This window comes from Physella acuta, unplaced genomic scaffold (assembly GCF_028476545.2).
Source record: "Physella acuta isolate Inbredline_101_S28 unplaced genomic scaffold, ASM2847654v3 ptg000784l, whole genome shotgun sequence".
NCBI lineage: Eukaryota > Metazoa > Mollusca > Gastropoda > Physidae > Physella > Physella acuta.
Window position 1 is genome coordinate 2,106 of NW_026732302.1, and position 144,179 is coordinate 146,284.

Here is a 144,179-nt window from a genome sequence, read left to right on the forward strand (position 1 = left end):
ACCTGAAGTTTACCTGAAGGTCCCACCAAAAACCTAAACTTTACTTGAAGGTCCCACCAAAGACCTAAAGTTTACCTGAAGGTCCCACCAAAGACCTGAAGTTTACCTGAAGGTCCCACCAAAAACCTAAAGTTTACTTGAAGGTCCCACCAAAGACCTGAAGTTTACCTGAAGGTCCCACCAAAGAGCTAAAGTTTACCTGAAGCTGTTGTGTAGGTGAGCCCCAGCCTTGACGAAAACTCCGTTAGCGTTAGTCAGGTTGACTCGACCGTTGATGTTGGACAGGGAGGTCAGCAAGGTCTTGTAGGCTGCGTGGACCCTGTTCTTGGGTAGGCCGGCCTGGCGTAAACCTGAGCAAGCAGAAACTCAACCGTTTCTTCCAATACAGACAGCAGCATAAATATATTACGTCATTTGTCTATTTTTCTATGCAAAAAGGGGAGGGGCAGTAGCGTACGCAGGGGGGGGAGCAGGGGGAGCGGCCGCTCCCCCTCTGGCCATTTTCAGCAAAGTGGCGCCTTTTTGGAAAATTTTTAAACTCAAAGTTTTAAACAATGATATTTGTTAAAAAAATATTTTTGGTCGGCACATCTATGTAAATCACAAGATTTCTTTTCATGCAGCAATTAAGCATTATTGTACTAGTCTAGTAGTGTCTACGTTTACAACACGTATTAACAGCTGCATCAGTTTGCCATTCTAAAAATAACCATTACGATGCATTGGAATTTTTTAAAATCCTCTACCGGTAGTACCACTTGGCAAGAGGGGTGTTAAGTTTAAGGCAACTATATAATGTATTTGCTTACGAATAATTGCATTAGAAAATGTTATACATAAAACTTTACACATAATTACTTTATCTATACAGTTTGAATCGTGTGATTAATTTTTAAAAAATTACAATACAGAAACAAATACAACTGATGTGGCACCTCTATTTAAATTTACTTATGGGCAAGCTGCGTAGCGGTGGGGAAATTTTTACACGTCAACAACGTCATTGTCATCACGATGAAGTAGTAGTATTCTTACAATTTGGGCGATAGTGATACGATTACAAATTATATGAAACAGTTACAACCCCCCCCCCCCCCCTCCCCCATGGACCCCTCTGTAAAAACAATATTGTCATAATACCACTGCTACTTATTTAAATCTATTTCTGAATCAGTATACATGTGTAATATATATGTATGTTTAGAACAGTCATCTAAAAACTGACGCTATGTTCACTCTGAGTTGGTTATCTCCCCACCCCACACCTCACCACCACAATTGTGTAGAGCGACATTAATGTCACACCTAGGTATACACTGGGTTGGCTAATTGACCTAAAGTGACTGGACAGTAAAAAGGTGTGTGAGCAATATGGTGATCTACCCCATACCTATCACTATGTTAAAAATATATCTTTAAGGAACACAAAGAAGCAGTAGTTAATAAAAAAATATGATCTGAACTAAATGACCGACATTTAGTTAAATGTAGGCTGTTATTTCGAATGTTTTACTATTAAATTGAAAAGCGTAGTTTTATACCAACTCTGATTTCAAAAACTTTCATTATGCTGTAATACTTTAGCATTTATGATGACGATATATTTCATTCTGATTATAGACAAAAACATTTTGTTAAAACGAATAGTTTTAAACAATTTCATTATATTCTAAAGTAATTATTTATTTGTTTTGACATTTATAATTAAATGTGTAGATATATACATATTTATATTAAGAAAGTGATTATTTCCCCTATTTCACTTGTCTTAAAAAATTTCCCAGGAATTATTATGTAAGAATTTTTTTACAAGAATTACAAAACAGATTGTGTTACTTTCATTGTTTTTGGTTGTAGTGTGTGTATATTTTGTTTGTTTTTTGTTTAGATTGATACATTTTTTGTTTTGTCAGCCTACATTGTGTGTTTTTTCTTATTTCTTCAGAGTGCTACTTTCAATTTATTTTACATCATAGCGAAGTAATGACATACAGCTAGTAATTATATATATATATATATATATATATATATATATATATATATATATATATATATATATATATATATATATATATATATATATATATATATATATATATATATATATATATATATATATAATACACGTATATGGAACGTGTTAAAAATTCGGCGCCTTTTTTTGCTCTTTTCGCTCCCCCTACAACGAAAACCTGGATACGCCTCTGGGGAGGGGGGTAATCGTCCATCAATGACGTCACGTTTTTACCCTAAAATCTCCTCCCTATCCTCCCTTACAACTTTTGTAAACAGGTTGAAAAGATGTCAGCTCATAATGCACTAGGCCCCCCCCCCCTCCCCCCACTGCGACTTACCGAAGGCAATCATCTCGTCTTTTTGTATCTAACTTGGCGCCCCGTTTACCCCGATCACCTGACTACGACCCCCCCCCCACCCCCCGCGACTTACCGAGGGCGTTCATCATCTCATTCTCTGTGTCGCGCTTGGCGCCCATCATGGTCATGGCGAGGGCCGTGTGGGCGCTGTGGGGCGACAGCACCGTGTTGGAGGAAAGGTCAGGGTGCAAGGTCATGAACAGGTCCACGGCGAACCTCGAGCTGGCGGTGGCCAGACGGTCTGTGTTGGATAGCCTGGGGGGTCGGGCTGGACGGGCTGTACGGGTTCCTGGTCTTGCGGTCGTCCTTCGTAGTCTGCTAAAATGTTCAGGCGAAATGATGTTTACATGGGATGATGTTGAGGCGAGAAGATGGTGAGACGAAATGATGTTCACATAAGATGGTGTTGAGACGATATGGAGACGAGAGCACGTTGTGACGGAATAATTTTGAGACAAAGAGTCAGATATTAAGATGAAAAAAATATTGAGACGAAATGATGCTAACACAAAACTATTTTGAGACGAGAGGGTTATTAGACGAGAATACTTGGAGACGAAAATTGTTAACGAAAAGATCTAAAGGAACAATAAATATAAATAAAGTTACACATTTTATGACATACATTTATAATTATTTGTTTTTGTTTTGCTAAGCAGCTAAAGCTGCCCTTAGAATTTGTTGTTTGAAAAAGATGCATGCCTGTAGGCACTTACCTTGCGTCGCTCACAACTGATAAAAAGAAAAAGGAATAAAATAATCTTTTTTTTTTGGTATAAATGAGAAAGTAAAATTGTACAACAATATTGCGTTAAAAAATTTGGGTGTAGCGTTTATGTATAATGTTATTTAGAATAGTAATAGACCAAATAGATCTGCATGCTTTTAGACTTACACTGTATCTTAATTCAAGCAAAATATGTTGCATGAAATATAACCAAATAAACAAAATCAAAATAGAATAACATGTTTTATTTTCAAAAGTTTTGCTATATTATAAAAATACGAATATCAACATTTTTCTCCTTAAATACCCAACGAATTTATAAGAAATTCTTAAAACAATTAACTCAACAATATTCAAAAGTTGCCAGTTAAAAATGTTTTAAACTTACCAAAGAACAACAACCCCAGTAAGCACAGGGACGCAACTGTCGTAAACGTCTTCATCTTGTCTGAGGAAAAAAAATTCTTCTAATAACGATTTTCATAAGATATTTCACAGAGGTCAAATTAATATCCGTGCTATCATTTATTCACATTTGAACATAAATAACATATTATAGTTTTAATGAACATATTCTTTATATGTATTTGTATCCGTCGTTTGTAGACCTTTATATACTTTAATACTAATGATGTATAGTTTGTTGACTATAGAATATGTAACCTACCAGATGTTAGAAATGTTGCGACTCGTAGTACCACGGGAATGTTTCTAATTCTTTAACAACAAAATATATTTAACAGGCCACTTGTAAGACTTAACCTAATTTTTTTAAAGGGCCACTTCTAATTAGACAAAAACTAACAAAAACAAGGAAAGGGTTGGAGCGTGAGATTAGGACTGGGGCACTTGTGAGGGATGGTGGATATATGAAGGATGGTGGATATATGAAGGATTGTGGATATATGAAGGATGGTGGATATATGAAGGATGGTGGATATATGAAGGATGGTGGATATATGAAGGATGGTGGATATATGAAGGATGGTGGATATATGAAGGATGGTGGATATACTGTAGGAGGGTGGATATATGAAGGAGGGTGGATATATGAAGGATGGTGGATATACGAAGGATGGTGGATATATGAAGGATAGTGGATTAATGAAGGATGGTGGATATATGAAGGATGGTGGATATACTGTAGGAGGGTGGATATATGAAGGATGGTGGATATATGAGGAATGGTGGATATATGAAGGATGGTGGATATAGTGAAGTCTGGTGGATATATGAAGGATGGTGGATATACTGAAGGATGGTGGATATATGAAGGATGGTGGATATACTAAAAGATGGTGGATATACTGATGTTTGGTGGGTATACCGAAGTTTGGTGGATATTCTGAAAGATGGTGGATATATGAATGATGGTTGATATATATTTGGTGGATATACTGAAGTTGTGGATACATGTGGATAAAAAGGGTTAGATTTGGAAAATTGACAAAAGAAATAGTATCTGTCGTTTAATTGATATGTTGTTGTATGTAAACAGAAAGTTGGTTAAATTAATATGTAAAACAGATTAAAAAATCATCGTGACCTTGTGAAATTTAAAACCTACTTACTCAGCGGAAATAAATGTTTTGAAAGTACACAACAGTTTATAAGTGCACTTGTTTATGTTGAAAACAACAAGTAGGCTTCTTCATCGTGTGAAATAGAAATGTGAGGATACAGCTGCAGATATGTTTTGAGAGTATATATATATATATATATATATATATATATATATATATATATATATATATATATATATATATATATATATATATATAGGCCTACATATAGATATATATACATATATATATATATATATATATATATATACATATATATATATATATATATATATATATATATATATATATATATATATATATATATATATATATATATATATATATATATATATATATATATATATATGTATATATATATATATGTATATATATATATATGTATATATATATGTATATATATATATATATATATATATATATATATATATATATATATATATATATATATAGGCCTATATATATATATATATATATATATATATATATATATATATATATATATATATATATATATATATATATATATATATATATATATATATATATATATATATGTATATAGCTCTTCTTTTTTGTTGTCCATCCGGTTTTATTAAAACCCCTCCTAACGCCCACCTGCATAAGCTACAGAAGTGTGGGTGTGTGTACGGGGGGGTGTCCTTTGATTTTTACAAAACGCATAGGTGCCGCCCCCTCTGTAGTGCTACCTATTTGTGCTGTAAACCTGTGTTCCCCTTCCTTGGCGCCGCGGCAACTTGGACGCTACTTTGTAAAACATGGGGAAAAAATGATATAGTCACACAAGGCTCTACATCAAGGCGGGGAGATAATTGGTTAAAAAATTTTCAGTGAGTTATGTCAACATGAGTCGTTCATAACTCGTCACGATTTTTACTTCCATCATCAGCACACAGCGTCACAAAATGTCAGACCCCCCCCCCCAACAAAAAAAAAAACAGTACAATTTAGTTTTTAAAATTGCTCACATACTTCCGAACCCTCCCCCTCCCTCCCTCAGGATAGGAGTCTGACGTCATTTATGGAAGACCTGATATTCAGAGACCTAGATCTAGGTGATGTTTAACGTTTTACTCCAGATCTGAAAAATTTAAATAGTCTAGATATATTTTAGTAGGTTTTTTAAAATGTATTTTTTAGTTAGCATTGAACGAGCCATGAGATGGAGAAAGTGTTATCTTAGTCGATACAATTTTGTAAAAGTGTTTTTTTTTTATTGTTAATGTAGTTGCAATGATTTTTAAAAAATTTCTTTTTTTTTTAAACGCATCGATTGACAAAAGCTATTTGAATAAAAAATTTGGCAATATTACGAAAATTTTATCTGGCATTAGCTAACCATCTTTGAGAAATTAAAATACAATGGCTGCGCTACAGTTCGCCGGGGCTCCGCGAGAAAAACTAACAGCGCTCGAAAAAATTGAAAAAGATATTGCTACAGCACTACAAACCGCAGGTAATTTAATAATATCTTGTAAAAGCATTCCAGTAACTATTCGCTTCGTAATAAATTATTAAATACATGTCTAGGCCTACTCGGTTCTGATGCGGTATCTCCGGCACACTCTCTGACTCGACCTCAACACTCAACACAAAATGTGTTGGTAAAGTAAAATGATAGTAAAATCAAAATGTGAAATATGAAAATTTAATTGGTAAAGTGGTACTCAAAGAAGAAAAATAAATTGAAGTAACTATCGTAAGATACTTCTGCTGGCCAGTCCATATGCTGGCAGATTAAAATGTGAAATGCAATTGGCCAATGGCCTTAAAAATAAAATAGCTGCGCAAAGGGCTCAAATTGCCCTTAATTAATAATTAATTTTAATAGCTGCTCAATGACTCAATGTAGTTAGTCTCATATAAATTCAATTTTCTTCAAATTATAAAAAGAATAGCATATAATTGTAGAGCTTTAAAAATGCAATCCAACAGTACCAATTTTATTAATTTAGCATAATCGGTTGATTAAATATAATTTTTTTAGTGTCGCAAATAAAATATATAGAAACGCGACCAAAAACGCAGGTAAAAAGTCAAATTCACTTGTTTTAAAGCTAGTAAGCAAGAAAAGACATGATCAGGGATGTGACTCTTCCGAATTTTAGCGGAAATCCGATTTTTCCGTTTCAGTTGCGATTTTCCTCCGCTGATTTAATTTTCGCCGAATTTTTCGCCGATTTTTTACGAAGTTTTAAAAATTAGGAAAAAAAAAAACGGAAATGTCTTCTACGGAAAGGGCCGACATGCTCATTCCACTTATTTGTATTTAAATCGACAACTACTGTACTTTGGTCAAACGGACACGCGAATATGCGCATTTCTTTTCGATTGGTCGATTGCGCTAGGTCTGACGGTGCTAGATCAAGATTAAATGTAGATTAAGATTCGGAATTTCAGCGGACTTTCGAATTTTTCAAAGCACACTTTATTTAGCCCAAATTTTCCGCTGATATTTTCAGTTAACTATTTAACAAAAACACGGAAAAGGTAATCTAAAATAATGCAGTTATTTAATTAAAACTTACATCTCTTAAGCCTGGTAATCTAGCTATCGATATAGCCTAATTTACCTATCGGTATTTTAACCCGCCTAAATCTAGAGTTTCTCTCTGATTCTATTTTATTTCGCAATCTCAAATTCATATTGAAATCCTTGCAAAAGGTGACTATGAGGACTAGACTAACCCGCTCCATCTCGTAGCAACGGTGGCTCTTGTGACCTCACCTTGACCCCAAGTACGTTTTCGGTACTGCTTGTGGAAAAAAAAATGACGTCACAGTCAATTTCTAATAGCTGTTCCTGCAATACGTATGCTTCGTAGGTCTACAGATAAAAAATATACTAAACTCAACGTGGCTACGACCATGTCTTATTTGTGGAAGAAAAAATACGTTCAGACTGTGGGGGGAGTCTGGCTTTTGTAGGAGAGAGGGGAGGTAAATATCGTAAAAAAACACCGTGGATGACCCCTAACAATTTACAGCTATTCCTAAAAAACAAAAAATATCGATGTAGCTTGGTTATCATAATGAAATTGGTTCACACGTCAGACCCTTTCTAATTTTAGCTAACCTGGTCCATTTCATTTTTCCATCACATGAACCTAAAACTTTCAAATTGTAACTAATCTTAATCTAGGGTCTTTACAGTTGAAGACAAATATTTTTACCAATCCAATCTTTAAAAGAATATATATTAGGCTTTTGGCCCCCTATTTAAAACAGGGGTACATCTAGAATCTACACTAGATTAGTACAGATTAAATTAGCTTAATGGTAAAATAAAACTTAATTGCTACTTTTGTTACATTGTAATTTTTAAAAAGTTGTTTATAAGGTAAACATTAAATTGCAATTAGACTAGACTTTCAATGTTATTTTAGAGTAACATAAACTTCTTGTATTTAAAATATTAACTTCATTAAACAATTAATTAGTACAGTAACAGTATGAAGCTGCTTAACTGCGGTATGAAGCTGCTTAACCGCGATAAAAAGTAGATAAAACATATTGAGTTATTATCCGAAAAAAAATTTCCTAATTTTTTTTCCTGGTCTGGTCACATCCCTGCATGATTCTTTCTTACTATTGAAATCAGTTTGCTTATACCTACATTTTTTTACACCAAGGTGAAAGTAAATAGTTTGTATAAATTTATAAAATGCCATTTAAATAATTTATTGTATGTTTTGTGATGAATTTTCAATTGGAAAATACCGCATTTGGAAGCAGAAAGGTAAATTCTACAGAACAGATGTTGTTTGGAATGTTATAGATTATAGATCTAGGCCTATATCAAAATGTTTAATAAAATTCAATTAGAGTCCACCCATTTCTGATGGGTATCTGATATACATTGGGGAAATTAAAGGTAAAAAGTAAAGGCGGCTGTGAATATCGCTGACCACACGGACAATCACTTCATATGCCGAGGTCAAGAAACATTAACTCTACTTCATCTGCCAAATAGATTGCTTTGTCTACAGAGGAATCTTAATTAATGATTACAGGGGCCTAATAAAATTGAGTTATGTTTGTAAAAACAGTAGGCCTAAGCTTTAAAAACTTATTTTGGTCAATATCGGAAAAAATAAAAATCTTTTCGACTAAATGGGTTGAAAAAAGCTTTGAATTTGTTTCATTGTTTGTTATTATATCTTGTAGTATTTAGAATTGAAGCTTTCTTTCTTAATTACAAGTTGTATTAATTTCAAACCTTAATGTAATTTCTTTTTAATTCAGTATTAGCCTAAATGTAAGGTAGGCTACAGAATTCAGATATTACCTATGGTTTTGTGATTTTTATATGTTTATAACATTTGTGTTTATGAAATGAACTAATGAAGTTATCAAGCAAACTGTTTTATTATTATTTTAATAGGCCTGCAAGTTATAATAATAAGTACAAAATATAGATATCTAATCACTAGATCTAGGTCTAAGTTTAAGAAAAAACTGCCAAAAGGGTTTGAAATACTTAAATATAGTACTAAAAGTAGCTATGTTTTGAAAAAAAAAATATCTTAAACTGGAGACATTCAATTTAAAAGTCATTATAAAAACTCCACGATCTAGATTTATTTCTAGATCTCTAGTAAGAATACAGATTTACAGGCTTTCCCATCAGTATCAATGTACTATCTTAGCTATGTGGGAGGTCAGTACGAGTTCACTGGAAAAAAATCGGATCTGCCGTAGGGGGGTGGGTTTAGTGCGCAAATGCTCCTGACCGATTGCCAAAAGGTACAGAAATTCTAAAGATACATTTTAAAAGAAAAATGGACGGCTGAACTGCAGTTATCAAAATATCTGTGTAAGTAGAAGTATAAATAATAATATTTTACACAAATATAGCTGTCTTTTGCTAAATCTAGCTCAATTTCCACGAAAATCGCATCCGGTCGCAATAATTTTTATATCAGCTTGTCGGCCATTCAACGATCTATCACGTGTAGCAGACGCCAAACAGATTTACCCGTATGGTATTGCGCGAATGCTATTTTTAGCAACAGTGCCGAGACGCGGTAGAAAAAAACGAACTAGAAAGTGGCCATAAAAAAGCGGGTCAGGGGAGGTAATTCAACTCGCATTATGAGACTAGCTACTCAATGGTCTCAAATTAACCTTTTATGATAAAACTAACTGTACTTTGTGGTTGAGTGTTTGCTCTTCGGGCAGATCTTCCGAGATTGAGGGTTAAATTCTAACTTTTAGGCCTCTAATACAGTTGACCTGTAGTATAGTAATAGTGATATCAATTATACAGTATATCGAGATCTACTCTGTAAATAAAGTATAAAATGGTTTTTTTAAAAATCTATTTTAATAGCCTATTTTAAAGTTTTTATCGTTTTAATCCCTGTCCGATCAAGATAACACATAGGTCTGGTCAACGAACATTTAGATGACAAGAAAAATCAGGTCACTCTAGCACTGTTTTCTGTAAACATACACATGTGCATCTTCTTCCGACTACAAATCAGCTACAAATAAATCAACAAAATTTAAATTAAGGCTATGTTATACACATAAGCTAATCTACTAATCTTCAATAATCCTACATCTACAAATTAAACATTTAATCTAATCCAAATAGTTATTTTACCATCTTCATATAAATATTTCTTTCACGATTTCTTCCAAAGTCTTTACAGCATCCACTGCACATATTCTTAGCAGTCATCCTATGCACGTCATCCACATTTCTACTTACACTTTTAGTGTCAACATAAAATGGCACTTTTAGTAGGCCTAACAAATGTATTTCCAATTAAATTAATGTGCATGGCATTTGGTAAACTGCAAAAAAAAATAAAGTGATTAATTACATTATGCAATTTTTTTTCCTTTTCAAGTTTAATGTCTTGTGTTATGTTTTATTAACACCCTTTCATGCTTATTTTTACTTCAGGCTTCTCTCTCACTCTCTACTAGTAATTTTTAGCTAGGCATTATTTTTTATGTTAGAGTTTTTCAACATTACTCTCAAAATTCTGTATCTTTTTTTTTTATAAAATTTCTTACTAAACTTTTATATGTTCATGTTTAAAATAATGCACAATTGAAAGCAAAACCCATTTCTTAATCAATTACTGGGCCATATTGTTAGGAGTTTCTTTTCATAGTAATTCAACTCACTTTACATTGAAGTGATATTTTCAAATCACACGTGACTATAAATCATTCAACAATGGTAAAAATCATTTTGAGATACATACTATATAAAAATTAATAAATAACTACAGATACTTTCTGAAAATAATTTTTGGATTCTTTCCCTTTAATACTGTTTCAATTGAAACTTATTGACTGTTCACATTTATTGACTTGGTATTCTGTACCTGCCAACAACACTCAGTAAATTCCAAAATTATTTGAATTCTTCTTCATTGTTATCATTTGACTGAAGAGAAAGCTCTGCCCTTAAGTATTAAAAATTTGGTGTTGTAGGTTCTTTTGAAACTGTAACAAACATCTCCTCTGTATGTTGTAGTGTTTTTTTTTTTGTTTTTTTTTTTATGGCTACCCTGACCCTAACCTTATCACTGACCCTAACACAATCCTAATATAATAACTTGATATTAAACTGTGTTAATTACTGTCTATAAAACATCTAAACGTTGTTTTGTTGTTGTTTTGGTGGTATTTTGAAAATTGTTTATATTTCAGGCCAGGCCCTCCAGGAACTCTCTAAAGACAAACCAGCTCTAAAACATGTCGAGGGGCACACAACAAACTTCCTGAAAACATTGCAAGAAATTGAGAATGGACTGAGCCAGCAAATCAGTTATTTAAGTCAGGTTACAACCAGTGAGTATGATATTACATGTTCTTCTAAATTTGTTAGTGGTACGTTTGTTCTTCGTAAGTGTGATGTGACGACAAGTTTTTTAATTACTTATCGTAGAGAAAATTTTCCTTACAAAAAGTGAAGATTTCCATATTTTTGTCTCATAATTATATTGATTAATTTATACTTGAAAAACAAATGCCCCTAATTTAAAAACCATACTAATGTCCCTTACTTTTGTACTTGGTCATAAAAAGTTTGTAAATGTTATGTAATGATTGCTTACTCCTAAATATGTTAGTAGAATCTAGACCTATGCTTAAGCCATTATTCTACAACCATTTATTTATAAAAATTCATCAAATTTGTATGCAAGTGGTTTTAAAAACAGTCTTGGTGATAGTTTTTAGATCATAAAATGTAATTAATAAATAAGAAAATACTTTCAGGTCAGCCTCATGAGGGCTCCTCCTATGCATCACAGAAGGACCTGCAGATGGCCATGCACAGGTCTGAGCATGTCAAAAGTCGTCTGAGTGAGCTGGAGAAGATTCGCCAAGAACACTTGAGGCAGAAGCATGTCATACGCACATACTCCATGCCAGAGCAGCAGGTCCAGCAGCCCCACACACCCCAGCAGCCACATACGCCTCAGCCCCAACAGCAGCAGAAACAGCGTGATCAGCAAAGAGAACAGCAAGCCCAGTTGTAGTGACCTGCTCTTCCATTCTCTACACTTGCTGTCTGCTAAGACTTATAAGCTATAGGCAGATATAGGGATTAAATTAATATGATGGAGTCAGCAATGCCTACAGCTAGTCACCTAGAAATGGCGTGTCATTATCCATGTGCTATTCAACATAGAATGAACTATGCTTCTAGATGATATCTTACCTAAATATAAAGGGCTGCCGTGGTACTGACTTATCTGGTATGATCATTGAAAAATGTTTGTGGATACTTTAACTGAACTTGAAAAACTTATTTTGTGTTATGGTACTACTTGAAGAAAGTTGAAAACTGATAACACAGTTTTCTTTAAGACAAGCAGAATGTTGTATAATTATACATAGGAAGTCATCTGTCATGTCTTCGTACATAATTTATAGAAGATACACATTTACTGCCTTATTATAGAATGTACTATACCTTTGATAAAATCTGTGTGGTACTAATTCTGGCTCACTTTAGTTGTGTAAAAAGTATTGAATCCCCAGACAGCTTGACTCAGAATTTGTTTGCATGTGAGTTATTTGATTGGAGAATGTTTAACACATTTTACACAATCAATTTTATAACAAACAAAACAAAATTGTTGTAAATAAATGTACAGGGGTAATATTGGTACACTTATGTTATAAATTTGGTCATTGAAAATATCAATGTTGTTTAATATGTTTTAATATTGAAGTTTTTAAAAGAATTAGTGTATGTAAATAAAATATATGAATATATAAGTTTACTCTTCTTTTTTTTGCATGTGATTGTCTTTCTGTATATGTTGTCTTAAAATTTACTTGAGTAATTTAAAGTCTTAATTTTACTACCATAGTTTTGTGAATAGTATTAGTAAGAGTATTATTTTTTAAATCATGTCTCAATGCTCCTCTGCAAACTAAGTTATGTCTTCTGCTAAAAAGGAACTTAAGGACCTCCTGAAAGAATTCTTTTAAGAAGTTGTGTATCATATCTATGGGTGGCAGATATGTGAAAGCAGGAGGGGGGGGGGATAACTCTACCATAGGAACTGGATGTGAACAGAATGTACAGAAAAATGCACAAGCCTGGAGGATTAGTGATATGTTGCTTTGTATTGATCTCTATGGGCAGGTTGGCTGTATGTTGATGATCTATATGGCCAGGTTGGCTGTGTGTTGATGATCTCTATGGGCAGGTTGGCTGTGTGTTGATGATCTCTATGGTCAGGTTGGTTGTGTGTTGATGATCTTTATGGACAGGTTGGCTGTGTGTTGATGATCTCTATGGGCAGGTTGGCTGTGTGTTGATGATCTCTATGGCTAGGTTGGCTGTGTGTTGATCTCTATGGCCAGGTTGGCTGTGTGTTGATGTTCTCTATGGCCAGGTTGGCTGTGTGTTGATTATCTCTATGGGCAGGTTGACTGTATGTTGTTGATCTCTATGGCCAGGTTGGCTGTGTGTTGATGATCTCTATGGCCAGGTTGGCTGTGTGTTGATCTCTATGGGCAGGTTGGCTGTTTGTTGATGATCTCTATGGCCAGGTTGGCTGTGTGTTGATCTCTATGGGCAGGTTGGCTGTGTGTTGATGATCTCTATGGGCAGGTTGGCTGTGTGTTGATGATCTCTATGGCCAGGTTGGCTGTGTGTTGATTATCTCTATGGGCAGGTTGGCTGTGTGTTGATGATCTCTATGGGCAGGTTGGCTGTGTGTTGATGATCTCTATGGCCAGGTTGGCTGTGTGTTGATGATCTCTATGGCCAGGTTGGCTGTGTGTTGATCTCTATGGCCAGGTTGGCTGTGTGTTGATGATCTCTATGGGCAGGTTGGCTGTGTGTTGATGATCTCTATGGCCAGGTTGGCTGTGTGTTGATGATCTCTATGGCCAGGTTGGCTGTGTGTTGATCTCTATGGCCAGGTTGGCTGTGTGTTGATGATCTCTATGGCCAGGTTGGCTGTGTGTTGATGATCTCTATGGTCAGGTTGGCTGTGTATTGATGATCTCTATGGCCAGGTTGGCTGTGTGTTGATGATCTCTATGGCCAGGTTGGCTGTGTGTTGATGATCTCTATGGGCAGGTTGGCTGTGTGTTGATGATCTCTATGGGCAGGTTGGCTGTGTGTTGATGATCTCTATGACCAGGTTGGCTGTGTGTTGATGATCTCTATGGCCAGGTTGGCTGTGTGTTGATGATCTCTATGGCCAGGTTGGCTGTGTGTTGATGATCTCTATGACCAGGTTGGCTGTGTGTTGATGATCTCTATGGGCAGGTTGGCTGTGTGTTGATGATCTCTATGGGCAGGTTGGCTGTGTGTTGATGATCTTTATGGGCAGGTTGGCTGTGTGTTGATGATCTCTATGGCCAGGTTGGCTATATGTTGATGATCTCTATGGGCAGGTTGGCTGTGTGTTGATGATCTCTATGGGCAGGTTGGCTGTGTGTTGATCTCTATGGGCAGGTTGGCTGTGTGTTGTTGATCTCTATAGCCAGGTTGACTATGTGTTGTTGATCTCTATGGCCAGGTTGGCTGTGTGTTGTTGATCCCTATGACCAGGTTGGCTGTGTGTTGTTGATCTCTATAGCCAGGTTGACTATGTGTTGTTGATCTCTATGGCCAGGTTGGCTGTGTGTTGTTGATCTCTATAGCCAGGTTGACTATGTGTTGATGATCTCTATGGGCAGGTTGGCTGTGTGTTGTTGATCCCTATGACCAGGTTGGCTGTGTGTTGTTGATCTCTATGGCCAGGTTGGCTGTGTGTTGTTGATCTCTATAGCCAGGTTGACTATGTGTTGTTGATCTCTATGGCCAGGTTGGCTGTGTGTTGTTGATCTCTATAGCCAGGTTGACTATGTGTTGATGATCTCTATGGGCAGGTTGGCTGTGTGTTGTTGATCTCTATGACCAGGTTGGCTGTGTGTTGTTGATCTCTATGGCCAGGTTGGCTGTGTGTTGATGATCTCTATGGGCAGGTTGGCTGTGTGTTGTTGATCCCTATGACCAGGTTGGCTGTGTGTTGTTGATCTCTATGGCCAGGTTGGCTGTGTGTTGTTGATCTCTATAGCCAGGTTGACTATGTGTTGTTGATCTCTATGGCCAGGTTGGCTGTGTGTTGATCTCTATGGCCAGGTTGGCTGTGTGTTGATGATCTCTATGGCCAGGTTGGCTGTGTGTTGATCTTTATGGGCAGGTTGGCTGTGTGTTGATGATCTCTATGGGCAGGTTGGCTGTGTGTTGATGATCTCTATGGCCAGGTTGGCTGTGTGTTGATATCTATGGCCAGGTTGGCTGTGTGTTGATGATCTCTATAGCCAGGTTGGCTGTATGTTGATGATCTCTATGGGCAGGTTGGCTGTATGTTGATGATCTCTATGGCCAGGTTGGCTGTGTGTTGTTGATCTCTATGGCCAGGTTGGCTGTGTGTTGATGATCTCTATGGGCAGGTTGGCTGTGTGTTGATGATCTCTATGGCCAGGTTGGCTGTGTGTTGATGATCTCTATGGGCAGGTTGGCTGTGTGTTGATGATCTCTATGGGCAGGTTGGCTGTGTGTTGTTGATCTCTATGGCCAGGTTGGCTGTGTGTTGATGATCTCTATGGCTAGGTTGGCTTTATGTTGATGATCTCTATGGGCAGGTTGGCTATATGTTGATGATCTCTATGGCCAGGTTGGCTGTGTGTTGATCTCTATGGCCAGGTTGGCTGTGTGTTGATGATCTCTATGGGCAGGTTGGCTGTGTGTTGATGATCTCTATGGCCAGGTTGGTTGTGTATTGATGATCTCTATGGCCAGGTTGGCTGTGTGTTGATGATCTCTATGGGCAGGTTGGCCCCATGTTGATAATCTCTATGGTCAGGCTTGCTTCAACTTTTACCCTAAAAACTGAATCAGCTCTACAAATTATGTAGCTCATCAACAAATGTATGGTTCATAATAAAACCATGATCTGCATCCAGCTTCTCTCTTAGTTGGAACATGTTACCTAAATTTCAGATAAAATTAAAGGCGGTTTTTAAAAAATGTAGACTTTTGAGCCAGTTCAGTTTCAAATCAACCATCACTTCTTCAATTTCTTCTTATTAGTTGTTACGTTTTGCTGTAACAAAGCTACCCCTGTAAGCAAATAAGGGGAACCTTCACTTTTGGAACTGTATTGTTATTAATTAAGTTTAAAGTTGGTGTATCATTTGTTAAGGTCTGTATATCAATAATGGCCTACAGTAAAAAGAGATGCTACCCCCACCAAAGCTGTGAATTTTAGTTTATGTGGAATCTAAAAGATTTTTTCTTTTTTCTATACTTAGATCTAACTTCTTTCACATTTTCTGAAAATGTTTTTTTTTTTAAATACAATTTATAGATTTCATTTTTAAATTATGTGTTTGATAAGGCCTAATTGTTTTATTTTATTATCATTTTATTCTCTTAACAAAAGTGCGAAATAAACATACTTTGCAGACCACAAGTAAAGAGAGTAGCTTCCCCTTGACATTATTATTATTATTTTCTGTCCGTTCCATTTCCTAGATTCATCTTTGGCATTTCTTTGGATTTCTGGTCTTGTGAACTTAGTCACTGGCTTTGTTGTTACATTGTTATGTTAATTAATGCAGTTTTATTCTAAAGGATTAAACACACCACAGGAAGATTATTATTAGCAAGGTAAGATAATTAATGTTGCAGTATTTTAAATAAATCGTTTAGCTATTAATTTTATTTTCAATATTTTGGATTTGTTGAGAAAATATTAAAAATAAAAATAAGAATTTTTGGCGACTTGATTTTGCGGTTGTCACCACACTGCCGCACCACAAGTGACCCCAGCCATTTGAATTGGAGTCAGCTGACAGTAATGTAAAGAGAAAAAAGTCTCAGAAACACAATAGGCCTATCTTTATCAATTAATTAATTTTACTTAGGCCTAGGCTTTTTACTAAAAGGCTTTTAGTAAGAGCGTGAGAGTGTCCACTTCACTACAAATAGCCATCAGAGGGCTATTCGTACTTCGCTATTTTTAGCCGACCAATCAAATTTATTTTTAAATTCATTGTTCTGCAGTTTATGTATTACTATGTATAAGATTCAAATTTTGTATCTCATCATAACTGTTCCATTGGTCGAAGTGGTTGTGCATTGGCTAGTTTGTTTTTGAGGCGTGAATTCAATTCACGCTGGCTCAGAGTTTTTTTTTTCTATTTTTTTGCTTTTTTTTTTAACTTTTACTTAACAATTAGGGTTAAGCATTAGGGTTAGGGTTAGATTTAGGGTTAGGGTTAGTGACAGTGAGATCTAAAAAATAATTAGTTCTAGATCTATACAGCATGTTAAAGATGAAAAAGGGAATTCAAGAATTAAAAACAATGCCTCACGCTGATTGGTCAGAGTACGAATAGCCTTCATAGGGCTATTTGTAGTTAAGTACGAATAGCCGCAGCCTTTAGTAACTTAGTTGAAGTTGCCTTAGTTTTAGGCTGCCCTCATGACGCTGTTTTTTTTTTGGTTTTTTTTTGTGATTAGAGAGTAGATCTAGATCTAACTATCACTAAATGACACTGAGTAACTTACGATTAATAGTAACTTAACTGTTAGATCTAGATCCACTACTTTTTTTGTATTAGTTAGATATAGATTGCCGTGCCGTAATCGATCATTTAGGACGGTAAAATCTGACATCTAATTACTATATTAATAGAGGCAGGCCAGAAGTTAACAGCCATTTTTGAGACCAAGATTAGGTATATAAACAGCTGCCATCTATAAATTACAGTGGTTTCACCTGAAATTCTAACTATAATTTATTAATTTACCACACACACAAAAACTTCTAGATTCTACTTAGAGTAGAAGGTCAAGACCAAAGTTTAGGACTAGTAAATACATTTAGTTGGGCCTAAATGTAATATAAGATAGGCAACTCTAGGGCACAAATTGTTTGTTTAGTAAAGTTCGTCTCTCTCTAGGGCAGGGGAGTGCTGGACTTTTGTTGACAAAAGTCCATTGATCTGTGTAAAAAAAAAATCTGAATTTCAGCTCCTAGAAAATAAGAGACAGTCACAGAGTGGCTCTCATATCTTGTTGTGTTAAATACTTAAATACAATCTCTCAAACTAATACCTAGATTTAGTCTAACCTAAACGGTTAAAATAATACTGTGTGGGTAAGGCTATGTAATCATTTAATGTCTTGTTAGGATGCAGTGTTGTGCTTTTTAATTTTAACATACATGCACATGTGCACCAGAATAAAGAAACGATTAGTATCTGCTCATTGATATAATAGTTTAGCTTGTAGAGTCACCATTCCCAGACATTTCATCCCCTTTCCACATCATTTTAACTTTTTAAAAAATAAACCCTTTGTTTATATATTGTCTTTCTTTACTCTTTAGGCCTACTAACTGGAATATTTTTTCTTCCATCTTTTTGTAGTATTTGTGATCCCAATAATTATTTTCTTGTAACTGGTCACAGCTGGTCTGAAATAAGAACCTTTTTACTTCTGACACATTGATTTTATTTGACTTGTTTGTGACTGTTTTTATATGGGTTTTTTTTTAAAATATAATTACACTTCTTGAGCTTTATTCAATACAGTTCCACTCATGTAGTTGACTGTTAATACCACTACTGACACAATTCTAAGTTACAAAGTCACAGCCACACCACCACACGAGGTCACAGCCACACCACCACACAAAGTCACAGCCACACCACCACACGAGGTCACAGCCACACCACCACACGAGGTCACAGCCACACCACCACACGAGGTCACAGCCACACCACCACACAAAGTCACAGCCACATCGCATAAGGTCACAGCCACATCCCACAAGGTCACAGCCACACAAGTTCACAGCCACACCACACGAGGTCACAACCACACAAAGTCACAGCCACATCCCACAAGGTCACAGCCACATCCCACAAGGTCACAGCCACATCCCACAAGGTCACAGCCACATCCCATAAGGTCACAGCCACATCCCACAAGGTCACAGCCACACAAGTTCACAGCCACACCACACGAGGTCACAACCACACAAAGTCACAGCCACATCCCACAAGGTCACAGCCACATCCCACAAGGTCACAGCCACATCCCACAAGGTCACAGCCACATCCCATAAGGTCACAGCCACATCCCACAAGGTCACAGCCACACAAGTTCACAGCCACACCACACGAGGTCACAACCACACAAAGTCACAGCCACACCACCACACAAAGTCACAGCCACATCCCACAAGGTCACAGCCACATCCCACAAGGTCACAGCCACACAAGTTCACAGCCACACCACACGAGGTCACAACCACACAAAGTCACAGCCACACCACCACACAAGGTTACAGCCACACCACCACACAGCCACACCACCACACAGTCACAGCCACACCACCACACAAAGTCACAGCCACACCACCACACAAGGTCACATCCACATCCCACAAGGCCACAGCCACACCTCCACACAAGGTTACAGCCACACCACCACACAGCCACACCACCACACAAGGTCACATCCACATCCCACAAGGTCACATCCACATCCCACAAGGCCACAGCCACACCAATCAAGTTCACATCTACAGCCACACCTTGACAATATGTCTAACGCCTGTGTTATTGTGTTACGATTTCCACGAACTTCCACTGTGAACGATGACTATAGGACTGGCTTGCTGGTTGTGTTTTTTTTTTAAATTGATTTTCTATCATGTTACTCCCCAGTTCACAAAATAAATGAGTTTCTTTTTTGTGTCCGTCCGCGGCACTGCGGGCAAATTGCTGTTGTAGTTCTCGGTACGGTTGTAGTGGAACACCACAACGTTCTAGTTATCAGTTTCTTTCTGGCATCTCTTCGCCCCCCCCCCCCCCCCCTCTCCTTCGAAAACGTACGGCCCCGAACGAAATAAAATGTATATAGAAATTATATACCCCCCCTCCAAGTTTCAAGTGCCCTACGCCCGGAGATAAAAATTCTGAATGCAACAATGCTCTGTATAGCCATAAACCTAACGTTAAACCTTCCATTCACGTGCTATTGTTAGGTGACAAGCTATTACGTCACTAGGTGCGGAGTTGTTTTTTTTTTACCTGCTCTGTACGCCACGCCTTCTTTGTTTGCTTTACACAATTGCTATTATTATAAGATTATTAGATGTTTTAATGTCAACAGCTTAATGGTAGTCGTGATTTATATTATCATGATTTTTTAAAGTGTAGGCTATAAATACACGTCATTTTTGGTCCTTTTTCTGGATCAATGAAATGGTATCTGATTTTAAATTAAATCTGCGGGAAAGGGTGTTTCGAAGAACGAACACATCATAGATTAGAATGAATGGGCAGTGTTTCTTTCAGACTTTTTTTTCATCGAGAGGGGGTGGGGTGGACACTGGTAATAGTTTATCTTTTCTATGGGGAGGGGGGTGTCAGTTCACGTGCTTCGGGGAGGAAGGCACCGCCCCCACCCCCTCACCCCGAATAGATGCCTGAAACAAAACACTTGAGTTCTAAGAGGCAACGCTGTGTAGGTTAAATAATACTGTTCAACGTAAACAGACACTTTTTGAAGCCGACTGAGCTACAATGATAGTGTTAGTTTATTTTACTGGATTAGGTAGGTAGCCATTGAGTTCCTGGGACTGAATAAATAACTGCGGCTTCTGTCCCTTGCTGTTAATTAAGGGAGAAAAAAAAAGATCCACAGAGACTTTGGTGAATGTGAGTGACCTACCCTTGATTTGCCGGATCATGACGGAAAAGCACGAACGCATCAACAAGCTCGCCTGCTGGAGTAGGCAGTTTGGAGTTATAGCTCTTCAAACAGCGGGGGTTTGGTATCGCGCCAATTAAAGTGAAACCTTATCTTTTCTCGGCGTCTGGCGCCCGTCAACGGCGATAACCCGATAGGTTAAATCAGCCGTTTGTTTTGACTAATCATGTCAGGGTGTAGACTAATTACCCGTACATAAAGAAAAATTAAGTGAGGACCTTGAAAGAGTAAAAAAAAGTTTCATAATATTGATGACGTTGGGGGGAAGGGTGGGGAGAGTTTAACTGGTGACGTCATAGTTTATGCTGTCGTCATGTGGAAGTCTAAAAGGTGTTGACAGGACATTTTCATTGCGAAGATTTGGTGTGTATGGCTAATGATACTGTATTGAAGACAGAGATGGCCAATGATACTGTATTGAAAACAGTAATGGCCAATGATGCTGTATTAGAGACAATAATGGCCAATGATGTTGTATTGAAGACAGGGATGGCCAATGATGCTGTATTGAAGAGAGTGATGGCCAATGATATTGTATTGAAGACATTGATGGCCAATGATACTGTATTGAAGACAGGGATGGCTAATGCTACTGTTAGACAGGGATGGCCAATGATACTGTATTGAAGACAGGGATGGCCAATGATATTGTATTGAAGGCATTGATGGCCAATGATACTGTATTGAAGACATGGATGGCCAATGATGCTGTATTGAAGACAGGGATGGCCAATGATATTGTATTGAAGGCATTGATGGCCAATGATGCTGTATTGAAGACAGGGATGGTCAATGATACTGTATTGAAGACAGGGATGGCCAATTATCAGTGATATTAGTTGTTTGGTAGACAAACATTATTGTAATGATTTACTGTTCAACTAAGTAGATAAAAGACATGACAATAATAATCGACTTAGGTCATAATTTCAATTGCCGACTAATGTCATGACAACAACGGTTTATTGACATGACATCAACAACTAATGTCATGACATCAAATGACTAATGTCATGGCACAAACTGAATAATGGCATATCATCAACAACGGGCTAATGTTACGAAAGCAACAACTGACAAATGACATGCCACAACCGCACTAACGAACTGACACTGACGTTTGGTGGCAGCTGATCCCAGCACGTGCCCAAGTCTCCATTACAGCCGCCAGTCTTTGTTTCAGCACGTGAAACTACCCCCCCCCCCCACTCACTCACACACACCCCCCTTCCCACCCCTCTCACACACCCCCTCCCCACCCCACACACTCCGGGCATCGTCTGTTTATTTAAACACACGACCCAACATGCCGCTAGTCTTGACCTGGTGGAAACCCTGAGTTGCGGTTCTTGTGGGGGAATTTAGGTGCTCCGACCGTGGATACGGTGGATAACGGTGGCATATTGGTGGATAAATATTGCTGATTTAAAGTGTCGATATGGCTGGATACTTGTGGCATGTTGTTGATTTAAACTGTGGATATGGTTGGATAACGGTGGCATATTGTTGATTAAAACTGTGGATATGGTTGGATAACTGTGGAATATTGTTGGTTAAAACTGTGGCTATTGTTGATTAAAACTGTGGATATGGTTGGATAAAACATATATTTTAACTGGATATTTAATAAAATATTTGTGATTTTGACTGGAAATTCTTTATGTGAATAGTGTGGCATTAAAACTGGATATTTGTGTGTAGTGGACAATTAACGTGTAACTGGATATAGCAAAGTGTGGTTACCCTTGATTTACAGTGGATGATTGAACCGAAACCGTGGATGACACCAGCGGATACCGTGATTGATTTCCTCCATCGATCACCAAAATACAAGTGGTAATCATACAGTTTTTGTGGCTGTGTGTTTAGACTGCATGTATTGGACAGATATTGACTGGGGCGCCAACCACGATCTAATGGGTTTGTTGTTACACTATGGGGATTTCGTGACCTTTCACCCCAACTACCAAACTTTGTTTACACTACTAGCTACTGCTCTTGAGTGACAGTGTTGCTACTACAAGCATGTGATCTGTCTCTTGTTGCTGATCAGTGTAACTCAAACTTGTCATTTTAATTCTAGTTCACCAGTAAACGTGTCACTTTTACTCTAGTTCACCAGTACAAACTTGTCATATTCTAGTTCACCAGTGCAAACTTGTCGTTTTCTAGTTCACCAGTACAAACTTGTCATTTTATACTAGTTCACTATTACAAACTTGTCGTTTTAGTTCTAACTCACCAGTGCAAACTTGTCATTTTAATTCTAGTTCACCAGTACACACTTGTCATTTTAGTTCTAGTTCATCAATACAAACTTGTCATTTTAATTCTATTTCACCGATACAAACTTGTCACTTTAACTATAGTTTACTAGGGTAAACTTTTCACTTTTATTTTATGAACACAAATTAGACACTTTTAAGTCTAGTCCACTATTATAAGCTATTCACTTTTAGTATAGTTTATCGTTGCAAGCCTGTCACTGCACTATCATAACTCAAAGTATTTTTACTACACGGACTTAGATTTTCCAGTCAGTGAAAGGTGTGTTATATAAACAATACGGCAGTGTTTCTTAAATAAACAAAACGGTATTGTTTTGACAAAAAGCACTTGACCTCTGCCTGGCCGAGCATGCGATGGACGGCCTGGCCGAATGTGCGATGGACGGCCAGGCCGAGCATGCGATGGACGGCCTGGCGGAGCATGCGATGGACGGCCAGGCCGAGCATGCGATGGACGGCCTGGCCGAATGTGCGATGGACGGCCAGGCCGAGCATGCGATGGACGGCCAGGCCGAGCATGCGATGGACGGCCTGGCCGAGCAGGCGATGGACGGCCAGGCCGAGCGTGCGATGGACGGCCTGGCGGAGCATGCGATGTACGGCCAGGCCGAGCATGCGATGGACGGCCAGCGAAAGTCGTATTGAGCAGTGAACGCCCCATTGACCGCACGCGCGATCGACTTTAGGGAATAATATCGCAAACGTACTCATACTTTTTGGTCATATTGGTAACAGTCCTGCGCCGAACCACGCCAATAATTACCCAGAATACCCCTCGGGAGCGAATCGTCTGCCAAGCGCCATTTTGTTTTCAGGGTACACATCCACATCGTTTGGGGCGTTGTCATTTTTTCCACCTTATTTGTTTAGATGGGAATCAAAATGGGTTTTTTGTTGCTTGTGGGGATACCCGTTTATCAGTTGTTGGTCGTTTATGGGAATGCCAGTTTACCAGTAGTTGGTCGTTTATGTGAATACCCGTTTTTTGGAATACCCTTGTATCTGCTCGATTCTAAACCTTATAGATATTACAGAGATGGGTAGTATAACAAGGTCAACGTTAAAGAGACGTTAGGATAAGTTGGTCAATATGAGACATGACGCATATATCCTTCATGTAAATTCATCACTTTTCTCCCAATAGGAGACTTGTCGCTAATGTCGGGAATTGACTCCTGACGTCAGCGATCGGGGGGGGGGAAAAATCCCACCCGGGGCGACCGGAATTTATTTTCGTATTGATAAAGGTCAAAGGTAACCGGAAATACTCTCTGAGCATGTTTACATTTTGCTGATTGTCTCAGATGGCTTCATTACGTTTTCACCTTTTCACTGTGTAGACTTGTGTGTGTAAGCCGTCATAGCAGTTTGGGCTTTTTTAAGTATGTAATAGGCTTCTATGTGTGTGTGTCTAGAGGTGTGTAGATGAACGTAGGTCTGTAGGTGTACCGATTTATGATCATCTGTTGGCGGGGGTGTCGCTGAAGCCTGTGACGGATTAGAAAAAAATCGAGAATAAAAAAAAAATCAGTTTGATCTTCGGCATAAACACGGAAGGCCACGGGAGAAATCGATAATCGTCGCGTGTTTTGTAGTTGTGGTGATCATTGTGTTCACGTGTGTTGTGTTCAGTGGTGATGCGTTCAATAGTGATGCGTTCAATTGTCATGTTTTACGGTCAAGTGTTTAAGGGTGTTGTGTTCAATGGTGCTGTGTTCAGTGGTGGTGTGTTCAATGGTGATGCGTTGAAGGATGGTATGTTCAGCTTGCTTGTTGTGGTGGTCTTTGTGTTGCTGTGATGAAATACAAATGACATCGATCGTTACGTTTAATCGTGGTGTGATCGTTTTATAATGTAAAGCTGTCTAGTTAATGGTGGTACTCAATCTTGTGGTCAATGGCGAAACTAGGTGGTGATGGGGTGGGGGAGTAGATCGTGCCCTGAGCGGCGGTTTATTTCCTATTTAGAAATAAGGTAACAGTTCAGCGAAACTGTGTTTAGCCACTGTAATGACGTGTCTATGTTGTATTAATGATGTGCTCATGTTGTTTCCATGCATTGTCTGTGTTAGTGATGTGTCTAATGTTGTGTCTGTATTAGTGTCTGTGCCTGTGATATGTCCATGTTGCGTCGAATCTATGTCTATGATGTTTCCATGTTGTGTGTGTCCATGTTGTGTGTGTCCATGTTGTGTTTGTCCGTGTTGATTAGGATGTCGATGGACGCCAGTGTGTAATAGAAGGGCTTACGTCATAGACAGACTAGGGGTAACGTCGTAGATAGGCTACTCTGCTATCCCACCCTTTATACGCCCCCTGCCCCATATGTGTAGGCTCACGAGGGCATTGGCCGATGAGCACCAGTGACTCGTGTCACGTGACAAACTGTTGCTGTAAAGCAGGACATCTAAACCTACAGATCGATATAAAGCCTTTAAGTTCCAGAACTTTCTCAAATCACTTAAAAAGGTGAATTTGATGATTGGCTATCAACGTTTTCGTCTGAAGTTGCAACTGTCCACTCTAGTTTCTACTATCTCCCCTCACACTTCCTACAATATCCCCCCACACTTCCCCTCCCCTCCCACTTCCCACCACATCCCCTCCCACTTCCCACCAAATCCCCTCACACTTCCCACCACATCCCCTCACACTTCCCACCACATCCCCTCACACTTCCCCTCCCCTCACACTTCCCCTCCCCTCACACTTCCCACCACATCCCCTCACACTTCCCACCACATCCCCTCACACTTCCCCTCCCCTCACACTTCCCCTCCCCTCACACTTCCCACCACATCCCCTCACACTTCCCCTCCCCTCACACTTCCCTTCCCCTCACACTTCCCACCACATCCCCTCACACTTCCCCTCCCCTCACACTTCCCCTCCCCTTACACTTCCCACCACATCCCCTCACACTTCCCACCACATCCCCTCACACTTCCCACCACATCCCCTCACACTTCCCCTCCCCTCACACTTCCCCTCCCCTTACACTTCCCACCACATCCCCTCACACTTCCCACCACATCCCCTCACACTTCCCACCACCTCCCCTCACACTTCCCCTCCCCTCACACTTCCCACCACCTCCACACACACTTCCCTTTACATCTCCTCACACTTCCCACCACATCCCCTCACACTTCCCACCACATCCCCTCACACTTCCCCTCCCCTCACACTTCCCCTCCCCTCACACTTCCCACCACATCCCCTCACACTTCCCACCACATCCCCTCACACTTCCCACCACCTCCCCTCACACTTCCCCTCCCCTCACACTTCCCACCACCTCCACACACACTTCCCTTTACATCTCCTCACACTTCCCACCACATCCCCTCACACTTCCCACCACATCCCCTCACACTTCCCCTCCCCTCACACTTCCCCTCCCCTCACACTTCCCACCACATCCCCTCACACTTCCCACCACATCCCCTCACACTTCCCACCACCTCCCCTCACACTTCCCCACTCCCACTATAACTCCCACCTCCACTTACTCCACCCCCCCCCACTTTAACTTCCACCTCCCCACACAGCTTTCATCACTTCCCCTAATTTCCCCCCCTCCCCCATTTTGCTGCCGGCAATTGGCCTCCAGCCATGAACATAGTCCTGTCCTCTCTATGCTTGTTAACCTCCACATCTCACAGACATTACCCCTCCACCTCTCTATGCTTGTTAACCTCCACATCTCACAGACATTACCCCTCCACCTCTCTATGCTTGTTAACCTCCACATCTCACAGACATTACCCCTCCACCTCTGTATGCTTGTTAACCTCCACATCTCACAGACATTACCCCACCACCTCTCTATGCTTGTTAACCTCCACATCTCACAGACATTACCCCACCACCTCTCTATGCTTGTTAACCTCCACATCTCACAGACATTACCCCTCCACCTCTGTATGCTTGTTAACCTCCACATCTCACAGACATTACCCCTCCCCCTCCACCTCTGTATGCTTGTTAACCTCCACATCTGACAGACATTACCCCTCCCCCTCCACCTCTGTATGCTTGTTAACCTCATCTCACAGACATTACCCCATCCTCCCCCTCCACCTCTGTATGCTTGTTAACCTCCACATCTCACAGACATTACCCCATCCTCCCCCTCCACCTCTGTATGCTTGTTAACCTCATCTCACAGACATTACCCCATCCTCCCCCTCCACGCCCACCACACACAGACACCCCACATCCCCATCTGCCATTCAATATCGCTTGTAAAAAAAACGGGAGCCTTATTAAACAAGGCCTGTTGTCGTGTCCGATCAACCCAAGATCCTTGACCTAGTCCAGATTTAGCCCAACCTCGCCTACATCTGTTCAACAAACACCGTTATGTCTGCTATCCCCCGGATTTTTTTCTCAACACATTTTTTTTCACCCTTCGAACCTTAAACGCAGGGGCTTCACCGTGACAGACAGGGTAATCAGATGAGGTAAGCCGATAGACAGGGTAATCAAATGTCTATGAGGTAACCCGATAAATCACACACACGCATCCAATGGCAGCAGATCAAGGCAGTCTCCGCGCCAGTCACGACATGGATTCTGAATCACTGAATCTTGCGCACCGTCACGGTGCGCATTGTGTTTTCAGCATTGTGTGTGTGTGCGCGCGCACCATGTTTTGGTTGTTTGTTCTTTTAAGTGCCTGTCGGGATCTGAAAGGTCAAAGTTCGCCCGGGCTAAATTATTCATGTCAAGATTTCACGTGCTAGACAGCTGGTGTCAAGGGAACGGTCGGTCTCGTCTGTCGGGGTTCCAGAATGATCTTTTTATGTGCTCCCCTACAACACGGGAGCAAGGGAATCAGACCGTTGCCAAAAGAGTTATTTTAGTTGGTCGACCTGATTCATATTGAGACCAAAAATCTCGTTGTAGTTTGCTGTGTGTTCGTTTTTTTCCTATAGCTAAATGAATTAGGTTCTGCTTTAATAGACCTGATTCATATTGAAACCAAAAATATCGTTGTAGTTTACAATGTGTCCGTTGTTTTTTCCCCTATAGCTAAATGTATTAAGTTCTGCAGTAGTAGACCTGATTCATATTGAAACCAAAACAAAAATCTTGCCAGTTTAGTTTCCATTGCACTGTATTTATTCTGTCTTCAGAGTTATCAATTCTAGTTTTTCTCTAGACTTGATTCTTTGAGACCAAAAATGTCGTTTTAATAAGTCTATTCACTTGATTTATTGAGTATATAAAAAGGGCATTTTTAACAATATCAAAATGACGTTAAGGTACGATTTTTTGTTGTTGATGTTGTTTTCCCGATTAGAAATCCAGGATCAGGTTTTGGCTATGGCTAAGGACTACAGTTGCTGTTACAATATTTACCAAGGTACTAGAATGGTATTGCATGTGCGCAATAACTGCGTTTTATTTCTTCACTCAGTTGTATTTTAAATTAAGATGGAGAAATCACTTTTGTCCGATTGAATAAAGGGTTTCTAACGTAATTTTTAAAAAAATACTTTTTTCATTTTTTTTTTTTAAACTCTAGGCTAGACACCTTTAACACTGTATGATTGTAAAATGGTATTTGTCCAACTCACACACACTGCTCCCCACCCCCCACCCCATATCTCCTCTACCCCTACTCCCCATATCTTCTCCACCCCCTCCCTTTATCTTCTGCAAGCTGTGATACATATAGACACAAGCATGGGTCTGCCTTTGATGCCCCCCACCCCTGTCACAGATTTGCTTATATTTCCTGGCCCGTGGGCGTCCCCTTGGCCGCCAGTTTGATTGGTTCAACATCGGAGCTGACGTGCATGCTATAGATCTCCTCCCCCCCCCCCCCCCCCCAACACACGTGCACGGCCCTCATAAGTCGCTCACATTCACGGGCACGTCCAGCCGGGTTGGATTACACGACAATCCCCCCCCCCCCGACCAGTACGCCCTGCTCTCACCCCACACTCACACCCCCACCCTCACCAGTACGCTTTGCTCACAACCCCCACCCTCACCGGTACGCCCTGCTCTCACCCCACACCCCCACCCTCACCAGTACGCCCTGCTCTCACCCCACACCCCCACCCTCACCACCCACCCTGCTCACACCCCCACCCTCACCAGTCCGCCCTGTTCTCACCCCAACCCCCTTACACCCCCACCCTCACCAGTACGCCCTGTTATCACACCCCCACCTTCACACCCCCACCCTCACCAGTACATCCTGCTCTCATCCCTCCACCCCACATTCATCCCTGCTGCTGCCCCCACCGTCAGAGATCACCACAGACCGCCTCAACAAGATTTACAACATTTCCCCTGTCTTCATCAAGCCCAAAGTAATTAATGGTGACTAATTAACTAATTGCACGCGCCTGATTATTTAAACTTGAGCCGAGAATGTGTATCGTCATTCTGTTCCCCCTACTCTGCTGCATGTGTGAGAAGTGTTCAACACACCTCGAGACTTGCACGTTGTTATTGTCACGACTTGTGTTATTTTAAACTTCTGATTCAGGAGATCCGAGCCTCTCAACTTTCAAGTTTTTGTATATATTTTTTTTTAAACTTTTTAAATTCTGACTTTCTAAACTTCGAACAAACTTGTGAATTTTTTATTTCTGACTTTTCGAACTATTGACTTTCTAATGTTCTGACTTTATAAATGTTAATTTCAAAGGCGGATAAATACAACCGCATGTGATATGTTGAAAAGTTTGATGAACATGTAAGGCAGTGACAACACGCTGGGAATGACGTCACAGTTCGCCTGACCAATCGCCGTACTGCCATCATGTTCTAGTGGGCGTACATTTCTGTTCTCTGTGTCTGTCTTCTAAGTAGAGTTCACTCGGTGCACATAGATTGCATTTGATGCACGTACAGTGCACCTGGTGTACATAATATAGCGCACCTGATGAATAAAGAGAGCAACTAATTCTCATAGAGTGCACGTTATGTTCACAGAGTGCACCTAATGCATACATCGTGCACCTTTCGCATCAAGAGTGCAGCCATTGAAACTGTTGTATGCAGTGTGCAGCTATCATACCAATTGTGCATCTATTTCACCTAGTGTGCACATTTATTATATTTGTTCACAACTTCAGTGCAGTAATTAACAGCATACATGTGTACCGCCTTGTTTCGTTACATCATCATACATTTCTGTCCTTGTCTTGTTGAACTAAAAACTTGTTTTAAGAAACTGGCAAATATCGATTTTTTGATTTGTCATCTGCGCGGAAACCGGAAGAAGGACACAACATATATTTTTGTGTGTCGCAGTGTTTCTAATCACAGACACAACATATATTTTAGTGTGTCGCAGTGTTTCTAATCACAGACACACCATGTATTTTTGTGTTGCAGCGTATCTAGGCACAGACACACTATATATTTTGTTGAGTCATAGCGTTTCTAATCACAGACACAACATATATTTTGTTGAGTCATAGAGTTTCTAATCACAGACACACTATATATTTTGTTGAGTCATATCGTTTCTAATCACAGACACAACATATATTTTGTTGAGTCATAGCGTTTCTAATCACAGACACAACATACATTGTTGAGTCATAACGTTTCTAATCACAGACACACTATATATTGTTGAGTCATAGCGTTTCTAATCACAGACACAACATACAATTTTGTTGATTCATAGCGTTTCTAATCACAGACACAACATATATTTTGTTGAGTCATAGCGTTTCTAATCACAGACACAACATACATTTTTGTGTTGCAGCATACCTTAGCACGACTACAGTATAGTTTCTGTTGTATATCAGCATACCTCAACACGACGTGCTGTGCTAGTCTTTAGGACAACACGACATGCTGCTAGTATGCAGGACAACACGTGTGTGCTAGTCTGTAGGACAACACGTGTGTGCTAGTCTGTAGGACAACACGTGTGTGATAGTCTGTAGGACAACAAGTGTGTGCTAGTCTGTAGGACAACACGTGTGTACTAGTCTGTAGGACAACACGTGTGTGCTAGTCTGCAGGACAACACGTGTGTACTGTGCTAGTCTGTTGGACAACACGTGTGTGCTGTGCTAGTCTGTAGGACAACACGTGTGTACTAGTCTGTAGGACAACACGTGTGTGCTAGTCTGTAGGACAACACGTGTGTACTGTGCTAGTCTGTAGGACAATATGTGTGCTAGTCTGTAGGACAACACGTGTGTGCTAGTCTGTAGGACAACACTTGTGTGCTAGTCTGTAGGACAACACATGTGTACTAGTCTGTAGGACAACACGTGTGTGCTGTGCTAGTCTGAAGGACAACACGTGTGTACTGTGCTAGTCTGTAGGACAACACGTGTGTGCTGTGCTAGTCTCTAGGACAACACGTATGTCCTGTGCTAGTCTGTAGGACAACACGTGTGTGCTGTGCTAGTCTGTAGGACAACACCTGTGTGCTAGTCTGTAGGACAACACGTGTGTGCTAGTCTGTAGGACAACACGTGTGTGCTAGTCTGTAGGACAACACGTGTGTGCTAGTCTGTAGGACAACACGTGTGTGCTAGTCTGTAGGACAACACGTGTGTGCTAGTCTGTAGGACAACACGTGTGTGCTAGTCTGTAGGACAACACGTGTGTGCTGTGCTAGTCTGTAGGACAACACGTGTGTGCTGTGCTTGTCTGAAGGACAACACGTGTGTGCTAGTCTGTAGGACAACACGTGTGTACTGTGCTAGTCTGTAGGACAACACGTGTGTGCTAGTCTGTAGGACAACACGTGTGTGCTGTGCTAGTCTGTAGGACAACACGTGTGTGCTGTGCTAGTCTGAAGGACAACACGTGTGTGCTAGTCTGTAGGACAACACGTGTGTGCTAGTCTGTAGGACAACACGTGTGTGCTAGTCTGTAGGACAACACATGTGTGCTGTGCTTGTCTGTAGGACAACACGTGTGTGCTAGTCTGTAGGACAACACGTGTGTGCTAGTCTGTAGGACAACACGTGTGTGCTGTGCTAGTCTGTAGGACAACACGTGTGTGCTGTGCTAGTCTGTAGGACAACACGTATGTCCTGTGCTAGTCTGTAGGACAACACGTGTGTGCTGTGCTAGTCTGTAGGACAACACGTGTGTGCTAGTCTGTAGGACAACACGTGTGTGCTAGTCTGTAGGACAACACGTGTGTGCTAGTCTGTAGGACAACACTTGTGTGCTAGTCTGTAGGACAACACATGTGTACTAGTCTGTAGGACAACACGTGTGTGCTAGTCTGTAGGACAACACGTGTGTACTGTGCTAGTCTGTAGGACAACACGTGTGTACTGTGCTAGTCTGCAGGACAACGCGTGTGTGCTGTGCTTGTCTGAAGGACAACACGTGTGTGCTGTGCTAGTCTGTAGGGCAACACATGTGTACTAGTCTGTAGGACAACACGTGTGTGCTAGTCTGTAGGACAACACGTGTGTACTGTGCTAGTCTGTAGAACAACACGTGTGTGCTAGTCTGTAGAACAACACGTGTGTGCTACTCTGTAGAACAACACGTGTGTGCTGTTCACCCATAACCTGCTAGTTATCTTTGACAGACAGTATTTTTTATAGTGAAAATCTCAATGGCCCGTGTTATCCATTGCATGTTGGACCATTGGCAGATAAACCACATGAAGATTAAAAAATAACACACGTTCATTCATTGTCTCACCGCCAAAATACAAAAGTGACCCACATTCAACCCCCTCCCCGTAACGTTATCTTCTTCCTCCCTCATCCTTGAATCTCAACCCCTCCTTAGCCATCAGCATCCATTAGAAACAATATCTTCTCCCCTCCCCCTTTCCTCTACAACCCCTAACCAGACGACTTGACACCCCCTCCCTTTCTCATCCAACCATGCTAAGAAACAAACGTCAAAAAAAAAAGATTTCTTAAGGGAGTTAATTATTCTCTCCCATGTCTTCCATCCGTACAAGAATTATAAAATAAGTTTGCGTTGAAGAAATAACATTTATAACAAAAGCTGAGTACTCTAGTTTTGGGAACTGTAAGGTCTAAATGTACTAAAAAAAAGTGTGTTCAATACTTATTTGTTAATATTTTTCAATGCATTTTGTTCTCGTTAATAGGAACCTAAAATTTCTTTAGAGGATGTGTTGGAATTTGGTCAGTGCAGCAACTACACATTTCAAAGTATGTTAGGCTTAGTCAGTGGATGGCATCTGGTTTAAATATATAAAGTATAAAGCTTTTTCCACCTTCCCCCCCCCCCCCCCCCCCCCCACCCCTTCCCCTATGGGTTGCGTCTTATTTAACAAAAAATATTCCCGAAGTGTCCGTGGTACCGACTTCCTTGAGTTGTTGTCAGTATAAGGTGGATTTTAAACCCATTTAAAACTGCAGCACTTGGTTAATATTAACTGTCTTAAAGGTATGGGGGGGGGGGGGGGGGGCGGTACGTGAAGATTGTATCTTATTTTAAAACGATTGCGGAAGTTTAAACAAAGTGTACGTTATAGTTTTTATCCTACTGTTGGCGACCCGGAAGTGAAAAGTGACACCCCTGACGATTGGTTGCGATGTCACGTGGCTGTTACTACAAATAGATTCGTATGAAATTCTTTACTTTGTATGTTGACTGACGTTATGTGCCTGGGATTACACCAACACCTCTAACCATTTTGTGGATTCTGTGTTTTGTGGTGCAACCAGACCAAATAATTGTTACCATTGTGCATTGTTCTGTCATATGTAAGCTATTTTAGTTTTCGATGCAGTAGTTTAACTAGATCTGATTTTATTGATATTTTTTCCCGCTACACTTACAATCATTATTAACTTTCATCAATGTATATATATATATATATATATATATATATATATATATATATATATATATATATATATATATATATATACTGCAGTAGATCTTTGTAAAATACAATACTTGAACAGTGGCGAGACTAAGTCGGGTGTGACCCGGTGCAGACACCCCCCCCCCACCTCCAATAATATATGTTTCCGGTTTGGCATCACTCCTCCCCCTACTATTTTATTATAGATTCTATAAACTGGCTAAAACAGTAAATGTTACGATTTTTTAAATTTGGTGTCACCCCCCAATGGTGTCACTCGGTGCGGATAGCGCCCTTGCGACACTAGTGCATAGACTGACTGATCGTGATATCGCCATTATATCTTTAGATGGTGTGTGTTAGGGTTAGGTTATCTACTCACTTGATGACTACTAACACTGGTGCTGCTTGGCTTCTATTCGCAGGACCTCTATATTTAGGTCTATAGAGAGTACTGCTCTACCTCTGGCTAGACGATACTCCTATTTGCAGGATCTCTTAACCTGTCTGTAGAACCTACTAGCATGTCTCTGGTTAGACAATGCTCCTATTTGCATGATTTCACCTTGTCTCTAAAAACTACTGCTGTGCCTCTGGCTAGACGATACTCCTATTTGCAGGATCTCTTAACCTGTCTGTAGAACCTAATGGCATGCCTCTGGATAGACAATGCTCCTATTTGCAGGAACTCTAAACCTGTCTGTAGAACCTACTGGCATGCCTCTGGCTAGACGATGCTCCTATTTGCAGGATCTCTAAACCTGTCTGTAGAACCTACTGGCATGCCTCTGGCTAGACGATGCTCCTATTTGCAGGATCTCTTAACCTGTCTGTAGAACCTACTGATGTGCCTCTGGATAGACAATGCTCCTATTAGCATGATTTCAACTTTTCTCTAAAAACTACTGCTGTGCCTCTGGCTAGACGATACTCCTATTTGCAGGATCTCTTAACCTGTCTGTAGAACCTACTGGCATGCCTCTGGATAGACAATGCTCCTATTAGCATGATTTCAACTTGTCTCTAAAAACTACTGCTGTGTCTCTGGCTAGACGATACTCCTATTTGCAGGATCTCTTAACCTGTCTGTAGAACCTACTGATGTGGCTCTGGATAGACAATGCTCCTATTTGCATGATCCCAACTTGTCTCTAAAAACTACTGCTGTGCCTCTGGCTAGACGATACTCCTATTTGCAGGATCTCTTAACCTGTCTGTAGAACCTACTGATGTGCCTCTGGATAGACAATGCTCCTATTAGCATGATTTCAACTTGTCTCTAAAAACTACTGCTGTGCCTCTGGCTAGACGATACTCCTATTTGCAGGATCTCTTAACCTGTCTGTAGAACCTACTGATGTGCCTCTGGATAGACAATGCTCCTATTAGCATGATTTCAACTTGTCTCTAAAAACTACTGCTGTGCCTCTGGCTAGACGATACTCCTATTTGCAGGATCTCTTAACCTGTCTGTAGAACCTACTGATGTGCCTCTGGATAGACAATGCTCCTATTAGCATGATTTCAACTTGTCTCTAAAAACTACTGCTGTGCCTCTGGCTAGACGATACTCCTATTTGCAGGATCTCTTAACCTGTCTGTAGAACCTACTGATGTGCCTCTGGATAGACAATGCTCCTATTAGCATGATCTCAACATGTCTCTAAAAACTACTGCTGTGCCTCTTGTTTGGCTTAATCCTATGACATTATTTCCCTTCCTTGTGCATATTCGCACATTTCTCGCTTAACGTGAAATCACCAAATGAAGCAAATTTTCACTGATTGGTTTTCTAATTTAGCGCGTTATAATCTCTACATATTTTCCCACCACTTGACCCCGTGACCTTTGACCTACTTGCATTACACCGTGTCCCCGAATCGTTCTGCGACCCAGATTAGTTCTGAGAAAAAGATTCCCCCGTGAAGGAACTGGCTAACACGTTTGACATTGAAATGTGCTCCACTCTCTGGTGGCAGGATCCACCACAGTTCAGGTGGGTTTGGTGGATGTCGTGACAGTGGCGTTTATCTTACTTGTGGTGTTTTGACGTCTGTGTGTTGGTGAGTTGTCCAATAATTATAGTTAATTCTTACATCACACATTTCAGGAAGCAAACATAAAGCTATGTTTTGTGACGTAGGTTGTATTCCCTTTATGAGCCGTCGATTTAATATATACATAAATGCCCCACAGAATGCCTTCACGGCTACGCCTATGCGTTGATTGTAATTAAGCTAATTATTTCGTCGGGTCGTAATGATTGTGAGATATTAATTAGGTGATGTTTTGATTGCTGGCGACTGAACCTTTTCAATGACAAACATCACACAATAGTCAGAGGGAATAGTTGGATGGGGAGGGGGGGGGAGGATGATAGATCGAAAGGATGCCTGGAAAAACTCTGCTCTCATATATATATATACATATATATATATATGGTCTGGTGAGCTGTGGTTCACGCTAAATGTTTACAATCATAGAGCCGGGTTTAGTGACGGCTATTAGGCAAATAATTTAGTTTTAAACGATTTTAAACTTAGGGGAGGTAACTAAGAGGAGGCTGCTTTCACGGGGGGGGGGGGGGGTCGTAGGTCAGGGGTTGGGAGAAAGGAGGGTGGGGGTAGTATCGTCCTTAACGACCTACTGATAGTGTTTTAAAGCACTGGTACTGTCGAATTCACAAATTATGGATTACTGAACAGTAGAAAATAAAACAACTAAATAGCGGCATATGATACGCCGCGGGTCGGCTCGTACATTTGATTGCTTTAGCTGCTGTTTCTGAAGTTTCATATTCAATGTACACAGCACTTCTATTAAAGTGTGCATGTATTCGATCCATTGACATTCTAATATTCTTTATAGTCCCATATGTAAATTATTTTTTTAATATACTTTTATTTACAAATAGAAATAATTACATTACACAAGCATATACAAATGTGTGTGTGCGTTAGCCTGTAACATAATTCAAACATTTACAAAAATTATCATTACAAGAACAAAATGGTGAACATTACTTAAAAAAAAGGATTTGTCGATCAACAATTCAAATGAAGGTAATAAGAAATAAAGAAATACAAAAATTGTATGTTTACCATGATAGTCTTAAATGTTTTTACAGTTTTGTTGAGAATTTTTTACTACATAAAGAGCGTGAGAAATTAATAGGAAATATTAACACTATGTAAATAAAAAGTTAGAAAGCGAAAAACGGGGATTCTAATTTGATTTTCAAATTGGAGAAGGTTTAAAATTAAAGAATAAAGTTCGCACAGTGTATCAAGCAAAATTTAGCTTACTGACAGTATCTAATACCGTTAGTAGTTTTTAATCTATAACAGTCTAATAATAATTTTAAAATACAAAAAAATTAAAACGTAGACAATCAGGCATCATAAATTTACACAATTAATGCTAAGTATAATATTAAACTATTATCTACATTTGTGTGTTATTACTATTGAATGTCTCTATATTGAGTCTATACTAACTTCTTATTGGAAATTAGTCGTAGATTGTCTCCCTTATTTCTTTTTTAATCTAGATATGGGAGGTAATTGATATAATTGTTTATAACTCAATGGTCATTTTTTTTTTTAAAAACAAAAAGCTTTGTTTTTCAATTTTTTTTTGCAGTTACTATTGTATAGCAATTTAGCAAATTTATGCGGATTTTTAAAAAATTATCTTGGGTTTGATACGCCCTCATTACGTCATCATACCCCTCATTATGTCATCACACTTTTAAAAAATAAAGGTTAGAATTTATTTGCAGATATTTTTATTAGCTTTACACGCGGCAAAGCCAGCCATCTACCTTAATTTATATCTTTTGTGACTTTGATTTGAAACTGTTGTTACGTTAGATCTACTTTTTTGAGCACGGGGTCAGTCCACACTGCTAGTGGACCACCGGAATTGTTTTGTGGGCCAGGACCTCGGTATGCTAGTGGACCACGGGATGGGTGGGCTAGGACCTCAGTATGCTAGTGGACCACGGGATGGGTGGGCTAGGACCTCAGTATGCTAGTGGACCACGGGATGGGTGGGCTAGGACCTCAGTATGCTAGTGGACCACGGGATGGGTGGGCTAGGACCTCAGTATGCTAGTGGACCACGGGATGGGTCTTGTGGGCCAGGACCTCGGTATGCTAGTGGACCACGGGTTGCTAGTGGACCACCGGGATTGTCTTGTGGGCCAGGACCTCAGTATGCTAGTGGACCACGGGATTGTCTTGTGGGCCAGGACCTCAGTATGCTAGTGGACCACGGGATTGTCTTGTGGGCCAGGACCTCAGTATGCTAGTGGACCACCGGGATTGTCTTGTGGGCCAGGACCTCAGTATGCTAGTGGACCACGGGATTGGTGGGCTAGGACCTCAGTATGCTAGTGGACCACGGGATGGGTGGGCCAGGACCTCAGTATGCTAGTGGACCACGGGATGGGTGGGCCAGGACCTCAGTATGCTAGTGGACCACGGGATTGGTGGGCTAGGACCTCAGTATGCTAGTGGACCACCGGGATTAGTCTTCTGGGCCAGGATCTCATAATGCTAGTGGACCACGGGGTTGGTCTTGTGGGCCAGGACCTCAGTATGCTAGTGGACCACGGGGTTGGTGTTGTGGGCCTGCAAGTGGCCCGCTGTATTTTAACATGGGCATCGGTCGTACATATGACCCACATTCACTAGGGAACCTGGATATTAAAAGGTTTGTGGTACCAAGCCCATAGGCCATAGACTCGACGTGAGAAAAATATTGGCTGTAAAATCTTAGAAGAAATACTAGCTTTTAAAATATTATAGAAGTCAGAGGCGTACTTAAGGGAGGGCTGGTGGGGCGGTCGCTCTGGGCGCCGACACTAAGGGGACGCCAAAAGTAGTAGAACATTATATTACAGCTCATCCAGACCTGAATTACTGAATTCCACAAATAAATAGCTACTTGGCTGTACAGACTGATGAAACAGTTTCCTACATCATCTGTGTAGAACTAAAAGAACTACGGTTACGGAACAGTGACTCGTAAATAGCGCCAACACCCTTTTCAACTGCGGGGGGGGGGGGGGGGGGCTTTATTACAAACACGAATAAATATATAATTATATTTGAAAAAGGGGTGTTCAAAAATCGATAGTTCGCCCCTGGCGCCGGAATGGATCGCTATGCCTCTGAAAGAAGTAGTTGTTAAATCTTAGAAGAAATACTAGCTGTAAAGTAATACTAGCTGTAAAGTCTTATACTAGCTGCAAAGTCTCGTAGAAATACTAGCTGTTAAGTCTTATAGAAATACTAGCTGTAAAACCTTAAGAGAAATACTAGCTGTAAAGTCTTCACCGCAAGTTAGAAGAAATACAAGTTGTAGAATCTAACATTCAGCACTAATCCCGGATTGCTACACACATGCTTTCAACTAAAAGGTTTTTTGTCTGTTTAAGTTGGAGGTGTGTGACTAAGAAGTTTAACGCGGTAAGAAAAGAGTTAGTGTATGTGTTCGATGTCTCCAATGTAACAGTGTGTGGATAGTTCACGTAAAGTGGTGCAATGTAGGCTTGGTTTCAATTTCATGTGTGTTATACGCGCTGAATCTTTCAGAATAGCAGGGCCGTAACTACACTACACTTACTGGGTAGGTCTCGCAACTTCACAGCACCCCACCTGTGGGTCTGAATTATGGTATCAAATTCCGGACGGATCTATTGACTGCTTAATGTTGGCCTTAGATTCAAGGATTTGGTTGACCTCAGATGTTTGACTTTTTCGACCTTGGCCTTTTAGTGTTGGCCTCAGATTCAAGGCTTTTAATTTCCTCTTATTGCTGGCCTCCACATAATGACTTGTATTGGCCTGTTAACGTTAGCCTCGAATTAGCTATTGGACCCAAATTCTTGACATTAAGCTATTGGCCTGTTAACGTTGGCCACCCGTTTCTGACTCCCATTTGTTTCTAGCCAAAGTGTGCCCGCAGTTGGTGAAGATTTTAGTGTGATACTGGAATGTGTAGCGTTATTGTAGCACCGTATTGGTTTGATTTACTTGTGTAAGTTTGTCGTTAGGTCTGTATGTTCATGTGTGTGTCATGTCTGTTCTTGTCGTGTCATTGAGATCACGCGTGTTGTTAGGTTGGGACTGGCCGCTAATTTAAATTTTGTTGTCTAAATAGAATCATGTTCTGTCTATAGTAAACCCTGTTCTGTTTATAATAAACCTTGTTCTGTTTATGCTAAACCATGCTCCGTCTATGCTAAACCTTGTTCTGTATTTGCTAAATCATGTTCTGTCTTAATTAAACATTGTTCTCTCTGCGAGCCTTGTGTCAGTGCGATGAAGCCATATTCTCACAAAACCCACATGAACCTACATAGCCGATGGTAGGGTTGTAATGTATCTACTGGTAAGACTAACTAATCCAACACAATACTTTTCAATGAAACATGTACTCAAATACATTGCAAACTCCATTAACCCCCCCCCCCCCCCCCCATACACACCACAACCCCATCCGAGTCCGCTTCTGTTTGAGCAGATTTTTGTGTATGGCCACTTGGCACATCTGCTGTAGCTGACCTTTGAACTTTATCTCGTCCGTTCATCCTGCCCTGCGTCATGTTTAAATCTAGGGCTGAAATTATTGCGACATTACGTAACACTGCTACCAATAATTGACTGTTGCTTTATCTTTTTTTTTTTTTTTTAATCCACAGCAAACTTTAGAAAAGAAAAAAACACCAAGCTCAGCAAAGGTCAACCATGGGAGGTAAGCGAGCTCAAGGGAAATAACTCAACATGCGCGGACTATTGCACTTGTCTCCCTTGGTCAACCCTGCCTGGCGCGCGCTCAACTAGCAACAGTGATTGGATTACTCTCCCCTGTAGCAGGATGGGAGACGGCCGCGAGTTGTAGGACTTGGTTGACTGTAGAGTAGAGGTAAGAGCGTGGTTGTGTTGTTTGGTGTGAGCCTTGTCCCAAAGTGGAGACTTCTTGCTCTAGTTCAGCTGTTGATAACCTGCTTGCTGCGTAGATTAAATCAAGGGTCGTCCATAGATGTCGGCAGACACCCAGGGGTAGGGATGGGGTTCGAAGTGACATAATATGGGGGGGGGGGGGATGAAATGGAAAAAAATATTTGTGTCCTTTAAAAATTAATATTAAAGTAAAAAATAACGTCTATTTTCGTCAAAATCACTAACTTTTGGGTGGGGGTGGTGGAGAGTGGGTATACTATTTTTCGAGGGTGGGGGTGGATTTTGTGATATTTTTATGTGGGTGGATTTTGTGATATTCTATGTGGGGTGGATTTTGTTATCTTTTTTTTTTTGGGATGGATTTGTGTGACATTTATGGACGACTCCTTAGAGTAACAAAGAAGAAGTAGAAGCTTGACAGTATAAGTAGGGTTCATGCTGCCTCTAGATAATCTTGAAACCAGCTTCCTTGAAAATAGGTTTGACATATGCACTTAGTACTCTCTGTAGAACAAACCATATATTTTTTTTAATGGGTTGTTTTTTTCTGTTCTGGTTGGTAAACATATTTGAATATGTACTCACTCGAAAATGTACACATTTGATTATGAACACAGTCGAGTATGTACATATTAAAATGACTAGCGTAACAGACAGCAATACTCTAACACCAAACCAAACCTAGTCCTTACGCTGACTGTAGCACTTTATAGCTGCAGCACATCGCTTACATCTGCTGCACAAATGTGCCTTTCATCTTCTACAAGGCATATGCCCAAGCGAGATCACATAGAATTACATTTAAACAACAAAAACTCAAGTAAGTTATTCAACATCACTCAGACGTCTTGCTTTGTATTCTCAAGTCTTTTAACTCTGCCGGCCTAAACACCCCCACACAGTCTTAAAGAAAGCGCTAATTTAAAAATAACCATTTTATAATTAATTAATAATGGACGCTAATTACTTGTGTGGCTGCTTCCCTTTTATATTTTCGCGACGTCAGTTAACAATTCAAGTCTGCGCAACTTGTGACGTCACTTCCTAATACGCTTTTCGCTCAAGGTTTTTTTTTTTTTTTTTATTAACCCCATAGCGGCTGGAACTTTATAAATTAAATGGTGGAGACGTTTTATAAAAAGAGTGGATGCGGCAAAGTCCTTCTCTTGCAGACATCGGTATGAAAGCTGATAAGGCGATTCTTGACCTGTGGTAGATGTAGGATTTAGTGCCTGGGAATTGGAAATAACATGGACATCATAGGGTTAAATGAACCTGGGAGTTTGAAATGTGGTTGTCTTTGAGTGAATAACTGCTTCGTGTGAAATATGGTCGCTAAAGGGTTAATGTTGAACCAAAACGTGTAAGGACCGGACTAGAAAACTAGACTGACCTTTGTGGGATCAGGGCTGAAACTAAAACCCCTGGCTTAAAGAACCTTCTGGAAGAAACATTAACCTTTTCTTAAATCGTCCTCTTTACACCGGTGGTTCTCTCCCTGTGTCCACCCCTACCCCACCCACCTACATCTTCTTCGGTACCCTTTGAAAATACACCATTCACAAACTGTCCATTATTTTCATTCGCCAAACTTTTATATTAGTCCTTCGTGACCAACCCACTAGACGCTCAAGTTTCGAACCTCCCCACCACAAACCCCCAAACCATTTGAGAACTGTTGAGTACGGCGACTATGAATTGATTCTCATTTTGGTTCTGGAATAATCTCTCTTCTCCCCCCCCCCCCCCCCCCCCCCCCCAAATCTCTCACTATAAATCGATGAACGGTTTTTGAAAGGTGGATTTTGAAAGGTTGGGTCAGTTAACAAGATAGGATGGATGGCACAAGGTGGGATGGATGGCCCAAGGTGGGATGGATGGCCCAGGGTAGGACGGATGGCCCAAGATGGGATGGATGGCCGGGAGTTTGAAAGGTTGAGTCAGTTAACAAGATGGGGTGGATGGCCCAAGGTGGGATGGATGGCCCAAGGTGGCGTAGATGACCGAGAGTTTGAAAGGTTGGGTCAGCTAACAAGATGGGGTGGATGGCTGGCTTAGGGTAATGATGGCCGGTTAGACCTAGTTAGGTTAGGATTAGGTTGATCAGAGCCGAGAGATTCGATTGGCCTGATGAGATCACGTGAGCAGACACGCGCACGTCACGTGGAAGTGTGTGCACCTGTGCAGACGTTGTTAAATGTAAAAATAAATAGGTGTTGGAGTGGCTCAAATATGTCTAGAGAGGCTTGTTATTTTTTTTTTAATTAACTCAAGTTGCCTAAAAACAACTTTAAAACAGAAAACAGGTTTAAGATTTATTTATGGACGGGTTTATCAGTTAGGAATCTTTTGGATGCGCGGGAATTTTATTTATTTCTTCGGTAGATGAATGGACTTAGGAATTGCGTCCCTTTGGTAATTTGGCGCCCTTGAGAGTTACGTCCCATAATTATGGGCGACCTGAAGAGCAGAATTATTTCTTCAAAAACAGGATTTTGTCAACAGTCGCGTCATTCAGTCGTCCGTCAAGATGTGTCAGTCGTCTGTCAAGCTGTGTCAGTCGTCTGTCAAGCTTTGTCATCTGTCAAGTTGTGTCAGTCGTCTGTCAAGCTTTGTCTGTCGTCTGTCAAACTGTCAGTCTGTCAAACTGTCAGTCGTCTGTCAAAATGTGTCAGTCGTCTGTCACACGTTGTCAGTCATCTGTCAAGCTGTGTCAGTCGTCTGTCAAACTGTGTCAGTCTGTCAAACTGTGTCAGTCATCTGTCAAGCTGTGTCAGTCGTCTGTCAAACTGTGTCAGTCATCTGTCAAGCTGACTGTTGTTTGACATATTACAGCAAATTTCAACTCATCATCAAATATGAACTTCAGTCTTTCCCACACATCCCTTCATGCCCCCCTCCCCCCCCTTTAATTCCCCCCCCCCCCCCCCCGCCCTTTAATTCCCCCCCCCCCCCTCCCGCATTCACTTCTAAATCATTTCTGAAAAAGGTAAATTAAAAACTTGAATGACTTTGATTAAAGTGTTGCGAACAAACGAACCAATTGCTTTCAGTAACAGTGTGTCGAGCGAGTCAATACACGTCATTAGTTAAGACGTGACCACTTAGCTAATGAGTAATTTGAATTCCAATGTAAACTAGTTCTTGTATATTTGACAGCCAGCTCAGGATGGGGTTAGTATCACGTGATGCATGTTGGCACTTTTTTCTATCGTATTCTTGGTTTTATTTATCGTATACATATTTGTTTTTTCAATATCGCTTTATGTGTAAAGGCAATTTATTTAAAACCACTGTGCAGTTATTATTTGATGTGTGTGATGTCGTGATTATAACGCCACTCGCTACGTTGTTTGGTGTGATCTAAATATTTGTTTAATTAGTCACTTGCTTTCTTCTTTACTGTTAATCAGATATTTAAGGTCATAACGTTTTTTAGCGTACTTGTTTGATATCATAGTTATATTTGGTTGTACGTCATTGGCTTTCTTGTGTGATTTCAACGTGTAGTGACGATGCTGTATCACATCGTATCTTCGTCACTATACAGGGTATACTGTGTGACTTGCGTGAGCCTGTAGGTCACGTGGGTCAGCGCTCACCCTGATAACCTACATGTTGTTGTTTTTTTTTACTTTATGTCTGTCACGTGAAAGTTGAATTCAAAACTTTTTTCCACTTCGTGTCGTGTGCAATAAATGTGGTGTCGTGTGCAATAAATGTGGTGTCGTGTGCAATAAATGTGGTGTCGTGTGCAATAAATGTGGTGTCGTGTGCAATAAATGTGGTGTTGTGTGCAATATGGTGTCGTGTGCTATAATTGTGGTGTCGTGTGCAATATATGTGGTGTTGTGTGCAATATGGTGTCGTGTGCAATAAATGTGGTGTCATGTGCAATAAATGTGGTGTCGTGTGCTATAAATGGGGTGTCGTGTGCAATAAATGTGGTGTCATGTGCAATAAATGTGGTGTCATGTGCAATAAATGCGGTGTCGTGTGCTATAAATGGGGTGTCGTGTGCAATAAATGTGGTGTCGTGTGCTATAAATGTGCGCAATAAATGTGGTGTCATGCGCAAGAAAAGTGGTGCTGTGTGCAATATGGTGTCGTGTGCAGTAAATTAATGTGGTTTATATATTGCTTTAATTGCTTTGATGGTCGTTAGCTCGTCATAGTGTTTTGGTATTGTCGTCACGTAGCCTACTTTATCCCAAACACATGTTTGTGATTTATTTTAATCATCTGCACACCATGTATCTAAAACACCACATTACTTATCCTAAACACAGGTCCACCACGTTACATATAATCCCAACCACCATGTAACATATGCTATAGTACAATTGTACCCAAGCTTTGTAATTTCTTTAAATTTCATCCGATGTGTTTAATTTTTTGCTTAGCTGATAGTTCAACAATAACCGTTATTTTTACATAACTTTCAAACAATTCAGTAGATCTTACACGTACCAGTTAAAAATAAAATATCCCGTGTTTGTACCCACCAAGTCAGCATAGTGTTGCAGTTGGTGCTAATGTTTATTTACTTCGTGCTGTGCTACAATAAAGTCTTGCAACTTACCTGTTCATAATTTACCGCCTTCGTCTCGTTTTGCCCCCCCCCCCCCCCCTTTCCTTTCCCCCAACCTAACTCTAACCTGTTTAGAATTGACTACCGCCTTAGTTTTCTTCTGAACCCCTACATTGTATACCTCAACGTGTTCATAATTTACGACTGCCTCAGCGTTTTGAAGCCCTCCACCCGTAGCCCTTAGCTTTGAGTTCAAGTGGCATTTCGTTGGCCGTTTTATCATTCATTCTGGCAAGTGACAGGTCGTACATTATCTGGCCGACAGGGTTTAAAAACCTGGCCAGTTTATGGCTTGTTTATGCCCTGAGAGAGATATAAACAAAACCAGTTTAAGTCGGAGCAGTAATTTCCCTACACACGCAACATGGGAATCAATTATTCACCGGAGTCTGCCCAGCATCCATTTTATTCACTGTTTAGTTCTTAAACGTACGAGGGTTATTTCCCATGTTATCGGTTTTCATAGTAAAGATATAGAACTGCTCCTAACCTGCTGACTTGCAAAAAAAAAAAAAAAGAAATTAAATCTTCTCCTTTACCCATGCTCAAATCTGCATTTATTTTTTACAGTTTATTTAAAAAAAAAAAACAAGTATTCTTTTACAGACAAAAATTTTCCGAAATTACCCATTTTGTTTTCTTAACTCCTCCATTCTAGCCCCCACCCTATCTCCCTTTACCACCCCCTCATCATCACATACCCCCAACCCAGCCCGGTGAAAAATGACTAGCATCATGACGTGAAACGTATTCAGTGACCCAAAGCTCTCTCATGTACTATCCCAGTGACCCAACCGACTCCAACTTTTTTAGTTTACTGCCGGCTGCTCGATAAACTGATATTGATAAAGTCGGCCAGACCACCATCTTGTTCCGGCGTGTCTCGTTTAACGACGTTTGATTCGTTTAACGTCGCACAATGGGGATCATGATCGAGGTCCCTGGTGCGATTTATTTTACAGCTATCCATTAGGTCGGGACTTTGGTATGGGTTGCAGTTTAAGGGTAGTGAATCTTGGAGCGTCTAGTGTTGGTGAGTCCGCTGACTCCTGGAGCGTCTAGTGTTGGTGAGTCCGCTGACTCCTGGAACGTCTAGTGTTGGTGAGTCCGCTGACTCCTGGAGCGTCTAGTGTTGGTGAGTCCGCTGACTCCTGGAGCGTCTAGTGTTGGTGAGTCCGCTGACTCCTGGAGCGTCTAGTATTGGTGAGTCCGCTGACTCCTGGAGCGTCTAGTGTTGGTGAGTCAATGACTGGAGCATCTAGTGTTGGTGAGTCCGCTGACTCCTGGAGCGTCTAGTGTTGGTGAGTCCGCTGACTCCTGGAGCGTCTAGTGTTGGTGAGTCCGCTGACTCCTGGAGCGTCTAGTGTTGGTGAGTCAATGACTGGAGCGTCTAGTGTTGGTGAGTCCGCTGACTCCTGGAGCGTCTAGTGTTGGTGAGTCCGCTGACTCCTGGAGCGTCTAGTGTTGGTGAGTCCGCTGACTCCTGGAGCGTCTAGTGTTGGTGAGTCCGCTGACTCCTGGAGCGTCTAGTGTTGGTGAGTCCGCTGACTCCTGGATCATCTAGTGTTGGTGAGTCAGCTGACTCCCGGATCATCTAGTGTTGGTGAGTCAATGACTCCTGGAGATTCTAGTGTTCGTTAGTCAGCTGACTCTTGGAGCGTCTAGTGTTGGCGAGTCAATGACTCCTGGACCATCTAGTGTTGGTGAGTCTTTAGTCGCTGACGTATGGAGCATGTAATCCATCAGTTGACTCTCGACCCCCTCAGTGCTAATCGATCAAAGAGGTGCATCAGTCACCAATCACAATAGCTAAATGTACAGTAGTAACCTGTCTTAAACTTAATTATTGTATAATATACTAGCTGTTGACGAGTACTACGAGATAGTACTACGGTCCTTTGGTTATTTTCAATTGATTTTGGGCAATTTTAGGCTAATATTTTGGGAAATTTAAGGCTAATATTTTGGGAAATTTAGTTATTTTATTACGAAAATATTTGTTTCTTTTTTTTTTTTTTTTTTGAGTCCGTGTTTTATTTAATAATAAGAATTTAATAAACATTAATTTTGGTGGGATAATTTTTCCAAGCCATGTTAGGGATATTCCCAGATTTTAACACGACTGACGGTAACAATGTGTCGGCCTATAGTGAGAAGAGACCTTTGACCTATAGATGAGTGGGTCGGGGTTGAGGCGGTGTTGACTTGACCTTGTGTACTCACGCACGCCTGGGGTGACCGAGCGCTGTACTCTCGCCCCCCCCCCCCCCCCCCACCCTTTACAGCTGCGGGCTTTTCCAAACTAGGTTGTCGCCATCTGACAAAAATGTCCGTTCTGAAATTGTTACGTGTGTCGCCATCTTTGTTTGCACGCCGTACAGACTGGGGCGAGTGCCCTGAGACATGCGCCCCGCGCCCCAGTAGAGTGTTTGCCCAGTTCTCAAGTGGGGTTCGCGCCCCGCGCCCCAGTAGAGTGTTTGCCCAGTTCTCAAGTGGGGTTCGCGCCCCGCGCCCCAGTAGAGTGTTGGCCCAGTTCTCAAGTGGAGTGTGCGCCCCGCGCCCCAGTAGAGTGTTTGCCCAGTTCTCAAGTGGAGTGTGCGCCCCGCGCCCCAGTAGAGTGTTTGCCCAGTTCTCAAGTGGGGTTCGCGCCCCGCGCCCCAGTAGAGTGTTGGCCCAGTTCTCAAGTGGAGTGTGCGCCCCGCTCCCCAGTAGAGTGTTGGCCCAGTTCTCAAGTGGAGTGTGCGCCCCGCTCCCCAGTAGAGTGTTGGCCCAGTTCTCAAGTGGAGTGTGCGCCCCGCTCCCCAGTAGAGTGTTGGCCCAGTTCTCAAGTGGAGTGTGCGCCCCGCTCCCCAGTAGAGTGTTGGCCCAGTTCTCAAGTGGGGTGTGCGTCCCGATCACCGAGGGGTCGGCGCCCAGCTACTCCTGGAATATACACCCCGTATACGCTACGCTCTTCGTTAGGTTGTGCGCCCTACCTAGTAAACCACTGACCAAGTAACCCCTCTCTCCCTTTACAGATTTGTTCATTTCCGATGACAATGCAAGAATTTAACTTTTTCAATCAAATTTGATATTTTAAAAAATATGCTTTAAAGATGATTAAATTCAGTAACAGGAGGGGAGATGACCATTACAGTTTTAAAAAAAAAACAAATTCTAAATGCACTAAAAAAAAATTTTTTTAAAAACCACTTGTTAGTGTGAAAAAAATACTTTTTTTATTTTTCACACTGTCTTCTTAAAAAAAAAAACTCCTTTTTGTTGCGTTAAAATATTTCCCACGTTATAAACCTAAGACGAAGACCTGGGTAAAGAAAAAAGTTCATTGTTGACTGGTGTAGGGGAAATTCCTGTGTCTATGGGATCTACTGGACCAGACACAACAACCGGGCTGTGCGCCCCTATCGGTACCATCAGTCAGTGTCAGTCTAAAGAGGAAGTTAAAAGACGAGGGAGGCACCTGACAAACATGTCCTGCTGGTTGGTGGAGTCAGTCATGCGTGACTGCTGGTGTCATTGTCAGTGGCGCGTGACTGTTGGTGTCATTGTCAGTGGTGCGTGACTGTTGGTGTCATTGTCAGTGGCACGTGAATTTTTGACTGGCTCCGCACCACGAGACGTCAGTAGCTCGTGATGTTTTGATGACGTTAGCAGCGCGTGATTTTATTTTCATTGAAACTTGAATTTTTAACGCCGCTACGTCCCATGTGACTTTAGTAGCGCGTGTGACGTCACTTGCTCCTTTGACGTCACGTGTAGTCATGCAAGCTTGGTTCTGCTGTCTGTAATGCATGCTACTGTGGTAGATTGTGTAAACGTAGACAATAGCAAGGGACTGTACTACGGGTTACATACATTGCCGATATTGCTTTACCTTTGATTACTAACACGACCAAGTCACTTTTTTTCTTTGAGCTAGTTTTCAGCTAGGGTAAAAAAAAACATCAGGGTGGTGATGTAGGACAAACACATTTGCTTTGTTGGTTATTGTTACTGGTCAGTTGTAGGTTAGATTAGAATAGCTTAGAATAGTCCAGAACGTAGGGGAGAGGTGTGTGTGTGAGCAGTGTTTCTTCCAGACTTTTTTCTCCAGGCGGAGGGGGGGGGGGGCGGACACTGGTAAAAGTACATGTTTTCTATATAAATTCTATTTCGGTCGGAATGCCTGGAAGAAACTCTGTGTGTGAGTTGAGTTAACTCCGTGGTGTTTAGGTATTGTTATCCCAAGGTTGAGTGCGGGTATAAAAGCTGGAGTGAACTATTGTAAGGGGTTTTTAGTTAGTAACGGCGATGGTTGAGGGCTACTGTGTAACATGTAAAGATGAGAACAAATAAAGTATTGAACAATCTCTTGGATTTTCTGCATTGAATAAAACACAGACGTAACAGTTATTGCCTATTATTTAACTCAGCTTTAAAAACAGTTATTAAATATTAACGGAAGAAATTGTTTATTATCAGTTCAGTGAGCTGCTCCGGTTAAAGACGTTATTAGGTGTCGATGTGATCTATATATAGCTTGCACCGTCCTTAGTGTTTCTTTCAGACATTTTGTCCAGGGGGGGGGGGGAGGGAGGCGTATATTAATTTTTCCAGGGGGGGGCGGTCTGACACAAGTTATATCCTTGTAAAAAATATTTTCCTACCAGGGGTGAGGGGTCATTTAGGTGCCGTTGAATCTATAAATAATTTCGTCGTATCTTACAAGTCATCTCCAAGATGTGAAGTGGAGACAGCAGTAACCCGGATGTCTAATTGCGTCCTTGACCTTTGAACCCCGCGGTTGACCTTTCCACACTTAGTTTTGCAATAAATTTATTGAGCAATGGTAAAAATAAAACTGGGTAACTCAGTGCGGTCATGGTACCATCCTACCATCATATAATGGCTGGTACCATCCTACATAATATAACAGCTGGTACCATCTTACCATCATGTAATGGCTGGTACCATCCTAACATCTTGTAGTGGCTGGTACCATCCTACCATCATGTAATGGCTTGTACCATCCTACCATCATGTAGTGGCTGCTACCATCCTACCATCATGTAGTGGCTGGTACCATCATGTAATAGCTGGTACCATCACTACCATCATGTAATAGCTGGTACCATCACTACCATCATGTAATGGCTGGTACTATCTTACCATCATATAATGGCTGGTACCATCCTACCATCATGTAATGGCTGGTACCAACAGTCACACACCAACCTTTGATGCATGACTGACACCACCAACCAGCAGCACAGGTGTATCAGGTACCTTCTCACGCCTTTAAAACTTCCCCTTTAGTTTGACAGTGACTGATGATAACAAACCAACCGCCATTGTATCAAGGCCAAAGTTCAAGGTCTAACATTACAACATGTCTGGTGATGAAAGAAATTCCCCTGTGATCAAATTTCAAAACCTGGCGTCATTAATTGGCTCCTGTCATTAATTGGCTCCTGTCATTAGTTGGCGCTTGTCATTAGTTGGCACCTGTAATTAGCCAAATGCTTGCATAAGAGCAGGATTGTATTTTTTATCAGCCTCCAGAAATGGATCCTCCAAAGAAATAGTTTTGCTTCCTACTTATTAGCATGTGGAATGGCCTGGTGGGGTGGTAGATCGCCCAGCTTTCAACCTGAAGGTCTTGAGTTCGGATCTTGGACAAGTCTGTTTAAGTCCCAACTCTGATGGGTACCGGACTCATTTAGGAAAAGTAACGGTGTATGGGCTCAGTGTTGACTACAAGATCCCTTCAAGAAACATGACCTCTACTTTATCCGCCTGATGGATCATCAGACATGACAACACCAGTGGTATTTGAAACACTCCATCGTTGTTTGGTGGGTGGTAAACCTTTTGTGTGGTCAATTAACATGACCTTCTGCTTTATGACTCGACCTCCCCCTTTCAACTACGACATGATACCCCACCCCCAGGCTTTGGCCTACGTGACTCGCTCCGCAGGACAAAACCATGCAGCACTTAATGCGTACCATGTGCCACTTGTACAGCTTCACACAAAAATTGATCTAATTCAAGTGTACATGGGGGTGGGGATCTAAAGGGAATTCCCATCCCTCCCACCCTCTCACACTAAACTTATATTTATAGGTTATGTGAATGTAGCGTGTTGTCTCACCACTCCCCCACCATCCACCACCTTACACACTAACATTGGTAGTCTACCCCTACCTCCCCTACCTCCCTCTTACTCCTAATATGTTTGTAATATTACATGGAATGGAATCCGCCTCAAATATATTTTAAATGAAAGTTATTGTGTAGTTGATGTTGACATTTGAAATGTCGCTTTGTTTGAAATGTCATTTTGTTTACTTGCCAGATGACATGTGTACAAAGTAAGTTGACATCTGTGATGTCTGACATCTTTCATCTCTGCATGTGTTTAGCACTGGTGCAGTTACGTACTCGTTCTCTTGATTTAACTATATATATCATCCTTCTCTCACCTGTATATCATCCTTCTCTCACCTGTATATCATCCTTGTCTCACCTGTATATCATACTCTCACCTGTTTATCATTCTCTCACCTGTATATCATCCTTCTCTCACATGTATATCAACCTTCTCTCACCTGTTTATCATCCTTCTCTCACCTGTATACCACCCTTCTCTCACCTGTATATCATCCTTCTCTCACCTGTATATCATACTTCTCTCACCTGTATATCATCCTTCTCTCACCTGTATATCATCCTTCTCTCACCTGTATACCACCCTTCTCTCACCTGTATATCATCCTTCTCTCACCTGTATATCACCCTTCTCTCACCTGTATATCACCCTTCTTTCACCTGTATATCATACTTCTCTCACCTGTATATCATCCTTCTCTCACCTGTATATCATCCTTCTCTCACCTGTATACCACCCTTCTCTCACCTGTATATCATCCTTCTCTCACCTGTATATCACCCTTCTCTCACCTGTATATCATCCTTCTCTCACCTGTATATCATCCTTCTCTCACCTGTATATCATCCTTCTCTCACCTGTATATCATACTCTCACCTGTTTATCATTCTCTCACCTGTATATCATCCTTCTCTCACCTGTATTTCATCCTTCTCTCACCTGTATATCATCCTTCTCTCACCTGTATATCATCCTTCTCTCACCTTCTCTCACCTGTCTATCATCCTTTTCTCACAATTTTGGATGACATTTTATTCTGTTTGCTTTCTACTTATAATTTTATATTATTTTTTGGGTATTTGACGTTTTTTATTGCATGAAAGTTTTTATGAATTTCTATTTTTCTGTTTTCTTTTTAGAGCATTGATTACCACAGTGATATCTCAAAACACGAGTCTTTCGTGTGATGTAATTAAATATAGGCCTAATTATTATTCATTAAATATTAAAATAGAAATTTACCACGGAAAATGAAAATAAAATGTTTATGTAAAATGTGGACCAAATTAAATTGTTTTCTAGATTTATTTCATTTAATTAATGATAAACAAAGTTGCATGGTGACCTTATTATTATCCTATCCTTCTAACTTTAATCCATCAATTATTGTTTTTAATGCCCTTACACAACCAATCACCAACTAATTGTCCTATATTCCCTATAATGTCCTTTAAAAAACTAATTGTCCTATATTCCCTATAATGTCCTTTAAAAAACTAAATGTCCTGTATTCCCTATAATGTCCTATAAAAAACTAAATGTCCTACCTATTTTAAAAAGCCACACTAAACTACCTTGTTGCTCTGAAATTTAAACAGCACAATTAACACAATTTGCTCACTTGTTTTGTTTGAACTAGTCATAGTTCATAAGTCATCCCTTATCAGTCACAAATTCCCTGGCCATCAGTCAGTCATAAGTCATCTAACACCAGTCATAAGTCAACCATCATCAGTTATGCTTCAGTTTGTTCAAATCTCCCCCCCCCCCCCTCCAATGTTTTGGAACTAATAAAATTAACTTTCAAAAATTAATTTAGTTTTAGTCCTGGGCTACAAGTTGAATTCTCACAACTCAAAAGAACATTAATTAAATTTAGTTCATCACACTAATTAATCTTGAACCAATTAACCATCCATTCAGCAACATTTATTTCTTCAAAAGCAAAATGCAGTCATATAATTTCTCTAATTTCTAAAACATGGTAAATTTAGATATAATTTGTCTTATTTCTAAAACATGGTGGATTTAGATATAATTTGTCTTACTTCTAAAACACAGTGGATTTACATATAATTTGTCTTATTTCTAAAACACAGTGAATTTAGATATAATTTGTCTTATTTCTAAAACATGGTTAATTTAGATATAATTTGTCTCATTTCTAAAACATGGTTAATTTAGATATAATTTGTCTTACTTCTAAAACATGGTAAATTTAGATATAATTTGTCTTATTTCTAAAACATGGTAAATTTAGATATAATTTGTCTTACTTCTAAAACACAGTGGATTTAGATATAATTTGTCTTATTTCTAAAATACAGTGGATTTAGATATAATTTGTCTTATTTCTAAAACATGGTTAATTTAGATATAATTTGTCTTACTTCTAAAACATGGTAAATTTAGATATAATTTGTCTTATTTCTAAAACATGGTAAATTTAGATATAATTTGTCTTACTTCTAAAACACAGTGGATTTAGATATAATTTGTCTTATTTCTAAAATACAGTGGATTTAGATATAATTTGTCTTATTTCTAAAACATGGTGAATTTAGATTTCAGTTGGTTTTTCAGTTCAAACGGTCGAGGTCAAGGCCGAAGTCTGCACACGAGGATGTCGGCCGTGTTCTTCCATAAAGGCATCTCTCGCCTGCACTCGGAGGAGCTGCTGCTTCAGGAGGGTGGGGACGGCAGCTTCCTCGTTAGGGACAGCGAATCTGTGGTGGGGGCCTACGTCTTGTGTTTACTGTAAGTAGGGGGGGGGGGCTACGTCTTGTGTTTGCTGTAAGTAGGGGGGGGGGGGGGGGCTACGTCTTGTGTTTGCTGTAAGTAGGTGGGGCTTATGTCTTGTGTTTACTGTAAGTAGGGGGGGGGGGGCTACGTCTTGTGTTTGCTGTAAGTAGGGGGGGGGGGGGGCTACGTCTTGTGTTTGCTGTAAGTAGGGGTGGGGGGGGGGCTACATCTTGTGTTTGCTGTAAGTAGGGGTGGGGGGGCTACATCTTGTGGTAGCTGTAAGTAGGTGGGGCTTATGTCTTGTGTTTACTGTAAGTAGGTGGGGCTTATGTCTTGTGTTTACTGTAAGTAGGGGGGGCTACGTCTTGTGTTTACTGTAAGTAGGGGGGGCTACGTCTTGTGTTTACTGTAAGTAGTGGGGCTACGTCTTGTGTTTGCTGTAATGGGGGGGGGGGGCATATGTTAACAGTTTGTAAATAAAGCAGGTTTCAAATTACACAGAGATCTCCTTCAGTTAGAAAACATGTGGCACACAGGTTAAGTTGAGAAACTCTAGATCATTGCAAAACTAAACAGTTGTTCGTTTCTTAATATTACACAAAATACATACAGCACAAAAAATATAACTGTTAACATATGCCCCCCCCCCCATTACAGCAAACACAAGACGTAGCCCCACTACTTACAGTAAACACAAGACATAAGCCCCACCTACTTACAGTAAACACAAGACATAAGCCCCACCTACTTACAGCTACCACAAGATGTAGCCCCCCCACCCCTACTTACAGCAAACACAAGATGTAGCCCCCCCACCCCTACTTACAGCAAACACAAGACGTAGCCCCCCCCCCCCTACTTACAGCAAACACAAGACTGTTTAGTTTTGCAATGATCTAGAGTTTCTCAACTTAACCTGTGTGCCACATGTTTTCTAACTGAAAGAGATCTCTGTGTAATTTGAAACCTGCTTTATTTACAAATTCAACAACTGCTTTATTTACAAATTCAACAACAGCAAAACTCCAAACTAATTGTAAAAAAAACTGTGCTAGAAAAACTTTCTCCTGGAGAAATTCAATTTCATTTTTTTTTTTACATGCGCTACCTAAAAACTGTCTACAGGTATCAGAACAGGGTGCATCAGTACAGGATTTTACCTGACAAAGATGGACGCATTTCAGTGCAGGTAACTGGGGTTTTGTTTATTCTCCACCCACACACGCACCACACACACATACACACATGCACACAAACACACACAGACATACACACACACACAGAGGGTTACACACTCTAACATTAAATATAGCTGATGCAGGAAATAACATGATTTGAACATTTCAAGGAAATGGGATAGGTATGTGACTGTATGGTGTGCGTCTATCTAGGTGTGCGTCTGTCTAGGTTTGCGTCTGTCTAGGTGTGCGTCTGTCTAGGTGTGCGTCTGTCTAGGTGTGCGTCTGTCTAGGTGTGCGTCTGTCTAGGTGTGCGTCTGTCTAGGTGTGCGTCTGTCTAGGTGTGCGTCTGTCCAGGTGTAGATGTGCATCTGTCTAGGTGTGCATCTGTCTAGATGTGCATCTGTCTAGATGTGCATCTGTCTAGGTGTGCATCTGTCTAGGTGTGCATCTGTTTAGGTGTTTGCCTGTCTAGGTGTGCATGTATCTGTCTGTGGTTGTCTTTCTATGTGGCCCTTTGTTTTTTTTTATGTGTGCGTGTTTTGTCATGTGTCTATGTTTGTGCTATGGTGTGTCTTTATCGATGTGTGTATGTGTGTGCATGTCTGTATGTAAATGTACATGCATGTGTGTGTGTGTGTGAATGCCTTATTGCTTGTCCCACCCACACAACAAACGAGCTTGATGATACTGTACTATCTTAAAGTGTCTTCTGAGATAAAAATAGTAACAAAGGTAAACAAAACATCCTGTCAACAGAATAGACTGTAAATAACAGGTGGGGTGGGTGGGGGGTGGCCAGGACTGGGGGTGTGGGGGTAGTGAGGTTGTCCAACACACTGTTGTCCACATTATTTGTTCTGTAGACATCCAGCAGTTATTGTCTTTTGGTGAGATCCTAGTCTGTGGATATGTTGTCTGATGCTGTATGCATGTGGATATGGTGTCTGACACTGTATGCATGTGGATATGGTGTCTGATGCTGTATGCATGTGGATATGGTGTCTGATGCTGTATGCATGTGGATATGGTGTCTGATGCTGTATGCATGTGGATATGTTGTCTGATGCTGTATGCATGTGGATATGGTGTCTGACACTGTATGCATGTGGATATGGTGTCTGATGCTGTATGCATGTGGATATGGTGTCTGATGCTGTATGCATGTGGATATGGTGTCTGACACTGTATGCATGTGGATATGGTGTCTGATGCTGTATGCATGTGGATATGGTGTCTGACACTGTATGCATGTGGATATGGTGTCTGATGCTGTATGCATGTGGATATGGTGTCTGACACTGTATGCATGTGGATATGGTGTCTGACACTGTATGTGTGCGGATATGGTGTCTGACACTGTATGCATGTGGATATGGTGTCTGACACTGTGAATCTTCTATGTCCAGTCTGTATGTGTGAATACGTTGTCTGACTGAATTTCCTATGTCCAGTCTGACACTGTATGTGTGTGAATACGTTGTCTGACTGAATTTCCTATGTCCAGTCTGACACTGTATGTGTGTGAATACGTTGTCTGACCCTGTATGTGTGTGAATACATTGTCTGACTGAATTTCCTATGTCCAGTCTGACACTGTATGTGTGTGAATACATTGTCTGACCCTGTATGTGTGTGAATACATTGTCTGACTGAATTTCCTATGTCCAGTCTGACACTGTATGTGTGTGAATACGTTGTCTAACCCTGTATGTATGTGTATATGTTGTCTGACTGTGAATCTCCTATGTTCAGTCTGTATGTGTGTGGTTACATTGTCTGACCCTGTATGTGTGTGAATACGTCTGACACTGTATGTGTGTGAATACGTCTGACTCTGTATGTGTGTGATTACGTTGTCTGACCCTGTATGTGTGTCCAGTCTGAAGGTGACATGCAGCCCCCCAGCTACAATGACCTGCCCAGTCTGATCAACTCCTACATCAACAAGGGAGAGAAGAATGGCCTGGTCTGTGCCCTCAAGAAACCCATCTCACCTGAGGGGGCGGAAGTTCCGGAGGGAGATTCAGGTAGGTCTGGAACCATTTTTATCACAGGTCATTGTCCTCATATCCCCATGTTTACTTTATCTACTCTGGTCAATAAGGATTTTTATTCGTAAGCAAACAGGTAAACTCTACTTCATCTGTTTAATGGAAACTTCTTCTGTCCTTGAGGTCAGATTTTGTAGACATCTGTGTTTTATATAGAATTTTGATTTAATTTTACCTGGACACTGTTTTAATTTTACCTAGTTATTTGGGTTTTAATTTAACCTGGCCATTTGGCTTTAATTTTACCTATTTATTTGGTTTTTATTTTACTTGGTTATTTGGTTTTAATTTTACCTGGTTATTTGGTTATTTTACTTGGTTATTAGGCTCTTAATTTCACCTGGCTACTTGGTTTTAATTTTGCCTGGACACTTTATTTTAATTTTACCTGGCCACTTTATTTTAATTTTACCTGTTTATTTGGTTTTAATTCTACCTGGACAATTGGTTTTAATTTAACCTGGTCGCTTGTTACAGAGGACGACGACTTTGACGACACAAAACACACCCCTGACACAGATGAGAGGGGCGGAGCTTCCAGAACCTTCAAGTTTGGCGTGCTTAACAACTTTGCCAGGCTGGATCTATCTAGGTTAGATTTGTTTATCCATTTGGTTTACTTTGGCATGAAAATCTGGCAAGTGCCCACCTGCGGTTGAATAAAAAAATTGAAGTAACAGGAAATGGGAAGGTGCTGCACAGCTTGAAAGCTGTTGGATTTTATCTTGAGAATTCTGGTACGGTGAACCTATATTAATTGTGGCATTTTATTTATTATATATAAATTATTGCTTATAATTATTATTCAATAATATTGCATACCATAACAGAGTTGTTTGTTTTTTCACTTTTTGTTGTACATAACTTCACTCTTAAGTTTTCAATATGATTTTTCATAATTTTTAATAATCTGTTCTTCATTAAAACTGTTTATCTCTAGTATTCTCTGTTAATCATCTTAGAAAACATTCCCTTAATCCTTATCCTAGCCATAGGTGTTTTAGTGGTTTGATTTTAGGCATGTAACTTATCAAAGCTTAAAAATGTAATCCTTTGATCTAACTTATCAAATCTTTGATGAGATAAACAAAGAAAAGGTTTTAAAAAAATATTTTTCAAAGATTGTCATGGCCTTTTCAAAATAAATTTGTGTGTTTGAGAAAGTTTTATTCCACCTCTGTCTGATGTTCCAGTTGCGATGGGGAGTTTGTGGACGCCATGAAGACATACGTGGACGAGGGTTTGGATAAAGACGCCAGGAACCTGGGCATGGAGGGCGGCAGGTACCCAATGCCTGAGTTCCAGAAACTTCTTGCCACCGCAGGGAAGGGATTACAGAGGTAGGTGTGGTCAGTGGATAGGTCAGCCTGCTGGTAGAGTAAGATACACGTGTTAAAAAACTGTAATTGTAAGGTTAACCTGCTTTAAGTGTAAGACAGACCTGCTAGTACTGTAACTGTAAGGTCCATCTACTGTAAATGTAAGGTCACCCTGCTTGTACTGTAATTTTAAGGTCCACCTTCTAATACTGGATCTGTAAGGTCCACCTGCTAGTACTGTAAGGTCGACCTGCTAATACTGTAAATATAAGGTCCACCTGCTAATACCAAGGTCGAGCTACTAATGGTCTAACTGTGATGTCAACCTACTAAAACTGTAAATGTATGCTCAACCAGCTATTACTGTAAGGTCCACCTACTAATACTGTAAATGTAAAGGTCCACCTGCTAATACTATAAGGTCCAGCTACTAACACTTAAATTGTAAGGTCAGCCTACTAATACTAAAGTCGAGCTACTAATGCTTAAACTGTAAGGTCCACCTGCTAATACTGTAAATGTAAGGTCGACCTACTCCTACTGTAACCATCCACACAGGGAACTGGACGTGTTCCTACTGAAGTTGTCCATGTGTCAGGACATGTTGTTCCAAGAGGACGATGACAAGAGGAGGACCATGACATCTAACCCAAATGACAGGGTCAGTGATGTCATTCAGATATCAAATTGTCCACTTAGGACATTTTAATCCAGTAAAAGTGTCAGTTATTTAATTAAGACATCAAACTCAATCAGTTATTTAATTAAGACATCAAACTCAATCAGTTATTTAATTAAGACATCAAACTCAATCAGTTATTTAATTAAGACATCAAACTCAATCAGTTATTTAATTAAGACATCAAACTCAATCAGCAATTTAATTAAGACATCAAACTCTAATGAACCAATCAGTAATATAATCATAACATCAAGCACCTAGCACCTCCTGTATCTGTACACCAACAGTGACTACCAACACATAACTGACAGAATGTAATTTCATCTATCTTCCAGCTGGGGTCGTACATTGATTTTCTGGCTGGTAAATTAGAGACATGTCGCAGCCAGGTGTTGGCACTAGAGAAAAGGGTAATTATACACCTGTGGTGCTCACCTTTATTCATTAAGTTCTCTTCTATAAATAGTACATGATATGGCAAAAAGTGCAAATCTTTTAATAAGGATTTGTTTTGTCAGATTTGTGTTAAGGACTTTTTAATTTTCTAATGAACTCAGGCTCAAGAGGTGGTCAAGGACAGTTCAAAGGTCAAGGAGGATGAATACACATGTCCAGATGAGGCGACGCCGGGAACTCTGGGCCCACCTTCAACATTCCTGCCCCTTGGGCTGCGTAGGAACAGCAGCATCAGCATTCCATTGTCTACCTTTGAGGTGTGTGTCATATAGGTGATGTTGTAGGCATGTTCAATAGGTGATGTTGTAGGGGTTGTTCAATAGGTGATGTTGTAGGCTTGTTCAGTTGGTGATGTTGTAGGCTTGTGGACTAGGTGATGTTGTAGGCTTGTTCAATAGGTGATGTTGTAGGCTTGTTCAATAGGTGATGTTGTAGGTTTGTTCAATAGGTGATGTTGTAGGTTTGTTCAATAGGTGATGTTGTAGGTTTGTTCAATAGGTGATGTTGTAGGGGTTGTTCAATAGGTGATGTTGTAGGTTTGTTCAATAGGTGATGTTGTAGGCTTGTTCAATAGGTGATGTTGTAGGCTTGTTCAATAGGTGATGTTGTAGGTTTGTTCAATAGGTGATGTTGTTGGCTTGTTCAATAGGTGATGTTGTAGGTTTGTTCAATAGGTGATGTTGTAGGTTTGTTCAATAGGTGATGTTGTAGGCTTGTTCAATAGGTGATGTTGTAGGCTTGTTCAATAGGTGATGTTGTTGGCTTGTTCAATAGGTGATGTTGTTGGCTTGTTCAATAGGTGATGTTGTAGGTTTGTTCAATAGGTGATGTTGTAGTCTTGTTCAATAGGTGATGTTGTAGGCTTGTTCAATAGGTGATGTTGTAGGCTTGTTCAATAGGTGATGTTGTTGGCTTGTTCAATAGGTGATGTTGTTGGCTTGTTCAATAGGTGATGTTGTAGGTTTGTTCAATAGGTGATGTTGTAGGTGTGTTCAATAGGTGATGTTGTAGGCTTGTTCAATAGGTGATGTTGTAGGCTTGTTCAATAGGTGATGTTGTAGGCTTGTGGACTAGGTGATGTTGTTGGCTTGTTCAATAGGTGATGTTGTAGGTTTGTTCAATAGGTGATGTTGTAGTCTTGTTCAATAGGTGATGTTGTAGGTTTGTTCAATAGGTGATGTTGTAGGTTTGTTTAATAGGTGATGTTGTAGGCTTGTTCAATAGGTGATGTTGTTGGCTTGTTCAATAGGTGATGTTGTAGGTTTGTTCAGTAGGTGATGTTGTAGGTTTGTTCAATAGGTGATGTTGTAGGCTTGTTCAATAGTAGATGTTGTAGGTTTGTTCAATAGGTGATGTTGTAGGTTTGTTCAATAGGTGATGTTGTAGGTTTGTTCAATAGGTGATGTTGTAGGCTTGTTCAATAGGTGATGTTGTTGGCTTGTTCAATAGGTGATGTTGTAGGCTTGTTCAATAGGTGATGTTGTTGGCTTGTTCAATAGGTGATGTTGTAGGCTTGTTCAATAGGTGATGTTGTAGGCTTGTTCAATAGGTGATGTTGTAGGCTTGTTTAATAGGTGATGTTGTAGGCTTGTTCAATAGGTGATGTTGTAGGCTTGTTCAATAGGTGATGTTGTAGGTTTGTTCAATAGGTGATGTTGTAGGCTTGTTCAATAGGTGATGTTGTAGGTTTGTTCAATAGGTGATGTTGTAGGTTTGTTCTATAGGTGATGTTGTAGGCTTGTTCTATAGGTTGTCCAACTTTGTGGTGTGTGTCAATAGGTGATGTTGTAGGTTTGTTCAATAGGTGATGTTGTAGGTTTGTTCTATAGGTGATGTTGTAGGCTTGTTCTATAGGTTGTCCAACTTTGTGGTGTGTGTCAATAGGTGATGTTGTAGGTTTGTTCAATAGGTGATGTTGTAGGTTTGTTCAATAGGTGATGTTGTAGGTTTGTTCAATAGGTGATGTTGTAGGTTTGTTCAATAGGTGATGTTGTAGGTTTGTTCAATAGGTGATGTTGTAGGTTTGTTCAATAGGTGATGTTGTAGGTTTGTTCAATAGGTGATGTTGTAGGTTTGTTCAATAGGTGATGTTGTAGGTTTGTTCAATAGGTGATGTTGTAGACTTGTTTAATAGGTGATGTTGTAGGCATGTTCAATAGGTGATGCTGTAAACATGTTGACTAGGTTGTCTACCTTTGAGGTGTGTAAGCTTGGGACTAAGATTATTTTTAGCCTTAGGGTTTAGAAATCCTTTCTCAGTTGCACCAAGGTTGATTAAAAATCTTATTTATATTGTACTTTAAACTGAAAGCCTTTATAAATTGTTTTTTTAAGCCTTTAGAAACATAATGAAATGCGCACAATCACTCCCAGGTGAAAGTTTTAAAATACGGAAAAGCCAACTACAAGCTGAAGTTGACAGTTGACATTCATCAAGGCAGGTTTTTTGCTGTCAAGCCTTCCAAAGACCACCTGGACTCTAATAATATGTTTCCACATGACAAGAGTAAGCTTGCCAGATTTTTTTCACACTGAAAGTCAAATTCATATTTTTATTTTTTTAAGCTTGAATCTGAATTTTACTATTAATTTTAATTTATTTGCACCTTAATCTTTTTGTTGTTAAATAAATACCTGTCTAAATACTTAAAATTATTTGCATTTAAGGAATAAATACTAGTACTATTAAATTTACTTTTTAAAATTTTTTGGTTTCTTTAGCTCTTGTTTAACAATGTATAACTTTGATTAAAAATTTGGTGATCTCAAGCCACTGTAAATATTTAATTGAACTTGAGCCGCTTTAAAATGTTTGGTTTATCCTAAGCCACTGTAAAATGTTTGATTTATCCTAAGCTGCTGTAAAATGTTTGATTTATCCTAAGCCACTGTAAAATGTTTGATTTATCCTGAGCCACTGTAAAATGTTTATTTCATCCTGAGCCACTGTAAAATGTGTTGGTTCCCATCCCCAGTTCTACAGCTGGTGAAGAACACAACAGACAACAGCCGCCTGCATGTGATATTCAGCAACAAGAAGAAATACACGTACCAGTTCCAGAGTGTCTTGGAGAGGGAGAGGTTCTGTCTGCAGATCAGGCAGATGAAGTCTCTACACTCCCAGGAACAGGATGTGGACAACGTGTCCATCTTCATTGGGACTTGGAATATGGGTACGTCATAGTTAGTGTATGGAGTGGGAGGTTGGGGGTGGGGTGTTTGTTCTTTTAAGAATGATGCATTATTTTCTAATTTTAGTGGTGATAGTATATGGTGGTGTGTGTATTTTGTATAACTCCAGTGGTAGCCTATGTGTGTTTATTTTTGTTATTTTTTGTGGTGTATTTTTATTTTGTTATTTTTGATGATGTGCATGCATTTTTTTTGTGGTTTTATTTATTATTTTGTTATTTTTGTGGTATGTTTTATTTTGCTTCTATTGTTTGTTTTTATTGAAGGGTAAAATTTGCTAATCTGTAAAAATATGTCTTTTTTTTAAATACATTTTGTTATGAATTGTGTTATTTTTATCAACCACGAGTGCTAGAGTCTTGCCCTCGGTACTTTCCTTAAAGTGAGTCAGGTACTCATTAGAGCTGGGTGGACTCAAGTACATCCTTCAGTCACAAGTGGGAACCGAGATTTGAACTTGAGACCTTTGGATTATCAGCCGAATGCTCTACTATTTGACCATGCCATCCTATTGCCTTTAAATATGATATATTTAAGATAGATATTTAAGATAATTACAAGTTATGTGAAGAGTGTAATGTGTGACATGTAATTGGTGTCTGTAATGTGTGATGTGTAACTCGTCTGTGTAATGTAGTACATGAAGTGTGTAATGTGTGACGTGTAACTAACTCTTCTTTGTGTCCTCAGGTAAGTCCGCGCCTGTAGAGTCCCTCAAGTTCTGGCTCAAGTGTAACGGTGAGGGCAAAAGTAAAGACCGCACATTGAGTCGGCTGCCACATGACATCTATGTCATCGGCACACAGGAGAGTGGCATGACAGAGAAGGACTGGATCAACACACTCAAGGCTGCCATGAAAGCTGCTCTCAATCTCGATGTTGATCTGGTGAGTTACTGGCCCTGAGCTTTTTATTTAGAGAGTTCAGGGCCTTTGTTTTGATCTAGAGTTCATGGTTTTTGTTTTGATTTAGTTTAGAGGTTTTGTTTATGTAGACAGTTCAAGCACTTGGGTTCTTTTTATCAAGAGTTCAGTGTCTGTTTTAAAACTAGAATGTAGGGCCTTTGTTTTGAGCCAAAGAGTTCAGGGCCTTTGTTTTGAGCTAAAGAGTTCAGGGCCTTTGTTTTGAGCTAAAAAGTTCAGGGCCTTTGTTTTGAGCCAAAGAGTTCAGGGCCTTTGTTTTGAGCCAAAGAGTTCAGGGCCTTTGTTTTGAGCTAAAGAGTTCAGGGCCTTTGTTTTGAGCTAAAGAGTTCAGGGCCTTTGTTTTGAGCCAAAGAGTTCAGGGCCTTTGTTTTGAGCTAAAGAGTTAAGGGCCTTTGTTTTGAGCCAAAGAGTTCAGGGCCTTTGTTTTGAGCTAAAGAGTTAAGGGCCTTTGTTTTGAGCTAAAAAGTTCAGGGCCTTTGTTTTGAGCTAAAGAGTTCAGGGCCTTTGTTTTGAGCCAAAGAGTTCAGGGCCTTTGTTTTGAGCTAAAGAGTTAAGGGCCTTTGTTTTTTGCTAGAGTTCAGGGCCTTTGTATTTTTCTTAAAAGGTCTGCTCCCTTGTTTTGACCTAAAGATTTCCTTTAAAATACTATGTTGTAAGAGTAAGTTGGGTTTTTTAACTGGAGTTTTACATACATTGTTTTTCATGTTTAGAAATGGACTTTTAAATTGTTGATAACTAACCAGACTGCTACCTTCTGTCCTACAGCTTGAATCCTGCTCCTTGTGGGGGCTTCGTACATTGGTCTTCATCAACCCAAAGCACAGAAATAAGATCAGCCACATACAGAAAACATCTGTCAGGACTGGGATAGCTAATGCACTGGGTATTTATTATTTTATAAACCAATTCTCACATATGGATTGTCTTCCCCCTTTTTTTTTTACTATGTCTCTGTTGTTTCTTCTAGCTCTGACTTATTGTGGCCAACGTATTTGAGTAGTGTTCTTCTTGTTGGCTGTCCTTGTATGTACATCTCTTCTTTGTGTTTTGTTACTTTAATGTTTGTGATTTGTTTTCTATTGCTCTTTACCTGCTTTCTGCCTGTTTTTAATTTGTTTCCAAACTTACTTCCCTTGCCACAACTTGTCATGCTCTCCCCTTTGTGTGACTCATCTTTTTGAGAAATTTTGTTTTTACAAATATGTTATAGTATTTCTTACATGCCAACTATCCCTACGTACGTTCTTGTTGCAGGTAATAAAGGTGCAGTGGCCATATCGTTTCTACTTAGTGGCACCTCATTCTGCTTCATCAACGCACACTTGGCTTCTGGTGAAGAGAGACTGGAGAGGTAGGTCCCCGCCAAAACATCCTCAACAACTCATCATAAAGTTCTATGATAAACAATCTTACCAACTCGAACTCTAGTTTAAGGGAAATTTTGTATGCTTAAATTTCCACCATGTACTAACCCCGAATGGAGTGGCTTAGCAGTTGAGAGCTGGACTGCTAACCCGTAAGTCTCGAGTTCGAATCCGGGTTCAAGTCAGTAGACTGTCCCTGGGTCCACCCAGCTCTGACGGGTACCTAACTCACATTAGGGAACGTAAAGGCGGCTGGGCATAGTTCTGACTACGTTATCCCTTCGTAAGCCGAGGTCACAGAAACAAGTGAACTCTACTTCACTTGCCACATAGACCGTCAGGTTTGAAAGAGAACATTGCTTTTTTATATTTATAATATTTATACACATTTTTTTTTAAGTGAAACATATTTTTGAAAGTTTTTATTGTCTGTTGAAGAATGAACTTGAAGTGTGTACCAAGTTTGGTTGTAAAAAAAACAAATTTGGAATGTTTTCCCGTGTGTTGCAGGAGGAACGCCAACTTCCGCGACATCCTGAAAAACTTGAACATGGGTCCAAAAAATCTGGAGAATTATGACATCACACACAAGTTCCACCACGTTTTTTTCTTTGGGGACTTGAACTACAGGGTGACTGAGCCAGTAGAGGTGAGAGGGTTGTGTGGTCACTAATTAGTCATTAACTACGAGGTCTCTAATTACTTCATCGCTGATAAGCATTACTTTGTTATCATGTCATAAATAACTAACGCCGAATTATTTGGTGACTTACGTCATGTTTACTGACTAGACAGACATTATTTACTTTGCCATTAGCTACATCATTGCTAAAAAGTGATTAATGACATGTGATTAATTAAATGGTCATCACTAACATGATAATTAACTAAAGTTGTTAAGTCACTTATTGTGCTTTATCTGATAGTTACAAACAATGATTATTATTTACTTAAATCAATTTTTAAAATTCAGAGTCCCAAAGATACCTTAAAAATGAGTTTATGATAAATTCTACAGTACTTTCTAAATCCCACCTCCATTGCTGTCTTGTCTGACTTCTACTATACATTCGATACCCCACCTCCATTGCTGTCTTGTCTGACTTCTACTATACTTTCGATACCCCACCTCCATTGCTGACTTTTACTATACATTTCAAATCACACCTCCATTGCTGACTTTTACTATACATTTCAAATCCCACCTCCATTGCTGCCTTGTCTGACAAGTTTCTTTGATCTTGTAGTTGGTGCTACAAAAACTAGACAAAAGGGAAATCACTCCAGTGTTGGAGCAGGACCAGCTGAGGAGATGCCAGTTTGAGAAAAAAGCTTTCTTTGGGTTCAGTAAGTTCACATTTTTTACATGAGAAGAAAGCTTTCTTTGGGTTCAGTAAGTTCATATTTTTTTACACAAGTTGACTTCACTTCATTTAAAATATTACTGTTTATAACTAGGTCAGATAATAAAATTTTGTGTTATTAATAACGAGCCGACCCGCGGCATATCATACGCCGCTATTTAGTTGTTTTTTCTACTTTTCAGTAATTCATAATTTGTGAATTCGACAGTACCAATGCTGCCTCTGAAAATAATTGCTTTAAAACACTAACCCCCCCCCCTTTCCCCTAACCCCGACCCTACACTCCCCCCCCCCCCCCCCCATCCCCCGTGAAAGCAGCCTCCTCTTAGTTACCTCCTGTAAGTTTAAAATAGTTTCATACTAAATTATCTGCCCCTAATAGCCGTCACTAAACCCAGCTCTACGATTTGTAAACATTTATTTAGCGTGACCACAACTCACCAGACAATGTGGGGGTGGTAGTGATAGTGATAGAGAGAAAGAGAGGGGACTGTAAGGAGGCGCTTGCAGCTTGTTTTCTAACGGCTCCCAGAAGAGAATTATATATATAGATAGAAGATGTTAAATAAAAATTTTAATAAAAATTTTTTTTGCAATAACACTACTTAAAACTACTTATTTCTGTTTTGATGTTGAAACTACATATCCAGCCATGTTGATCTACAATTCTACATTTTGTAAAATGGAATTTTTTTTCCCCTTTAGATGAGTCTGAGATTTTGTTTATGCCGACCTATCGCCTTGAGAGACAGACCCCAGGCTACAAGTACGACTGGAAGAAAATTAAAACCACTACGGTAATCTACATTCATTCCAACTAAAATTTGTTTTTGTAATAAAATTGAAAAGTTTGTATTAATTATAACCTACTAAAAACATTTGTAAGATTAAAAACGTAACATTATTTATGTTGCCAGGAAAGGATAAATGTTCCATCCTGGTGTGACCGGATCCTGTGGCACTCGTTCCCTGGAACTTTCATTGAAAACATCGCATATGGTGAGCAGGGGAACTTGGTGGAGTTTTGATTATTTTTTTTTAAGAATAAACAAAAATATTTATACTAATTTCATTATAATATTTCAAACAGATTTCTATTTATTTATTTTTTACCACAACTTGTTAAAGATATATTTCTAAGAACATCAACTAATAAACTATTGCAGGGGTCTCCAAACTTTTTAATCAGAGGGCCGCATAAAGTATCAAATATCAGTTCGGGGGGCCAGAGTTTCTTCCAGGCATTTCTTTGGGGTGGCAGAGCACACCCCCCCCCCCCTGAAGAACGTCTACACTTTCTTTCCCCCCCCCCCCCCCACGACGAAATATAATTTATGTAGATATACATACACATTTCAAGTGTCCCCCTCCCGGAGAAAATACAGGAGCATAATACCGTGCAGGAACATTGGTTGTAGAATATTTAAATATTTTTTCTCATTCACTTGTCCGACCAAGCCTTTCTTTTTGCCACGCATGTACTTTCCTCCATCAACATTCAGTTAACTGAGGTTAGTCCAGTCCAAGTTATAATCGTCAAATGTTTTTTTAACTCATTGAATATCGTCTCCGACAACAGTGATATACATATTATGTAGGGAAGACAGCTCTTGTGTTAAGGTTCATGTTTCATCCGCACCTCTAATGAATATAAACAGTTAAGAGGTAGAACAGCTGTCTAGCGACTCATCCATTGCAATTTAAAAAATAGTGAAACATGCTTGTATTTTTCGCTATTTGAGTCACAATGTTTTTACCAATGTCTGCAACACGGTGGGCAATTGTATTAGCACCAAAAGCTACATTTTCAAGTTGTTTTGAATTTTCTGGGCATAGTTCCTCAGCCACCTCCAACAAACTTTTTTTTCCGTGGACAAAAAGATATCCGCGGGCCGGATGAGAGGACTTTGCAGGCGGTAGTTTGGAGACCCCTGAACTATTGTAACATTAATATTGGAAATAACTCAGTGTGACATTCATATGGGAAATAACTCAGTGTGACATTCATATGTGATATAATTCTGCAGGTTCTGTAGACAACCTGCTGAACAGTGATCACCGCCCAGTGTTTGGGTCCTTCACTGTCGGCATCTCCTCCCCTTTCATCCAGAACAGGGCGTCCCTACAAGACAACCTGAATGTCAAGTTCATCTTCAAAAATATTGAGGCTCAGGTAGGTTTCAAGCACTTCACTAATTCTTTCATTATTTTGTATTCAAACCCTGTAAAATATTTGTCTCACATGCAGTAATGATATGGTACTCTTCTTTTAATTATTAAGTTGCTTTATAGGTATGAATATCTACCTTTAACTAGATATTTAATGGTCACAATTTAATTTGATTTTGTTTTTCACATAAAAATTCTTCAATCTTTCAAACTTTTTTTTGTTTTGGGAGTTCCAAAAGTTTTCTCCCATTTATAACTTTATTTAAGAAACAGTATATTTTTAAAAATAATTATTCCATTTATCTCTTTAATTAAGAAACAGCATGTATTTTGTTGTTTTTTTAGGACAAAAAAGGAAGAAAGCATGTTTATATATGTTAGACTTACGGTTGTTGATATAGGTGTTGGAGAGGGGGGGGGGGGGGTAGAACTTAGACATCATTTTATTTCAGTGTCATTTTTAGAGTTTAACAAGTCATTTGTAATGAAGGATGGTGGTATCTAAGTAATCAGTACATTTTTTGTTGAAATATCATTCTTTTTAATGTAATGAAAAGATGATAAATATTTTTAAAATGTAAAAAAAAAATCATGTGATTTGTATTCTCTATGCACTTTTATTATGTTGTAGATCTATGTGTAACATGTGTATTTCAGATCAAAACTAGCACAAAACAGTTCTATTTCTTGGAGTTCTCATCTGCATGTTTACCAGGTAGAGTTGCTATTGTCTTTAATCAATTATTAATTAATGATTTATTTCCTCAACTATTTTTTTTTACATTTTCATCTTTTACTTTTTTTTTGAGTTGAGGATAAAATGTATGTTTGCCTCCCTTTGTTGCATGGTTAAACTGAATGTTATAGTGATCTCCCTTTGGTTGGTTTTTGTTTTAAGTGCATGAAAGATGTTGGTTGTTGTGACTTGTAAACCTCAGCAGTCAGGGAAAAAAAGAGAAAAGCAGTTCATAGTTTAAAGGTCAACTTATAATACATTTGTTTCATTTATTTAGCCAGTCGTATAAAACGTTTCTTTTATTTTTTTAGCCAATCGTGGTCAGGGTAAGAAGTAGATATTTTTACCCACAATTCTCACAGAATAGAAAAGTTACTTTGTTCAAATAACTTGCTACCAGCATTTAAATCTTTAATCCAAGAGTTGCAACAAAAAAAATGTGTGCATGGTTCTAGGGTCATACCTGTTTGTTTATTCACTGTTTGAAAACAGAAACATCCTACAAGCATTTAAATCTTTAACTTAAGAGAGTTCCAAAAATCAGTGCATGGTTTTACAGGAGCACATGTTTCTTGTAGAGTTAATGTTTGTTTATTCACTGTCTGAAATCTGCAAGCTTTTCTTTACTGGCCAACACTTTTCAACTCTTGATGTTTAAAATCTTTTCTTGTTAACTAACTATAACTAATTCCTAAAACTATTTTTTTCTTATATGGCCTAATTATTTTTTAAAATGTTTTATTCAAATACAGTTTTATCACATTAAAATAAATGGCTTTCACCCTTAGAAACCACAGTCACATAAAAAAAAAAACACTGTAGAGAAATTGTTTCTGATAATGATAAGCCTGCTGAATGACCTAAATATATATGACCTTTAATATTCATCTACCCCAGCAGACCCCTTTACCTGCTTATAACCCACCCTTGCTCCCACCTCAACCCCTTTCTCTCCTCCTACCCCCCTGTGATCCACCCCTACTCTCACCTAACCCCTTCCTTTTAACCCAGCCCTTACCCTTGCCCCCACCCCCTCCTTTTACCCCAGCCCCTACCCTTGCCCCCACCCCCTCCTTTTACCCCAGCCCCTACCCTTGCCCCACCCCCTCCTTTTACCCCAGCCCCTACCCTTGCCCCCACCCCCTACTCTTGCCTGCACCCCCACTCTCACCCCACCACTCACCTACCCCCTACTCTGATCCCTACTCTCAGCCCCTCCCCCCACTCACCCCCTCCCCACCTTTTACCCTACCCTTGCACCCTCCCCATCCTTTTACCCCAGCCCCTACCCTTGCCCCACCCCCTCCTTTTACCCCAGCCCCTACCCTTGCCCCCACCCCCTACTCTTGCCTGCACCCCCACTCTCACCCCACCACTCACCTACCCCCTACTCTGATCCCTACTCTCAGCCCCTCCCCCCACTCACCCCCTCCCCACCTTTTACCCTACCCTTGCACCCTCCCCATCCTTTTACCCCACCCCCTACTCTCACCCCACCCCCTGCCAAAACTTTCAGGCAATCAATGCCTAAAACCAATTAGTTATTAGTTTCCACATTACACTAATTTAAGAGGTTAGAAACTGTTAGGACTCCAAGACCAGTATCTTAAGTGTAAATCTAAGGATCATTCCCCCTCCCCCACTGAGCAGTTGATTAACTTCCATAATGTCTGACTGTGTCTGCATTTCACCAGCCCACACTGCACTATTAAGTCAACATTCACTCTGTTTGAAGTCCACACTAGCCCACACTGCACCATTGAGTCAACATTCACTCTGTTTGAAGTCCACACTAGCCCACACCAGCCTACCACAGCTCACACCAGCCCACATTGCACCATTGAGTCAACATTCACTTTGTTTGAAGCCCACACCAGCCCACACTGCACCATTGAGTCAACATTCACTGTGTTTGAAGCCCACACCAGCCCACACTGCACCATTGAGTCAACATTCACTCTGTTTGAAGCCCACCCTAGCCCACACCAGCCCACCCTAGCCCACACTGCACCATTGAGTCAACATTCACTTTGTTTGAAGCCCACCCTAGCCCACACCAGCCTACCCTAGCCCACCCCAGCCCACACTGCACCATTGAGTCAACATTTACTGTTTGCAGCCTACCCTCAAGATCTGCTGAATTAGTTTCCACAAATATCAAAGAACCAGCATTCTCCCTAACACAAACACATTGTTGTTGAATGATTTAAAATTTTTCTTTGGTTATATATCTCAACTAGTCTTATTCTTAAAGTATCATATACTTATATCTCAACATATGTGTATGTGTACATATATCTGCCTTACTTTTTTCTTGACTTAGTAATCACTCTGCAACATGCCAAAAGGCAAGTTGACCATTCACTCATGTTTAAGATAGTTGTGTAAAATTTACAGCTTATTTCAAATCTCTTCTGAAATTTCTTATAATACTTTCTTCTGCTTTATAAACTAGAAAAGTTTGTTTAATAATTAGAATACCTTTTGGTTTCTTTTTAATTTACAATTTTAGAATCACTAGGCAATTTTAGCCTGCCAGATTTTTATTGCTTTTTGGCTTTTTGTTTATTTATCTAAATTAATTGTTGAAGCTTAATGTTACAGTATTTTTTTAAGAAAATAAAAACATTGAAATTGAAAATAAAAATGTCTCTATTTGTTAAATTACAAAAGATTTTTTGTTTATTGTAGGTTTTATTATTTATTTTTAACTTTTTTTTTTGTTTTGGCATAAGGTTAGATAAAACTCTCACTACAAACCACTGAAACAGTAGACTTTAAGTCTTATGCAGATTTTTATTTCATTTTTTTAAGTGTTTTTTTTTTTAATTTTAAATAAAACAAGAAAAAAATCTTGAACCTGAATGATATTTAAAAAATAAATATATCTGCAATTTAATTCTTCTGTTTTTCAAAAGCTGAACTACTCAATGTTTCAGATATAATTTGCTGCGAGTCTAACAAAAGATTTGGAGAAAGTCAAAAATTAGGATTTACAAACAACCCAGTGTGGACAGCAGAACAACTTCCTCAGGTTGATTTTCTTGAAACAATTTTAGTGTAAAATACAAATTTTTATCCAGACATTAGATGCAGTCGGTGTGTTCGTTTCCTTTAAAAATTTGTTTTGTTCCATGTATAAAACAAGTCAACAATTTGAAATAAATTTTTTTGTCCTGCCTTGTGCTGCAGCTGCGTCCTCTGTTTGGTGACGTGGATTACCTGGAGGACCAGCACATCCTGATAGCTGTCAAAGGTGCAGGGGAGGACCACGAGTCTTACGGTAGGTTGTCATTACGTAACTAGTTCAACTTCCTGCTGGGGGGGGGGGGAACCACGAGTCTTATGGTAGGTTGTCATTACGTGACCTAACTCTAGCATTTCTAGTTCAACTTTCTGCTAGGGGGGGGGAGGTGACCACGAGTCTTACGGTAGGTTGTCATTACGTGACTAGTTCAACTTTCTGCTGGGGGGGGGGGGGGAGGTGACCACGAGTCTTACGGTAGGTTGTCAATACGTGACCTAACTCTAGCATTTTTAATTCAACTTTCTACTGGGAGGGAGGGAGGGAGATTACCATGAATGAGTCTTGCAGTATGTTCTCTTTACAAGCTCATATTTGTTTTAGCTGGTTCAAAAAGTCAACGGCCAACTGTCATTCTCTTGGTGGTTCTCATTTCACACAGCTCTATTCAGTACCCAGCATACACTGTAGGGGGAGGGGGACATTCTAATAAGGTCATTGGGCTGGTTTTTTTGCATCTTCTTTCCACATTCAGTACCTGGCACACATTGGACCAAACACTGTAATAAGATCCCTGGTCAAGTGTTGTGGCACACATTGGACCAAACACTGTAATAAGATCCCTGGTCAAGTGTTGTGGTACACATGGGACCAAACACTGTAATAAGATCCCTGGTCAAGTTTTGTGGTACACATGGGACCAAACACTGTAATAAGATCCCTGGTCAAGTGTTGTGGTATACATGAATGATTAGTGATCAATTACCTGTAGTGTTTACCTTTTGTTTTCCCCACCCTACCAGGTGAGTGTGTGCTGTCCCTCAAGGACATGTTCACTGGAGAGCCGTGCTATTTCGAGGCAACTATGACACACTATGGGGAGGAGACTGGGAAGCTGAAGTAAATAAAAAAAATGTTTTGTCCACTAAATATTTTGTTTTAAAATTTATAAAATTAATTTTCTCTTGTGAAGATAATTTTTTTCTTGAATCTTTTGTGCATTCTTTATACACTTAGCATTTTAAACAATGTTAACCTTTTTATTTATTTTACAGAGGAGAATGGTACATATCATCTAATGCAACAGGCGGTCTGGTGTCAAAATCAAGCAGAAAAACTTATGGTATGAGTTGTGTCCCTTAACACTCTGTTATTTCCCTTGAAGAGAAATCCTAATTGCCTGCAAAATTTGAATATCTTCCTTTTTTTACATGATTGAAAAGAATTATTTCTGTTGTAATTTTAAATTTATTCTGAATGTGTTTCAGAAATCGTTGCCTTGGATACGGAGTACCATGACCCTGAGGAGTTCCTGTCCCTGTCCCCGCCAGTTGACGCCTCTCACACCAACATGTTCCCTCTCTCCGTGGCGTCCCAGGTCTCCCCCTCCGCCACCTTCCTCCTCCACCCAGCGGAGGACGACCCGCTGGCTGGCGTCCCTGCGCACTACGTCAACCACAACATCATCCGCCGCGCGCCCTCTGACCCTGTCCCTGACACACCTGACGAGAGCACTAACGACCCCCCACCCCTTCCAAACAAACGAAGCAAGACCCCTCACATGGGTCAGTTCAGTCTCCAAAAACCTGCAGATGCGTCACGCTCTGGTGAACAGAGCGCCGGCGACACAGCTTCCGGGATAGATTTCAATAGCGCCATCATGCGACAAAAATCTAACGGAACTGCTGTCACGCCTCTGTACCCTACACACTTGTTACCCAAGAAAGGGGAGGCGTCCCCGCCAGCTTCTGCAAGGCCAAAGGTCAAATCTGTGATGTACCCCCTACCTGGGTTCAAGAACTTGCCAAAAAAAACAGACTCGGATTTGCCTCGGAACTCTCCGCTAGTCTGGCAGGCAAGGATTGATGGCGACGAGTTCTTTCCACCTGTGACCTCACCAAAGCCTAAAATAGTTCCTTCGGCGCCCCCTCTTCCTGAGAGTGAGGTAAGATGTTACTTGTAGCTAAAGTTATGTCAAAATGGTACTCACACCTAGGGGAATAAATAAAAAATGTTTTGTTTCCTTTTTTTTTTATTTTTTTTAATTTGAGTGTGTTAAATGTTATTCCAATCTGTTTGTCATGTATTACTGGTGAAGGGTAGGTATGGAAGGTAGTTACTGTGTTGGATAGCTGGTAAAATAAATTAGGGGATGACAACTAGTCTTTAAAGTGATATTAATGCAGCATTGTTTCAAACTGATAGTCAATATTGAATATTACACACATAACATTATGGTCCGTTCTTACTAAATTTTGGTTTAGTTAAGTTTTTAAAGCTTCAGCATCTTACCTTTTTTTTTACATGTGTGCCCCCCCCCCCCTTCTGGGCAACCATTCCCCATCTCCCTCTCTTGTTACAAGTTACCCCAGACATACCCTCCCTGTAACTGCTCTCTTCCCATTGATATACGTTGCGTCAACTTTCTACCCCCCACAGGACATTAACCCCTCCCAACTTTCTACCCCCCACAGGACATTAACCCCTCCCAACTTTCTACCCCCCACAGGACATTTACCCCTCCCAACTTTCTATCCCACAGGACATTTAACACTCGTAACTTTCTATCCCACAGGACATTTACCCCTCCCAACTTTCTATCCCACAGGACATCTACCCCTCCATCGCCATCAGACCGTACGAGGAGCTGAAGAAACCAACGACTGTCCAGGACTGGCTGAAGGGTCTGGGACTGACAGAATACACGGCCACGTTTCTCCGCAACGGCTGGGACTCCATGGGGGCGCTTGTCCAGCTCAACGCTGCCAGCATCATGAAGATGGGCATCCGGGATGGGGAGCACAGGCTTAGGATATTGAACAGTGTGCGAGAGTTGAAAGGTCAATCTACGTGACTAGAGGTAACACAAGGTCAGTCGATGTGACCTTGAAAGTTCATGTCATCCAGAAGTTGCGGAGTTCATGTTGCCCAGCTGGCGTTTGTTGAGCGTAATAAAATATCTTTTATTCCATATTCCTATCTGATAATCATTGAAGTGAATCACTACTAGCACAGTGAGACAAGTATCACTGATACAAGTGCTCAGTGAGACTGGTATCCCAGCTACAAAAGTTACTACAGTAAAACCTGTCTGAACTTTGTTGAACCAGAATCATCTTTTACTTTATTTTTTTCTGTGGATTTATTTTGACAATGCTAAACACTCAAATCAAAAGAGTTATGTTTTTTTGGAAGTGATCTCCCTTTAACTGAGCTCCAACAGACAGATTTACTTTAAATAAGAAGCTGTGTTGGAGAGTGTGGATGTGACACTGTTTCAGTGCATGGTGTGGTCCAGCTAACTGCACTGACCTCTCCCTCACTAGCAGCACCTGGATACACTGAGTTCCAGCGTTGGCCTAAAGCAATGTGTCCTGTGAAATTATGGGAGAAAATGGCGGTCAAGATAAAACACATACTTGCCCAAATCATCAGTGTTGGTTTATTTCCGACAGCCATTAAGATAACTTTGCTGTGAATGTTTCTGATATGATGAAGCTCATGTCACAGGCTTCTTTTATCATGCTGTATGGACTGACCACATGATATGAAGTGACCATAATATTCCAAAGTTTTCAATCAAGCCTACCTTAAAGCTACAGTGTAGATTTCTTATGCTTGATTAAATTATCACAGTTTAGGACACACTATGTGCAGAACCTCTTGATTCAAATAGGACCAAGATCTTCCAAAATCTTCTGCCGAGAATTATGGGTGTACATATTTTTAAAATTTATTGGAAATTGTTCATTTGGAAATTGTTCATTTTATTTGTAAAACTTTTTTTTATAAATAATTTAGCGCTTAAATTTAAATCCTAGGTTTTTTAAGCAATGACCTTGAACTGAATTTTGATAAATTGACCTTTACCTTGCAATGAGTGTGTTAACACCATCACTGTTGTAGATGCTGGTGTATCTACAAATTGTCTTCATTTGAGCTTGTTTGTTTACTATTCAATATTTTGAGCGCCATATTTTTTTAAACTGCAGCAGTAACTTGTGCCAGATTTTTCTCCCAAAAATACTTTACACTTTTTATGCATAATTAAATCATTTGTTTGTTTTTTAACTTAATGTAACATGCATAATAAGCCATTTCAAAATCCGACATGTTTTTAATATTGCTGGTGAATTGTTTTTAAAAAAATAATGAAAAAGAAAATTTTAGTTAATCAGCGTGTACAGTAAGCTGCCCTGTGATTTTTAAACCAAAATTTCTGTTACACTGCATCTGTTTTTATTTTTAAAATTTGCCAGATTGTCCAAAATTCAGCTGATAATGTTGCAAGCAATATCATCCATCTTATCCACTTAATTTCTTAACTTGCTTATATTCCTCATACACAATATTTGCACAGAATGACAGTTAATAAGTTTGTGCCAAAGTTTGTACATTTTCAATCTCTTCAAAATATTTTTTGCCAAATTTTTCTTTGTATTAGCCAGTTTAATTTTTTTTTATAACTGTGATATATTAAAATTTGTTCAATGTAATTAGAAATTAATTTTTTTTTTTATTTATCATTTTAATATTTATTTCACTATAATTTTTTTTTAAATACACTGCAAGCTTAACAATTTAACATACTTCATGAATGTTCATGAGTTCAAAGAAATGTTTCTGCATCTTTGTTTTCTTGCTTGCCATGGTCTCATATTCTACAATCAGACTTTATGTAGTCACTTATTCCATCTTTGCTTCTCAGGAAAAATTAGGGAAAAAATGTAACTTTTTTTTTCACTATGCATTCCACTAAAAATGTAACGTAAGCAAAAAAAATCTACTGACAACTGGCAATCTACAAATAAATCAATCTTTCACATTACTTAAGGCTACTGGTGAAGTTTTTAGTTGCAATAGCTCATATTTATGGGAATGTGGCTTTTCTTCCTTGTATTTTTTTTTTTTTACTTATACAAAGTTTGCTATGAATGTTGACAGAACTCTGGGATTGTCTATGAATAACATCACCTTTTAATGCCTCTTTACACACTTAGTCACATCACAAACAAAAACTCAACTTATTCCCGACACCATTTATGGACACTTTGATAACCTGTTACAAAAACCAAATCACCTGCAGTGTTCCATGTCAATCATTTTTAAACTCCTGCGGCACTGTTACCTTTGTAACATTTAAATGTTGTCTTGTAAATAAATAAAGTGATGCTTTTTGTAATGTTTGATGGGAGTATTATTGTTGAACATGTTCTGCTACATTTTTTGTTCCAGTAAATATTTTACAAACTGTTATTAGTTTTACTATTTGTTAAAAAGATTGGTGTAGTAAAGAAATAGGAAAGCTGTGAAAGCATGATCAACCAGACTTAATGAAAATATTTTAGAATTTAATATCATGAAAATAATCCAACCATTTTGATAACAAAAAAAAGTATATTGCTTTACATTTCAAATTTGAGCAATGAACAATGCATTTACACTTTTATCACACTGCACCACCACTCTCCGCACACATCTTGATGAATAAGAATGCAACAAAAAGAAATGATATTAAATTAAACATGTGAACATTGTTCTGACAATGTGATTCCCCTGGTCCCAATGTTGACCCCCACACAGCAAGTGACAGTAAAAATAAAGATTTGTGTAATGTACAGTTTTTACAGTTGTACACAATAGTGGACACTAAATGACCTACACAGCCCTGAGTTGTGTGGACAAGAATAAAAAAAATATGACATCTGTGTCAGTAATATGACATCTGATGTTAGCTGACACATATTTGAGGCCTCACATTGATGCATACATGAATTTCACACAAAAAATTGCATACAATTTGTTTCATTTGCATATGCATTAAAATACAAAGAAAAACGTTAGGAAAAATTTGATTATGCATAAGTTGATATAAATGTTTACTTTATAAATATAAATATCACCAATATTATGATGATCAGGAATTGTACACACCTTAAATTGACTGCATCCAATCACAATCTAGATCAATCACAATAAAGACAATATCACAATTGAGAGACCCATTACAAATGTGATCATTTCTCAAGTTTATTCCCCACATTTGGATTTGTTCATATGAACTCTCCCCTACACATATTCCAAGCCACACCAATAAAGTTTAATTTTGATTACAAAAGAAAGTTTAACAAAAAAAAACCTTTGTATAAGAATGTAGAAGGATTTCACATAGTCTATACACAGACTGGACTTGAACATTCATGATTATAATACTTGTAACAGAAACTTGTACATAAAAAATTAGGCTTGGGGCTGTAAAAGCCAGTACACTATTTGTGCTGTAGTTTATCAGTTTAAAAAACTGATTTCGTTTGCTACATTTGAGCAAATATTTTAATTTCATTCAATATCTTACCAGGTTTCACCTTAGTATTCAAAATGCCTGGACATTCAGGCATAAGTCCAGGTGTTGTAGATGGTTTGCTTTAGTCCATCTTTCATTCCCTTAGACACCACAGTAAACATTTGAACTCTGGGGCTGTTGCTTTTTGAATCCTCCAATCTTATCTTCACTTCATGGATTGTATTCCATTTCCACATACATGAGGTACAGCCTAGCCACATCAGGTACAGCCTAGCCACATCAGGTACAGCCTAGCCATACCAGGTACAGTCTAGCCACATCAGGTACAGCCTAGCCACATCAGGTACAGCCTAGCCATACCAGGTACAGTCTAGCCACATCAGGTACAGCCTAGCCACATCAGGTACAGCCTAGCCACATCAGGTACAGCCTAGCCATACCAGGTACAGTCTAGCCACATCAGGTACAGCCTAGCCATACCAGGTACAGCCTAGCCATACCAGGTACAGTCTAGCCACATCAGGTACAGCCTAGCCACATCAGGTACAGCCTAGCCACATCAGGTACAGCCTAGCCATACCAGGTACAGTCTAGCCACATCAGGTACAGCCTAGCCATACCAGGTACAGCCTAGCCATACCAGGTACAGTCTAGCCACATCAGGTACAGCCTAGCCACATCAGGTACAGCCTAGCCACATCAGGTACAGCCTAGCCATACCAGGTACAGCCTAGCCATACCAGGTACAGTCTAGCCACATCAGGTACAGCCTAGCCATAAGAGATAGTCTTTTAGTTCTGTGAGAGGGTGGTCTCTTGCACTCCTTCACTGTTGGCTTCAGATTCCTTCAGTCTTTTCTTCATCAGTTCTAGAGCATCTTCGTAGGAGGGCAGTTCTGAGAGGGTGATGACGGAGGTGGTGGACAGGGTTGACCACGCCCTGTGGAGGCCTGGCACCTGCATGTGCATACCTGGCAGGTGGGGCTGTGTCTCAAGGTCGTAGCTGAAGCTGGCATTGTCATAGCCGCCACCCCCGTGGTGTGTGAATGGGACAGTCCGGTGGCACACACAAGGGCAAGGTTGGGATATGCAAGGGGGTTTGGCCACGGATGGACTAGGAGAAGTGCTGGGGTGATCAGCTTGAGCAGGTTGTTCCATCTCTAGATGGACTGTGTAACTAGTGACGGAGTCTTCCCTGGGAACTTCACTAAGATCAACCTCACACAATGCTGATGACGAAGGCATGGGGTCACTGACTGACCTTGATGGACTAGCTACAGGGGTGGTATTGGGAGAATGCTGGCTTGACGATGTCACGATGACACGGTGTGGCTGTGGGGATGAGATTTTCACCTCACTTTGTGAAGTTGGGGGTCCATCTCTCCTCAACATTTCTGTACTACACATCCCATCTCCTCCTGTTTTAATAACCACAGCAACACTGCATGGCTCCGAGCTACACTTGGAGCAAATAGGGATGTTATTACGTGAGATGGTAAACACTGAGGCCTTGATGTGGCCGGGCTCACCAAACAGGTCGTGATACGATGGTGGAGGTTTGGCCAGGCCGAGAGATGGGTCTTGGCCATCCTGTTCTCTCCTTCTGGCCCGTCTCTCTGCACGTCGCCGCTCTCGTCGTTGTTTGAAGACGTAGGTCCAGAGGAGTCTGGCGAGGAAGATCACGATGGGCACCACAGCAAGGATGATGTAGATGCGGACGTCAAACTGTGGGAACCCACTGTCACTGCTGCTGCCTGACCCTGAGTCTGAAGGAGAGGAGAAAAGTTTTCAGTACTAGAATATAACAAGTGTAGACAACTAGAACAAGTTACTCTTTTAAACCTGGTGGTCAGTGTGGCAGATGAAGTAGAGTTCATCTGTTTCTGTGACTACAGCATATGAAGGGATAGTGTGGTCAGCACTAAGCCCTACCACAGGGGTTCCCAACCCCGTGCCCGCGGGCGCCATGGCGCCCGCCAAACGATTCGTATGTGCCCGCCTCTCACAATTCGACAGAAACATAATTTTTTTCATAAACATTATTGAAAGGTTGAAGGTGATGGAAATCGAAAGTTTGAGGGGGGGGGGGGGGGGGGGGGGGGCTGTGCAAATCGAAAGTTTGAGGGGGGGGGGGGGGGTGCAAATCGAAAGTTTTGTCCCCGGGTGACGGTAAGGGTCGCTACGCCTCTGGAAGGAGTTTGTCGATTTAAAATAGGTGGTGCCCGCCACCCTACCAATATTTTAGAATGTGCTCTAGAGTAAAAAAAGGTTGGGAACCCCTGCCCTACCATATTTACTTTCCCTAACGTAAGACAGGTACCCATATGAGCTGGTTGGACTCTGGACATCCTACGTACTAGAGCCCAGGATCCGAATTCAAGACTTTCTGGTAAGCATCTGTGAGCTTTACCATCCAACTATGCCTCCCAGTAAAGTACTGTAAGTACTGAATATGTACCAAAGTGCTGTGAGTACTAAAAATTTAACAAAGTACTATGAGTATTTAAAACGTACCAAAATACTAGTACAATGTGTATTAACGTTATTACAGTTATTAGTAGGCCAAGATGCATCAAGGGCGTACTAAATGACTTAATACTAATCATAGGAAATACCTTTGGGGTTGTGGACACTAACAGAACTGAGTGGAGGGGGGAGACTATTGTGTAAGAAGGCCAAATTGAAGTAATATAAAAAAGAGATGTATAAAGTAGATCAACGAGAAAACAATAAAGACTGGCATATAAAACAAGCTGCTCACATTTACAGCGGTATCTGATGGCGTAGTCCTTGCACACGGTCCCCGAGGGCTGGTCCACGTTCCTGCAGGACACACCATCCTTGGTGCAGTACATCTGCAGGACGTTGGGGGTGAGGTTCCTGGGCGTGGTCTCGTCAAACACGTAGCCCGTCTCGCTGACCTGGCACTGGCTAGAGATGACGTCATATCCTTTATCGCAGATCTTGTAGCTCTGGTAGATTAGAGGATGGTCTCGTGAGATACAAGTCATTCGGGGCGACGGGGAATGTTACAAATGTCATGTGGTGGGTGAGATACAAGTCAGTCGGGGCCACGGGGAATGTTACAAATGTCATGTGGTGGGTGAGATACAAGTCATTCGGGGCGACGGGGAAATGTTACAAATGTCATGTGGTGGTTGGAATACAAGTCATTCGGGGCGACGGGGAAATGTTACAAATGTCATGTGGTGGGTGAGATACAAGTCAGTCGGGGCCACGGGGAATGTTACAAATGTCATGTGGTGGGTGAGATACAGGTCATTCGGGGCGACGGGGAAATGTTACAAATGTCATGTGGTGGTTGGAATACAAGTCATTCGGGGCGACGGGGAAATGTTACAAATGTCATGTGGTGGGTGAGATACAAGTCATTCGGTGCCACGGGGAATGTTACAGATGGCATGTGGTGGGTGGGAGACAACGTGAAATCGATGGGTTTATGGCGAGTGGTGTGTGGTTCATTAATGTGTGGGTTTATGGCGAGTGGTGTGTGGTTCATTAATGTGTGGGTTTATGGCGACTGGTGTGTGGGTCATTAATGTGTGGGTTTATGGCGAGTGGTGTGTGGGATTAATGGCGAGTGGTGTGTGGGTCATTAATGTGTGGGTTTATGGCGAGTGGTGTGTGGGTCATTAATGTGTGGGTTTATGGCGAGTGGTGTGTGGGATTAATGGCGAGTGGTGTATTGGTTTATGGCGAGTGGTGTGTGGGTCATTAATGTGTGGGTTTATGGCGAGTGGTGTGTGGGATTAATGGCGAGTGGTGTATTGGTTTATGGCGAGTGGTGTGTGGGTCATTAATGTGTGGGTTTATGGCGAGTGGTGTGTGGGTCATTAATGTGTGGGTTTATGGCGAGTGGTGTGTGGGATTAATGGCGAGTGGTGTATTGGTTTATGGCGAGTGGTGTGTGGGTCATTAATGTGTGGGTTTATGGCGAGTGGTGTGTGGGTCATTAATGTGTGGGTTTATGGCGAGTGGTGTGTGGGTCATTAATGTGTGGGTTTATGGCGAGTGGTGTGTGGGTCATTAATGTGTGGGTTTATGGCGAGTGGTGTGTGGGATTAATGGCGAGTGGTGTATTGGTTTATGGCGAGTGGTGTGTGGGTCATTAATGTGTGGGTTTATGGCGAGTGGTGTGTGGGTCATTAATGTGTGGGTTTATGGCGAGTGGTGTGTGGGATTAATGGCGAGTGGTGTGTGGGTTTAGTGGCGAATAATGCTGGGGGTTTTTTTATGACTATTAATGTGTGTTTCTATATGTGGGTTTTATAACAACGAATGTGTGCGATGTTGTCGTAAAAATGAGGGACGGGAAGCCACTGCTGAGATGCAGCTATTACTGTGTGGGATGTGGCTATTACTGTGTGGGATGTATATATTACTGTGTGGGATGTAGCTATTACTGTGTGGGATGCAGCTATTACTGTGTGGGATGTAGCTATTACTGTGTGGGATGTGGCTATTACTGTGTGGGATGTAGCTATTACTGTGTGGGATGTGGCTATTACTGTGTGGGATGCAGCTATTACTGTGTGGGATGTGGCTATTACTGTGTGGGATGTATATATTACTGTGTGGGATGCATCTATTACTGTGTGGGATGTATATATTACTGTGTGGGATGTATATATTACTGTGTGGGATGCGGCTATTACTGTGTGGGATGCAGCTATTACTGTGTGGGATGTGGCTATTACTGTGTGGGATGTAGCTATTACTGTGTGGGATGCAGCTATTACTGTGTGAGATGTGGCTATTACTGTGTGGGATGTAGCTATTACTGTGTGGGATGTAGCTATTACTGTGTGAGATGTGGCTATTACTGTGTGGGATGTAGCTATTACTGTGTGGGATGTAGCTATTACTGTGTGGGATGTAGCTATTACTGTGTGGGATGTAGCTATTACTGTGTGGGATGTAGCTATTACTGTGTGGGATGTGGCTATTACTGTGTGGGATGTGGCTATTACTGTGTGGGATGTAGCTATTACTGTGTGGGATGTAGCTATTACTGTGTGGGATGTAGCTATTACTGTGTGAGATGTGGCTATTACTGTGTGGGATGTAGCTATTACTGTGTGGGATGTAGCTATTACTGTGTGGGATGTAGCTATTACTGTGTGGGATGCAGCTATTACTGTGTGGGATGTAGCTATTACTGTGTGGGATGTATATATTACTGTGTGGGATGTAGCTATTACTGTGTGGGATGTGGTGTTTGACATGAGCGACTGAGAAGATGCCCGGCGACCGCCAAGGTGTCGGTCTGTTGCCAGTAGCAGACTATGACGTGGAGGCCCATTGGAATAAATAATGCATGAAAACGCGAGTGTTTCCTGCACGTGCTAATACAGGCTGGGGTGTACTCACCTTGAGAATGTTCTCGGTGGTCTCCGTGTCGCCCGTGGCCTGAGGAAAGTCCGGGTGGTTGATGTTAAACCAGGACGACCAGGTGTCAGGGTTGCTGGCCATTGCATTGGTTTCTGGGGGAGAAGAAGGGCAAGATTACAACAAGCAACTGGTGTCACTGACTTAGTTTTGTGGGGGAGGAAGTGTAAACAATAAAACAGGATGACATGCACAAGTGGCCATTGGTTGCTGTGGGATGTGAATAATGGGTTAGAAAAATTATTCCACGGAAATATGGCGTAACGACCTAATCTGGCGCCATTGTGAGCCCTCCCCCATTTACATCTAGTTATTCACGCGTGTCATCAGTTGACATTATATCATGTGTCCATGTCGTGATCTCATATAGACACATACAAAATTATTTTTAAAATCATGTAGTAGACAAGTGTACAGAATGCCCACACTAGCTATCATGCGACAACATAAAAAAAATTATCTGGTTTAACTTCCTGAATAACAAAACAAAAACAGAGGAAACTGATACTTCAGCTTATGACGATAACACTGAATGGTGTAGAGAAACCTGATAAGCGTCTTGTAAGTACAGCTCAAAAATTTCTACTGTGACGTATATAACACTGTTTCTTTCGGGCACCTCTTCGTGGGAGGGCACCACGAAATACGTCTACCCCTCCCCACAACGAAATAGAATTTATATAGAAAATGCATACTTTTAACAGTGCCCCCCCCCCCCCACACACACACCACCTGGAGAAAAGTCTGAAAGAAACACTGTATCTAGTAACCCTACCAATACAGCATCATTTATACATCACTTATTTTGGATTAAATATATTCATGTATTTTTGTGATGGTTGAGATAACTGTGCAGATGAAAGTGTGACGCCAACCCTCGAACTACGTCCATTTCGTGCAACCATTTTTAAACCATCAAGGACATCACAAAATAATAAAAGTTGGACCTCCCTCCCCACTTCCATTGTGACGTAATCTATTGACAACAACTCTCCAATCAGCTAACGGGTGAACGACCAATACACCACAAGGTAAATAATGTTAGGTAACATTTCCATCGTTCACCTGGCCGACCTGTATCTTCACGACAAACAGACACGTGACAGGCGAGGGTAGGATCGCCCCTATAGAGCACGCAGTCATGCGTGACGCCAGTCAGGCTATTCAACACCTGACTTGGCAGACGGTTATGTACACCCACGTCAGGGGTAGGGAGGGAAGGGAGGGGTGGTTGTATCCTTGTGTCGAGTGGTTTATTAGGTAGATATTTGAGCTGCTGTAAAAAGACACACTGATGGTCAACACGCCTGTGCTACACACGGCGAAAAGCTCGGTTCAAACAAGTCGTGGGTGTCGGCCTACAGGAAGGTCGTGGATTTCTTATATAGCACTAAGTGCCACTAAGGTTGTAGGGGTGGCTTGGTCCTTTGTTATACTGTTGTAGGGGCAGAGGCGTAGCGAGGGAGGTGACCGGGTGACACCATTTAGGGGGGTGACACCAAGGCAAAATATAGAGAAAAACTTGAGGGGGGGGTGCAAATCGAAAGTTTGAGGGGGGGGGGGGTGTAAATCGAAAATTTGAAAGTTTGTCCCCGGGAAGGGTCGCTACGCCTGTGGGGGGTGACACCATTAAGTGCTACCGCACCGGGTGACACCCGACCTCGCTACGCCCTTGTATAGTGGTAGGGCAGTGTTAAATAGCACTGCCTTTTGTTTGTACTTAATGTTTTTTTTACAATGGTTAGAGGTTGAATGAATATACTGACACTAGTTAGCACTTTGGTATTTAACACAAAAGGCTTTACTACAATGGTTTCAGATATATGTGATGATCGCGTGATGATTATTTATTTAACGACACTCGCGTTGTATCGAAGTGTGCCATTTTTGTTGAGAGAGATTTTATAGAAATATTAAATAATGTGATATGGGGCACGGAAGATAAAAAAAACAACTGTTGTGTTGTATAAGTCGTGCGAGACCTTAACTAGAGTTAGAGATCTAAAAATAGTTTCACGCTTGCAGTGTTTGGAGGGATAACCCCAAAGAGAGAAGCCCTGAAACAAAAATGTAATCTTAGAACAGGAATTCCCTAAAAGCCAGCCTTCAAGTCACGTGTCAGGAAACGAAAAACCAAAAAAAAAAAAAAAAAATCAACGTTATTGTTATAAGGCTTTACGATGAACTGTAAATCGTGTTGTGTTTACACCATCTTTAATCTAAGAAACTTGAAATCCTGTCATGTTTGTTGGTCTAGGAAACTGTAAATCGTGTAGGTCTAGGAAACTGTAAATCGTGTCGTATTTACAACAACTTTGGCCTAGGAAATTGTAAATCGTGTTGCCTTTGTTGGTCTAGGAAACTGTAAATCGTGTCGTGTTTACAAGTCTAAAACTCAGTGCTGCTCTGCTCTGGTATTTAAAAAGAACCCCCTATCTCTAACGGTTGGGCACGCCCTGGGTATAAAACGTAACGTAAAATTTACGACGATTTCTTGATACTGCCATTTTCTTCCCAGCCCCCCCCCCCTAACTTGTTGATTCCGTGTAAATGTTTCTGTGTCGAGTAGACGCCACATTCAGCCATTATCAACTCTAGCTGCAGCTATTGTATCTTCTCGGTTTATGGACAGCCATTTACTTGTCCAAGAACTTGCTTCAGTTATCTTTAAACAAGTACCGACATTTTTAAAGAAATGGTTAACAATGTTCCCTGTCTAAGATAAGTGCCAATGTTCCCTCTCTAAGAAAAGTGCGAATGTTCCATGTCTAAGAAATGTAACAATGTTCCCTGTCTAAGATATGTACCAATGTTCCCTGTCTAAGATATGTATCAATGTTCCCTGTCTAAGATAAGTGCCAATTTTCCCTGTCTAAGATAAGTGCCAATGTTCCCTGTCTAAGATAAGTGACAATGTTCCCTGTCTACGATAATTGACAATGTAAGAAAACCATTTGACTGGACATGAGGTCATGTTAAAATACATTATTACAAGCTGTGTGTACAAATGAATAGGTGGGCTAATTATTAACACGATAAGGTCAAGTTTTACTAAATTTAAAACTGTACAGCTGAAAAAAACCGACTGGTATTAAAACACGACGTAGGTCTTGGCCTTTTTTGTGAATCATAAGACAAGTAGTCAGCTGATTTAGCTAAGCAAACTCCCACATAGTCATAGATCTAGAAAACTAGACCTGGACTTCTTTTGTAGTTTTTTGCCTTATGTAAAGAAAAATGTAAAAACAGTTATACTCTGTTGAAGCCTCCAAAAAACAAAAAAAATTCAATACTTTCATTCTCAGTAGATTATCTAGATCTATCTATTCTAGATCTAGATCTATATCTAGATTCTATATTTTTAGCGGCCTTACTTCTTTCTTATCCTTAAAAAAATAAAACATGTTTAGGCCGATGCATTTTAGAAGTTCAAAGTTCTAAACTCTAAACTGTGTTATCTTCATATGACAGACTGTCTCTAGATCTAGATCTAGATTTAGGCTAATGTATTTGAATACATAAAAGTGTACAAAAAGAAAAATCAGAAACTTTTTAGGCAGAAATTTATTTAGAGAAAATCTATTATTTAGTTTAAAAATAAAAACTTACCATAGGACTATTATAAAATTAATAGGGGCCCTAGATCTAGATCTAGATTCTATATTATATTTAAATTAGAACTTGAGTCCTAGAATCTAAATCTAGACTTATAGATTCTACTCCTAGAATATATGCGGCAATAAATTCTAGATTTTTGATCTAGATGTGATCAATATAAATTCCTATGTTACAGCACAGTTTCCTCGAAAGAAAATACAACACTACAACACTTATTTTTCTCGGTAGATCAAGAACGTACAGTACAGTGTCACACAACACGACTGTAGCAGACGAAATGACTATCCACCAGAGTTACCCGTATCTATCTATTGATAGTAGTCTCCCTTGCACTAACTAATCCCGCAGTTCTCGTCCTATTTATATTTTCTCGAGCCCGTGACGACACGGGAAAGGTGACCTCGCGAGGAAGAGCGCGCGGGGAGCAGAGGTGCGCTTTTTTGTGTGTGACATAACATAATAAATCTTAAAATAATAATGTAGAGATAAGAACATATTTATAGCTTGTTTCAACGATACGATATCTTTCCGGTGTCTTAATTTAGATTCAGCTACCTTACTAACAGTGTTTCTTCCAGACTTTTTTCTCCGGGGGGGCACTTGAAATCTTCGGGGGGGCGGTAAACTTTCTTCGGGGGGGCGGACACTGTTAAAAGTATATATTTTCTATATAAAGTATATACATTTCATTTCGTTCGGGGGGGCGGTAAAAATTTTTCGGGGGGGGCTAAGCCCCCCCCGAAGAGATGCCTGGAAGAAACTCTGCTTACTAAGCAATGTTTAAATTTAAGCGGGAAAAACACTAACTTCCCACATTAAACCATTTTTTAAAATATCTAAGTTTCCATCCCACACACCCCCGTACATTGTCTAGTCTCAGACAGGCATGGCCAGAGGCGTAGCGAGGGGGGGGGGGCCGCACCGGGGTGACACCATTTAGGGGGGGTGACACCATTTAGGGGGGTGACACCGAGGCAAAAAAAAGCAAAATAGAGAAAAATTTGACGGGGGGGGGGGGTGCAAATCGAAAGTTTGAGGGGGGGTGCAAATCGAAAGTTTGAGGGGAGGGGTGCAAATCGAAAGTTTGAGGGGGGGGGTGCAAATCGAAAATTTAAAGTTTGTCCCCGGGAAAGGTCGCCTCTAGGGGGGGGGGGGGGGTGACACCATTAAGTGCCGCACCGGGTGACACCCGACCTCGCTACGCCACTGGGCATGGCGTTGGGGTAGAGTTAAGGTTACTTTGGGAAAATGAGAGGTATGTTAGTGCAGTGGGCCGTTGATCCCAAACTGTAGACGGCGCGCGTGTGACCTTAAATAAATTCTCCATTTCATTAAATTTTCAACAGGTAGCATAACTAATTACTAAAACAAATAGAGTAATACCACTTTAAAATTAGCGACTACATCAACACTTAAGAAAATAGCTCAGTCAACTCACTTTTTAAAGTGTAGCTAACGTTATTTATAAAGTTTTTTCCACAAAGAAAAATATGTTAGCGAAGCGAGGGTACATGTGATTTTAACAACAAATCGTACCACCCGACACACTGACGTAAAAGTTGCAGCTTACACGACACGACAGCCCTTGAATCCCAGAATCCCTTGCATGTGTTGCCTCAACTGACTAGAAACATTTTATGTCCAAAAAACTGCTCCGACTTTTTTATATACTGCCGTCCACCGCCTCTCTCCCCAGTGATAGCAATCCTTCTGATAATGCGTAACGCGCTATAAATAGAACGGGGAAGCCCTAAATCTATACCAATCTTTGTTGTCGTTTTGTAAGCTGTGGAGCCCACTTTAAAGCGAACATTTTCGCGCACCTTTGTTCTGTGTTGTTCGACACGCACTGATTGCGAACGATTTTTAGAAAACACTGTACAGTATTGAAAAAATCTATGGCAGACAGATTGAAACCAGCTTTTAAATTTTAGCTGAAAAATAAAGTTTTTTTCCGCCCAGAAAGCTGTTTAAGTGACAAGACATGACCATGGACCCAAACAAATTAGACCGACATATTTTTTTTTAATTATAAAAAAACAATTTTTGGTTTATTTTTGGCAAGAAAATAAATACTTTTTAAAATTTTAATTCAGCAATATTAAAGTGATTTTTTTCGTCGCTAACTTACACTACCCTTTGCTGTCGTTTTTTTTTCAAATGTGTTTACGATTTAAGTAAAGTCGGCCTAGCCAGGAGACTATCTGGCAATAAGACTCGTTATGGACTGTAGTGTACATTTGGCAATAGGACCACCAGTGGTCGCATTAAAAAACAAGCAAAAATCTGACAACTTTAGGCGTGAAGTCACGTCTGGTGTAGGGTACAGCAATGACAGACGTAACAACAACCTTGACCTTAGAATTTAGTAGTTCCACCCCTACCCCCTACTGTTTGAAACTAAATTCTAGACATGAAGTCGTTAGTGTCGTAGTGATGTTTCGCTAATTGCCCTGGTTAAGTTACACCAAATATCAACTGAACTTCATCTTGACCAGCGGAAGTAGAGTTTACCTGATCCTGTGGTCAGCAGAGTGTACAGCCGTCCTTTACTCCCCTCCCTTATGTTAATGCCAGGTACCTGTTACAGCTGAGGCCGCTCATGTCGTGCTGTAGTCCGTGTTAAGAAATCACCATTAGTCCCATGTCACCAGTGACTCACCACTTGTTTCAGATGTAGCCACACAAAGGTAGCCTAAAACTTAACCCTAACTTTAACTATACTTTCTTCATAAATATACATATAGTGTCGTATAGAAGTAGGCCTACATATACAATGTTTCCTTGTTTCGCGTATACTACTACATTTTATTTGGGTTAAGATTAGTTAAGAGTTTGACATTCTTGAGAACCAATGACTAATGGATACACTCAAACGGAAGAGCAATATCGCGTGATTAATTCATCTGGTATTTATACCGGCTACTTGATTGATATTCAATTACAAAATACCTAATTGGCTCTTTTGTTTTTATTGATCTAGGCGAGAATATTGGCATGGGATTGTTCATATTACAGGTAAAACTTGGTTAAGCATTGACATCCATGTGTCCAGATCACAGGTAAAACTTGGTTAAACATTGACATCCATGTGTCCAAAGGACAGGTAAAACTTTGTTAAACATTGACATCCATGTGTCCATATCACAGGTAAAACTTGGTTAAACATTGACATCCATGTGTCTAGATCACAGGTAAAACTTGGTTAAACATTGACATCCATGTGCCCAGATCACAGGTAAAACTTGGTTAAACATTGACATCCATGTGTCCAGATCACAGGTAAAACTTGGTTAAACATTTACATCCATGTGTCTAAATCACAGGTAAAACTTGGTTAAACATTGACATCCATGTGTCCAGATCACAGGTAAAACTTGGTTAAACATTGACATCCATGTGTCCAGATCACAGGTAAAACTTGGTTAAACATTGACATCCGTGTGTCCAGATCACAGGTAAAACACACAGAACAAAGAAATTCACTTCAACTGGAGGTAGATCAAAGTATTTCTTTACGACGGCTTCAAAAGTAAGTGGTGACCTAGTGACCCTGTAACTTAACGTTAGAGTTAGGATTTAAGTCAGGTTTTTTTTTCTTCTGGTGATCGTGACCTCTGACCTGATTGTATTGACCTTGAAGCCAGATAAAATATGTTGGACTTAATATTCAGTTCATCAAGTAATTAAGGCCGTCTTTTGTCAGGACACGGACTTAATGGTTCCTCGTGTTCAACCATTACAGTAGAGTTGACGACTAGTGTTAAGGGTGGGGGTGACAAGGAGGGGCTCTTGAAAAAGTCTCAGACTTATCGTTTAGCATTAGCTTAATATAATTTTATCTGATGGAGTCCTATAGTTGGAGCCTCAGTTTATTTGTTTGTGAAGTTCAAGAGTACAAGTATAGAGTTGTTGTTGGTTTTTTTTTAACTTGGGTGCAACTGTTTGAAACTTCGGTATTAGAAGAAATGTTACTAAGTGAAACAAAACCTACGTCAGATTTGATGAAAATCAGAGATTTAAACGCCACATTTCAAACCTTTAAAATACATGTTGTCAAATTTAGAGTGCTATTTCAAAGTCTAATATGACTGTACAAAACGCGTGTGATTCAAAATACGACTTTATTTAACTGTCTGGTTGTTTGGATGAAGAAAATGTGTTTAAAGACTGGGGAGGGGGGAGGAAGTTTTAGATATAGCATTGTGTTGTGTAGTTTATAAAATTTAAAATATTGAGACTAAATTACGAGCCCAAAATATTTTAGCATAATTAATAAGCTAATTGCTTCATCCCTGTCCCTCGACAAGTACAAGGAAATCTCACAAGGCGGCATAAGCATAAACGAACCTGGTTGACCTACAACCATCCCGACCTGCAACCCTCCCGACTACAACCAACCATCCCGACCTACACCCATCCCAACCTACAACCATCCTAACCTACAACCATCCTAACCTACAACCATCCTAACCTACAACCATCCTAACCTACAACCATCCCGACCTACAACCCTCCCGACCTACAACCCTCCCGACCTACAACCCTCCCGACCTACAACCCTCCCGACCTACAACCCTCCCGACCCACAAGGTAAACGGAAAAAAGTCACAGGAAAAAAAAACAGAAAAAAAGTCACAGTTTTTGCTAGGAAAAAAAGTCACAGAAAAAAAGTCACAGTGGAAAAATTTTATCGGAAAAAAAGTCACAGAAATAAAGTCACAGAAAAAAGTCACAAAAATCTTTTAGAAATATTTTTATTAATTTGTTAAGAATTGTAAAATTTTGTATGTTTATTGTTGTGGTTTGTATTTTTTTGATAGCATAAATTATTTATAGACGTTAAAAGCATTATGATTTATAACAATTGTAAGTAAAAATACTCTAAGATAATTAACACAACAATCTCAACTTTTATTGCGTATTTAGTTAAATACGTGGTAGAAAAGTTAATTATAAAAGAAATTTAGGCACATTTTGCCGTAGGCTATTCTCTGGTCGGCCTCTCCTCAGTAGGCATTGTCCGAACATATTCTGTGTTGTTGACGTTATGCGTCAATGACAGCCTTTGAACTTGGTCGGCTTTCTGTTTTGATCCCAAGTTTTGTTATGTAATGAGCATGATAAATGTGGGCAGTAAAGGTGGTTGAACTAAACATAACTATAAATTGTTGCCATGAGTTGAGGGCAGCAAGTCAGATGAACTTACCATTTCACGGTAATTTAATATTGGTATTTTAAAAAAACACGATGAAAAACGTGGACTTTGGAGCATTCTATTAAATGCTACTAATCTTAACTTTAAAATAATTACAATCTACATACTTCATAATAAATATTTTTAGATGAATTATAAAAATTCCTATGCATATACAGCCTACACATTACATTACATTTAATTAATCCTAAGTTAATTTGCACTCTCTAAATATTTAATACATACAAGTATTAACAAATATCATGCAAATATATATTTGTGACTTTTTTTCCTGTGACTTTTTTTCCTGTGACTTTTTTTCCTGTGACTTTTTACTTTCTCGTATATACGAAGTATAGAGAAAGTATTGTAATCGTGCAAAAAAAAAATCGAGATTTTTACAGATCTCGACGTTTTACACCTCACTGATACGGAAAAACATAATTTTGCAATCTTGTCCGTATGTCTGTGTGTGTGTGTGTCTGTGTGTCTGTGTGTGTGTCTGTGTGTAAACACGATAACTTGAGTACCGTTACAGCTAGGTTGATGAAATTTCATATATGAGTATTATATCAAAATCGTAGATCCGTATCAACTTTTGAGCGATTTCCGACAACCGGAAGTGGTACTTTTTCTACTTTGAATTTTTCAAAAGCCTATAACTTGAGTACTATTTCAGATAGATAAATGAAATTTCACATGTAAGTAAAAGATCTAATTCTCTACCTTCTGTTAAATTTTGAGTAATTTCCGTTGACCGGAAGTAGTAATTTACGCTACTTCCGATTTCTCAAAAAAACTAATGTAAATTTTTAAAGTACTAATAATATTGCGCACTATTACGCACATTTGGTTTTGGTGCTAGCTTGGTGCGCATTTTTTTTCTACTAGATTTTATTCTATTTTTAAAAGTTTAAGTAAACAAAAATCATGTCTATATTCCGAGTTGACATCCCACGTAGTGTTATATTAGAATATTCGAAAAAGTTTAGGGGAGATTACTCCCGGTTTATTTATTGGGCGTTCACTTGGTGTGCAATTAATTTGTCTACGAGATTTTATTCTATTTTTAAAACTTTAAGTATTTAAAATGGATTAAAAATCATGTCTATAGCCCGAGTTCCCATCCCCTGTTATTTTATATAAGAATATTCGAGAAAGTTTAGGGGAGATCACTCCCGGTTTATTTTCTGTGTTTTTTTTTCCTGTGTTTTTTTTTCCTGTGACTTTTTTTCCTACAATCACCCACAACCCTCCCGACCCACAACCATCCCGACCCACAACCATCCCGACCCACAACCATCCCGACCCACAACCATCCCGACCCACAACCCTCCCGACCCACAACCCTCCCGACCCACAACCCTCCCCACCTACAACCATCCCGACCTACAACCATCCCGACCTACAGCCATCCTAACCTACAACCATCCCCACCTACAACCATCCCCACCTACAACCATCCCGACCCACAACCATCCCCACCTACAACCATCCCCACCTACAACCATCCTAACCTACAACCATCCCGACCTACAACCATCCTAACCTACAACCATCCCGACCTACAACCATCCTAACCTACAACCATCCCAGAATGCTGATGATGAAATAGTGGGTGTGGTTCCGATACTGAAAAGGATGTGACACACTTTCAAGCAGTTGAATGAAAGTCGATCGTAATTTTTTTAAAGAAAAGGTCATTTAAGCTAGGTCAGGTCAGTCATGGGAGGTCAAGTCACTTTTCGCGAGGTAAATTATTTCTAAGAGTTCAGTCAGACACAGACTTAGTCAGACGTTAGCAGAAGTGTTGATCACGTGACACACGTCTCTTCTATATTCATGGCGCCCAGAAAGGGACATCACCCTTCTTCCCCACCCCACCAGATAAGCCTATCCTGTTTTTCAATTAAAGTCTTCTGCAACTCCAAAACATATGGCGTCAAGTTATTTGTAGCATGTAAAGCCTACCTTTTGTAACAAAAAAAAATTGACATGTTCATGTAGGTTATGGTTACTGATGAAAGTAAAGGAACGATTACATCAGAGTTATTGTTATAGTGTATACGTTTTTTTTTTAAACCATATACCAACATGAACATGGTATGACCGGCTATAGACCTCATGGTCTTACTACAGAGCTAAGGACTTCATGAACTAACAGTGGCTAGAGCTAAAGACCTCATGACCTAACCATGATTAGAGCTAAGGACCTCGTGACATAAAAGTGGCTAGAGCTAAGGAAATCATGACCTAACTATGACTACAGATAAGGACCTTATGACTAATCTTCGACTTGACTCACGTTCTACATCTAAGCCTCCCTAACTGGCCATTATAAGACAATATTATTGAAGCCCAACAAACAGAATGCTGAAACTAAATGATTCAGTATCTTATGTTTTTTAGTGTGTTAATCATATGTGTGATGTCATGCAAGAAATCCCAGAACCTTATGGCTTCACTCGTGGTCATTTCTTTTGTTACTTTTGGAAAAATGTACTTTACATGTTAAAATGGTAAACGGAAAAAAAGTCACAGGAAAAAAAAACAGAAAAAAAGTCACAGTTTTTGCTAGGAAAAAAAGTCACAGAAAAAAAGTCACAGTGGAAAAATTTTATCGGAAAAAAATTCACAGAAATAAAGTCACAGAAAAAAAGTCACAAAAATATTTTTAGAAATATTTTTATTTATTTGTTTAGAATTGTAAAATTTTGTATGTTTATTGTTGTGGGTTGTATTTTTAATTTTTTATAGCATAAATTATTTTTAGACGTTAAAAGCATTATGGTTTATAACAATTGTAAGTAAAAATATTCTAATATAATTTACACAACAATCTCAACATTTGTTACGTATTTAGTTAAAAACGCGGTAGAAAATTTAATTATAAAAGAAATTTAGGCACATTTTGCCGTAGGCTATTCTCTGGTCGGCCTCTCCTCAGTAGGCATTGTCCGAGCATATTTTGTGTTGTTGTCGTCATGCGTCAGTGACAGCCTTTCAACCTTGTCGGCTTTCTGTTTTGATCCTAAGTTTTGTTATGTAATGAGCTTGATAAATGTGGGCAGTAAAGGTGGTTGAACTAAACATCTAAACATAACTATTGTTGCCATGAGTTGAGGGCAGCAAGTCAGATGAACTTACCATTTCACGGTAATTTAATGTTGGTATTTTAAAAAAAAAACAGGATTAAAACCGTGGACTTTGGAGCATTCTATTAAACTTAATTAAACGCTACTAATCTTAGGTTTTACATAATTACAATCTACATACTTCATACTAAGTATTTTTAGATGAATTATAAAAATTACTATGCGTATACAGCCTACACACATTACATTTAATTAATCCTAAGTTAATTTGCACTCTCTAAATATTTAATATTCATAAAAGTATTAACAAGTATCATGCAAATATATATTTGTGACTTTTTTTCCTGTGACTTTTTTTCCTGTGACTTTTTTTCTGTGTTTTTTTTTCCTGTGTTTTTTTTTTCCTGTGACTTTTTTTCCTACAATCGTTAAAATAGACCAGTAGGGGAGGGGGAGGGATAGGAATGTGAGATACAGGTGACAATTCTAGTGCTGTAGAAAGGTGAGGTCCGCCATTTTATATCAGGTGACACCTAATTCTCATCAAAGTCTGGTCTGTGAGTCTATGACTTAAGGCGGCTAGACACTGGTAATGAGAAATTGGCAGACTCTACTTCATCTACTACATACTTCATCCATGGTACATTTGGTAACTTTCATTGCATTACCACTGAGCTAGAGAAGCAGATGGACTCTACTAAACACTTTGTCTAAGGGTACATATGGTAACTTCCATAACATTACGTTTACGACAGACTTAGATCAACAGTAAGGATGATCCCAAGATCAATAACCCCCGCCTTTTTTTCTACACTAGTGTTAGCAAGTTGAATAACCCCTCCCACTTTACGGCACTCGTGTAAGCTATTGTTGTTAGATCTATATATGGTTTATTATCAATAACTTTATTAGACAACTAAAAAGTACAGTCACACAACACTGGGTAGTTTTGTACCCAAGAATCAACAAAAAATACAAAGGATGACGGGAAGCCAAGGGAATGTAACTCTGATATAAAGGAGGTTAGAATAGCAAGACATAACGTAACAACTATTTATGTTATTATGTAGCTTTGTGGAGTGGCTACCGATGTGGTTACCTAGTCTGCTACCAACGAGGCCGTCAAAAAATTTAATTAAAGCTACAATATATTTTACTACAACTTAAGACAATGACATCGTATTTCGTCATCATTGTATTGCAAAGATATTCTGCGAGACGTTTCTTAAAATAGAACCGGGAAAACTCTCTAACTATTTGACAAATGGAATGAACATCGTGAATGATTTATAACTAGAACTTGAACATGAAGTACGACTAAGTTCTGCTGAACTTGAAATACGACAAAGTTCCGCTTTAAGAAGGGACCTGAAGACATGCGGGTGTGAATGATAGATTGACGAAAGGAAGCAGATATGTGGTTAGATTTTCCAACGTACACGGCCCTCCCATATTTGCTTAGCCTAAGTAAATCGTTAGATCATGTACTGCTTACTTCCTGCTAAGACACGTGATCTATTTATAGCTTCAGCAATTATGCCAGGGGCGGCAACTGTCGACGAATTTTTTTTGTTTACAAATAACCGAGTAACAGCCAAGGGCTGATCGAATAAATCATTGACAAGTCAGTCCCACATTGGGACACACTAATGGACATTGTGCCTCATAGTGACTGTACTGGGAAGATGAGGGGAGGGGGGGGGGGCGTTTTTAAAAACATAAAATTCGTTTATAAGAGATTTGGCTAAAGCAGTTGACACGATTGAAAGTCATTTAAATCAGTGCTAGTGTATGCGACTTTTGTAAAGATGTGTGTGTGTGTGTGTGCATGTGTGGAAGAGTGTGTGGAGTGTGTGTGCATGTGTGGAAGAGTGTGTGGAGAGTGTGTGTGTGTGGAGAGGGTGTGTGTGGTAGGGTGTATTGTGGCATGGAGTATAATTGAGCTTATGGTGAGTTTGGAGGTATAGTGTGTGTGTGTGTGGATGTATGGTGTGTGTGTGTGTGTGGATGTATGGTGTGTGTGTGGATGTATGGTGTGTGTGTGTGTGTGGATGTATGGTGTGTATGTGTTGTGGTGTGGTGTATTTAAGAATGCGGTTTATAAGTTGGCGTGGCGTCACTGCTCGTCTATCCATACCAAGCACGAGATATCTAACCTCCGCGGCGCTACGGATCAATGAACACGGTATTAACCTCTAAATCTATGACGTCACACTCGTATCCAGCCAACGATCACAAATCCGGCACGAGTTGTCTCGCAAGCTCGACCTACATATTTCTCTCCCCTGAAAGTAGGCTTTTGTCTTTGTTGAAACTTGACTCGACAAATTCTTACTTTAGTTATACAAATACTGACTTAAGTTTTATACACCAACTGACTTAAATCGCACACACAAACTGACCTAAATAATACACAATTGCAGGACTGACTTACATATACATGTTCTGACTTTTGTCATAAACAAATACTGATTTGTTATTCACATGAAAAGCAAACTAATGTAGACTCCTATTTAAATTTTTTAAATTTTTTTTTACAAACAAGCGTAACGTGGTTTTTTTTATAAAAGAGTAAACAATTTCTCAAATTTGTGTTTTTCCTTTGTTGAATGAAATGTGTTTTCTGTGAGGAGGGGGTGGGGCTGCTGTAGTAAGTCTAGAAGGTTGCTTAACCCGTGAGCGTGGTAGTCAGTGTTTCTTACATTTTTTTTCTCCGGGGGGGGGGGGGGGGGGGGAGGGGGGCACTTAAATTTTTTTCGGGGAGGGGGGTTCTAAAAAAATTTCGGGGGGGGGGGGGGGGGGCGGACACTTGTTAAAGTATATATTTTCAATATAAATTCTATTTCTTTTTTTTTTTGGGGGGGGGGGGCGGACACTTGTTAAAGTATATATTTTCAATATAAATTCTATTTCTTTTTTTTTGGGGGGGGGGGGGTGGCGAGCTCACCCGATGAGATGCCTGGATGAAACTCTTGTGGTAGCTTGAGTTCTAACAAATCGTCTGTGGCCCTAAGTTCCCACAATCCCGACACAACAGTAGTTTAACTTAACCTTAACGGTTAAGGTTAGGGCCAGACAACAGAAACCAGCCGTAGCTTTAACTTAGTGCTCCTTAACTTGAATTGTGGGTACGGCTAATCCAATTGTACCGACATTCAAAGAGGCGTGACCTTGAGAACTCGACTTCAGAACAAGTGATCTAATTAACGACGTCTCATTACACGTTATGGGTTAATTCTGTTCTAAGCAGCACCAGTGCCGGTTTACCGCACTTGAATGAACATGAACATGGCGTTGACAACTCAGCCGTGACAACGACCCCCCCCCCCCCCCACCCACCCATCATGGCAACCGCCTGCTCGGTGACAACAACATCTGGAATTTTGTTTTCTAAGATAATTTTACCGTGTACACAACGTTGGTTAAGTTTTATACTGCCAGCGAAGCATGAACAGAGCAGTCTATTGTGCAAGCCTAAAAACGTCTAAGATGTTTGACATAGGTTTTACAACGTGTTCTCGCCTGGACGCTTTGTGTTGTTGTTTACCATACTCAGGTCGCCCTGGGTTTAGAACATATAATCTAACAAACATGTGTTTTTTAAATGTTTCATATAAGACAACACCTTTGATGTACTTAACAGATCCAATTTACAAAACAATTCTTAATACATTTGATGGATCGTGATCGACGTGGGTGGGGGAGTGTATTTAAGTGAGGCAGAAGAAACATGGGGCGCAATGAAGTAGAGGAGAAAATTGGGTTAAGAAAGTAGAAAAACAAAAGTATTAAATAAAACGGAAATACCCGATACGGAATGACCAACCGGTGTTACAAGCTTTGGTCACGTTGCACGTCGAGTTGTATACGGGTAGTGACGGGACATTCTTAAAAAGTTTGCGTGAATTAAAAAATTGAATTATTTGAATTATTTGAAACAGAAAGTTTAATACCACAAGTCACATAACAAATCATCAATTGATTATATTATGCTTTTAAATACTTTAAAAGACGTTTATAAAGTACACTTTTAGTTAGACTAAAAAATGTGTACGTATACACAATATATATATATATATATATATATATATATATATATATATATATATATATATATATATATATATATATATATATATATATATATATATCAGCCAAAGGTCTGGAAAACTTGTAAACAAAAATGATGGCGGCGTCTTAAAGCGTCTTATACGAAAATAGAAGTTGTACTTTAGCAACTAGGTCAAGCGCGCTGGTTTAATTAAATAATTGATAGGAAATAGGTATTGATACTTTTTGTTGTTCTCACGTGCCGACAAGGTACGTCATTTACCTGTCTCAGGTAACTTGTGTACGGCTTAGGTGAGTCAACGCTTTGGTAGGTGTAACATGGGATATGCCCTGATGATGTCCAGCTAAGATGGGATATCTGGGTACGTAATTCAAAAAATATGTTAAGATGATGGCGTGTACAAGTTGGTATAGGGCCATGTACAAGTTGGGATAGGGCTATGTACAATTTGGGATAGGACTATGTACAAGTTGGTATAGGGCCGTGTACAAGTTGGGATAGGGCCATGTACAAGTTGGGATAGGGCTATGTACAATTTGGGATAGGACTATGTACAATTTGGGATAGGACTATGTACAATTTGGGATAGGACTATGTACAAGTTGGTATAGGGCCATATACAAGTTGATATAGGGTTATGTACACGTTGGAATAGGACTATGTACAAGTTGGGATAGGACTAGGTACAAGTTGGGATAGGGCCGTGTACAAGTTGGGATAGGGCCATGTACAAGTTGGGATAGGGCTTTGTACAATTTGGGATAGGACTATGTACAAGTTGGAATAGGGCTATAGGATTGGGCCATGGAACACACTAAAATCCCTCTTCTTTAATTAAGATAATTGCTTTAAATTAATTCTCAAGGGACCACCACTTTATTGATTTTGAGTTGCCGTTGAACAAGATTTCCCCTTTAAAAAAACGACAGTCCTTACACACGATGCTCCCTTGCTGAAGTGAAGGAAGATAATTCGTGCACATAATTGCCACCAATTTACTATTTTGGGAAACCATTTTTAAACCCAATTATCGGAATGTAAACTTGGAGTTGCATCCCTTTAAAAGATCCATCGGGCAGGTATCATGACCGTCATATTCGCATCAGTTTATCTGAGAACCGAATCAAATCATCGATACTCATCCTCACGTCACAGAATCGATTCTCACGAGATGCCAACGAACTTTTTATCGCCCGGGTCGTTGTGCTAACGAGACCTTTACATATTGAACCCGAAATTTTGGCCTCAGATAGTAAAAGTATTTTTTTTTTGTCTAGCAAGTTATTGCTGACTAGTCTCATGATATAAGGAGCGTAGAACATTACCCAATGGTTCCCAAAGTGTCATAAGCGTTGAACATTAACCAGTGGTTACCAAATTGTTAGAAGCATAGAACATTTGCCAGTGGATCCCATATTGTCAAGAGTATAGAACATTAGCCAGTGGATCCCGAATTGTTAGGGGTGTGGGACATAACCAGGGGTTCCCAAAATGTTAGGAGCATAGAACATTACCCAGTGGTTACTCGAACTCTACAAGCACTTTCATTTATCTGCTTAACTTTACGTAGTTCGGCCTTGATGAATTCATCGTCTGCTGTTTCAAGGGCGAAATAGATTGATTTCTGAGAACTTGATCAGCCATATGCAGATTTCTATTTCTTTGATCCAGAATAAGAGGGACGTATTAAGGTTTTTAAGACACTGGGATTTTCGTCTCAAGCTGTGGGCCCTAGTCAGGCTTGAATTTCTCCCATTCAATGGCCACACTCCGACGTCCGGACATCAACTCTCCAATGTTTGATTTATCAATACACAACTTGCATAATACTATCATTTTAATGAATGAATAAATACAATGTTTGTCAACCTAATGAGTGAAGATCCTGGGAGCAAACGAAAGTCCTTGCGCTGAGGACGTCAAGACGTATGACGTCACGCACGAGATTACATTCACAGAAAAACGTCATCAACAGAAAGTCGCTGACTAATTTAGGAACGATTAGCTCTAAAAATAGAGCGCGCATAGGAATATTATTAGTATTGAACAGAGGTGGCTGCTGGATAGATAAAAATAGATGACAGTGCTAAATATAGCTCAAGCTAATAAGGTTACTAGGCGCTATTGTTTCTTTGTGGAAAGCCTCCCACGTCACGGCGTAGGAAAGTGGATGTTAGGTGAGTTTTGATTGGTCGTCTGACAGTTTGGACTAGGAAAACATTTGACACTGGTCAAATGATTGGTGTGGGCATTAGAGAGCAATGAATGGTAAAGCCTAATGGCCGTTTAACGATGCCAGTTATAGACTCATCTGCCCAAAAATAGAATAGTGCTTATTAAGTCTTATGGTATGGAAATCAGTAACGTGCTTATTTCCTCTAGCGGCGATCTATATTTATATTCTATACACAGACTAATATTTTTAGAACGACTGTTTATACAAATTTTGCTAATCAAAACATGCGTCGTACCACAGCTATCCCGTAAGTTTCGGGTTCGGGATCCCGCGGGCACTGTGTTTATTTCCTCGACAGCGCCTAAGAGAAAATAAGAGCGTTGCTTATTTCTTCTTCTGTAAGACGAAATAAGCACTTCCCTTAAGTACGGTTACTAGGCGGAAGTGGGTTGCTGTCGGCATTAGTAAACGCTATTTTGAGAGAAACATTTATAACATTTCGCAAACTTTCTCCCAAAACTCCACGCCACTCAATAACACATTTTGGATTCCATAACTACACGCTTCTTTATAGCCACTTCCCCACTCCAATCCTCATCAGTCATAGACCACACTCCATCACCACCACACTCCACACATCATCAGTCATAGACCACACTCCATCACCACCACACTCCACACCTCATCAGTCATAGACCACACTCCATCACCACCACAGTCCACACATCATCAGTCATAGACCACACTCCATCACCACCACAGTCCACACATCATCAGTCATAGACCACACTCCATCACCAACGCACTTCACACATCAGTCACAGATCACACTCCATCTGTCATAGACCACACTCCATCACCACCACAGTCCACCACAGCCACACAACTTACTCCAATGTATGACAAACATATACCTCACAACGTGAAATGACATTCATGAAATGACATTCATGAAATGATATTCGTGAAATGACATTCATTTAAAAACAACTTTGTTCACTGACATCTGAGATGCCATGTTGAAATGTTCGTGTAACAAAAATAACTTGTATTGAAATATATTAATCCGTGTGTCTGTGTGTTGTGACATGTCAAAAGTTACAAGTTAAAGTCTGGAGTTCCAAGAGTATGGCGTCATAACACGCTGGTACAAATCCCGGCACCAATTCTAATCTACCAATAAAGCAGACCTATTTGCCAGTAACAGAAATGGTGCCACACATATTTATTTACATCGCTTAAATGGTGCATCACATATTTATTTACATCGCTTAAATGGGCGTGGTTTTGTTTGTGTTTACTTTGTATTTGGCCCCGAACAGCTACTCACCAGAAGCAGGAAAACTGGACGGATTCTTACAGTGATGTTTCGTTGTCTTCTTCGGCTTCAAAACCAGCTAATCCAAAGTCTGAACTAAATATTTTTCACTAATCCAATGTCTTGTCTGAACTAATAGTTCACTTGATATTTTTAACTAACCCAATGTCTTGTCTGAACTAATAGTTTACTAAACCTTTTTTTACTAATCTAATTTACTATTTAAACGCAAACTTCATTCAACATATGTGGGATAATCACCAATGAATGTATGCACATGCCTCGTTAACATCTGTAATTATATGATAATCATAAACCTTAAATCCCCAGTCATAAAACGCAATTAAAACTAAATTTAAAACATAGCTAACATTTATTCCATCCACACAAAGGAACGGTAACTCCAAGAGAAATTAGAAAATGAGTAACGAAAAATAACTGCGCGTGTGACAAGTGTACACAAGTAACTTAAATAAATAAATGCGTTTTCTTTCTGCCCAACCTTCCATGGAGACGGGTAAAAAAATCAATCACTCAAATCGATGATCGAACAGTCACTGCGACCACCGACAGACGTTGCGCCAAGCGCGACCACTCTCTGACATTAGCAATAAAAAAATTATATTTTAAACTTCGTAATTACGCCGTGCGCTATTTTTAGCTTTACCGGAAATTGCAGCTAGTTATATTATCTTTTTATTTGTGTTTTACATTCCATGAAAAGTACAATGTTTTATTACTTTATTTTTATTTTTAAAGAGACGTTAGTTTACGTGATCGAGGGCGCAACAAGTTCAAAGAATTTTTTTAGTCGATACAGGAACATTATTTTTAACGGCTTGAAACGACATTCACAGGGACTGACAGGCTGACACATTATCCACTGGGGACTGACATTATCCACTGGGGACTGACATCCACTGGGGACTGACATTATCCCCTTGGACTGACATTATCCACTGGGGACTGACATTATCCACTGGAGACTGATATCCACTGGGTACTGACATCCACTGGGGACTGACATCCACTGGGTACTGACACACTGTGTCGTGACTCAACCATCGATAGATCGATACTCGTGTGATCAGACCGTAACAAAGCGTGTCTCAGTACAATCCACGGAGGCAGCTTCTCGTCTGCTGGCACCCCCCCCCCCCCCCCCCACCGTTTTGATTGGTCAGTTCAGCAGGTGCCAGGAAGCGTGTCTGTGTTTGTGCAGTACCGTGGCATGGCGATAGGTCATCGTGACCCGCCACTCTTCATTTCCCCTTGATAGTTTATCGGTATATTTCAATAGGCAACTTAACATATGAAAGGCGATTTCCCTGAGACATTGAAATAAAGTGAATATTGTTCAATTAGACATTTAGACGTATTTTAATTAAATAGACAGATGTTTATTAATCAAATAGACAATTGGGTGTGTCTAGTGGACCCGTACATACCTTCACACTTCTGGTAAGATGATGGTTACAGACCTGTGACGATGTGGGACTGCTGGTTGTGTGTGTGTGAGTGGTGGGGGGAGGGTGACAAAGTGTGACATATTAAACTGAACTTCCCCAATTATTTAGCTATTTTGAATACTTCGTAAAATGAAATTTAAAAATCCAATGTACATAAACCCGACACAACCCAGTCAACACGATATAGACATCGCTGCGACTAAACACAATTGTAATTTGGAGACCTGGGGTGGGGGATGAAGTGTAACGTCATTTTTTTAAATAGGGAGGGTGACTTGTGACGATTTGTGACAGTAGGGATTGGAAGGAATCATCGACAAAGAGTGACGTCAATTATTGACGACTGCTCGTCACAGAGTCATTAAGTCGTGTGTTGACCAACTTAAAACAGATGCCACAAGAAATGTTAGTGTTGTCCCATTAACATTCACGTGTAAACAGGTCATCGAGTTAACACTCATCTAAGTACACATGACGTCACGCGGCCTTCACCTTTACTCTCGCCGCGTGCCTTACCTACCTACCCGCATCAGTAAAATTCAGTAAACAAACAAGTAAAAAACCAAAAACAAGGACAACTCTTAATACATTTTTTTTTCTTTAAATTCCATTTTTAGCGTAGAAGTGCATATTTAAAACTGTACACAAACACACATGTTTATAAACAAATAGTGGCTGTTTATTTCTTTAAAACTTGTTGACTGTGCTATTTCAGCTAAGTGATGGACGATGGTACAAGATCTCTACCACTGGCGCGTGAAGGTAACGATTTGATAACTAAAAGCAACGGGTTATAAAATCGTCGCACGGTTCTATATTACTGAGTAAAAGCAAGACCATGTTAATCTAAAACAATAATGCCCAGTAGTTGTGTGTGTGTGTATATATATATATATATATATATATATATATATATATATATATATATATATATATATATATATATATATATATATATGTTATTGTATGCGTGGGTGAACAGCACTTTGCCGATATTTTTGGTCGTGTTTCTAGCACTATACCCCGCCATTGTTAGCACGCTCGATGTGTCAACATAACGGCTGTTGTTTGTGCTTTTATGGTTGTGTCGAGGATGTTTAGACGACAAGGCTGCAATAACCACCTATACCCCACCCTGCCAACAAGATGGCAACAAACAGCCTAACCCGCATGACAACCCATTTCACAAAATATGGTGACATGAGAGATGTGATCTGACGGTCACAGTTGAACTGCCAAGGTCACAGTTGAACAAATCACAGTTGAACTACCAACGAAATATATGGCAGGGTGGGTAGGGTAAGAGCAGAAGGGTTTTCTGGTTACATAGTGTAGTTGTGTAATAAGTTTACCTAATTGTACAATTTCACCAGTATCTTTCATTCAAATTATAGTTCATACGTAACAAAATAGGATTTTACATTAGAATGATACCGTATGAACTGACAAGGCTATCAGAACATGTTATTTAACTAGACTGGGGTCAGATACTGGCGTGTGGGGGTCAGGTACTGGCGTGTGGGGGTCAGGTACTGGCGTGTGGGGGTCAGATACTGGCGTGTGGGGGTCAGATACTGGCGTGTGGGGGTCAGATTATGGCGTGTGGGGGTCAGATATTGGCGTGTGGGGGTCAGATATTGGCGTGTGGGGGTCAGATATTGGCGTTTGGGGGTCAGATACTGGGGTGTGGGGGTCAGATACTGGGGTGTGGGGGTCAGATACTGGGGTGTGGGGGTCAGGTACTGGGGTGTGGGGGTCAGGTACTGGCGTGTGGGGGTCAGGTACTGGCGTGTGGGGGTCAGGTACTGGTGTGTGGGGGTCAGGTACTGGCATGTGGGGGTCAGGTACTGGCGTGTGGGGGTCAGGTACTGGCGTGTGTGGGGGATCAGATACTGGCGTGTGTGGGGGTCAGATAATGCCGTGTGGGGGTCAGATAATGCCGTGTGGGGGTCAGATACTGCCGTGTGGGGGTCAGATACTGCCGTGTGGGGGTCAGATACTGCCGTGTGGGGGTCAGATACTGCCGTGTGGGGGTCAGGTACTAGCGTGCGGGGTCAGATTCTGGCGTGTGGGGGTCAGATACTGGTGTGTGGGGGTCAGGTACTGGCGTGTGGGGGTCAGATACTAGCGTGCGGGGTCAGTTTCTGGCGTGTGGGGGTCAGATACTGCTGTGTGGGGGTCAGATACTGGTGTGTGGGGGTCAGGTACTGGCGTGCGGGGGTCAGGTACTGGCGTGTGGGGGTCAGATATTGGCGTGTGGGGGTCAGATACTGGCGTGTGGGGGTCAGATATTGGCGTGTGGGGGTCAGGTACTGGCGTGTGGGGGTCAGGTACTGGCGTGTGGGGGTCAGATACTGGCGTGTGGGGGTCAGATACTGGCGTGTGGGGGTCAGATTATGGCGTGTGGGGGTCAGATATTGGCGTGTGGGGGTCAGATATTGGCGTGTGGGGGTCAGATATTGGCGTTTGGGGGTCAGATACTGGGGTGTGGGGGTCAGATACTGGGGTGTGGGGGTCAGGTACTGGGGTGTGGGGGTCAGGTACTGGCGTGTGGGGGTCAGGTACTGGCGTGTGGGGGTCAGGTACTGGCATGTGGGGGTCAGGTACTGGCATGTGGGGGTCAGGTACTGGCGTGTGGGGGTCAGGTACTGGCGTGTGTGGGGGATCAGATACTGGCGTGTGTGGGGGTCAGATAATGCCGTGTGGGGGTCAGATAATGCCGTGTGGGGGTCAGATACTGCCGTGTGGGGGTCAGATACTGCCGTGTGGGGGTCAGATACTGCCGTGTGGGGGTCAGATACTGCCGTGTGGGGGTCAGGTACTAGCGTGCGGGGTCAGATTCTGGCGTGTGGGGGTCAGATACTGGTGTGTGGGGGTCAGGTACTGGCGTGTGGGGGTCAGATACTAGCGTGCGGGGTCAGATTCTGGCGTGTGGGGGTCAGATACTGCTGTGTGGGGGTCAGATACTGGTGTGTGGGGGTCAGGTACTGGCGTGCGGGGGTCAGGTACTGGCGTGTGGGGGTCAGATATTGGCGTGTGGGGGTCAGATACTGGCGTGTGGGGGTCAGATATTGGCGTGTGGGGGTCAGGCACTGGCGTGTGGGGGTCAGGCACTGGCGTGTGGAGGTCAGGTACTGGCGTGTGGGGGTCAGATACTGGTGTGTGGGGGTCAGGTACTGGCGTACGGGGTCAGGTACTGGCGTGTGGGGGTCAGATATTGGCGTGTGGGGGTCAGGTACTGGCGTGTGGGGGTCAGGTACTGGCGTGTGGGGGTCAGATATTGGCGTGTGGGGGTCAGGTACTGGCGTGTGGGGGTCAGATACTGGGGTGTGGGGGTCAGGTACTGGGGTGTGGGGGTCAGATACTGGCGTGTGGGGGTCAGATATTGGCGTGTGGGGGTCAGGTACTGGCGTGTGGGGGTCAGATATTGGCGTGTGGGGGTCAGGTACTGGCGTGTGGGGGTCAGGTACTGGCGTGTGGGGGTCAGGTACTGGCGTGTGGGGGTCAGGTACTGGCGTGTGGGGGTCAGGTACTGGCGTGTGGGGTCAGATACTGGCGTGTGGGGGTCAGATACTGGCGTAGGGGGGTCAGATACTGGCGTAGGGGGGTCAGATACTGGCGTGTGGGGGTCAGGTATTGGCGTGTGGGGGTCTGGTACTGGCGTGTGGGGGTCAGGCACTGGCGTGTGGGGTCGGTTACTGGGGTGCGGAATCTGACGTGTGGGTCAGATAACAGGTGAGATTTTACACAATCGCAGGGTCAAGCAATGATTATCCGGTTACTGCACGGTCCAGACAGGTAATCGTCCACATCTATAGCTGTACAACTACAGATTGGATTATTATTGGCTTCTGATCGTTTCGTTGATTACAGGCATTGACCTAGTAAACGAGTTTATCCGTGTCTAGGTGTGTTTGTGTGCCTATGTACCAACTTTCATGATCTGCAAATAACGATGACGCTGCTAAATCCTTATCTTTATTTTACTGTGGCTGCAGTAAAACTTTTTATAGATACTCAAATTTCCGTTCTCCTAGGATTGAAGTATTAGGGGCTGTAACGAACACACGAAACTAACTATTTTTTAAATTAATTATTTAATGATTCTTAAAGTTAAATAATTATTGCGTGGTAATATTCTGGTTAAAATTTTTAGCATTAAAAAAACTAAAAGTGAGAAGAAAAATAAATGTATACAATATTGGGTAACATCGCTTTGTGTGAAAACAATATATCGAAAAAATAAACCGGGAGTGATATCCCCTAAACTTTCTCGAATATTCTTATATAAAACAACAGGGGATGGGAACTCGAGATATAGATCTAGTTATGATTTTTAATCCATTTTAAATACTTTAAACTTTTTAAAATAGAATAGAATCTCATAGAAAAAAGTATTGCGCACCAAGCGAACGCCGAATAAAGATGTTCATAATGGTGCGCAATATTATTAGTACTTTATAAATTTAGATGCGTTTTGAGAAATCGGAAATAGCGTAAATTAGTACTTCCCGTCAACGGAAATTACTCAAAATTTAATAGAAGGTAGAGAATTAGATCTTTTACTTACAGGTGAAATTTCATTCATCTATATGAAATAGTACTCAAGTTATAGGCTTTTGAAAAATTGAAAGTAGAAAAAGTACCACTTCCGGTTATCGGAAATCGCTCAAAAGTTGATACGGATCTACGATTTTGATAAAATACTTATATATGAAATTTCATCAACCTAGCTGTAACGGTACTCAAGTTATCGTGTTTACACACACACACAGACACACACACACACAATAGTCTGTTTTCCGTATTTCCTTATATTATAAAAGAGAACTTTACTAATTAGTGAATGTAATCTAATTTAAGTGTTATTGGCCCTTATTTTGTACATAGGGTGTAAAAGAGCACATCCTCCACGCATAACACGCTTGTCAACGGAAAGATTTAAAACTGCAAACTTTCTAAGCTTTCCTTTCTTGGACAAACTCGATTCAGACTACAGCAGCGAAAATTACTTTTCCGATATTCTTATCAGATACTGCACGCACTTGTAGTCGATTTTACAACCTTCTTATCTGAGTACCTACGTCATTTCTTTATCAGATACGGTGTTACCCTTTTAAAAACAACTAATTTTTTGTTCCTATCTCTGGACCGTGATCCAAATAAGATCGTGCTGACGATGGTATCGATGAATATAACAACACGTTTTGGCTTAGGGATTGGTTGTAGGATACCCGAATTTTTGGACCGACGCACACATGTTCTTTGGTACACGATGGGCAGAAGCAATAGACGGTTTAAAGATTGGTGGTGTGTTGTTGATGGTTTAAAGATTGGTGGTGTGTTGTTGATGGTTTAAAGATTGGTGGTGTGTTGTTGATGGTTTAAAGACTGGTGGTATGTTGTAGATGGTTTAAAGACTGGTGGTGTGTTTTAGATTGTTTAAAGATTGGCGGTGTGTTGTAGATTGTTTAAAGATTGGCGGTGTGTTGTAGATGGTTTAAAGATTGGTGGTGTGTTGTAGATGGTATAAAGATTGGTGGTGTGTTGTAGATGGTTTAAAGATTGGTGGTGTGTTGTAGATTGTTTAAAGATTGGTGGTGTGTTGTAGATGGTATAAAGATTGGTGGTGTGTTGTAGATGGTTTAAAGATTGGTGTTGTGCTGTAGATGGTTTAAAGATTGGTGGTGTGTTGTAGATGGTTTAAAGATTGGTGGTGTGTTGTAGATGGTTTAAAGATTGGTGGTGTGTTGTAGATTGTTTAAAGATTGGTGGTGTGATGTACATGGTTTAAAGATTGGTGGTGTGTTGTAGATGGTTTAAAGATTGGTGGTGTGTTGTAGATGGTTTAAAGATTGGTGGTGTGTTGTAGATGGTTTAAAGATTGGTGGTGTGTTGTAGATGGTTTAAAGATTGGTGGTGTGTTGTAGATTGTTTAAAGATTGGTGGTGTGTTGTAGATGGTTTAAAGATTGGTGGTGTGATGTACATGGTTTAAAGATTGGTGGTGTGTTGTAGATGGTTTAAAGATTGGTGGTGTGTTGTAGATGGTTTAAAGATTGGTGGTGTGTTGTAGATGGTTTAAAGATTGGTGGTGTGTTGTCCGAGTTGAGCGGTGCCTGCGAGATATAGGTCAAGGTCAGGATGACACCACCTTCGCCTGTAATATATTAATTAGTGTTGATTTTAAAAAATACTAAATTAACACCTCAATGTGTTCCATAAACAAAATGTGACAGTTTTGTTTTGCTATGGTCGTCGGTAGAAACAGACAGGGATATCTCTTCTGGGAAATCCCGAAGCGCACCCGTGTCATTTGTAGTCGTGTGTGATGTTGTGAAGTTGACCTGTTGTGGTGTCTTGATGTTGTGGTTTTACCATGTAGGCCTAGTGGTGTGCTAATGTTGTGATGTTTACATGAAGTGATGTGCACATTTTGTGATGTATTTAGTGATGTAAAAAAATGTTGTTAGTCATACCGCCCTGACTATCACAATAGCTAGGTAATGTATAGTTTATTTGATGTAACCTCAGCATCTTAATGGATGGTATGGTCAGTTGTACTCCCAGCCGGCTTACTGTCCATAACTTGAGTCAGGTACACATTACAGCTGGGTCGACTCGAGGACGTCAAACGGACCATAGTCTTGGAACCAACCTCTGGTGAGCAGCTGTAAGCTCTACCCCCTGACCACGCCACTTCACGCGCTAACATCCTGATGTTGTGATGTTAAATGTGTTGGTACAGAGATGTTTGGATGAGACGGGGTGATGTGATGGGCTCATGTTCTAGTTCATTTGGCCAAGGGACCTCTGACCCCTCTAGAAGATTCTGCGAACAAACTTAACGTCAACACGAACTAATGTTTACAATGTTAAGCTCCTATTTTTTAGTGCGGCGTCCTAAGATACGTAGATGTAAAATTTCCCGTGGGGTGGGGGTGGATCTGTTGTAAACTCAAGTTTTATATTGCACTCATCTGCGCGACTCCTCGTGGAAAAAAACCAGGTGTATACAACTATATGACGTCACAAACATGTACATGGGCCTACTTTTTTATCTGTTGGTCAGTTAATCCATTCACTTTTTGAGATGTTTTTAAATTTGTTTTGTTTTCATAGATTCCGCCTGTTGTAATTTTCAAATCTGTCCTTCCTACGTGGATTAAAAATTTTGAGCAAACAGTTTCAGCATAGTTCAGATCTCGCGTGGTTTTAAGTTACGGACGTTGATTAACAGCACTAGAAAAGCGCTGATCGTATAATCACGTGACAAATGTCACGTGATCTCAAGCCAAAGGCGTTACGTGACGTAAATGGTTTATCTTTATAAAGTTTTAGATTTTTTTTCTTATTTAATAATGAGAGCCTTATTTTTCATGCTGAATCAGCGGAATTGTTAAAATAATCAAAGTACCTTTATGCAACAGATAAATTGTTACGGTTAAGGGTCTTCTATGGAACCTCTCTTCCCATTAAAGCTTGTAGCGTAGTATCCAGACTTTATCTACAAGAACGAGTTTTTTTTATGATACCCTCATCAGTTGAGTATGTCAATACGAAATATTTTATTACGACTCCCTTAGCTGTTTACTTACGGCAGTTGTTTGAAAGACCTTGATACGATGGTGTACGTTTTAATTTTTTTTTAATACGATCGTATCATTCTTCTAAAAATGCGAGTATGGTTATCAAGGGTATAAAAATTTAGTTAGTAAAAATAATTTTATGTTAAGCAGAGGTAGGCTTCTGATTAGAGGTATAATGTTTAAAATACTGCTTCTTGGCAGTGTCTAAACCACTGAGTCACGATGATTCATTATAAACAAAGCTAAAATGATACTTTGAATCGTCTGAATCATAATGTAGCATATCTCGGTAAAAAGACAGCGCAGCTAGTAGATTTACAACAGGAGGTAGATTAAATGTCAAGAGTACGGGCTGTCTTTATAGTACAGGCTGTCTTTATAGTACAGGCTGTCTTTATAGTACAGGCTGTCTTTATAGTACAGGCTGTCTTTATAGTACAGGCTGTCTTTATAGTACAGGCTGTCTTTATAGTACAGGCTGTCTTTATAGTACAGGCTGTCTTTATAGTACAGGCTGTCTTTATAGTACAGGCTGTCTTTATAGTACAGGCTGTCTTTATAGTACAGGCTGTCTTTATAGTACAGGCTGTCTTTATAGTACAGGCTGTCTTTATAATACAGGCTGTCTATATTATGTTAAAGTATGGCCTGTTTATGTGTTAAAGTATGGCCTGTCTATGTGTTAAAGTACGGGATGTCTATGTGTTAAAGTACGGGATGTCTATGTGTTAAAGTACGGGATGTCTATGTGTTAAAGTACGGGATGTCTATGTGTTAAAGTACGGGATGTCTATGTGTTAAAGTACGGGATGTCTATATTAAAGTATGGCCTGTCTATGTGTCAAAGTACGACCTGTCTATGAGCTGTCTGAGATAAAGTACGGGATGTCTATGTGTTTAAGTACGTGATGTCTATGTGTTAAAGTACGTGATGTCTCTAAAATTAAATTTTGTGTTGTCTAAGTGTTTCAATATGAAATGTCAGTGATAAAATATGAGCTGTTTAGAAGTTACAGTAAAACATATGAACGATCTATCGTCAAATTAAAATCTGAACAAAACTATTTCTGACGATAAATTAGGTTTCTTGATTTCAAAATATCACTTTCATATGTTTTCAAATGACGTCAATGTGTTTGAGTTGCGGCAAGCGATACGATATCGATAGAAAGTTCTATTGAAAGGTGACACCAAAATGTCGAAATACACTAGAAGGTCGAAAGTGGGCGATAGCTATTCGTCGATCAGTATCGAATCATTGCGACAGAATCTGAGTTGGGTCTCTGGTTTGGGTAGCGATACTAGCGACAACATGGCGTCTACATGACACGTACGGGTTGATACAACTATCGCCATACCCACATTTGAGAAATGAGTTATACCTGGGTCCGACCGATTCCAATAATGAAATCTTTTTAAAGGGGTGTTAGATTACGGACAGTAAATTAAATACGGACGATATTTCGAGTCGTCCATTTGAATCCCGGTCAGAACGTCCCCACGGCCTGACCCTAATCAACCTATTTTCAGAAGAGACTATTTTCGGACACAGCTAACACCAATACTCTTCGAGTCCTATCATAGCCTTAACCGTAATTTCTGACATGATTTTATAATAATTATACTACAACATGGGTAACTTACACATTTTCAAAAGTCTAGTGTCGGACACAGCTAACACTTGGGTTTATAGACCCTGGTTGCTAGATACTTGATTTATGGAAGGACGGCAGTTAAAAATATGGCAAGAGACTCACTGTTGGGTTGGGAACTTGACACAGGCGATGACGTATCCATGATGGTCTCACTACTGCAGTCTCACAATGGTCTCACTACTGCAGTCTCACAATGGTCTCACTACTGCAGTCTCACAATGGTCTCACTACTGCAGCCTCTCAAAGTTTTGTTGTACAGGGGTGGGGTTATAATGTAATCAGATTGACGTCATAGATAGCTGTGCACTTTAGCAGTGTGAAAAGTTGACGATACGACCCCAGCTCTCTAAAAATAGTGTGTAGCTTTCCCTGTGTAGCGGTGATCCTGCCGTGTCAACATCGCTCACGTCTTGTTTACTGAGTTATGCAAATTAGATCTGATTGAGACGTGAATGAAAAACTGTATTTTTATTGGATAAATGTCAGCAAGAGTCTTCTTCAGCCCTGTCACGTGGGTGATCCCACTTGGTTTCTACCTGTTGGACAATAAAAATATTTGAATCAGTGAATCTCTTTATTTGTCGGAGTTGGTAGGACATTTTACACGACTTTAATATCCTTTAATTCTGGGGAACTTAGATCACATAATAATCTGTTCAAAACAATAAAATCAGCATTGATTAAAACAGTTCAGAACAAGATTTCAAAGAAACTGAAGCTTTGCCACTAAGTAACAATTTTATTGGTAGGATAATAGACTAAATTAGTGGAGATATTGAAATATAATTGGTATATTTTGTTGAAAAACTGACAACAAATTTTTTTCTTAGTGCAAATGAACGACACGAGAACGAGGTTTTATTGATAAACTACTTAAGATATGCTTTATTGATAAACTACTTAAGATATACTGATCAAGGTAATGTTTGATGAATAATTATTGTTCTTTAAATCATAAGAAAGCACCGCTACCTCCGGATACAAAGATCATAATTTTTTTCCCGTTCGTACACAAAACACACGGGGAAGATGAAGTAGAGTTCATCTGTTATCCCGGAATACAAGGGTATAGTGTAGTCAGCACTAAGCCCAGCCGCCTTGGTTTTCCTAGTCTAGTGCTTATCAGAGCTGGGTGAACTTAGCGAAGTCCTAGAGATGCAGCCCGATAAAAATCTACACAAAATAAGGTACACGACTTTATTGTACGCCAACCATGTAGGCCTACCGATGAAAATGTGACGTGATGCACATAGTACTCCGATTTTTTTTTTAAAGGGGGGGGGGGGTGGGGATTGTTACTTTAAATTGATGACTGACGAGAATCCAGAAATGCTTCTTGTGCACTGTGTTATCATGGGTAGGGCTAGGGCTAGAGTAGTTATAGTGGCAACAACCAGAGTTTCTTCCAGTCATCTCTTCGTAGGGACGGAGCCCCCCTCCCCCCCCCCCCCTTGAAGAATGTCTACTCCCCCCCCCCCAAGGAAATGGAATTTATATAAAAAATATATACTTTTAACAGTGTTCGTCCCCGTCCCGTCCCCCCCCCCCACCCACCCCCCCCCCACCCCCCCCGAAAATATTTAGTGCCCCCTCCCCTGAGAAAAAAATCTGAAGGAAACACTGGCAACAACAATGGATCCACATGCCATATAAGGGTTAGGGTAGTTATAGTGGCAACAACATTGGGTCCACATGACAGGTAAGGGTTGTTATAACTATCGCCACACCAATGGTGTCACAAGGTGTGGTGACTGAGGGTGTCACCCACCCTCCTCCTACAATGTTGCAGACAGCTAAAAGAATTTCGCCTGTTTTAATTAAAGTAATAACTATAGAGACTAAAGTTAATGAAATTGAAAACTGACTTTAAATCTCGTTGTGCGGATATCACAAAATTTAATTTACATAGTAATTTAAAGGGAAAATATTTTAAAAAAACACGTCCTTTTGTACTTGTTTAAAATCCTGGTTCAGTTGTTCATCGTTAGCATCAATTAGTGCAATCACTAAAATAATTAGATATTTAAATGAGCATTTCGCTAATACACTTAAAATAACACCGATAACTCATAATTTTAACACGTACACAAAAATACCTTACCTAAGAATCAGACTGACAAAAATAAAATATTTTCCTAAAATAGCCAACGGAAATTCCCCATTGATAAACCTTACTAATAATTTCTAACGGGGTTTTCATTTTCAATTTAGAAATCTCACGGTTAAAAATAGCTTTTAGTAACGTTTTTAACAAAGGTCACTCCGGTAAAAAAAAAATAGGTTGGTCAAAAGTTAATTAACTGGAGCAGGATAGAACGTGATGGGGTGTATTGTACAGAACGTGACTGGACATAGAGCAGAGATTAAAAATTTGTTTTGAAAGCAGTTATTGTGAAATAGGTAGAAAAACCCTACGACAAAAGGTGGATTATTTTCTATAAACAAAAATCAACTGCGTCACTGAGTAGACACGGAATTAAATTTTAAAAATGTTAACCAAATTAAAATTAGAAAATTAAACGTACACTTTGAGCTAAAAATCAGATTTTTTTCTTTCTTTTTTTAGTTCAACTGAAGCCAAATACATTTAGAACACATCAATTAAATGTGAAGACAAACATTACATACGCGCATGGATTAAATGTCAAGATATATATCATATACAGATGTCAGCTAAATGTCAAGACATACATAATATTTTTATATACACATATCAGTTAAAGGTCAAGACATACATCATATGATCATATACACATATCATTTAAATGTCAGTACATGCAATACATACACAATTCTAAGGCTGGACCACAAGCGCAAAGATGACTGAGTCAACTCAGCTTTAATGGGTACCTGACAGCAAATGGCGGATTAAGTGGGACACGGAAAAAGCTGTAACTGTGAGCAATCGGGTTTTAACACGAAACATGAGCATGATTGTAAAATTATTTTAGAGAGGGGGGCCATGAATAAGTTTGACCCAGGGGCCCACGAATGAGTTTGACCCAGGGGCCCAAGATTCAGTTTGACCCAGGGGCCACGAATGAGTTTTAACACAAGGACCACGTCAACGGGTGAAGAAGAAAGGAAGTGAACTCCAGAGGTGGGTCTTACACTAAGCAAGCCTTGATCCGATTTACTACGTAACCTACATTTTCACCCCCTGTCATTATGGCAGAAGGAAGTGACAAGTTCGATAATGGCAGTAGTCGCCCCTGTGTCGGGTGGAGGCTGTAGATCGAACAGAGGCTGGAACAACAAGCTTGAAGCAACACTTCCCTAGAGGCATCGGACAAAGAAAGAAGTGGCGTACCTATGGGGGGAGGCGGGGGGCGGTCTGTCCCATCCATAAGGTTTTTATATACGATGCGTGAGGTAGGGTGAGAGGCAGGGAATTCGCGGTTAAATATCAACTTCATCTGCTGCAAAAGTTACAGAATTAGCGACTCGTTTTAAACTCTTGGCACATCGTAATGAAAATCCCCCCTTACCACAACACACACAAACACATACACAAACACATACATACTTTTAGTGGGTATCCGAGACCACTGCAACTCGGCCACTTGCTTCGTACTCCGAACAACGATGGTTCGAAGTTCAAAGCTGTATCTCCAGAGAGAAATATTCCTTTAACTTTAACACAGCAAACAAATATGCCCAGCACAAAAAAATGTACTAAATACAACAAACAACAGCACTCAACACAATATCCCTCCTTAGAACATACACAAGCACTCAGTGCAACAAACAACACGACATACAACATTATTAGCCTACAACAGTACTGAGCACCAACTACAACAGTACTCACGCCAACTCCGTATAACAAGCAACTTACTATTATCTAAAAGCCGTGTTGTTCCAAGGATAAGAGATAGCACTCCAACGAACGTCCTCACTCATCACAACAAACAAAAATCACTTTACAAGAAGTAAGAGAATGCATTTATTTTTATATCCCCACAGTATTGCATAACAAGCAAGCCTCGGGACTTGCTAAATGCCACCAACCCACGGACGATAACTCCAATTATCTCAGTCGCGCTATAGCGAGGATATATACCAAGAATTGATTGTCTCCCTTAACTCGCGAGATATTTTCCCCCACTTCGCCGCGGCGCTCGTCTTTCCCATCCCCAACCCACAAGTAAACTGGCAACTAATTGCCATCGTTTCCATGGCAACTCGGAAGCCGAGAACTCCTGGAAACGTTATTGTATTTTAAAATCGAAAAGGAAAAAAAATAATGTTTATTATCTGTATCTGTCAAACGTTTTAAGACAGACAAATGGCGTGCTAAATTTCTGTCAGCCGTACACACATATCAGTAAATCTCTACCTGAGATTGTCACGTGTTGTCCACAGTTGGCCCTAACATGGGGGTTGTCTTGCTTGTATAGGGTGGTCAACGTGTGGACGTTTCATAATGTGGCGTTGCATATATTTGTAATTGATAATTAATTTATAATTAATTAATTACAGGTGTCGTTTGTATTTCTTACGTAAATTGATAAAAAAAACATACTAATTCTCGCTGTGTCGTTATGTAAGCGGGGAGGGGGTGACGTCGTGTTAGAGGGTAGGGATATCTGGTCGTGAAGTATAGGGGGGGGTGGAGTTCTTTCAGGCTTCTCTTCGTGGGAGGGGGGAGGAGGCTCGTCTACCGCCCCCTTCCCCACCAAAAAAGAAACTATATAGAAAATATAGGCTTTTATAAATTTTGCTCCCCACTCCTCATTTATAGACTATAAAGTGTGTATAGCTCGTCACTGAATCTTACCTGGCTATTACACAAACTATGAAGACAATAATTCCATCGGTGTGTGAAGCCTTTAGCTGTAGCTCCAACATCAGTAATGGAACTTTTTTTTTCTAACCATGTTGGGAGCCAGTGGTTTTTTTCAGGCTCTTTTCTGTGGGGAACCTTACAATTTTCAGATGGGGGGAGGGGGGGTGGCAGACTAAATTTTCCAGGGGTGGGGTCGAACACTGGTAGAAGTATATATTTTCTATATGAATTATATTTCGTTCGGGGGAGGGGGCGAGCCCCCCCTCGAAGAGATGCCTGAAAGAAACTTTTGTTGGGGCCCCTTATGCTCGGCACCCATGGCGGACCCTGCACCCGCCCTCCCCTAGCTACGCCGCCATTTTAGGGCCAGTAAAAAAATCGGGGGACCTGTTAACTCCCCTATGTGTCGCCATATTGTCTAAAAATTTCAGATCGTTTGGAAAAATCAAACGCCAAAAAAGTCACCACCAAAACTTCCTTGTATCCTCCCACCTTACATAGTTCTCTCCCCTTAGCTGGAGTTGTTTTCCCGGTGTTTTCATGGATAGGCCAGTCACGACGGTGACCTTTAGCCGGTCAAATTGTTTCTAACGATCAATTAACATCTCACCGGCAAGTGAATTTGTGAAATATCGAGTACAGTTTAAGCAAATATTTAGCTTTCTTATAAAACTTTCGTACTTTAAAAACATATATAGATCTATAATTCTAATTTAACAGTATTAAGTGATGCCACTTTCGTGAAGTTTGAGAAAACACCTTGTTAGTTTTATCTTAGAATAATATTAATAACGATCTACGAGTTGACATAGGCCTACTTTCTTCTACTTTTATTTTTGTCGCTGGTTGTATGAGAGGCATAATAACGGAAGTCATTTGTCGCCAGTTCGATTTGACACCATCGATTTTCGAGGCCATTTTGACGCCGATCTGTCTCAAACAGTGTTTCTTCCAGACTTTTTTCTCCGGGGGGAGGGGCATTTGAAATTTTCGGAGGGGGGGGGGGCGGTAGACTTTCTTCGGGGGGCGGACACTGTTAAAATTATATATTTTCTATATAAATTATATATATTTCATTTCGTGGAAGCCCCCCCCCCCCCCCCCCCGAAGAGATGCCTGGAAGAAACTCTGGTCTCAAAGATTAACGATTGGTCATGTATTTAAGTAATTATTCAAAAGTTCAGAACATTTATCTCTCAATACGGGTGTAGATCTACTTGTTGAATCAGTTATCTAGAAAAAGGGGATTAAATTTGAATTTTTAAGGATGAATGGTATGATCAGTGGCGTAGGCAGGGGGGGGGTTAGGGGGGTCATAACCCCCCCCCCCCCATAGACCCCTCGGTATATATAAAAAGTATGAGGGGGGGTGCAAATCGAAAGTTTGAGGGGGGGTGCAAATCGAAAGTTTGAGGGGGGGGGGGTGCAAATCGAAAGTTTGAGGGGGGTGCAAATCGAAAGTTTGTCCCCGGGTAAAAATTGGAACCCCCCCCCCCCTTGAGACGATCCTGGCTACGCCACTGGGTATGATTGTATCTTAATCTAAATTTTAAATCCATAATAGGTATGAAAATATTATATGTAACAATACATAGAAATAGTAGTGGTGATTGGGGATGTTATATTATTTAATATAAATACAACAATAAGCTTTACACCGTCACTGTTTCTTCCAGGCATCTCTTCGGTGGAGAGGGGGGGGGGCGGACCCCCGAAGAGAGTCTACCGCCGCCCCCCCCCCCCCCCCCCCCCCCCGAATGAAATGGAATTTATATAGAAAATATATACTTTTAACAGTGTCCCCTGAAATTTTAGTCCGCCCCTTACCCCCCCCCCCCCTGCCCCGATGGAGAAACAAGTTAATAAAAAGTCTAGTGACAATTTAAGCGCAATTTCCTTAATTAATTTTTTAGAATTCACAGACCTACGTAAAATCCTTTCGAACCTCCGCTCATTCGCTATGGTAAAATCCTTTCGAACCTCAGCGCTTTGCGCTAAAAACCTACACGATGCTCAGTTTAAATTAAAAATACCATCCTAGGCCTACACGATGCTCAGTTTAAAAATTCTTAATTAATTTTTTGTGACCGAACGAAAGGATATTTTTGAAAACTTTCTTCGGCAATATTGTTCTAAATTATGGCAGGAATCGATTGGTAAATGTTTCAAGTCGCTAAGTGGTCTGGTTGCCGAGATATGGGCCAAAAACTGCATTTTTTCGAGGTTTTTTGGCTTTTCCTGGAAATCCATGAAAGAAACCCGGAATTTTTATGGCCTATGTTCATTCTCGTAACTTGCTTAACATAATTGCTTTTGGAACTAGTCATCGATATTGCTTCTTTGAGGAGGAGATACGACTTAAAGCCCGGACACACATTCATACATCCATACATTCATCCATCCATTCCCAGAAATGAAGAGTTAATAAACGCAATTCTCCAGAATGGAAATTGCGCTAAAAAATATGCTTTCTGGCAACAAAAATTTGGAACCATTTAGAACCACCTTTTCAAGTCTATTCTGACAAAATAGGTGCCTAGGCCAACTTTTTATTTTATTCGAAATTTTAAAGTAGAGCTCTCTTGTACTTTAGATTTACATCCGTTTTCCTGATAACGAAAATAGAGTGACGGGCCGCTTATGATTGTCAAAACTGACGCCGACAGTAGAAAACGCTGACCCAGTCTATAAACAATCATAAAAAAATAATCTAACAGTAGAGTCTAGTTTTGACTAACTTTAGAAGGAAGATGTCTTTTGTGGTCGACGCGGTCATGGTAGTTTCTCTACTAGTAACAGCATTATTTGCTGGAGGAGCACTGCTTGCAGGTCATTTTTTACTGGGGAAAAATCAGCCGAAAGTAGAGCGATGGGTTCTTTCTTGGCTTGTATTTGACGCCCTTATTCATTTCTTGTTGGTAAGGAAGAGAACGCCCGGCTCTTTAAATTGTCTCTAAATCTACACCTGTTCTGTCTTTGGACATGGGGGGAAGGCTTCTTTAAAATAGTGTGACATCACACTTTTGCAATGTAAAACTTAAATTATTTTTTATTTAGCAGTTAGAGTCTAGAATCTATTTTTGCATTTTAAAAATATATTTTTTTTTGTAGTTCTAGATTACCAATGCTCCTAGAATAGATTTAATTCCTAATCTTGATCTAGCTAGATCTATGTCAATGCAAATATAATTAACTAGGCATACTGCCTAGCTTCGCTTAGGTTTTTAAATAACATTTGAGAATTTGAATACTTAATTATTTAGCGATGGATTTGGTGTTGAGTGCTTTAATTTAAACAGTAATGCTAACTTTAGAAAAAAAATGTTTTAGTTTGTCATTTAAATACCGTTCTCAGAGAAATATCGGAAAGTACGCAATGTATAAGTAAAATGGAATTAGAACTACACAGAGGCGTAGCGAGGGGGGGGCGGGGGGGGGGACATATGTCCCCGGGCGCCGACTTTAGGGGGGGCGCCAAATTGAAAGTTTGAGGGGGGGGGGTGCAAATGAAAAGTTCGAGGGGGGGGGGTGCAAATCGAAAGTTTGAGGGGGGGTGCAAATGAAAAGTTCGAGGGGGAGGTGCAAATCGAAAATTTGCTCCCGAGGGGGGCGCAAAATTGAAAGTATGTCCCCGGGCGCCGGGAAGGGTCGCTACGCCTCTGGACACAGCTTCCATGAACAGTACATCTCATAGTTTTTATTACATTGCCTTTTGAAATTTATTTATTTATTTAATTGGGATACGTAACTAAATTAACAACTTAATTTTGTACTAAAACAAATGCTATACTTCGTCATTTTCTGTTTCTGTTTAAAATAGTATACAATTATTTAAAAAATAATAATTTAAAAAACGTTACCTCCCTTGAAAACTGAACGTATGACGTATGTCTTTGTTTTTTTTTTACAAACAGTTGCTATGCTTATATAAGAAATTACGGTATATGAACATATTTAACAACTATAATGGCTGTTTCCGACGGGATTAAAGTTTTTTTGTTAGCCTCCAGGGTCGGTCTACGACGTCACATAATATTAAGGGGATCGTTCGTCAATTTATTTATATATATATATATATCTCATATAAGGAGAATTTCACTCAAGATCATCTTTTAGCCCTCGTCGAGGGCTTTGAGTCTGACCAACAGTTTTTCCATACGGCCTAGTCATCTATAGTAGTGTATGCAAAAAATTAGCCAGATATACTGAGCTTAAGTACCCTAAAGTCTGCGTTGAAATGACCCTCTGTTTTTCCCATAAATACAAAGATTATATAGGGAAATACAACTGGTCAGTTTTGACCGCGTTACGAAGTTTTCCCAGATATGCCGAGTTTTTTGTGACACCCCTAGGTGTTCTTCTACCACCTCACAAAATATCAAGGGGGGTCGTCGGAGGAATTTTTTTTTCGTAATAGAGCTCATATAAAGAGAATTTCACTCGCGGTCACTTTTTAGCCCTCGTCGAGGGCTTTGAGTGTAACCGACAGTTTTCCCTAAAGGTCAAGCCATTGACCTATAAGCATGCAAAAAATTAGCCAGATATACTGAGCTTAAGTACCCTAAAGTCTGCGTTGAAATGACCCTCTGTTTTTCCCATAAAATACAAAGATTATATAGGGAAATACAACTGGTCAGTTTTGACCCATTTCCCGATTTTTCCCAGATATGCCGAGTTTTTTGTGACACCCCAAGGTGTTCTCCTACCACCTCACAAAATTTCAAGGGGGGTCGTCGGAGGAATTTTTTTTTTCGTAATAGAGCTCATATAAAGAGAATTTCACTCGCGGTCACTTTTTAGCCCTCGTCGAGGGCTTTGAGTGTAACCGACAGTTTTCCCTAAAGGTCAAGCCATTCACCTAGGAGCATGCAAAAAATTAGCCAGATATACTGAGTTTAAGTACCCTAAAGTCTGCGTTGAAATGACCCTCTGTTTTTCCCATAAAATACAAAGATTATATAGGGAAATACAACTGGTCAGTTTTGACCCCTTTACGAAGTTTTCCCAGATATGCCGAGTTTTTTGTGACACCCCAAGGTGATCTCCTACCACCTCACAAAATTTCAAGGGGGGTCGTCGGAGGAATTTTTTTTTCGTAATAGAGCTCATTTAAAGAGAATTTAACTCGCGGTCACTTTTTAGCCCTCGTCGAGGGCTTTGAGTGTAACCGACAGTTTTCCCTAAAGGTCAAGCCATTGACCTAGGAGCATGCAAAAAATTAGCCAGATATACTGAGCTTAAGTATCCTAAAGTCTGCGTTGAAATGACCCTCTGTTTTTCCCATAAAATACAAAGATTATATAGGGAAATACAACTGGTCAGTTTTGACCCATTTCCCGATTTTTCCCAGATATGCCGAGTTTTTTGTGACACCCCAAGGTGTTCTCCTACCACCTCACAAAATTTCAAGGGGGGTCGTCGGAGGAATTTTTTTTTCGTAATAGAGCGCATATAAAGAGAATTTCACTCGCGGTCACTTTTTAGCCCTCGTCGAGGGCTTTGCGTGTAACCGACAGTTTTCCCTAAAGGTCAAGCCATTGACCTAGGAGCATGCAAAAAATTAGCCAGATATACTGAGTTTAAGTACCCTAAAGTCTGCGTTGAAATGACCCTCTGTTTTTCCCATAAAATACAAAGATTATATAGGGAAATACAACTGGTCAGTTTTGACCCCTTTACGAAGTTTTCCCAGATATGCCGAGTTTTTTGTGACACCCCAAGGAGTTCTCCTACCACCTCACAAAATTTCAAGGGGGGTCGTCGGAGGAATTTTTTTTTCGTAATAGAGCTCATATGCAAAAAATTAGCCAGATATACTGAGCTTAAGTATCCTAAAGTCTGCGTTGAAATGACCCTCTGTTTTTCCCATAAAATACAAAGATTATATAGGGAAATACAACTGGTCAGTTTTGACCCATTTCCCGATTTTTCCCAGATATGCCGAGTTTTTTGTGACACCCCAAGGTGATCTCCTACCACCTCACAAAATTTCAAGGGGGGTCGTCGGAGGAAATTTTTTTTCGTAATAGAGCTCATATAAAGAGAATTTCACTCGCGGTCATTTTTTAGCCCTCGTCGAGGGCTTTGAGTGTAACCGACAGTTTTCCCTAAAGGTCAAGCCATTGACCTAGGAGCATGCAAAAAATTAGCCAGATATACTGAGCTTAAGTATCCTAAAGTCTGCGTTGAAATGACCCTCTGTTTTTCCCATAAAATACAAAGATTATATAGGGAAATACAACTGGTCAGTTTTGACCGCTTTACAAAGTTTTCCCAGATATGCCGAGTTTTTTGTGACACCCCAAGGTGTTCTCCTACCACCTCACAAAATTTCAAGGGGGGTCGTCGGAGGAATTTTTTTTCGTAATAGAGCTCATATAAAGAGAATTTCACTCGCGGTCGCTTTTTAGCCCTCGTCGAGGGCTTTGAGTGTAACCGACAGTTTTCCCTAAAGGTCAAGCCATTGACCTAGGAGCATGCAAAAAATTAGCCAGATATACTGAGCTTAAGTATCCTAAAGTCTGCGTTGAAATGACCCTCTGTTTTTCCCATAAAATACAAAGATTATATAGGGAAATACAACTGGTCAGTTTTGACCCACTTCCCGATTTTTCCGAGATATGCCGAGTTTTTTTTGACACCCCAAGGCGTTCTCCTACCACCTCACAAAATATCAAGGGGGGTCGTCGGAGGAATTTTTTTTTCGTAATAGAGCTCATATAAAGAGAATTTCACTCGCGGTCACTTTTTAGCCCTCGTCGAGGGCTGTGAGTGTAACCGACAGATTTCCCTAAAGGTCAAGCCATTTACCTATAAGCATGCCAAAACTGAGCCAGATGTAAAGAGCGTATTTGCCATAAAATCCGTTTTGAAATGACCCTCTGTTTTCTCCATAAAATACAAAGATTATATAGGGAAATACGACTGGTCAGTTTTGACCCATTTCCCGATTTTTCCCGGACATGGCGAGTTTTTTGTGACACCCCAAGGTGTTCTTCTACCACCTCACAAAATATCAAGGGGGGTCGTCGGAGGAAATTTTTTTTCGTAATAGAGCTCATATAATGAGAATTTCACTCGCGGTCACTTTTTAGCCCTCGTCGAGGGCTTTGAGTGTAACCGACAGTTTTCCCTAAAGGTCAAGCCATTGACCTAGGAGCATGAAAAAAATTAGCCAGATATACTGAGCTTAAGTATCCTAAAGTCTGCGTTGAAATGACCCTCTGTTTTTCCCATAAAATACAAAGATTATATAGGGAAATACAACTGGTCAGTTTTGACCCCTTTACGAAGTTTTCCCAGATATGCCGAGTTTTTTGTGACACCCCAAGGTGTTCTCCTACCACCTCACAAAATTTCAAGGGGGGTCGTCGGAGGAATTTTTTTTTCGTAATAGAGCTCATATAAAGAGAATTTCACTCGCGGTCACTTTTTAGCCCTCGTCGAGGGCTTTGAGTGTAACCGACAGTTTTCCCTAAAGGTCAAGCCATTGACCTAGGAGCATGCAAAAAATTAGCCAGATATACTGAGTTTAAGTACCCTAAAGTCTGCGTTGAAATGACCCTCTGTTTTTCCCATAAAATACAAAGATTATATAGGGAAATACAACTGGTCAGTTTTGACCCCTTTACGAAGTTTTCCCAGATATGCCGAGTTTTTTGTGACACCCCAAGGTGTTCTCCTACCACCTCACAAAATTTCAAGGGGGGTCGTCGGAGGAAATTTTTTTTCGTAATATAGCTCATATAAAGAGAATTTCACTCGCGGTCACTTTTTAGCCCTCGTCGAGGGCTTTGAGTGTAACCGACAGTTTTCCCTAAAGGTCAAGCCATTGACCTAGGAGCATGCAAAAAATTAGCCAGATATACTGAGCTTAAGTACCCTAAAGTCTGCGTTGAAATGACCCTCTGTTTTTCCCATAAAATACAAAGATTATATAGGGAAATACAACTGGTCAGTTTTGACCCCTTTACGAAGTTTTCCCAGATATGCCGAGTTTTTTGTGACACCCCAAGGTGTTCTCCTACCACCTCACAAAATTTCAAGGGGGGTCGTCGGAGGAAATTTTTTTTCGTAATAGAGCTCATATAAAGAGAATTTCACTCGCGGTCACTTTTTAGCCCTCGTCGAGGGCTTTGAGTGTAACCGACAGTTTTCCCTAAAGGTCAAGCCATTGACCTAGGAGCATGCAAAAAATTAGCCAGATATACTGAGCTTAAGTACCCTAAAGTCTGCGTTGAAATGACCCTCTGTTTTTCCCATAAAATACAAAGATTATATAGGGAAATACAACTGGTCAGTTTTGACCCCTTTACGAAGTTTTCCCAGATATGCCGAGTTTTTTGTGACACCCCAAGGTGTTCTCCTACCACCTCACAAAATTTCAAGGGGGGTCGTCGGAGGAAATTTTTTTTCGTAATATAGCTCATATAAAGAGAATTTCACTCGCGGTCACTTTTTAGCCCTCGTCGAGGGCTTTGAGTGTAACCGACAGTTTTCCCTAAAGGTCAAGCCATTGACCTAAGAGCATGCAAAAAATTAGCCAGATATACTGAGCTTAAGTACCCTAAAGTCTGTGTTGAAATGACCCTCTGTTTTTCCCATAAAATACAAAGATTATATAGGGAAATACAACTGGTCAGTTTTGACCCCTTTACGAAGTTTTCCCAGATATGCCGAGTTTTTTGTGACACCCCAAGGTGTTCTCCTACCACCTCACAAAATTTCAAGGGGGGTCGTCGGAGGAATTTTTTTTTCGTAATATAGCCCATATAAGGCGCCGGTCAGTCGAGGTCAGTTTTGACCCCCTCTCCGTAGACTTATTGCCGAACCGTCACCGGCCCTCGCGTTCTATCGCCATAAGGCACCTTCGTGCCAAATTTGACGCGCCTGCGGCGCCGGGAAGTGCCCTATCGGGCACCCGACCACTTTGCTTTATATATATAGATATATGGAGAAAAAAAATTGCTATTTATAAAAAGTTTGGCATAATGGGGGGGGGGGGGGGGGGGGGGAGGGTGAGTAAAAAGTTTATAAAAATATTGTATGGTTAACCACTCTTAATAAACTAGGCAATTAGGCCTCAATCCATAAAGGTTTCTTTCATATGGTGACAGGATGTTTACTACTTTTAAGGGTCATACTTTATTTAATCTAATCACTTTTAAATGTTTTTCCTAGGAAGGACCATTTGTTGTTCTTTCCCTTACTGGCACAGTGAACTCATCAGATCATATTTTGGCTGAGTTATGTGAGTTACTACATGTGTATTTAGTATGTGCAGTGATCTCTGTTATAAACTTTTATTAAAATCACTATGTTGATATTCCTATCAGTTGAGTATCAGCAAAACAGACTAAGTTTTTTGTTTTACCGAACCTTGTATCCGTTTGAACCTAGATGTTATCAATACTAAGTCCAACTGCATTAGTTCTCCCTGAATTAGTGTAAAGTAAAGCAACCATTATAGTTGAGTGAGTTACGGGGCAACGTAACTGATCTCTCATTTTTTATACACATTCAATTTTTTTTACCTCCCCTTGTCCACACAATGTTTTCTTATTTGTTTGAATTATTACTAAAAGTAGATAGCCTTACTAGCTTTAGACCTATTTTCCTCACCAATAGGTTTGTTAAAAATATTTTGAAGTGGGAAATGATTACAGGAAATATATGTATTTTAGCAATTGCATATCTGTTTTAGGGAAGGATATCACAGGAAAAACTTTTAATAACATTAATATCTGTTTTAAGGAAGGATATTACAAGGCATGTTTGGTAACAATCACTTCTGTTTTAGGGAAGGAGTATGGAAAAGCTGACTCAAGATGGCTAGTGTCAGACCCTACGGTTGTTTCCTTAGAGATCTTGACTGTTGTTGTTGATGGACTGCTGTGTCTTGTGGTTATACAGGGCATTCTATCAAGAGCTTTTTATCGCCACTACGCACAGCTAGTGCTATGTGTCTGTGAATTATATGGAGGTAGGCTATACCTAGGCCCTATTGTTTTACTTACCAGTTCTGGCACTGTTAAAATTAGCAACTGGGTTCATTTTTTTGGAAAAAAAGGTAATTAAAAGTAAATTATAAATAAATGGAGGTATTCTATTGTATCCCTGTGCTCCACAATGGGTACGGAGAATTGATTTGTGTAAATCTATAAGTTAATGCAAGGTCAAGTTAAGCTGAAGACATTTTTATAATTTTTTAAAGTGTTGTTAGGTTTCAGTTTATTATCCACCATTCTTTATCCATTGAATCACAACTTCCATGAAATAGGGGACAAGGTAATTTTGATGTATACATCAAATATAGTTTTAGGTATGCATGAATTTGTCTAAAAACAGTAACATTCAATTAACAAAAGAAAATGTTTGGTCACTATTATTCTTAGACTTCTATCAAAGACTAGTCAGGTCATAATTTCAGATAAAACTTTTTTTTTAGCTCTGTCTTTTTAAAATTTATTTTCCTCTCTTTATATTAGCATTGACCAATTCTCTAGGAACATTTGAACATGCTTTCAGCTTTCATAAGTCCTGAATGTTATCTCCCCTAGGCTGGATGACCTTCTGTCCAGAGTGGCTGACAGGCAGCAAGAGCCTGGACACCAGCAACTGGATGTTTCTGTGGGTGTACCTGGTGTTCTTCAATGGGCTGTGGGTGGTGGTGCCTCTCCTGCTCATGTACCAGACATGGGAGGCAATGAAGGCGCTCCCTCAGAAGCTTGTCTCAGCCAAGAGCTCTGGCAAAAATGTGCCAGCCACACAGAAGAGTCCACCTTCTGCCCCCAAGACTGCATCAACACCCAAGTCACAAAAGAAAGAAAAGTCTGGCTACAACACCAGAGCTAGAAAAGAAAAATAATGAAATTATTGTTTCTTTGGGAAGTTATAAAAACCTTAGTTTATGGAAGCTGCAATAAAGATAAATTGGTAATGAATTAATGAGATATGTTCTATACTTTTTACTAGTTGATTACTATAAGGCTTTTAAAATACTGTTTTTAAAGAATTGCAGTTTTTTATGATATACTTAGTGCTTATTGCACACATTTTTAGGAAGTTACTGAATGTTTATTTTGCTATTTTATTTTATTAAGATTTGTGTATAATGTAAAGTAATAGATGTGCTAAATTGAATTGCTTTTCTCTATTTGCTGTTTTGTTTAATAGTTATATTTTTGTGTTTTTGTAGGGCTTTGATTATTAGTTTTGTTTTTGTCAGCTGAACTTTGTATAGAAAGTACAAGTCCAGAACATTTTCCTGTGTCGCTCTGTTGAGGACCTAGTAAAGATTTTAAATGCAAATTAATTAAGGTGTTCAATCTATGTGTAATGTGTAAAATTTTATGTTATAATTTCCTTACGCTTGTATATTGCTCCAATGTGAAGCATTTTTATAGCTTATAATTTTAGCTGTTAATTAATTTTCAGTTGTTGCCAAATTAAGTATTTAAGTTTTAAATTACTGTTTAAACAGATTATTATAACATGTAGACTTATTAATTTATTTTGTTTACACCATGGGTCTTTTGCCCCATACCTTTTTTTTTTAAATTTACAGTCGTGGCATGCCTTAAAAATAACTTTTATAGGTGCCACCAGGAGATGTCATTTGCCAGATGTCACAAAAAACATATGACAGTCTTAGCCTTAAAAGTAATTTGTAATGTATTAAATACATTGATTGCATGTTGTAACCCAACAAACCTCAGAGATAATTGTTTAATAACATTTTGATACCATTTACACTTTTACAATAAAAGTAATATTGTATTTATTTGGAGGCTTGCTGTTTATTTTTCCTGCTGATCAACCGTGGGTTTGTCTGTTAATTGTAACTGTTCTAGCAGTCGAACAAATGCAAGGAATTGTGACATGGTTTTACATTTATTTTAATAGATTTTTTCTGTCCATTACGTTAACATTTTAAAGGTTGCAACTCCCTCAAGAATGTTTATGGAATTTATTAAGTATGTTTAAAATTAATAGACATCACACTTAATTAATTAAAAACTAATTGCCTGTAACAAAAAAAAAGATTCCTCTAATACTAGTAGTACATCTAATACCTTGGTTCAACCTCGTAATAATTTCCCAATAGAGTGAATGAGTTTTTGTCTATCATCAGTCTAAGACAACATTTTAATAGTAGAACATCTATGCTGCTCAGCTCTCTGCAGCTTCAGGCCATAAAATGTGCACACTCTTCTAGAATTAATAACAGCCTTATAAACGGCCATTTGTACAATAAAAGAACAATAATCTTTTTAAAAGATTTGATAGCGATTGTGATATTCAAATTTACTAAACAAAATTCAACTCAGGAAATTTGAAATGAAATAATTTTAATCCATTTAAAAAATAATTGTATGGAAACTAAACATTTTAAAACAATATCTGATAATATTGCAAATTTTACTTGTTTAATTTATAAAGACGACGGTTTATCTGTTATGCTACTAAAGTGATTTGGCATCATAAGACCGCTGGCAAATTTTTTTTTATTTCTACTTGTCAATTTAGTTGTTTTTATAATTAACATTATGTACAGATCATAGGAATATATGTACATAATAAAACCAAAAAAAGAATCTTGGTGACAGCATGATTGAACTCAAACAAAAAAAAAATGTATAAATAGCAACAATGAATTGTACAATCTTCAGACCTGATCAACTCTCATCCTGTCTATGGCTTCAAAAGGCTAGACAATATTCAAATGTTAAGAACATAAGCAATACATTTCTTGCATATTTCATTTAATTATATACACATGCATTGGATGGTTTTTTTTATTATAACTTAAAATGTGTTTCTTGGATGACATAGTTTTCATTTTTTTTTAAATTATCTTGCCTTGGTTGGTCTGTTTAAAATAAATCCAATGGGATTTTCTAAAAAAAATTTTGATGTTGAAAATAAAGTATATGAAAATTGAATTTATTAGGTGTAAAGCCTAGCTCAGGATTCTCACAATCAGATCTGTAGAGATGCTTAACACAAACAAAATTCAGTTGATTTTTAAACACAACATCCACAGCTTAGTTGACTTAAAAAAATGAGCAATAATATTTCAGTGGACCACTTCAAATCTAATTTCACATTTTAATTACTAATTAAGTGCTGTAATTTACTTAGAATACTACAACCCAATATGAACACTAGTATTAATAACTTGTAATGCCAAGTAAAAATTACTAAACTTTGAAATGGTCCATCAAGTAAGAAAAAAAAATTGAATGCAAGAAATGGAAGTATAACAAGAATACAGAAATAGTTCAAAGGGAATGATGTTTGAATAGTTTTAAAAAAAAAAATTCTAATGAACATGATTTATTTTAACAAAAGACTGATAGTTAGCATTTTATTAAATCCATGCTGTTTGAGGGTAACTTATTAGAGGGCAAACAGTAATTGGTAGCTAAACATGCACGAACTTCAACATAAAGTCCAAACTTGAAAAAAACAAATAGGACAGCAGGGGGTTGAGAAAACAAATTTAATTTTGTATCTTGGTATAAATGAATAAACTGCAGCAGACGCGTGTCCTCACAGATTAGACAGTCCAGTGTCAGATGTCAAGGACCTGCAGTGACCATCATAAACCTATCCAACACCTTAAGAAGTAGTAAATATAGTGTCTCCTGATTCTGTTGGGGCAAACCTTTCTTCAAGGCTGTTAGGGCTAACTGAACATTATTAGTCCAACAGGTCTTGAAAAGAAAGCTGAACCAAAACTTTAAATAGTAATCAGAAGGCATGTATTAAAAAACACCGGCGCTTATTAAGCATATGAGAATAGACCATACAAGAGCCCCACATAATGTTGACATACCAGTAGGGGAGGGGGGGAATCAGTCAATCCAGGTAGTATACCTGGCTCTGTCAAAGTCAATACAAAGATAGCAAGCGCCATTACAATGTCTAGAGTTGAAACAAAAAAACTTCAGTCATTAAGTCAAGTAGTGACTATCTTGTCGTCTGTTGAACCAGTCCCAACACAAGAATCAAAGGTGGCCCCTGTAGTTGATCTACCACACAGGCCGTAACCAAGTCAGCAATGAGTGTCAGAAATGTAGCATTGGCCAGTGTACAACTAGAAGCATGTCACATGCTGTTTGAGTCATCACTATAGGATGAATCACTCCATGATAGTCCATTGCAGTTGAATTGCAAACCATGGGGGGGAGGCTGTCCATCAGGGAACAAGAAATAATGGCTGGCCCTGGTGTCGCTGGAAGGCAGTCGGTGATCCAATGATAATGGTAATGTAGATGAGTATCATCTATCCCTGGAGTGAGGGATTGGGAGATTTGTGTTGGATAAACGAGTGGTTGCAGCTCCACTTTAAGTCCTGTTGTCTAGTTTTCAATCAGTCACTACTTATGTTGTCTCAAAGCCAATTTTCCAAAGCCGTAATCAAAATTTGAAGCCTTCTTGGGGAATTTGTGCATTAGGGTCAAACTGATACCCATCCCTTGAAGCTTGTGGTAGAAGTGTTTCCTCATCATTCTAAAAAAAAAATAATTTTGTATTAACTTCTAATAAATTGGCACATGCAGTTTTAATAGTCAAATTTACTGCTAATAAATATATAGAGTAGCAATTTTTCCATTTTTAGGGGATTTAAGCTTAGCATAAAATAAAATTCTCACTATTAGGCTAAAAGTGAGATCATTTTGAAAAGACTAGAAAAAAATAAAACTTCCAGAAAGATTGTACAAAATAAGTACTCACATCTTCTTGAAAGTATCCATCTATAATCTCATAGGACAATTTATAGATTTCTTCATTTTCATGGTTCTGCAAGCTTTCAATTTTGTCTAGGCCTGAAATTCGTAACACAGTTTGTTAACAACATATAATGTGATAAATGACAAGGTTTAAGATTATTAAACACAAAGGTGATATGAAACTAACCTCCACATTCCTCAATAATTTGACAGATGTGTTCCACATCATCCCCAGCCATCTTTAGGATGTTGTTGATGCCATCAAGCACGACATTCACCACCTGAGCATCTTTCACAGACAGAAGATTACAGAAGGGAGGTAAGACTCCCATCTCCACCACATATGCAACCTGCTCTTTCTTGCCACTGATGGTTAAGTTACTGATAGCCCAGGCTGCTTCCTTCTGTGTCTGGAAGTCACCCTACAAAATATAAACAGCCCAGTGTTAATATTCCCCAAGTCTTTATCCACCTACAGCAATGAAAACGCTTGGTACATTGAAAAGATAAAGTTCTGAGATAACTTACCCTGTTAAGATGGTGAATAATCAGAGGAATTAGTCCAGCATCAATGACTGCCTGTACTTGATGGTAGTTGCCAGCTGTGATGTTGGACAAGAACCAAACAGCTTCCTAAAAAACAAAAACTAAACATTTAAAGGGACAAGAACCAGCTTCCTAAAAACAAAAACTAAACTTCAATGGGATAAGAACCAGCTTCTTAAAATACAAAATCTAAACATCAATGGGAAAAGACAACACAAAACATTTAATAAAACAAGAACCAAACAGCCACCAAAACAAACACATTCAATGGGACAAGAACTAAAACAAATTATAAAACAAAAAAGTCCAATGACAAATATAAAAAATTTCTTAAACATACAAACCAGCATTCAATACAAAAAGGAAGTGAAAAGCTTCCTAAACAAAAACAAAACAACCAAACAGCTATTTAAAAAAAAAAGGATAAACCATGCTATATTATGTCTGATTAAACAAAATTACCTTGTTTATTTTTTCTTTGGGGTGAGTGAGCAGTGCAGAGAAATGTTGCAGAGCACTACAGTTGAGCACTGCCTGAGTCTGTTCATCTGTGCCTGTTACTATGTTGCCCACAGCTCGGAGTGCAGCAGTCTAAAAAAAAAACATGGTTTAAAATGGTTAACACTTTATAATAAATCAATTCCATATACTAACCCCAACAATGTTAAAACTTGCTGTTTCAGCCCCATCACTGACATTTCTAAACTGACCTGAACTTTAACATCCTGGTGACTAAGTAATGGAACAAGGAAGGGAACAACTCCACTTTCTATCACCATTTGAATCTGATCATTTCCGCCATCTGTAAGGTATGAGAGAGCCCACACTGTGTCTACCAATATCTAAGATATAAAAAAAACACATTTAAACAGGAAAGTAAACAAAATAAAACGGTTGTTTCATTATGGGCAATACATTTTTAAAACAAATTTATGCAGACAACTTCAGAAATAAAAGTGCTAGACTCACATTGACATCTGAGTGATGGATAAGTTGGCACAAAGCAGGAAGAATCTCTTCTATTGTTTCTGCAGGAGGTGGTGGGTCTTTGTTTCTACACAAGTTGACAATAACCCAAGCAACATTGCGTAAGAAAGGTAAGGGTATGCTGGGATTGATAAAGGTCAACAAATGTTGGACAGCTCCAAGGCTTATCACATAGTTTCTGCACTGTGGACCATCACCTGGTTGAAACAAAAATTTGCTAGCCATCTATACGTCAGTTTATAGACATTCAAAATTAAGGAAATCTAACCTAAATAGCTAAGCAGGAGCATATGGGTGTGCAAATAAGAAGGAGGAAGTGGCGCTGGGTGGGTCACACACTGCGAAAGGCTCATACAAATGTTACACGCCAAGCGCTTGAGTGGAACCCCCAGGGAAAGCGGAAGAGAGGGCGCCCAAGACAGACCTGGAGGCGGAGTCTTCTTGAAGAACTGAAGCCAACAGGGATGTCTTGGGAGATGTCAAAATTAATAGCCGAGGATAGGAAGAAATGGAAGGAAATGGTGGAGGCCCTATGCTCCATAAGGAGCAAAGAGGACTAAGTAAGTGAAGTAAGTGAACCTAAATAGCATAAATTGTATCAATAGAACAAGCTTACTAATTTAAAACTACAGACAAAGCATATTGGGCCATCATTTGTGATACATACTTCATTCAATACTTACCAATTATATTACCCAAAGCCCATACAGCCTGTTCACACACATTTTGATGTGGGGACCTCAAGAGTTGTAGAAAATATGGCACAGCTCCTATAATTATTGATTGTAACTTTACAGTTGTGTACAACAAATGTTATTTATAACACAATAATCAATGGGGTTTTTATGAATGCAGGAAAATTAGGTTTTCTTGTAAGATCTACAAATGATCACTTTAATACTTGTAACATAAAATATTTAATGCTTTCGTATAAAATCTACAAATGACTGGGTAATTAAGGGTAAATTCAATATTAAATGTTTGCATGAGAAGTCTACAATGGAGAATGTTTAAAAACAAGTAAGTGTACTGACCAGCATTAACAACAGCCTGTGTTTGAGCAGATGTACCAGAAGCAATGTTTGTTAATGCCCAGGCAGCTTCAAATTGTAATGAAGGGTTGTCATCTTTAGATAAACAGTTGACAAGTATTGGAAGAATTCCAGATGAAATAAGATCATCTATTGGAGGATTACGATCACTTGATAACAATTTCCTGGAGAGAAAATTTATTATTAGTTATTATACAATTTCTTTTAAACATGCAAGTTATCTTTAAAGTTAACTTTTACCATCAGCCCATATAAAAGTTAACAGTGAAAAAAGCAGTTAAGTGTAATTGATAGTAATTTTTTCCTGGTATTGATATTCCACAAAAAAGATTCACTACGCAGTGTAGTCAGAAACAAGGAGCCAAATAATAAATAAACAATAAATAATACTATTTTATCCAACAATAGCATTAAATTCATGAGTTACCTTGCAGCTTGAACTGCTCCTAACTGAATTTCTGGCTCTGGACTGTTTGCATTAGCTACTATAGTCTCTAAAGATTGAGTTGTTGGCTTCTCATTGTCTTCAGAATCTGTGCTGTCTTGAGTTGGAACATTTCGTCTTTTAAGCATATGTTCCTCGCGTTTATTCTGAGGTTTAAAGGATATAATAAATACACTTTCAATGTAACAATGAATATATTACACATTTTAAAATATATTGCAAAACTATAAAATTTTTTAAAAAAGCTAGACAAATGTTTAAAATACATGCGAACAAAATTGTACACAAAAATATGATATCAGAGGTCAATAATTTACCTTTCTAAGTTCAATTGTAACTTCTGTTCGTCTTCTGCGCATTTCCTAAAACAAAACAAAAAATATTCTTAATTATGGTATCCCTTGATTATTTTAACAATGTTTATGTTTAGTACCCTTTCAAACCTTATGGTTCATAAGGCAAGTTAAGTGTTAAGTAGAGTTCATCTGTTTCAGTGACTTCAGGAAAAAAAAACAGATAGCCAATAAAGAAAATATTCACAGCTGTGAGGGCTAGCAGACCAAACACTGGTTTTGAAAACAGTCTTGATAATATTATGTGCATCAGTACAAAAAGCCTTAGACAGATTCCCAAATTTAAATAAAGATCAAATTATTTTAGGTGTATTAGCATAAGTGATGCCTGACAATAGACCTTTTCAAAAATAGGGTTGTTAATAATATCTCAGGTTTAGAGTGAAGGTCAGAAATTAGGGTTAAGGCTATAGTACAAATAAAAAAACGGAAAATTAAAAAAAAACTTACAATAATAAAATAAATAAGAAAACAAAACTAACTTGCTTTCTTTAAAAATAACATTGGTCGATCATGAAATCTACACATTTTAGTGACTAATGCTTTTATTAAAGAAAGTAAATTAGTTATAGTTTTATTATTTTTACTGCACTTAAAGGCTTATAATTCTAAATGTTTTTTTCTTTATTCAAAAGGTTTTTTAAATTTGTTTTTTATTAATTCGCATTAGGCCTATTCATTATAACTAAAATATAATGCTACTTCAAAAAGACAACCCACCCTCAAACAAATTTTGGCAGTTTAGCCTCAACTTAACCCACGAACTGTCATTACGGCCGATGATCGGCCGTAATTCCCCTTTCTGTGGTGTTACGGCCGACTAAATCGGCCGTTATTAAAATCGCGGTTAAAAATGCGAATGAATAAATATACGTTGGTTAAGGGGAAGTAACTATTAAAAAATGAATTTCCTTCCTGTTTCCGGTATTGGAATGCTTTCTGTTTGTACATGAGCTTTGATTTTCGTTTTAAAACGGGAGTGAATATTTTCTCAGTATTTTTACTATGAAAATGTCGGTCTAAAGCCACAGATCGTCAATCTAGATTAGAAAATAGCCTTAGATCTTCTTTATATGATTAAATACAGTGAGAAAATAAAGAGATGACTAGACATTCATGTTTGTGGTCTTCATTTCAGTAATAAGATATTTTAATAAAAAACTAGATTTATTATAATGAAAATGTATGCCTTTTTACTGTAATTCTTTGAATGATCGCAAAGTAAAAGTCATGAATGAAATAATTCATACAAAATCGCTTTTCAACATTAGTTTATAAAACTATGTATTATCTAAAACTAATGACTTCTAGTATCTAAAAATGTAGTTTCTATGAGACTTGGAATTTTTTGGGGGGGTTTTAGGGAGGGTTGAATACAGAAGTTGAGTAGTCAAATTTTACTCTTCTTGTAAATGTCAAGGTCACTATCAACATACACAAAATAAAAACAAATTATTTGTGTATCAAAAGATTCCTTGTCCAATATACTTTCAGAAAATGTATACATGTAGGGGTCTCTGATTTCATTCAATACTAAATTTTGACAATTTTATCAAGCATACGAAAAACTCTAAAAATGCCCGAACGCCACAGAACAGTTGCACTCGACAGTTCGTGGGTTAAATAGTCATTCCTTCCTCACTTAAATTAGTCCTTCCTCGACGAAATGGTAACTTGATTAAATAGGCCTAAATAATTATATTCCTAACATTTTCAGGGGTGTGACCAGACTCTTTACGCTTAATGCAGCAGCTCTAATGCATAGCAATAAAGTAATTTAAACTACCTAACTGAAAAATAGAGAAAAAAATTTGGATTCTGAATCTCTAGAAATTTGGGAAAGTCACATCCCTGCTTACACAAGTCATTTTTAAAATACATGTTCGAGGCCCTTATAATTTTTTTTAAACATGTAGGCCTATTTCTTATTTTTTTGTATATATGATAAAAAGAATCCTCTTTAGACCTAGAGATCCTCTGGGCAAATGAAGTAGAGTTCATTTTTCTTAACTTTGGCATATGAAGGTAAAGTGTAGTCAGCACTTTTTCCAGCCGCCTTTACTTTCCCATTAGAGCTGGGTGCATTCAGGGACGTTATACTGACTTGAATCCAGATTTGAACTCAATACTTTAGGGCTAGCTGCTTAACGCTCTACTGCTGAGGCCAGGCCGTCAGTTGATTCATAAAAAAATTAGAGGCCTTCGTAAAAATATGGATGTGTTTTGGTTCATCAAAGGGCTATGGAGTATAAATGGTCAAAGACATAGGGTTTCTTTCAATGCTCACTCAAATCTGCCCAACTACAGGCAATTAATGCAACTTTGACACAGAAGTTGTTAAGGATGTATGTATTATGTATAGGCTACTTATTGTATTGAATAGATTTATGTAGGCCTATACCTAATGAAATCTAATTAGGCTATAAGACTAGGACTATGTCACTTTATAACTTCAAAATAAAAGTGATGAATGTTCGGAACAAGGCATTTGTTCTGGGCTGGCAGTTTAACTAGATCTAGAGGAGCTTACACTTTTCGGACACACATAGCGAAAAAACGCAACGTAAAAATTCCATGCGGTCTCATTCAGTAACCGCTTAACATAGAAAACAAAAAAAAGTATCATATCTATCCGCAACCATTCTACTTTAATAATGTGTGTGTCATTTTGTATTCATACGCATAGAACTTAAGCTATTCTTGTTATAGTGACTGGGGGGTCTTAACGTGTGTTCGAACACATGTAATACAGTTTTACATGTGTTCGGACACCTTTACCCGTCATCGGACATAGCACTTTTTGTTCATTTAGAATAATTTAAAGTCAATTTAATGAATAAAAACATATATTATATGCATTTATATTGTGTTATTGATTGTTTGTGAGGTAATTTTAATAGTATAAAACCTTTTTCCCACACTCCCAAAGTTCATCCCATTCAGCCATTGCGGCTCGCGCAGTACGCTGCTAAGCCAGCCAGGTCACATGATTCCCCCTCCTCTTTTGCATTCCACTGCCTTCTTGACCTTATTTTGACCCTTTCCCTTCAATAACCAGCCCCTTTTATGCTCTAAATTCTTATTTAATAATATTTTTGTGTTGCTGTCCGATCCCATGTAAGGCCATATAAGTTAGCGAACACCCCTTTTTTATTGTTCAAGCACGAAAAAACCCATTAACCTTGACATTTACGATGTTCCATACATATATAGAAGCTATTTATAGTGTAACCTTTTAGCTAAGCAGTGATTGGTTCAAGTTTTGCCCCTAAGTCCAACCCTAGGTCACTTCATCCGGCTGGTGTAAAAATAGAAATGTGCGTACCATGCAACGTTAAAAAATTTCTAAAAATAATTCTTGAGAAAGGAAACGGAAGTACTTGACACGGAAGTGTTCATAAATGAACAGTTTACGTGCAGGCGCCGTGGTTTCGCGTGAGACATGCTAATTAAAGTTTCTATGAGCCAAAAACCGACGAAGTGTTCGGTCCTACGTAATTTTTGGTGTGTGTCCGAAAAGTGTAAACTCCTCTAGATCTTTTAATTATTGTAAGCTAAATGTAACTACTCTAACTGATCACTAAATTTATACATCAAGTTAACTTGCTGAAAGTTTTATTTTTAAAATTTATAATTTTAGGTCTTCAATGATCAGATAGGTCGGTGAGGTACACACAAAAAAAAAGAGTAGCCTATTTCAAACTATTTTTTGTAATTTTTAGGCCTAACGACAACGTTCATTAATAGTAGGTTAAATCATTAAATGTCACTACGATAGATTCAAGAACTCAAGAATTCCTGTAGATCTAGACCTATAATCTATCTATTCTATCTGTCATTACGTAATTTTTTTTTTTTTTTTTTTTTTTTTTTGGAAATGAAAATATTTCAGTATCAGAGTTCAGCGAGAAAGTGAAAATGGGCATACTCGGAGAACTTCCCCAAAAAACATTGTGCTGTCCATAATAACTTACGTCGGCATCTTTCCCTTTGTTCTTAAACATAACCGTCCGAGCTTTTCCTGAATCCAGATTCATGTTTATTGTTTATATCTGTAAGAGACCAAAAGGGTAAAGTACAATCGAAATATTTAATATTCTTTCTCCTAAGGCCACTTTTTTACACCTTAGAAATGTCTGACTTGGTCATGCTTTAGCGAATTATAGAACAACGTTTTCCATTGGTCTACTAAATTAAACTCGTAAATATAAAATAAAACCAATCAGCAAGAAATTAAAGAATATACGACATTTTTTCATTTATTTTAATAAAATGTTATTTAATATTAGACTGAATATATTTTTCAAACAAACATGTCGTGTTTAAATCTTTTCAATAAATTTGTCGTCATTGAGCTAAAATTAGAAACAAATCAAAGCTTCTGTAACATCACAGCAATTTGCTGCTGTCCTTCAATATAATATTTTTCGCATTTTCTACCTACTTCTTCCTACGAGTTTTTAAACAATACGAAATATCTGGAGTAGCTTAGCTTATTTGTGATTAACTGTTTGTATGTGTGATGACTAGATAGATATGACTCATTGACCGGTACGAAATAGTAAAAATATCAGCAAGAAAAAAAGGATACTTTAAAATACACTACAGATTACAATTAGGTCTCATCTATATAAGAAAAAAAGAGCAGAAAATTAAATACAGCCGTTTTAGAGAAATGCAGAAAATCACCAAAACTAGACCTTATTTTAAATTGGCTTTTGAAACTGAATTTGAGCACATTTCTATTCTGTAATTTGTTATAAATAATAAAAATTGATCCATGTTGACCGAACGCAGTTAATGTTTAGAAAAACTGTAATGGGTGACGTTATTTTTAAAGCAGTGTGTGACAATTTGTGACGATATAAAAGTGGGGGGTGGAGGAGGGGTAAACGGAAAAAAAGTCACAGGAAAAAAAAAACACAGAAAAAAAGTCACAGTTTTTGCTAGGAAAAAAAGTCACAGAAAAAAGTCACAGTCGAAAAATTTTATCGGAAAAAAAGTCACAGAAATAAAGTCACAGAAAAAAAGTCACAAAAAATATTTTTAGAAATATTTTTACTAATTTGTTAAGAATTGTAAAATTTTGTATGTTTATTGTTGTGGGTTGTATTTTTTTATAGCATAAATTATTTATAGACGTTAAAAGCATTATGATTTATAACAATTGTAAGTAAAAAATACTCTAAGATAATTAACACAACAATCTCAACTTTTGTTGCGTATTTAGTTAAATACGCGGTAGAAAAAGTTAATTATAAAAGAAATTTAGGCACATTTTGTCCGAACATATTTTGTGTTGTTGACGTTATGCGTCAATGACAGCCTTTGAACCTTGTCGGCTTTCGGTTTTGATCCTAAGTTTTGTTATGTAATGAGCGTGATAAATGTGGGCAGTAAAGGTGGTTGAACTAAACATAACTATTGTTGCCATGAGTTGAGGGCAGCAAGTCAGATGAACTTACCATTTCACTGTAATTTAATATTGGTATTTAAAAAACAAACACGATGAAAAACGTGGACTTTGGAGCATTCTATTAAATGCTACTAATCTTAAGTTTAAAATAATTACAATCTACATACTTCATAATAAATATTTTTAGATGAATTATAAAAATTCCTATGCGTATACAGCCTAAACACATTACATTACATTTAATTAATCCTAAGTTAATTTGCACTCTCTAAATATTTAATACATACAAATATTAACAAATATCATGCAAATATATATTTGTGACTTTTTTTCCTGTGACTTTTTTTCCTGTGACTTTTTTTCCTGTGACTTTTTTCTGTGTTTTTTTTCCTGTGTTTTTTTTTTTTCCTGTGACTTTTTTTCCTACAATCGGAGGAGGCCAAAATGTGACGTTATTTATGCAAGCCAACTTCCCTTGCCCCGTTCCAGTGTAGGTCCCTATCATAGGCGTAGCGAGGGCAGGGCGGGGGTCGGACCGCACCGGGTAACACCATTTAGGGGGGGGGGGTGACACCATGGCAAAAAATTGCAAAATGTACAGTTCTATTAATGATTAGTTAAAGTAAAATAGTCTTTTAAGTACAAATCGACAATTATTACAAGAGGATGGGGGCTGACATCATGACGTAAGCATGCTAACTATACAGAAAACAATGCTAAATTCAACTTTATTATTAACAGAC

The 144,179-nt window shown here is 39.6% G+C and overlaps 7 protein-coding genes across 10 annotated transcripts in view; 4 read left to right on the forward strand and 3 right to left on the reverse strand.

The window, feature by feature from the left end:
• The window catches only part of LOC131950892 (serpin B6-like), a 4,677-nt gene extending 797 nt beyond the window's left edge, over nucleotides 1–3,880 (reverse strand). The window contains exons 1-5 of one of the 2 annotated variants that reach the window (XM_059313093.1): nucleotides 3,770–3,880; nucleotides 3,491–3,550; nucleotides 3,092–3,107; nucleotides 2,449–2,690; nucleotides 200–350 (exon numbers count right to left, since the gene is read on the reverse strand). In XM_059313093.1, the coding sequence (XP_059169076.1) occupies nucleotides 200–350; nucleotides 2,449–2,690; nucleotides 3,092–3,107; nucleotides 3,491–3,545 (464 nt within the window). In that variant the 5' untranslated portion in view covers nucleotides 3,546–3,550; nucleotides 3,770–3,880. Of the gene's footprint in view, nucleotides 1–199; nucleotides 351–2,448; nucleotides 2,694–3,091; nucleotides 3,108–3,490; nucleotides 3,551–3,769 lie in introns of both variants that reach the window. The other variant, XM_059313092.1, reaches the window with a different exon arrangement.
• Nucleotides 3,881–6,054: 2,174 nt separating this feature from the next.
• LOC131950893 (mediator of RNA polymerase II transcription subunit 11-like) lies at nucleotides 6,055–12,847 on the forward strand. The gene is made up of 3 exons (XM_059313095.1): nucleotides 6,055–6,162; nucleotides 11,379–11,519; nucleotides 11,949–12,847. Exons 1-3 carry the CDS (start codon nucleotides 6,069–6,071, stop codon nucleotides 12,209–12,211), a joined length of 498 nt encoding a protein of 165 aa, XP_059169078.1. The 5' UTR covers nucleotides 6,055–6,068; the 3' UTR covers nucleotides 12,212–12,847.
• Nucleotides 12,848–47,962: 35,115 nt separating this feature from the next.
• Nucleotides 47,963–48,634, forward strand: LOC131950887 (uncharacterized). The gene has a single exon (XM_059313087.1). It carries the CDS (start codon nucleotides 47,963–47,965, stop codon nucleotides 48,632–48,634), a length of 672 nt encoding a protein of 223 aa, XP_059169070.1.
• Nucleotides 48,635–51,977: 3,343 nt separating this feature from the next.
• LOC131950886 (phosphatidylinositol 3,4,5-trisphosphate 5-phosphatase 1-like) lies at nucleotides 51,978–78,112 on the forward strand. Its single transcript, XM_059313086.1, has 26 exons — nucleotides 51,978–51,989; nucleotides 54,359–54,544; nucleotides 55,655–55,718; nucleotides 57,590–57,737; nucleotides 58,239–58,353; nucleotides 58,955–59,101; nucleotides 59,639–59,741; nucleotides 60,098–60,172; nucleotides 60,320–60,475; nucleotides 62,592–62,724; nucleotides 63,194–63,391; nucleotides 64,101–64,297; nucleotides 65,099–65,216; nucleotides 65,588–65,684; nucleotides 66,208–66,346; nucleotides 66,945–67,044; nucleotides 67,767–67,858; nucleotides 67,979–68,060; nucleotides 69,089–69,234; nucleotides 69,888–69,945; nucleotides 72,906–73,000; nucleotides 73,159–73,249; nucleotides 74,014–74,110; nucleotides 74,266–74,333; nucleotides 74,479–75,155; nucleotides 75,819–78,112. Exons 1-26 carry the CDS (start codon nucleotides 51,979–51,981, stop codon nucleotides 76,062–76,064), a joined length of 3,639 nt encoding a protein of 1,212 aa, XP_059169069.1. The 5' UTR covers nucleotide 51,978; the 3' UTR covers nucleotides 76,065–78,112.
• Nucleotides 78,113–80,248: 2,136 nt separating this feature from the next.
• LOC131950888 (uncharacterized) lies at nucleotides 80,249–115,613 on the reverse strand. Of its 3 annotated transcripts, none has more exons than XM_059313088.1 (4): nucleotides 115,213–115,613; nucleotides 84,905–85,017; nucleotides 82,275–82,485; nucleotides 80,249–81,279 (listed from the first exon to the last, which is right to left on the reverse strand). In XM_059313088.1, exons 1-4 carry the CDS (start codon nucleotides 115,250–115,252, stop codon nucleotides 80,306–80,308), a joined length of 1,338 nt encoding a protein of 445 aa, XP_059169071.1. In that variant the 5' UTR covers nucleotides 115,253–115,613; the 3' UTR covers nucleotides 80,249–80,305. The 3 variants fall into 3 exon arrangements, with proteins under 3 accessions (XP_059169071.1, XP_059169072.1, XP_059169073.1); XM_059313089.1 differs by lacking the exon at nucleotides 115,213–115,613 and adding an exon at nucleotides 90,111–90,161; XM_059313090.1 differs by lacking the exon at nucleotides 115,213–115,613 and adding an exon at nucleotides 88,787–88,848.
• Nucleotides 115,614–122,604: 6,991 nt separating this feature from the next.
• Nucleotides 122,605–131,738, forward strand: LOC131950884 (emopamil-binding protein-like). Its single transcript, XM_059313083.1, has 4 exons — nucleotides 122,605–122,817; nucleotides 129,080–129,149; nucleotides 129,699–129,881; nucleotides 130,459–131,738. Exons 1-4 carry the CDS (start codon nucleotides 122,650–122,652, stop codon nucleotides 130,764–130,766), a joined length of 729 nt encoding a protein of 242 aa, XP_059169066.1. The 5' UTR covers nucleotides 122,605–122,649; the 3' UTR covers nucleotides 130,767–131,738.
• A 494-nt stretch (nucleotides 131,739–132,232) lies between these two features.
• LOC131950885 (importin subunit alpha-4) lies at nucleotides 132,233–142,198 on the reverse strand. The gene is made up of 12 exons (XM_059313084.1): nucleotides 141,995–142,198; nucleotides 137,985–138,029; nucleotides 137,650–137,813; nucleotides 137,205–137,386; nucleotides 136,854–136,940; nucleotides 136,153–136,367; nucleotides 135,894–136,025; nucleotides 135,646–135,774; nucleotides 135,166–135,270; nucleotides 134,825–135,059; nucleotides 134,642–134,733; nucleotides 132,233–134,416 (listed from the first exon to the last, which is right to left on the reverse strand). Exons 1-12 carry the CDS (start codon nucleotides 142,055–142,057, stop codon nucleotides 134,324–134,326), a joined length of 1,542 nt encoding a protein of 513 aa, XP_059169067.1. The 5' UTR covers nucleotides 142,058–142,198; the 3' UTR covers nucleotides 132,233–134,323.
• Nucleotides 142,199–144,179: the final 1,981 nt, after the last annotated feature.

Bases quoted from the DNA above. Each gene is read 5' to 3' on its own strand.
- LOC131950885 (XM_059313084.1), bottom strand. From the start codon at position 142,057: ATGAATCTGGATTCAGGAAAAGCTCGGACGGTTATGTTTAAGAACAAA. The intron at 135,775-135,893 runs GTCAGTTTAGAA...TTTTTTTTTTAG, and splicing joins ACCAGGATGTTAAAGTTCAG to ACTGCTGCACTCCGAGCTGT. The intron at 135,060-135,165 runs GTAAGTTATCTC...TATATTTTGTAG, and splicing joins TTATTCACCATCTTAACAGG to GGTGACTTCCAGACACAGAA.
- LOC131950884 (XM_059313083.1), top strand. From the start codon at position 122,650: ATGTCTTTTGTGGTCGACGCGGTCATGGTAGTTTCTCTACTAGTAACA. The intron at 122,818-129,079 runs GTAAGGAAGAGA...TGTTTTTCCTAG, and splicing joins CCCTTATTCATTTCTTGTTG to GAAGGACCATTTGTTGTTCT. The intron at 129,882-130,458 runs GTAGGCTATACC...TATCTCCCCTAG, and splicing joins TGTCTGTGAATTATATGGAG to GCTGGATGACCTTCTGTCCA.
- LOC131950887 (XM_059313087.1), top strand. From the start codon at position 47,963: ATGTCCGTTCTGAAATTGTTACGTGTGTCGCCATCTTTGTTTGCACGC.
- LOC131950893 (XM_059313095.1), top strand. From the start codon at position 6,069: ATGGCTGCGCTACAGTTCGCCGGGGCTCCGCGAGAAAAACTAACAGCG. The intron at 6,163-11,378 runs GTAATTTAATAA...TTTATATTTCAG, and splicing joins TACAGCACTACAAACCGCAG to GCCAGGCCCTCCAGGAACTC. The intron at 11,520-11,948 runs GTGAGTATGATA...AAATACTTTCAG, and splicing joins TTTAAGTCAGGTTACAACCA to GTCAGCCTCATGAGGGCTCC.
- LOC131950888 (XM_059313088.1), bottom strand. From the start codon at position 115,252: ATGGATACGTCATCGCCTGTGTCAAGTTCCCAACCCAACA. The intron at 85,018-115,212 runs GTGAGTCTCTTG...CTTCTCCCCCAG, and splicing joins GTCAAGTTCCCAACCCAACA to AAACCAATGCAATGGCCAGC. The intron at 81,280-82,274 runs GTGAGCAGCTTG...CCTCTCCTTCAG, and splicing joins CATCAGATACCGCTGTAAAT to ACTCAGGGTCAGGCAGCAGC.
- LOC131950886 (XM_059313086.1), top strand. The intron at 60,476-62,591 runs GTGTGTGTCATA...AATCACTCCCAG, and splicing joins TTCCATTGTCTACCTTTGAG to GTGAAAGTTTTAAAATACGG. The intron at 62,725-63,193 runs GTAAGCTTGCCA...TCCCATCCCCAG, and splicing joins TATGTTTCCACATGACAAGA to TTCTACAGCTGGTGAAGAAC.